Raw genomic sequence first — 144,179 nt, 5'->3', positions numbered from 1 at the left:
ACGTTATGGATTAACTAACCCTAACCGTAACCCTAAACTACGTTATGGACTAACTAACTCTAACCCTAAACCTAAACTATGTTATGGACTAACTAACCCTAACCCTAAACTATGTTGTGGACTAACAAATCCTAACCGTAACCCTAAACTACATTATGGATTAACTAACCCTAACCCTAAACTATGTTACGGACTAACAAATCGTAATCGTAGCCCTAACCCTAAACTACGTTATGGATTAACTAACCCTAACCGTAACCCTAAATTACTTTATGGACTAACTAACCCTAACCCTAAACTATGTTACGGACTAACTAACCCTAACCCTAAACTATGTTGTGGACTAACAAATCCTAACTGTAACCCTAACCCAAAACTATGTTACGGACTAACTCACCCCAACCTTAAACTATGTTACGGACTAACTAACCCTAACCCTAAACTACGTTATGGATTAACTAACCCCAACCCTAACCCTAAACTACGTTATGGATCAACTAACCATAACCCTAACCCTAAACTACGTTATGGATTAACTAACCATAACCCTAACCCTAAACTACGTTATGGATTAACTAACCCCAACCCTAACCCTAAACTACGTTATGGATTAACTAACCGTAACCCTAACCCTAAACTACGTTATGGATTAACTAACCGTAACCCTAACCCTAAACTACGTTATGGATTAACTAACCGTAACCCTAACCCTAAACTACGTTTTGGACTAACTGACCTTAAAAGATTAGATTAGATTATTTACTCTTTTGAGTTCAACACTGGTGAGGCTGTGGAACTCAACAGGTTATGCATCAGGTCTGATAAAGTCAAGGAATTTATGTGTAAGAATTTCCAAGCCTTGTTAAGAAAAAATGGCATTAATCACGAGACATCAGCCACGTATTCACCTCATCAAAACGGCACTGCAGAGAGGGACTGGCGTACTCTAATGCCCTTGGAACTATGCTGTTCAGACAGCAGCCATAGTATGAAACAGATGCTTTAACAAGCGAACAGGAAAAACATTCATATTACAATTGATTGCTGTTACAGAGCTGCATGTGGTGTCCCAAATTCGTTAGAAGAAGCTTTAGAATCAGTTAAATAAAAAGAGTGGATTAAAGTAGTGAATGAAGAAATCCAGTCATTAAAAGAGAACATATTTACTATGACTACTTTGCCAAAGAGCAAGAAAGCAGTGGGGGGTAAGTGGGTTTATTCCGTGAAAAGTGAAATAAAAGGAAAAGACAGATACAATTTACAATTTATTAAGGATGGGACGATATATCGTGCAACAAGATGTTAAAATGTTAAAACGTCACAACGTTGATAGTATACGCGGATTGGAATATTTTGAGGGAGCGTTGATACAAGCCAACCATCTCTGCTACATCTACATCATTAGGACAAATGAGTGTGACTTTCCAACTGCAGGAGACATAGTCAATGCCCTTAGGTCTCAATTGCAGTCAGAAAATATAGACATGCTAATATTGTTGAAAAATAACGTGGCCTGTGTAGACTGTTTCAGTTTGATGTTTTAAAAAACTTGTTATGCAAAGTTTATACGCAGATAGGGATATTTTTTGGAAGAATGTTTTGATGATGACATGATTTGTTGTTGTTGTTTTGTTTTTTCTTTATTTCATAGTTGTTTTTTAATTGGTTTTAGTTTTAGACTGGCATGAATGGTCAGTCCCAGATTTGGCCTTCTATTTGCCAAGTGGCACTTATTGCATTTTAAATAGAAAATTATATATATATATATATATATATATATATATATATGCAATATTCGCCGAGATTTATGGGATTGTAAAGTCGTGCATGCTAAAATAAACAGCAACATTTTACAACATTTAGCAATAAACCACGTTTAAAACCGTAAATTTTTTGTCACTTTTGACCAGATTACAGCAAAATTTGTGAAATTTGTGATATTTTTTCTTGTAAAAATATTTCAATGTTAAATCTAAATTTTAAATCTAATTGTTAAATCTAAATCTAAATGTTAAATATTAAATCTAAATCTAAATATTACATGCTAAATCTAAACTGTGAATTTGCATGTTAGCTAAATATTTAGTTTCACCCGTGACATTAAGATTTAGATTTAACAATTAGCATTTAGATTACATTTTTATATTTAAGTGTAACATTAGGTTTACCATCTACGTAAGATTTAATATTTAACATTAAATTTAACATTTAGAATTTAAATTTAACATTTATAATTTAAATTTAACATTTATAATTTAGATTTAACATTTATAATTTAGATTTAGATTTAACATTTAGATTTAACATTGGTATATTTTATGGGGGGGATCACAAATTACACAAACTGCTGTAAATCTGGTCAAAAGTAAGTTCACATACATTTTTTTAAACGTGGTTTGTTGCTAAATGTTGCAAAGTGTTTCTGTTTATTTTAGCATGCACAACTTTACAACTGGCGCCCTATACAGAGTTAGTCAATAAAGTGCCCAGTATCGAATATGAAGCTCACGGGCCGATATACTGTATCTTTAGATATTGTCCCACCCCTACAGTTTATTAAAAAAATCACATGTATTTTTTTTTCAAGAATCATATTCTAGTTTTTGTCACTTAAAAAAATGTGGTCGACAAAAACTATGATGGAAATTTGTAGTTAACAAAATAAACACTGATTGGCTGAAATCTCCAAAATGGCGATGCCCACATATCAAAGGATATTACCTGTGTTTACAGCTAAAAGTTTATATAAATGATTCCAAATACATGTCTTATACAAATTAGTAATAAAGATTTATTATTCTGCTTCAGACCTATAATTTAAAGTACATTCATTTGATGGGTTAATATTAATGATTCTGGTTCTTCGTTACAGAAACTGAAGGTTTCATCAATGTCTACAAATGTGGATGGATAATGATTTTAAATGTGTCTTTATTCTCTCCCCTGCATTAGAAAACAACATATATTTGTCAGTTTTGACATTATTTCTAATTCTTGAGACACTATAAAATAAATCAGGCATTTTAAAACACAATAAAAACACATTAATTTACTTCAAAACACAAATCTTTGTATCTCATCGATGACGAAATCTCCACCCCCTTGTTAGAAAAATTGATAAAATCCTAGTTTGAATAGATTTGTATATATAACAAGTACCAATCCTTAACCTAACCCTAACTCTACGCACTGAACAGAACATTAACGTGACCTTTTGCATTTTATAATTTATCATTGTAGCATTTTGCTTGATGTTGGGGAAAAAAACCCTTATCAATAATAAATACTTGATATAATTTATTATCTTTAAATAGTTTTTCTTTTTTCCTGCAGACAATTTAGTACTTGTATCTTGAGACTAGTGCAGAGTATGAGCAGAATGTGGTGTAGAATATTTCGTGACGATCCCATTCTGTGGAACAAAAACAAGTTCTAAAGACATCAGTCATCCAGCTTTTGATAAGCACGCTAACAGCAGAGAGCTCCTCCAGGAAGTAGTGCAAGCTAATGAGACATCTAATCATAGGCTTTATAAAAGGGAAGAGAGTCAAGGAAGAGTGATGATGAGTGATAAAGTACTAACTGCTTAAAATCCTGTCATTTTATTTAGTTTTCAGTTATTTCATTTGAAAGCCTCCATATGAAGCTTTAAAGAACAAACATGTTGTTGTGCTTTTTACCTCCATTTTCTGGTGAAGTTAACGTTAAATGTCATGTTATCCATGCAGCCATCGGTTCTGTTCCACTAAGAATTTTATTTTTTTATTTTTTAGTATGCACCATATAACAGCCCTGGGTGCTCCCCTGAAAACTCGACCAAAAAGAATATGTGCACCCCTGGGATTGTTTTTTATTTGTATAAGCCTGGGACTTAGTAATAATATTAATAAAAATTAAGAATAGTCAGAATAAGAATAGTATGAATAAGAATGGTAAAAGAGTAATACATCTAGGAGTTTACTATGGTGGGAGAAGGGGGACAAGGTATATACATCTTAGAAAAAAACTATAACCATACAGAGTTGACTTTAAGGGCCTATACAACAAAGCTGGCTGAATATATCTGGGATATCTCTCTGTTAGCAGCAGGGCTTGACATTAACACCAGCCAATCGGCCAAAAACAGGGGAATTCCAGCAGTGGCAGGCAACACCACTGCTCCCACTAGCCACTTTGACGGGTTGATTTTTATTTTATATTTAATTGTAGTTTTTTTAAACTGCATCTGAAATAATGAACCTAATGCAATGTGAGACTTTGATCCAGCTCAGTCCATCAATTTGTGACATATTGAAAGCCTCCGGTCTCACAGCCTAATGTTCATAGAGCAGAGAGACAAGCAGAGGTATGACTAATAATGAAAGCTCTGAGGAAATGTAAGTTACCCCTCCTTCATTCTTATGTAAAAGGTTGATTTTCTGATGAGAATAGCTGTCGTTAATGAATATTCAATTATGCTAGGTAATTTCAGTTTAGTTTTTATCTTTTATCAATTTATCTTCGATTCCTTTCACCACTTTTATTATATGCAATCATTTGAAAAGGGTGTAAATCCAGTGCGTGTGAACTTTAGCATGTCATAGTCAGCTTAATCATATTAAATATAATTATCCAACATCAAAATTGTGGCTAGTGAAAATGCTAAGTGGCTAGTAACTTTGGTAAACCACTAGCTATTACGTACCAGTGCTATTGAGGAACAGACAAGTATTCTTAAAAAATCTGAACAATTAAAATCTATAATCCAGGCCTAAAGCAGCACTGTTAATAATGTGGTATTGCAACCCCATCATATTTTATCTAAATCTTAGATGGTGATTTACAAAAAGTCCTGTTTTCGCTGTAATTTCTACTTTGAACAAAATCTTCCTACGAAATCAAGTCCATTTACATAAGTGATCTAAAGGTATGGGCATTGAGTGTGGGTATCTACCCAGTTATGCCTTGCAACTTTCAACTGTCTTGTCCAGACTCCTGATTGTTCTCTCGTAACTCCATTAAATCCATTTCAGCTTGAATGCGATCTGAAAACAAAACAAAAACCAGTCCGTGTGTTGGTTAGACACCAGGAACTGAGATCATTTAGTGCCTTTTGCAGAGTTTGTGGTTTTGAGCGTAGACTGACCCAGGTTGAGATTGAGAATAATTCCTGTTCTTGCAATTCTTAAAAATTAAGTTGGGGCTTTCACCTTTATTTATTGGCATATCAGTTTTACACATATACAAATTTGTTCTCTGCATTGGTCCGATCACTAAGGAGCAGTGGGAGCAGTTGGTGAGAATGGTGAACCAGCGACCCTCCGATTACAAGCCCAGCGTCCATGACAACTAGGCCACCACTCCCCTTTCCTGCTTGAGTTCAGTCCAGGGTTGGGTTTGGGGCTACTGGTCTGTGGTCACCATCTTCTGAGACAGAAGAAGCTGTGATAAAACATGGAAACAAAAAGATGAACAATTTCACCTCATAATGTTAGTTTATGCCAGTATTAAATCAAATGACTATTTATTGACTGTTTGTTTGCGACAATTTTTCACCTGACAAGAAGTATTTAATCTCCCTACGTTGAGAAAGGAAATGGGCAACAATCATCCACAATCTTCTTCTAAGCACACTTATGCAGTACAGCGTGGACTGCATGCTACTGAGTGTGTCATCACTGAGGCTCTCAGTGTTGCCAACAGCGTATATGATGAAATGAATGAATGAATTCATTCATCAGTCAGTGGATACAGGCAGCGACCGATGCACACAGCCTCAATGAGAAATATCGATCAGTCCATCAGATGAAAATGTACATCTTCCCTATAGGATGCCATTTGTAAATTTAAGGATTGCATCTATCCATAAATGTTTTTTCTTTCCTAAGCACAGATCTGCGCACCAACCAGCGTCTTCTAATAATGGCAAAGTCATATTCCAAGAGAACTGATTGGTCAGGAGACAGTGCTTTTATACTTGCTCAGATCTTATCCAAGCACTAAACCTCGTTCAGTCCAGGTTAGCCGTTCAGCGCAAGTTACCATGGTGATTTACTACAGTAAGAAGATAACCAGCGTCATAGTACAGCACACAGAAGAAATCCCGGAAGCTTCATAGTACAGGGCCTTGATATTCATTCACTGGATATCTTGTTTATAATTATAAACAACATTGAAAAAGTAATTTTATTGTTCGTTACATTACAAACAGTGACTCTATTGTGCTATTGGTGGGAACCATACAAGTTGTAGGTGTATTTAGGGCCACAAGAGCCGGTTAGTTTGGCAGGCTAGTCAAATAATAAAAGATGAGACGCTCAGACAAAGTACTGTAATTACACTAACGTTGTGCAATTGAGCAACAGGAAGAGCATGTAATGTAAGGCATGTTTGCAAACAACATAAACAGACAATTGTGCAAGCAAACCAGTTCACTGAGGAATGCAAATAGGTTCCTTACAGACACACATTCAAGCACAAGTAACTCACCAACAGGAAGGAAGCACACCCAACAAACACGAACATACTCTACAACTGATCTCATAAATTATGGTATCAGCTTATGTCGTTTTACTTATGCCTTATCGAAGCTAATTTGCAAAGCTTTAACTCGCACTGGTGCAATCAGTCATTTTTTTTAAGAAATTTACCAATTTTCCAGGAAAAATCTCAGCACATACCCAGACTGCTTTGTAATAATAATACATAAATTTTATATAGCGCTTTTTTGGACACTCAATGACACTTTACAGAATCAAGGGATTACTCTTTCACTCCACACTTAGTGGTGGTAAGCTACGATTGTAGCCACAGCTGCCCTAGGGCAGATTGACGGAAGCGAGGCAGCCATAGTGCGCCATCGGCCCCTCTGACCACCAACACTAACTCACAAACTACATTCATTCTAGGCAATGTGGGTGAAGTGCCTTGCCTAAGGACACAATGACAGATACCACTGGCGTTACTGCCACCCCACTGTGACACCTGGAATTCTCAGTGGTCTCCCATCCAACTACTAACCAGGCCCGAACCTGCTTTGCTTCCGAGATCTAACAAGATCGGTCACTGACAGTCTGGTATGACACAAAGGTACCCATTATAGGGTACTTTTGTGTTTGTGTGGTAATACTTTTTAGTGTAAAGCATTTATTTCTCAATATATAAACAAATATATCAAAACAACATCCAAATATTGACATTTTAACATTGAAATATTTGGTTTTGCAAATGTATTCGACATGAAAACACTTAACTACAACTCTGCAAGGCTCTTTTTGGCTTTTGCGAAGGAAGTCTCCGTTCACTTGAACTTTAGGGCGGTATGACAATGGGTCAGACAGACCTTTAAATAAAAACAAGCATTTTCATTAACATTACAACATACAACACAAAGCTAACATCATCTTAAACACAAGGCTTATTTACCTGGAGCAGACGAAAATCATGACGCCTCACTTGCTTTGTCATTATAAAAGTACCAACATTGGAACACATCTCTAGCCATGGCTGCTTCCGTTCCAGGGCGAGGAACCTTCTTTGTGGAGTTTGTATGTTTTCCCTGTGCATGCTTGGGTTTTTCTTCCAGTTATTTGATTACTCCCATCGCCCAAAACCTTCTATGACAGGTTGATGATGAGATGACGAGTGTTTGGAGTCCTTAAAACTGCTTTTAGGACTAAATCAATGTGTGAATGTGCCTGTTTTGGTCTCAGTTACAGTCCCTGTGGCAGGTCACAGTTATAAACATCACATACTGTAGTTATTGAAGAGTCTTTCACAGGCGCGTCAACAACACAACAGCTCAGAGCTCTCACACACAGTGGCAGGAGTCATTGAGAGCAGAACTGAGTGCATGTGTTTCAGTTGTTTCTTAAGGAGGGTAATGAGCAACAGCTCTTAATGTGTTCTGGTCAGGTGCCCCTTTGAGTTGTGGCGTCAACAGAAAACTGGGCCAACTATCCAAAGGCGTTGTAGCGAAAAGCCACAGAGAACGGAGAGGGAGCTGAACCAAGGACAAGACGCAAATTATATGACAATCAAATATTCTCAAAACTAAGACACATACACAACCTTGGACTAATTTTATGCTGCTCCCAAAACAAAAACAATACTGTAAAAACCCACCAAATGACAGATAAATAGATCAAATGTCAACAAAAACACTTCAAATTGATATAAAGTGCACACAATGACGTGTATAAAACAATAACAAAATTTTTAAAAAATAAATAAATAAAAAAATGACACATTTACAAAATAATACACATCAAATGTGCACATTTTGGGGGAATGTAAGAAGAACAGTAAGTGAAAGCTGAACAGATGTGACTATCCATGGTTCAGCTCAGGGAGCATTAAAAACATGAATCCTGGATTGTTGAGAGCCTTCTAAACTTCACATGGTTCTAAAAGGAAGTCATACAAGTCAAACACATGTAAGTGCAGAGGTGCTGATTTCTTATCCCATGATGACCCCATAGCCCATTTTCACACATGCTGCTCTGGGGATTACAGTGGTTCAGCCCACCTATCCAGGATCAGAGCAATGCAGTCTTATCTCTGGGGAAATCAATGTGACATGAATGTGTTTCTACGGGTGCCCGGAAGCAGCACCCGCTCCTTGGGCTGTTAACTGTGCGCACAGAGCATTCAGGCTGTTTCATGATGCTCCGTTCGTACAAACAGTCCCTGACCTACATTTACGTCGCCCCAGCCAATCAATGGCGTTTCTCTGGCTTTTGGCAAACACGATCAGCGCAGAGGGAGAAACGTGAGGAGGAAGGCGAGGACGCGAGGAGTCACGGTGAGCACCGCCCCTTCAACACGTGCCAGATACTCCCCGCACAGATCGTCTATTCAAGCGCGGAGCAACAACTCCTCCCACCACAGGGATACAGTCGCTGCTGGGTGGGTCACATGACAGCTTCAGCGGTTCCCAAACTGGGGTACGTGTACATTAACGCCTTTCAGGAAACAAACAGAAACATTTGTCAGTTCATTTAAAGATTTTCTTTTTCAAATATATACATATACTCTCTAAAATACAGCAGAAGGTGAAGCTGAAATTCTAAAACAAGCAAAACACCAGGAATAAATAAATAAAAAAGCCTAAATCCAAGGTCAATGTTGGACGAGACACAGGAGAGAGTTTAGATGAGCCTGCAGACACAAATAAATAATGTATAACATAAGGTAAGGGGTACTTGAGATAAGAAATAAAAGCTAAGGGGTACTTGGGGCAATGGAGTTTGTGAAACACTGACATATACAATATGAAAACCCACTACCATCACTACTTTGTCTTTAACTATTGATTCAATGTTAATTCATTTAGTTTGTCTCATTGAGGCGATTTTAAAAAGCTTTATAAACACATAGCTATCCAAAATAGTGACACATAAAGAAGACACAGTCACAAAATACATGTTAAAGTAAAAAAAAATCCAGACGCATTAAGGTCAAACAGTGCTCAGCGTTAAGAGACAGGTATGTAAGCCTGTTGGCTGAAGAGAATTTTGAGGTGTTTATAATACAGTAAAAATAAAAAAAAATTTTTAAATACACTTCAAAACAAAATTTGAATTAAAAAAATAGAATAATTAAATTTAAGAAAACATTAAAACAAATACAAAAAAAATAAAAGTAGACTTAAGACTCGTCTTTTTGATCAGGCTTTTCATTTGTGTCTCATTTATTTATTTTATTTCTAACAGAGTATTTTGATATTTTATTATAGTATCATTATCTTTCTTTACTTGACTAATGTAGTTTATCTAAGTATTTAGGTCATTATTGTAATATTTTTTATCATTATTATTATTACTACTACAGTAATTTATGAGATATATATAAGACATGCAGCACAGTGATCAGTCACTTTCACTTTATTATCGCACAGATGTTTTTAGAGGAACATGCTGCACCTCCTCACACTCAGCTCTGCAGTCGGCCATTGGATTTAAACTTGCAACCTTCCAGTGACATACCTCTAACTCAACCTTTAGGCAGAGGTGATAATAACAGATTACAAGTACTTTACGTTACTGTAATTGAGTTTCCTTTATGGGTACTTGTACATTTTTAAATCAGTAATTTCACTTGTACTTAAGTGTGTTTTAAAAGAAATAAAGTCATTTGTTAGATTTATACACTCAACCATTACTGAGTAAAGTATGATTTTTGTTTTAAAATGATCAACGAACATTGTGGAACTGCAAAAAACTTAATGACCAGACAACAATCAAATGCTTCACATCCTAGCGACCAATCAGATTAAATATAATGTACAACGCCAAAACAGTATTGACTTGTAGAGCCTGAAATGTTGTTTTGTTTTTAATTCAATTCATTGGTGTTATAATATTTGAAAAAGAATCGTACATTTTGACAAACTTTTTATTCTATATAGATGTCTTTGTGGAAAATAAATGAGGTTCCTTTGTGCAAGACTTGCTCTCTTCCTTCATAAGTTAATGCATGAGATGTTTACTATACGCAAGGGAACCGTGGCAAGATTTATTACCAAAAAATAAATGTGGGGGTTGAAAGTGAATCTTTAGATTAGATTAGACTTCATTTTATCCCACAGTGGGGAAATCCACACGTTACAGCAGCCAAAGACACACAGAGCAAGCAAACAAGTACACTAAATACAAATACAGAAAGGAAAGAATAAAAACTCAGTCTGTGACACTGGCCTAACCTTATAAATAAGCAGTATGTGGGGTTTTACAATGAGTAATATTGACTTTGAATACTATTTCATTCAGCTCCTTTTTACTTGTACCTATATTTGACTAAAATTTCAATCAAGTAACAGTACTTCTACTTAAGTAGGACATATCAGTACTCTTTACCTTTATGTCGCCTACGCACCCAATGTGGACATGATAACTGGAATCAGAATCAGAATCAACTTTATTGACCAAGTTGTGTATTGAATACACACGAGGAATTTGTCTTGGTGAACTGTGCTCTCTCTGATAGTGTAAACATTAAATAATAACAATCAACTAGAATAAAGAAAAATAAATAAAAAAAAGAAGTATAACATAAATATAAAGAGTAGTTAGACTAATAATAACAATCAACTAGAAAAAAGAAAAATAAATAAAAAAAGAAGTATAACATAAATATAAAGAGTAGTTAGACTAATAATAACAATCCACTAGAAAAAACAAAAATAAATAAAAAAAGAAGTGTAACATAAATATAAAGAGTAGTTAGACTAATAATAACAATCCACTAGAAAAAACAAAAATAAATAAAAAAAGAAGTATAACATAAATATAAAGAGTAGTTAGACTAATAATAACAATCCACTAGAAAAAACAAAAATAAATAAAAAAAGAAGTGTAAACATAAATATAAAGAGTAGTTAGACTAATAATAACAATCAACTAGAATAAAGAAAAATAAATAAAAAAAATAAGTATAACATAAATATAAAGAGTAGTTAGACTAATAATAACAATCAACTAGAAAAAAGAAAAAAGAAAAATAAATTAAAAAAAGAAGTATAAACATAAATATAAAGAGTAGTTAGACTAATATGTGCAAACTAAATAAAATAACAAGATAATAATAATAATAATAATAATAATAATAATAATAATAATAATAATAATAATAATAATAATAATGAAATGAAATAAAAATACAATAATAATAATAAGATAATGAAATGAAATAAAAATACAATAATAATAATAAGATAATAGTGCATTGATGAGTAGTGCAGGTGAACATTTAAATGTTTACTGGAGCTACTATTTTAAGCTTTGTATATTTTTATTACTGAGCAAAAATGAAAAAATTGAAGTAGTGCTGAAGCTTTTGCTGTTTCACTGTGACAGAGAAAGAGTGAGAGCTCTCGCATACACCAGCTCTGAGTCTTTTATGTCTCCCAGCCTCGGCAGCTCATTATCATAAAATGTGTGTCAGTAGGGCAGCTGGAGCTCACATGCCATGCGCACATGCTGCAGAGCTTTGAGCAGCATTCCTACCAGTGTACCGTGTCCACGCAGCGCTGTCAGCCAATCAGAAAGTGAGAAAGGGGAAAAAAAAGATGGGGGCGTGTGAGGGAGGGGTGTGATGTGTTCACAGAGCAGGACACACACACACACACACACGGATAGACATCAACAAACAAGGAGGGACACACAAAGGGAGAGGGAGGGCGAAAACGGTCACATTTCTCAGGCACCTGAAAACGTGCGGGATATTTTCGGACGCGTGTTGCTTATTGATGAGAGGGGGAGTGTTTAAACTACTGCCACACTGAGCGTGTTCTCATGCTGACTGTACATGGCAGCCTGATCGCAATGCGACCTTTGTAATTGAGAGATTCCCTCTTTCCTCCTCAGTCATATCCTACGACACAGAGAGAGACACACGCTGCTTTCTGCCTCTGCTCCACTTCGGAACAATATCTGGATCAACAACAGATTTTCTCTGAATCCTTTATTTTTGACTTTTCATTGACCGACTTTTTATTTTTATTTACCCGATCTCATTCTCACCCAGTCTGAGTGTTGGGATTTCTGTCAACCTGCTGCATTATTATACCAACAACCATCCAGGAAACATGGAAAATAGCCCCGGTGGTAAGTTGGCTTTTGATCATTTTTTAAATTTATTTATTTATTACAACTGCACTTGCTTTTATTTATTTCATTATTATTATTATTATTATTATTTTTTTTTTTTTTTTTTTAATGAACTGTGCGCACATAAATCATGCTTTATGGTGTGTTTGGAATCATGATTATGTGCTTTCACGTAAAATGTAGGGGTTGAGTTTAGTCTCTAAAGCTCTTTAAAAGAATGGGACACTACTAATTTATATGTGCGTGTGAAGATGATTACATGTTAAAAAATAAATAAATTAAAAAAAAGTATTGTGTGCACATGCGCCAAAAAGGAGGCAAGTCAATATTTACTCTTTCACAGCAGACTGTTCAGTTTTATTGATTTCTACTTTAATTCAGTTGCAGTGTAGACTAGTGGTCGTGGCGTGCCGCCAAGTGTGATGTGCTGCAGGGTTCAGTGAGTGAAGCTGATCACAGAGGAGGAGGGAAGTCCTCCTCGTCTGTATTTGCGGTGTACTTCCGATTCTTCACATGTAAACAAACTCCCGTGAAAGGCCCCTCGGCGGCACGTTTTTCACGCCACACCCCACTACAGTATGGACATGTCCGTGTGTCACTGTACACGACGATTAGGAACAATCACATGCAGCTGATCTGATCCTGTCTGCGCTGTCCTCTCCTTGTACAGCGTGGTGCGTTCACGGGCAGCGGGTGACGTCTCAGCCAATCACCTTTAAACAAAACTACTACTACTAATAATAAAAAAAAATCACCAAAAAAAACCCTGCCACAATATACATACTGAAAATAAAGACCTATAAAGCGAGTTTAAATTAATAGGAGGCTATAATGGCTCCGTTAAGATTAAATATTAGAACATATGGAGTAAAATAGCATGTTCTTGGTAATATTTTATTAAAATAATAATCTAACTTGGGGCTATAATTCCGTTCTATAACTGTGAGCTTTAATACTAGATTATTTGCTGAAGTGAATCCGCAGAGCTGATTCACCTGTACAGGTTGTCTCTGCTTGTCTGGTGCGTGGCCTCTCCTCCTCACACGTGAGTGGAAGCCGTGTCAAAGATCGGACACGCCCACACTGCAAAAACTAGTGACCTGTGTCAAATGTTCCACCCGTGCTGCAGGAAGTGAGTGGAGTAAACACGAGGCTCCGCCAGGACCGGAACCACCCACTGTCGAATAAACCGGACTCCATTTAATGTGTAGCCTATTGTTTCACGTGCTAAACGGCAGCATTAAACTGGATTTATGACCCGGGGTTAAAAATAAAACATATTTTCAGGACATTGATATAGTTCCGGGTATTTGCATTTTAACCCCTCCTTTCTTTTGGGACCACACCTAGTTATGTCTAACAGGAGTAACCGTGTTCCTTTTAATTATTATTCTGCGTTTTGAATAAAAAAAAAAAAAACATTCAATTTTTACTTGAATTCACATCATAATTCCCAGTGAGTGAGGAGGAGGATGTGGATGTTAGAGCGCGCTGTCGTGTCATGCTGCGAATGCAAAAATGCGCCAGATTGTACTTGAACGCGCCTCCCCGCCCCGCAGGAGTTGACAGCACGTGTACACTGCCTCAGTATCCACGTGCAGCGCATGTTCACGGAGCCGCCTCCACGCTCAGCACGCACGGGGATTCCTCAGCTGCTGTCGGTAGATTGGTCAGTGGGTCAGAGGCGAGGCCTTCCTGGGATTTAACACGAGGCTTCATCCACGAGGTGTCAGGCTATGGGTGTTGTCTGAAAGAACAACTTTTATCATCCAGTCGTGCGTTAAAGAACCAAGCGAACAAGCGGATGTGTTCTTCACACGCCTGAATACCATGGCCTGGATCGGGTGTTCTGACAAGCCAACACGTGTGACTTTGAGTCATGTTTTAATACTGTAACACAGATGTCAGACCATGTCAAAAGTGAAAATGTGACTCTGGTTGATATCACTTCCTCTGTGTTATCTTAGTGGTGTTTGCTGTTTCCTCACACAGTCCAAAAACATTCCACTCAAATAACTAATTCTGCTAATTTAAGAGTGGAATTTATTGTCAAACCAGGAAATGTAAGTAAAACCCTGTATAGTAATATTTCTTTTTGATCTGTAAGTAGTCATTTACTACTTACATGAACATTTATTAGAATTACATTACATTTTGTCTTCCTGAGTTCAGATTATTCTGTTAAATTAAAATTCTTTTCTTTTCTTATTTGAGCAATTTACATTCCTCAATTTTACAAAACACAAGATACATCATTACACGGTAACAAAAGCTCAAAAGGAGGAAGCTGAGGCAAGAAAGCTCACATTGTCATTACAAACATACAAATAGCAACAGGTTCTCTACCTTTATTCTTGACGATTGATGGTTTGAATCCCATCACTTTTCTTTAAACATGAATTCAGCAAAGATCAGGTGGTTACAGTTGTATCTCGCCTCCGCCAGTATAATGGCTTCACTTTTATGGATATAAATTGACTTTGTACCATTGGTCTGGTTTATCTAGGTTCAAATACTGTTGATTATAAACTCAGATTAATATATAACTATAGTGGTATTAACATTGAGTGCCATCCAAATGTCAGCACTGACCCAATTCTTTCTGATCAAACATTAAGCAATAGTTTAAGTTATAAAGAATGAGGATCGGCCGTGACTCTGACACGACATGCAATCATTAAAACTTCGCACTGCCTCGCACGCAGTGACGCACAGAAGCACCCAACATTCCTAAAGCCTATAAACATTACTTGGCTGCTTCGCTGATTAATAAACGTGTCCTGAAAATGGATAGCAAGCAACACCGTTTGAAATGTGCAAGATTAGTGCGTCACAGGTGGCACTGATAGTCACTGGAACAATAAGATTGAAGTGAAACCAGAATCCTTGTGGTTTTTTTGAAGCTGGAAAGATGATCACAGCAAGGCTAATTTATATTAAAAGCCTGACTGAGATGATGTTTCCCTTCGCAGTCAGAGAGGTGATCTGTCCTGTGATGGTGAACCATTAAGATTTGAAATGTAAACCATGCAAACAAACACCCTGCGTGTTGGTTGCTGCCCTTAGGAGGAAACATGTGAAATGAGGAAAGGGCTCATGATAAGAGGCGAGGCATTTCACGTGGAGTGCGGCTTAACATCCATGCACAGCTGCCAATGTTCACATGAGAGAGGACATGCAAGTTCAAGTGTACAAAGGGGCATGATGTCTATAGCGCTGCCATGTGTACACGCTCAGGGGTGGAAACATATGGGAGGGGCCATAAGAGTACTGTTTATTTTGTGTGAAGCAGCAGGTCACATGTAATAACCTGTGCCTGTGTGCTCCCGGGGAGACTTTTCCCAGAGCTTGTTCCGGCCCGTGGTCATATTCCAGGAAACTGTTATGAGGCGCCTGGGTATGGCATGTATTTACAGTGGGGAGGAGGGGGGGGGGATATGGTACTGTGAAAGCAGGAAATAGGAGTGGAGCTCGTGTGTTTGTAAGGTGTAGCCCTGTCAAGTGCAGGTGACGCTCGCACGTTTTGAGAAAATTCACCTTTTTTAACCCAGCGCACAGGAAAAACCACCCGAGCAGCATCCGTGTTTACAGAGAAGCTGCCGCATGTTCATTTCTTAAGCTGCTGCCACACACACACACACAATGGGGTCGTTCGCCTCCTTTTCAGTGTTGACACGTGTGAGCGGCGGAATTAAAGAGGCACTAAAGGTTACACCAAATGACAGCACGTGCTCTTTCAAGGAGAGAAAGCCCAGGAGACGCAGATGATTCAAGGTCTCTGGGAGGAAATGTGCCCCGAATTACCATGTCAACAATCCAAGGGTGTTGCTTCTGCTTAGAGAGAACGCAGCTCTGATAGACTGTAACCTTTATGTAGACACTCGACTAAACACAATAAAAAAAAAAACACGACTGACCAGTTTCTGAACGTCATTATCATATGAATTCAGTGTATGTAGATACATTTAACCATTAGATCTAAAGACAAAACCTTTAAGACTTTCAATCATAATTTAAATCATGTCGGTCTTGTATTAAAAAGATGTGGTGAGTTTTTCCCTGTCTGTTGATTCCTAGTAAGGACAAAATATGCAAAGTTTACTGAGTACATACTTTCAGATTAGTCACAGTTGGAGGCAACAACGTGACTGTGTGCCATTGCACTCTTTCTAGTGACTCAGAGGAATGCATCAGCTTATGGTCACCGTGCTCTGCTGGCTTTGCTTTTAGTCTGTAGTCACAGCATTAAAGCGTGATAGGCCCCAGCTCTTGTTGTGGCACTGCTGCTGTTGTCTACACGGGACTGCGCAAAGAGCCTTCTGAGCCAGGCGGGGAACTGTGTCAAGAGTCCATGTGAGCTCGTGGTCAGGTGGCTGGCGGATAGATGGGTCTGCGGCCCAGAGCGCGCGTGTGTGAGGGGAGGGGCTGCTGAGGGGAGGGGTGTTGGGTGAGTAGGAGGAGGAAGCAGGAGAAGGGAGGGGAAAGAAGAAGCATTGAGAGAAGGAGACTCTGCTGTGAGAGTGAGCTGGAGGCTGGATGGCACAGCCTGCACGTGACAGCCAGCCCTTCATGTTGCGGGGGAGGCGCACTGTCTGGAAAACAATGGAGTGGGTGCGTGCTGTCTTCAGGGATAATGGGCCATTTCAGATTCAATGTGACATCCTGCAGCAAAGAGCTGTTTGTGGGCTCTGCATTAAACATGTTAGGAAGGAATGGTGTAAAGCGCAGTCCTAATTAGTCATTAGGACCTGAATACTCAAGACACAACATAATCTGTAGGAATCCACTCAGCAATCGTGATCAACCAAACATATCATACAAACAGACAGTCTGTGCAAGTGGATAAAATGTTTTTCTTCATTTGACCAAATGTTGCAAGTAGCTACAGACATCCAGGTCAGCTATCATCCCTTCTGTAGACACAAATAACTTTAATTGTGCAAGTCTTTCATCAGATCAAATTCTGCTGTCGCACTCAGGGTTTTAAATGTTCCAGTGAAAGGTTGCAATGTACAATATTCAAACATTGATCCAGAGAAGTCGGTCACCCACTGTGCTCATGCCAAATAAAGACCAGAAAACTAAGTATCCAACTCTCTCTCTCTCCTCCTCCAGGTGGTGTTATCCTGTACGCTGGCTCATCTGGAAGTGCCAGTCCAAGTCCTGGCAGCCCCTCCAGTGGATACCAAACCCAGTCCCCCTCCTCCCACTCACAGCCCTCCTCTCCTGAGGCGGGTTCCTATCAGGAGATTGGTTCCCTGAAGCAGAGAGGCGACCGGTCAGGGGGGGCGACATCCCCAAAAAGGGTCTTCCAGTTCCCCGATGTGAGCAATGCTCCATCAGCTACCTACGCACACCCCACAGTAGCTAAGAGGCATTGTGGCTTCACTGGCACATTCACCAGTAAGTACTTTCCCACGATCCTCCTTCCTCCTGCCACCAAGTCATTGGTAGAATTTGTCTAATCATGATTTCCTCTTCTTTTCCAGAGACTGGAGGCATGGTGCTTCTGTGTAAGGTGTGCGGTGACATCGCATCCGGGTTTCATTACGGCGTGCACGCCTGCGAGGGCTGCAAGGTAAGCTGCAGCAATAGTGTACCGCAACACAACATATACAATATGGTGACGAAGAACAGTGTCTAAAATCCTTGTGCTTCTGTGGTTAAAGGGTTTCTTCAGACGCAGCATCCAGCAGAACATTAACTACAAGATGTGTGTGAAGAACGAGAATTGCCACATCATGCGCATGAATCGCAACCGGTGCCAGCACTGCCGGTTCAAGAAGTGCCTCTCAGTGGGCATGTCCAGAGATGGTAAGATACTTACTTCAAAGGACAATTAATATAGTAGTATTTAATACTGATAAACAAAGGGATTTTCCCCTTAATTAAACTGACTCAATGTGACGTTGTGAATCTTCAATCCAGGCATTCTTTATCATTTTTTTTTTTAATCATCTACAGGAAACCTAATATCTATAGGTACTGATTATAATGCTGACATCTGTAGGCTGATAATTTTGGACATCCCTATTTTTGATGAATGCAAATGATAAATTTGGATAAAATACTGCTTTTACACAACATAAAAAAGGAACAATTTGAATACTTTTTGGTCATAGTGTTCAAGAAAACTAAAGTTTCTCCCCGTTGTCTTTTCTTTGCCTCTCTTTTTCATTCTCCGTCACATTTATAAAAACGGGAGCATTAGAGTCCTACTGTCATCAGTCAGGCACAGAGTGTGAAAATTACTGGTTATTTTAGGAAAGTGGAGCAGAACGTTGTGCAGCCTTCTCTGACGCATGCATCTGCATCTGTAAAGACATGCTGCTGCTCTTCGAGCCTCATAAACCCTTAAAACCTGAATTTATTTTAGCAGTAAAACATTGTCACTGAAGGTAATGTAGCTGGCCAAAATGAGTCATTTCCAGTCATGTCAGGTGGTAGATTAACAGCCAATTATAGTTTTCGGCCCCTTTTATCTCACCCCCAGGCTAGCTGAAAGGATATGAATCATCTCTGTATCTAAAATCTCTTCCTTTGTCATTGACCTTCCCACTGGTCGCTGGTTTCACCAATGACATCCTATTCTTTATTGCTGACCCAGTGACCTACTTCCAATGGAAGAGAATGAGCACTTTGAGGAGAGGGGAAGAGGAGAGGGTGGTGTGACGTAGCGTACTATAAATAGGAGCATCTAGTGAAAGTGAAGAATTAAGAAGAAATGATGGGGGAAGGGAAGGATTTCAAAGGCAGAATAGGATGGGAGAGGATGAGACGAGGCAGGTGAGAGAAGTGAGACGGCAGATGTGAGAAAGACAAAGGAGGGAGGGAGAGAGAGGATTAGTGACACATAGAGCTACAATCTCCAGAATCCAGAAATGAGGACAGTTTTAGTTGAACAGTGATGATTCAAGTGCCGATAGTAAATAGTACATATGACGAAAGGCTAACAAAGCTGTCTTTTTTCCCCAGCTGTTCGTTTTGGGCGTATTCCCAAGCGAGAGAAGCAAAGGCTACTGGATGAGATGCAGAGCTACATGAACAGTCTCAATGAGTCAGCCTCTGTAGAAATGGAGGCGTCCCCCCCTCAGATCGCCCCCTGCAGTCCGTCGTCCCAGGTGAATGATGGGACCGGCTCCTTCATGCAGTCGTACTGCAGCGAGGAGAAACCACACAAGATGGCCAAAAGCAACAGCAACCTCTGCACGACGTCATCTCGGGGCCTTTCGCACGCAACGCACCCAGCCCAGCAGAGAGGCGGAGCAGGGTGGGTTGACAACCAACTACAGTTTCCCTATCACCAGCACCGCCGCCAACAACAACAACGACAGCTCATCGAGCATGAATGTTGACAATGCAAAATACTCCTACTCCTCCGGTCACGGCCAGTGTCCTGTCACTGGGAACATGTCGTCCCAGTCCTACGCAGCCAGTCACGGTTTCCAAGCCAATGACTCCCAAAACCAAAACAGCTGCCCCTGGAAGCTGAGCAGGGGCTCCAAAGTACTGGTGAGTACTTGTTTTGTTCTGTCGTCTCTAAAACAGTAAAAGGTTGAGAACACGTCGTTAACGTCTCTCTTCTCACAGGCCTGCCCTCTCAATTCCTGCCCAGTGGCTCCAGCAAGTCGCTCCAGTCAGGAAGTGTGGGAGTCCTTCTCCCAGTGCTTCACCCCCGCTGTTAAGGAGGTGGTGGAGTTTGCAAAAAGCATCCCAGGCTTCCAGACTCTCAGCCAGCACGACCAGGTCATGCTGCTCAAATCCGGCACCTTCCAGGTACGTAAATCAGAGCCTTTGAAAAAGGTGATGTAAATCTTGTATGTGATGAGTAGTTTGGAGCTGACTCTGTTCTGTTGGGTTAACAGGTTCTTATGGTGAGGTTCTGCTCGCTGTTCGATGCCAAGGAGAGGACGGTAACGTTCCTCAACGGACAGGTTTACTCTCTGGCGTCGCTCCGAGCTCTGGGCATGGGATCCCTGCTGGATGCCATGTTTGACTTCAGTGAGAAGCTCAGCTCGTTGGCCTGAGAGCCTGACGAAATGGCTCTCTTCATGGCGGTTGTGCTGGTGTTTGCTGGTAAGTCTCACACGCATACGAAAAACTGTGTCGTAAAGTGTGCAGACACATTCTTCTCACGTTTATTCTCTTTTACTCCCTTTTTCTGCTCAGATCGCTCTGGCATTGTGGAAATGGGAGCTGTGGAGCAACTCCAAGAGAACCTCATAAAAGCTTTGCGTTCTCTGATCACCAGCCGTCGCCCTGACGACAGCACGCTCTTCCCAAAGCTGCTGCTACGTCTGCCTGACCTGCGCACTTTAAACAACCAGCACTCTGACAAACTTCTAGCTTTCCGCATAGACCCTTGAATTATACCAGCTCACAGCGAAGTGGGATCAGACGTTTGGGAACATCCATGTTTCCGTGTGCGAGCCTCGCTAGCTGCAGTCAGTCCACTGGCTTGTGCGGGGCGAGCTGTGCTTGGTCTGTAACACTGAAAGAAATGTCAGTGAACGCACAGGCTATGGGAGCTCTCCACCCAGTTCTTCCAGTCAGAACTGATGACTAAACTACTGGGAACGCATCACGTGCTCTTCCACCAGTTTCATGTGAAAACCATTGTCACCTCTTCCTCCTGAGGTTTATCGGACATTTGTTCACAAGACCAAAAAGAAGTCAGAGTCCAAGCCAACGAGAAGGAAGCACAAACTCCGACACTAATGTACATTCTCAACACTTTCCATGCATTAAACGACCTCCTGACTCATATTTATGACAGCGAGAGCAGATTTGAATACAGAGCAGCATGTGTTTGAATGATATAAGCTATTTTCACGTGGAAAATTTATAACAATCACCCATTTGTGATTAAGAAATGCATCACATTTTTGAGAAATGAGACGATGTTACATTGTTCTTGTATATGGTAATCAGGGAGTAATTATTGGTCATTTTAGACCTGGTCTGACGGCTTCTGTGTTCAACGTGTTCTGTTGTATATTTTGTATATGAATGTTCCTACCCTCGGTATTTTGCCTTTGATGTGTAAATGAAACTAGTATTGGAATATTGTATGAAGTAACACGTAATAGACTGCTCTACAGACTGCAGAGAGTAAGCACTATTTGAATGGAGTATAAACTTTATATTGGAAAAGTGTATAAACTGAAATAAATGTAATATTGTCCAATGGCGGCATCAGCCTGTGTATATTTTGTAAATGATTTGTGGGAACACAATAGAGAGCCATTATTAAATATTGTTATACAGCATTCCTTCTTGTCTTCATTTCTTTCCATTCTCTTCCCTTTAACGTGATGCTGAGGCGTAGCATGGATCCGTAACCTAGCAACAGAGGGAATCAGCCAATGGTGGTTTAGGCCAAGGAGCCATTAGGGCTTTTATCATCAGCAGGAAACATCACTTGATATTTGAGTGTGTGATAAGCACAACTAGTGAGGATGTCTGGTGGAATAGAGAAGACGGGTCGATTCAGGGAGATGTCCTTCTCACAGAGGACATTGTTCTAACATGCAATAAGGAGCCATAGTGGGGTGGTTCCCGACCTTTTTCTGCTGTGCCCCCCTTTAAAGAATGGAAAAACTCAGGGTATCCCCATCATGACAAAAAAAGTGTAACCTTTGTTGAAAGAAAAAAAATGTAACTACTCTTCTTCAAATCTCAAAAAAATAACATAAAATTTGCAATCATAAATTATAGAAGAGTAATAATAAAGCTCTTTATTAATAACTTGACTAATTATTAACTTGAAAACCACTACTCAAGTACAGGGGTCTGCAACCTGCAGCTCTGGAGCCTCATGTGGCTCTTTGACTCTTATTCAATGGCTCCCTATAGCTTTAAAAAAACTATTGAAATAAATTGTTTTGGTTTTTTTTATTACAGAAGCTATTAATGATTAATGACAAATAAACTCAAGATAACAATTTAACCTAAAATAAATCACATTGTGCAATGACTCAGCACCTTCCTACTTCACTTCCTGCAACACCTACAGACCATTAATTTTCCCTGCACTTGTGTCTAACCTTCGGTTTTAAATCACTGGTAAATAACTAAACCAACAAAAACACTATTCTGGAAGAAAATAGAGATTTTAATAGTGTGGGGACAGATTCATTTAACCACCAATGTGCAGGTTAAATATGCATGTTTTATGTGTGGCAAGAAATGAGCAAAATTAAGCATGTGTTGACCACATGATCAAATGTGTTATCAAATTCAAGTTATTTTTTGTAGCCTTTCAAATACATTAATTAAAAAAATCTTCTATATAACATTGTGTTCATGTAAACTAAGAATTTGAAGATGCAAGATACTGTTTATTTTATTTTAAACTGTTTTTAAGTTGCCATTTACATGATCAATATAAATCAAATCCAATTAAATCAAACACTAATCTTTATAATTTTAACTGTATAGAATTGAATACACTGTATCGTCTTCATTGATGAAACAAAATGGCTCCTTGTAGAGTAAAGGTTGCAGAACCCTGCTCTAGTGCAACATGACTATATCCCAGTTTTCTGCTAGGAGACCTATGAATTTCTTATGACAAAGGCAGCAGAGTTGTGAGGAATAGGGGAGACGTGACCTCCCCCCCCCCCAAAAAAAAAAATAGAGTGGGGGGGGACAGTAGGAACATCATGTTATACACCCCCCACCACCACCACCACCACCACCACCTTAGTTTTACCCCTAGAATGATCCAAATCCTGGTTAAAGTTAACAATTACATTATTCATTTTTATGTATTTTCCTATTTGGAAATCTGAATCAGAAACAGTTTCATTGCGAGGCATAGTTAAACCATGCAAGGAGTATACTTTGGTGGATGAGTGTCTGTAAGTGTCCATAAGACAATAATAATCAGCTGATATCGTCAATACATTCAATCCAGCACCCTGGAATCATGTCATCAAGATGTGATGTGGCACAGAGTTAATCAATGCACATGTTTATGAGTTTGATTCCCGATCAAAGGTGTTTTGCAGAGATGTTTGATATCATCTGTGTAGAGTACTGATGTGTTCTACTCAAGTAGAAGTACTGTGACTTGATTGAAATTGTACTCAAGTACAAGTACAAGTAAGTCATACATAAAATACTGAAGTACAAGTAAAAAGTAGCTCAATTAAATAGTATTCAAAGTAAAAGTTTTGTCAAAATGTACAATTATTTTTTAAATTTAATAACCAATGAATTCAATTCAAAAGTAAAGAATTCTCATACTCTAAGTATAGCAACATTTATGACTTGGGTCGGGACCCAAAAGTGGGTCACAGACCTGCACTGGGTGGGTCGCAGACAGCTGATCAAAAATATATAATTACTTAGTGCCTCATGTTGGACTTGTCTTTTATTTATTTTGAAAGAAACTTTTTCTTTTGACAGGCATGCTCTGAAATGCATGTTACACAGGAAAATATATAGATTTATGTTTTTAAAAAGTATTGTGTGTTTTCAACAGCTATTTTTGAAAAACTAAATTTGGTTGGTTGAATTCTAAAAAAAGAAAAATGGGTCGCGATTCAATGACCATGGTAAAATGTGGGTCCCAGGGTGAGACCAGTTGAGAAGCCCTGCTCTAAAACAGTGCCATGCTAAATGTGCCATGTGGGTAAAACATACTAGGTAGCCCAACCTGAACCGAGAAATAGGTCAAATACATCCATTCAAATGCGTGTTTGGCACTGTACATTACGTTTGATCTGATTGGTCGGCTATGATTGTGATGTATTTGATTGTTGTCTGGTCATTTCATGTCCGTGATCATTTTAAAAACAAAAATAATAATTTACTCAGCAACGGTTGGGTGTAGAAATGTAACAAATTATTTTACTTCTCTTTTACTGCTTAGAAATATACTCTTAGAAGTACAAGTGCACAGAAAAGCAACTGCATTACAGTAATGTGAGTATTTGTAATCCAGTACTTTCACCTCTGCTGATATGGCGTTATTGCCCAACACATTTCGGATGTTAGCCAATACTGATATAAATAGAGTCCTAATTCTAGGTCACCATATCTCTCTCTTCATGGTATTAACTTTTGAAGCCTGCTTTGAATGCGTTCTCCCATTGAATGTATTTCAGATCAAACTTCACAGAAAAAGTGGCTAATTTATGACTACCATGTGTTAAACAACAAAAGTCTGTTCTTTAATATTGTTGGGAAACAACGGCATCCTCTAAGTACTTTCCCCTAATGAAGTTTTTATACCGTTTCTGATGGTGACTTAGTTTGCTAGATTTTGCACAAAAAAAAAAAAAACCCTGCCTATTTGACAAGAAAATATTACAATATATGTAGAAAAACTGATACATCATCTGATATGAAATTTCCTTCCTGTGGGACAAAGTCTCTGCTTACGTACACTTATTCTAATCTATTTTTTTCAAGGCAATGCTGAAATAAAGTGACGTGCTTATTGAAACCAGGTGAGATTATGGAAAGTGTCTGAACGAGAATCTCAAGCCTCAAGTCTTGGCAAAATAACATTACTTTTCCCATTCATTTCTATGGTGTACTGTACGTCATCACACGTCATTTCGACTAGACTGAATAAAAAGTTTGAGATATAACGTCATTTCGTCTTGTCCAAGTGTGATTTAGGATAGCTAAGACAAAATATAGATCTTTATTTGAAGGGAGAAGACAGGCATTTAGACTAGGCCACACGACCTTTAGATTACTGTATGCTGCCTTGTCAAAATGATGTATGAGATATCAGTAATAACACATTCTGTCAACACTTTTTGCCACCTTTAACAACAAACCACAATTAAAAAACGTATGTGAATTTTGTAATTTTGTTTTCTCATGAAATATAATGCTAATGTTAAATCTAAATCTACATGTTTAATCTAAATGTTAAACCTAAATATTAAATGTTAAATCTAAATTTAAATGTTATTTGCTGTAAGTCTGGTCAAATATAAATCACAAGTTTTTCAAACATGGTTTGTTGCTAAATGTGGCTAAAAGTTGCTGTTTATTTTAGCATGCGCAACTTTACATACGGCGCCACATGTGTGATTCACCTCTAGTCAAAATTATGCTAGATATCTGCAATGTTCATAATGACAAATGGAATTGAAGGGTAAATGTTGAATAGTCACATGCCCCGATGTATCGTGGGTAATTTAATGAACTTATAAGTTTTGTCTGAGCTTCGAACCTTCTGACTGTTAATGAAGACCAGTCCTGGGCTGAACGTCTGTAGATGGAGACAACTTGGTTCTAAATGTTCGAAATAGAAGAAGTTTAGTGTTGTTTGTACTTTCTTTACGATGTGTTCGAGAAATTAACCATTTAAAAAAGACCAACTTGGTGGCCAAGGGCGCACGGTGGTTAGCACGTCCGCCCCACAGCAAGAAGGTCCTGGGTTCAAGCCCTGGGGTGGACTTGGGTCCTTTCTGTGTTGAGTTTGCATGTTCTCCCCTTGCTGCGTGGGTTTCCTCCGGGTACTCCGGCTTCCTCCCACAATCCAAAAACATGACTGTGAGGTTGATTGGAGTCTCTAAATTGCCCATAGGAGTGAATGAGAGAGTGAATGGTTGTCTGTGTCTGTGTTGCCCTGTGATGGACTGGCACCCTGTCCAGGGTGTACCCCCGCCCAGCGCCCTATGAGAGCCGGAGATTGGCACCGGCAGACCCCCGCGACCCTGTTAAATGGGAATAAGCGGGTATGAAAATGGATGGAACTTGGTGGCCCGTCGGCCACATGCAGTCTAATTTTGTGCGACCACCAAAACAAACGAAACAACACAAAAAAAGCACAAAATAACCCCAAAAGCATACTTACTGACAAAAAACAATCCTCCTGAAACATGTAAAAGGCCAACAAAAATACATGAAATAACTTTGAAAATACACTCAAACAAATGAAAAGAAATACACAACAAAAATGCAAGGAAAACAAATTGAATAAACACAAAAAAAACTTAAACATACTGTAACAAAGGACTACGGAAATACACACAATGACAGAATGATACAGAAAAATACAATAGCACGGTAGGGCATCAGTGCTCTGTGTTTACCCTTTGATGTGTGTTTTTAAATTGTTTTCTGCTTTTATGTTGTCCTTTTTGTGTGTGTTTTTAAGTTGTTTTGTGTATTTATGATTTTTTAGTTGTTTTCAAGTTATTTCCTGTATTTCTGTTGTTGGTTCGTGTATTTTCAGGCAAATTTGGGTAATTTTGTTTGTCACTTTGTGTTTTGCCATCAATTTGTGTGTCTCTGGAGTTATCACTTTTATTTTTTTTGAGTAATTTTTTTGTATTTCTGTTGTGCTTTTGTGAGTTTTTGGTAAAGTGTTGTTATGTGGACCTGTTAAAGTCCCCATTGTCCCTGTTCAGGGCTGCAGTCCGCTGGTTGGAAACATGCTGCTCTGACCTGGATCTACACATGAAGCTGATCTATTTTCCTTTGGGGGCAGTGGGAAGTAAAAAGGTACCAATACACCCACCTTTATCATCACACTGCTCTGCTGTTTTTATATTCCTAGCCCAGAAATGATTTATACGATCTTCTACTGCCATCTAGTGGCCACAGAAAAGGTTACAAGTCTGAAGACTGACGCCACCAAGCGGTCGTTGGGCTACTATTACAAGGCAGGGCAAATGTAAGGCCATTCAATGTGCTTTTCATGAAAAGTGCAGCAGAAAAAAATTAACAGTTTAAAAATCAATAAGAACTTGAAAATCAGCAGTAAAATCTTTATATCAACAATAATATGATTAAAAAATATCCCCTCAGTCATACACAGTAGAGAAAAAAAAAAAAAGAGTGCCTGTACAGTTTTTCTCGATTGATAAGACACTGTTCCTGAAAAGCACACACTTCCACTGCACCCTATTTTCATCAACCGCCCAAGCAGGGCCACCCCACCAGCCACAGACCGACACGCGGGCATTTCCAAGCACCCCCTAACGTTCACTGCTACCCCACACCAATGCCGCCAGCAGAGTCCCTGTGACGTTTGGAAACTTAAAACTTGGGTTATCTATGTCCACGCTCAAACGCAAAACCTGAGTTTTCCTAAATCTTCAATTTGGTCAGAGTTTTCCAAAAGCCCTGTTTTTAATTACCTTATCAGGGGTTTTCGTGTGGATGACAGGCCAAACTGTAGAAGAACATATTCATTTTAGTAGATACCCGACTACGTGTGGACAGGGTCTTAGTGTCTTATTAATCAAGTAAAAGTGTAACTTTGATTTAAAAATGTTGACATTGGATGCTGACTTCAGCTCTGCAGGCAGTTTGTTCCACTTCTTTGCAGCATAACAATTAAAAGCATCGTCACCATGTTTACTGTGAGCTCTGGGATCCACTATCTGACCTGTGTCCATAGATCTGAGAGACCTGCTGGGTTCATACCTGATCAACATCTCACTGATGTATTCTGGACCAAACCCATTCACACATTTCTACACCAGCAGCAGAACTTTAAAGTATGTTCTGAGACTGACTGGGAGCCAGTGTAAAGACAGTTTTTCACAATGGCTAAAACACTAAACCCCATTCTCTGAACAAACCTTAAACACTGTGTTATACTCCAACACAACTGTGGTCTTTTACACAGAACTGAAAACTGAACATGCATTTTTCTAATGACGTGATCAGACCCATTGAGCAGGATTTATAGTTAGAGATTTGTCTCCCAAATATATCCACATGCCCTGGATACTGTCCTAATTATTATAGTTTTTTTTCAACATAGTGTCTAACGCAGCGGTCTGCAACCTTTATTCTGAAAGGAGCCAATGTGCCTCATCTCACCGTGATTAAAGTCCTTCCGGAGCCGAAAAAAAATACCTTCTCAATTAAAACTATACAGTGCATAAAATTCTATACAGTTAAATCAAATAATGTTATGTAAAGAAGATTTTTTCTTTTGGCCATGTATTTGAAGGACAACAAAAAATAACTTCAACACATGCTAATTTCTCATTTCTTGCCACATATCAAGCATGCATATTTAACTGGCACGTTGGCAGTCAAGTGAATCTGTCCCCCACAATTAAAATCTTTATTTTCTTTCAGAATAGTCTTTTAGTTGGTTTAGTTACCAGGGATTTAAAACAAGGTTGACCACAGGCGCAATAAGGAAAGTTAATGGTCTGTAGATGTTGCAGGAGTTGAAGTAGGAAGGTGGCTGAGTTATTGCACAATGTGATTTATTTTTAGATTGACAAATTATTGTCTCCATTTCATTTGGTGTCAATGTCATTCATATTTTAAAGCTATAGGGAGCCATTACAAAGAGTCAAGGGGCCACATGGGGCTCCAGAGCCTCAGGTTGCAGACCCCTGATCTAACGGATGCTCTGAGGTGAACCTGTTTTTACCTGTTTTTACTTGCTGTGTGTGATCTGAACACAATGTTTGGTTTTGAGGTGATTGTGAGACAAAACTCTGGGGTTTTGTGAATGTATTTTGAATTTTTGGATTTGTGTTTAACGTTTTGAGAAAATGGGTTGAGGTTTCATGAAACGTGCTTTAGCAATTGTGAAAAACTGAGATGTGGCTAAATACTTTTGTTTATGTAATAGTTATATATATATACTGTATATATATATAACATAAAGGTAAAGAGAGGTCAAAGAGAGTAAATCGTCTTCTTAACTTGATGCCCATTAGTGCTTTTGTTACTGAAGCTGCCTCTGAGATCAGAAGCTAAAGATGATGTCACATGTTTACTCAACACTACACATAGCACATGGATCAAAACCAAACCAGACGACAAAGCCTTTGACACAAGGTTGATTCTATTGTTCTAGAATCCCCAAGCAGACATGATGATAAGGACGATGATGATGATGATGATGATGGTAGAGGATTTGAATAAAGCTCAGTGACCGTTTCCCTTAAAATAATTCAAAATAATCATACATTGCATATAATTCAGATATTTCTGTCCAGATCTGGGATTATCTGTTCTGGAACATTGTTAAGAAGCTCTGTGCCAGTAAAGAGATCCCTCCCCCCCTGTTTTGCAACATCCTTGGTTTGGTCTGGTTTGAGCTGAATGTGTTTGAAGCGTCTCTTCAGTGATGGAAGGACCTCATTAGTCTGAGGATAGGGGTGAGCAGGGATCAGGGTTAGAGGGAGATTAACAACACACAGGCCTATAAAGCTGCAGGATAATCCGCACAGTGCACAGCCAGATTTAGACCTACTATACCATCAACCTGGAGAGGCCGGAGCGTTGGATTTTAAAGAGATTGATCAAAATTTGAAATACTGACCAAGACTTGGAAACATCCTCCCTCAGAAGTGTAAGGACGAAAAAGGGCGAGAACGATGAAGAAGGAAAAGGTTCGTCTTTAATCGTCTGTCATCATATTTGTATATGTCTGTTGTTTATTGTTGGAGCTGAGGTCAGCGGGTTGGAGGAGGTGACCATACATAATTTGATTTCTAAATCAGAGAACATTTGGTCTGACCACAACATACTCTTTAAGTATTCTAATTTTACTTGAACATACCTTGTATTACAGTGATTCGCCAACAAATTCACCTTCTAATAATCAGCCACAAGCCAAACGTCCACTTTAATACTAGACAATGAAAATATGGAACAGTTTATAGCTGAGATATTACAGAATCACAGCAGGAAAATATAAAAATAAAGAAATAAAGGATATTCACACTATTATACAGGAGCAGTCTACACTCACGTGGCTGAATCTATTATAAACCCAGGAAAAAGTGTGATTTTTTTATCTGCATAATACAAATAAATTAGAAAAAAAAAAAGAAATGCATTTATAAAAGAACTATAAACTCAACTTTTCTTATTAGTTTGTAAAACTGAGAATGTGAGTGTGCTCCTTATTTTTAGTCCTGAGCCACCCATTGAGAACCTGTGCTGTGATAATAAAATATAATAGTTAAGTAGCTATCCTTTGTGAAGTTTGAAAAGTTTTTTTTTTTTTTTTTACTGAGTTAAAAAAAACAAAAAACAAAAAAAACTTCACTGAATGTTTTTTGTCGCCAAGTAAAGCAGCTTCCCCAACATGTATGAGAGAAATGACAGTAATGACATCATATTGGTGGTCAAGCACAGCGTCTTAGCTTTCAGAAAGTGTTGAATTTGTTTTATTAGATCAGGGGTCACCAACACGGTGCCCGCTGGCACCAGGTAGCCCGCATGGACCAAATGTGGGGCCCTCAGAAGCTTTAGTCACCAATGAGCTCCATCTAAAATCTGATTTAGTTTCCAGGATTCAAACTCACAAAGATAAATACATACGACAGATGTAGTTAGTATTTTATAAAGTGAAATCCTGCTGATGAAGTTTAAGTATTAAATTAACCAGCTTTAAAAAAACATTTTTTTCTCTGAAACATTGTGACAAATGTTTTTAAGTGTTGCAGATCTGGTGTATGGTCAGTGGTACATTATATATGATATTTAAAAAATAAAAAAATAAAAAACAAAAACGCAAAGTAGATTTTCATAAAATATGACAATTGTTTCATTTTACTAATTTTACATGTCATACGATTAGGTAAAAGTAGTTTGTTAGTCGCTAAAACTAGACGATAATTTTCTATGGAATGAAATGAAAATGAAAGAATTGCATAAATTAGGAGAAATAAAGTGTTTCATGTTGAAACCTAAACATTACTGCTAGCCTTCCTTATTATCTTACGCCTCTAATTAGAATCTGAATGTTTTATTGCCATTGTTGATGAACAGAATTCACAACTAGGAATTTGCTTTGGCTTACAGGTGCTATTGTTTGCAATAGCAAACAATAGAATAGATTAAATAAAACATAAATAAAAAATAAAAATAAGGCATGCAATAATTTTCTTATACAATAGACATGTTGACAGTGCAGGTTATTAAGAACATGATTTATAAAGTCAAACTGTGAACATGTAGTATTGAAGAAGTTATTTTCTTACTGGCAGCCCTTCAGACTATACAGTACCTCACAGTTTCAGAAAGGTTGGTGACCCCTGGGTTAGAAAAAAAAAAACAAAAAAAAAAAACAGTAATTTGACAAAAAAAAAAAAAAAAAGTAATTACAGTGATTTAAAGTGTGGCAGTAACATATTTGGTTGGGGAATCCTAAACATTTCCATGGATTTATAAAAACACCACTGAGTTTGATTTTCCATCCCAGCAGGTGGGAGATAACCATGAACCTCCCACTTATCAGGAGGCAACAGCAGGTAAGCAAACATACATGATGTTATATCATATATTACTATTATATATTATGTGATGTCTCTTCCCTCAGGCTACGGGGAGATGGAGGCTCAGTTCACCTGGGACGACAAAATCATCCGTCAGACTTTTATCAGAAAGGTAGAGAAAACCTCTGAGACACACACCTGACACTCACTCAGGTGAACTCATCCCAGTGCACGTCTGTTCGCAGGTCTACGCCATCCTGTCTGTTCAGCTGCTGGTTACCGTGGCGATCATTTGTCTCTTTACATTCTGGTAACCAACACGGTGTTAAACTCTGTCTTTGATTTCTAGCCTGTTTGTTTGAGCGCTGACCTGATTCATGGTAATTCTGTCTCTTGCAGTGAACCAGTGAGGTTCTACATTCAGACTCATCCAGGCTTATACATGGCATCTTAGTAAGTCTCGCTGCATACAGTAATACAGGAAGTCGGGCTTACGTCACAGATGATGTTAACGCTAGTAAATAAACGGGCGCCATCTTGAAATGGGGGAAAACAACTCGCTTGTGTGATGACAAAAACATCATTATTTCGATACAGTATGTCATACAACTATCAAGAGACTCTACCACAAGAGGCCAGGGGACGATATAAGACTAAGTGATCAGTAATAAGGATATCTGAGTGTCCATACGAAGTCCCAGCCTACACCTGGATCAACAATCCAAAACATCGGCCCAATTTCATCATTGAGTACCTGGCACGGTAAAAATCCTGCGGTAAAATCCTTACACGCCATTAATCACAGTGTATTTTATAACGGAGCTACAACGGATATAAATACAACATATTGACATCTAGAATGAAAAACCAAAGCCACCGAGATGCCCCTAAAATCCTCAATCCTCATTTCAGATCTTAACTGTTCACTTACCAGTTATGAAATATAGAGAACACACATACGCACACGTACTAGACTCCAGCATTTTCGATCATCCTATGAAGGAAAGCCAGCGCTTTCTTCGGTTCTTTTCTTTTGGGATGATATAAAAAATTACTTCAGTCAGGACCGCTTTAGTCAAAATAAATGATTTATTTACAATGAATGTGCATTAGGATTTATATAGCGCCTTTGAGCGCTTTACATGGATATGCATGCAATCGTATATTTGGCGGTGTGGGTCTGTTCCGGGGCCTCCTTGCGCTATCCGCGAGCTTACGTGGAAAGCCGGAGGTAGGGAGAGCACTCCTCCCTGACCTTCCCTGAGTCCTAGCTAAAGGCTAAAGCAAGGAGAACGGTTTGCAGAAACACCCTGAAACAGATCAGAGCATATGTTAATGACAAAAAAATGACACCCAGTTGGTTAGATACATACTCACCTGGAAGAGTTGGGGCGGAGGTGGGTTGTGAGATGCTTGGTTAGGTGGTAAGAGGCAGCTGTCGTGGTTTAAGTGGTGCTTCCTGCATGCTTTGACCAATGGGGAGCCAATCTAGGCCGTTGGTTGATTAGAGATGTGGCTGGCTTGACGTCCATGGCCTGCCTGAATTAACCCTATGCTCAATATCTGTATTATTTTTTACATTGGACAAACAGCCAAACGCACGACAGCTCTTCGGCATGGTGAAATCTTTTCTGTTACAACGGGAGTCAATGCGTTGTTAACGTTGTTTTACCCCCAAACAAATATGGCGACTGGTATTGCTAGGCAGAAACGTCACAACTTTCCTGGATGCCCGACTTCCCAAATGGGTCCATTTGGATTTGGATGCACCATTAATCTCCGTTTAACCTTTCACCCCCTCAGTTTGATGTTTTTTGCGACCTACATTGCTTTGTCCTGCTGTGGAGACTTGAGGTAGTAAACCAACCAAATCTTCAATAAATCTGCTTTTCGGAACATTTTCTGTCAATAACTGACCACGATCCATTGATTTCTCTCTACAGGAGGCAGTTCCCGTATAATGTCATCCTTTTAGTTCTTTTTGTAAGTATGACAAAAGAGTAAACATTACCTGTTCTTTTATGTACTGCACTAACGGTCTGATTTCCTAAAGGTGTGCATGCATTAAAACATGCTCTAGCTTAGCAGCACAAACACATGTAGTAGTTGATCTACTAATAGGACACATCGAGGAGGATTGTGTCCATCCAACGGGCAAAATAACCCAAGCTAGCCTCTAATGACATCGACTTTCTCACAACCAGACTCCCATATGGTGCTTGTCCTGCTTGGATTCACATGTGTTTGCTATTTACAGTATTCTCCTATTGCACCAACATCTCCATTCTGCTGTCACATATTATCCATGTTGAACACCATGACACGCACAAAAGTCTCATTAAAATAGGGTGATCTCTCTTATCATCTTAGTGAGCAAACAACGCATGCAGCAATTTTAGCGGTTTTTATTTGCGATCTTAGTAAATCAGGCTCTGAGTTGTTCTAATGGCAGTAAAGCTACACATTTAAGGTTTAACTAGAAGGAATCTAATAGTTATAATGTGTGAAACCTTATATACCTGTAATCTTTCACATGTGTGAAAGTAGTTAATGTGTTTGTCCTTTGATCCATCATGTGATGAAACTTCCTAGTGTTTGGAGCAGATAAAAAACTAGCATTAAACACTGTTTCATAGAACATGAACTGCTGTATGTGTTTAGTGAAACTTGACGTTTGGCCGATGCTTGACTGCGTTTTTGGCTTCTTCTTTCAGACGATAAGCATGGCCTTCATGATGGGATTTGTGTCAAGGTAAAGCCTAACATTGTTTCTGCACACCTGTGCGTTTCACCTGCACAGCATACATTTCATCGCCTGTTTTGTCAGGGTGTTGTGAAGTGTAGGACGCAGTTTCAGATGTGGAACAGGGAAGAGACAGGATTCCCAAAACCATCACCATTTAATATAATACTAAAATCCAGTACAAGTACAAACAAACCCAACATGTCCAAACCAGAAAGTACTAACAAAGTACCCAGAGGTGGCAAAAGAACTAGTTTTCAGTGCTCAAGTAAAAGTATAGATACTTGAATAAAAATAACTAAAAGTATTGAAGTTGTTGTATAAAAGTACATGCTACTAAATGTATTTTAGTAAAAAAAATGTAAACAAAATTCCCTTCAATATTAAAACACAGTTTTTGAACCAGAAAATTCCATATCTTTTAAGGACTTGTAGAAAAGTGGTACATGGAAATAAATTAAATATGTTACCCTTCATGAATTTAGCATTCATTCTAGATAAAATTAGTGAATAAGAATGTTTTACATTTGACGTAGAGTTCTTGAATGCCAGAATCTCATGATTTTTCAGCTTGTAAAGATTCACTGCCATGAATCAATCTTAACGCCAACAACTTTGAAAAGTTACTTTAAATGTGGCTTGCTCACCTCCATGTTAGCACGTTGACTAGCATTAGCTTCTCCTCCAGCTTTGGGGTTGTTGGTTTTCGTCTTTTTACGTTGTGATGTCATCTTTGAACGTCTTAAAAGTAACAAGCTCATTTTTAAAATGTAAGGAGTAGAACGTATATATATATTTATATATTTTTTTTTAAATTAAGGAGTAAAAGTTTAAAGTTGCCAAAAAAATAAATACTCAAGTAAAGTACAGATACCAGAAAAAACTGCTTAAGTACAGTTACAATGTATTTGTACTTCATTACTTGTGTCCTCTACCTAACTAAAAGGAGATGCAACAGTACTCACTCCTTAAAACAAAGTGAAGGTGGGAGCAGAGGAGGTTTGACAACACACAGAAACAGTAAACATGCACTGAAGTAGTTCGGCTAATCAGGGTAATTAGCTTCACCTGTGAGACTCTACTGCTGCTCTCTGCAACCACAGACAGACAGTGATCGCAAAGTAAAAGTCAAATACAAAAACAAAACAGGACCAGTGAAGAACCCGAACCTGCAATCTTAGAACGACAAAACATACTGTAAACACTTATCCAATTGGCTAGAATTACTGTATAACTAAAACCCCAAACCACTTTCTTCTGCTGCAAACATATGTATATGGATATGTTGTAGTGTTATTGATTGATCCCAAATTGATTTCCAAATATTACACTTGAGTTTTGCTATTGGCTGAAAATGGTGGTTCGTGATGTTTTGCTGGCTTCTTACATCACTGTTGGCTCCGCCCCCTCCTATAAGAATTTTAGAGATTTTACATATAGTATAGACTGGGCCTTCCAGGAGCCCCGCCCATAATCAAGGCATTTAATGAGTTTTCAGCCCAGACACACATCAGCCAAAACCTTAGGGTTTAGTTACTCTTTAACTATTTTCAACTTACAAAACATTCCACTTCTCTAAGTCTGGGTCGTGGGGACAATATCCTCAGCAGAGAAGCCCTGACAGTCCTTTTGCCAGCCGCTTCCACCATCTTCTTTCAATGCGTTCCCAGGCCAAATGAGAGATATAATCCCTCTAGTGTTTCCTGGATCGGTCCTTGGGTCTCCTCCCATCCCCAGTACACCCTGAGGGAGGTGTACTGGGCATCCCTGCTGGATGCGGAACCACCCCAACTGGCTCTTTCGATGTGGAGGAGCAGTGGCTCTATTCTGAGCTCCTTACACTATCTCCCCTGTACTAGTGATCTTATTTTTCATAACCCAAAGTAAATGACCATAGATGAGAGTTGGAATGTAGATCTTCTGGTAAACAGAGCTTCGCCTTCTGGCTTAGTCCTCTCTGTACCACAACGGACTGGGAAGGCGTTCTCGTTACTGCTGATGTCGCCAGTCGACCTCCCGCTCTATCCTAGAGCCAGACAAGATACTGAGATACTTAAAGTTATCCACTGCCTTCTTGGGGTAGAAATGTGCTCTAACCTGGGGTTGGCAATCCACCATCCTAGACTGGGCGGTGCTGATTCTCCAAAAATCAGAAAAAGGATGACACTGTTAAAGGTGCAGTCCGCAACTCTCAGATCCCTCTCCTCCTCTCCCTCTCCACTGCTCTCTTGCCCTGCCTCCAAACTTTCCAAAGTCCCTCCCTCAGAGGAGCTAACAAGCTAACGTTAGTCTGACAGCAACATCACAGTAATATAACATGTTCTGTTAAAAGCAGCGCTTCTCTCTCTCAATGCGCACACACCAATCTATCAGCAGCAGCAACAACACAGTGTCACTTACAGCAGCCCAAACAGAGGCTGCTGCGCGCACACAAACACATGCACCACAGAGTTCTAGTGTAACAATTACAAATCAAACATAATGTAAATCAAGCAGCAGTGAGTACCTTTCAAGCAGAAAAGTCAACAATTCCACCTCCAGACCATACACTGTAAAAAAGATGGCGCTCCAGCCCGGGAAAGGGGCGGGGCCTGTAAGCAACAGCTGTCAGATAACCCATCAAACACAAACCTGGCTCTGATTGGTTCTTTTTGCTCGGTCGCGGTGCATTCTGGCAATCTGCCAAAGGCAGCAGGAGCAGCGGGGGGGATTCACTGAGTCTGTTTTTTTCACACAAACTACTAGTTTCATGTAAAGCTGTCCATACATAGTGACAGCTTTAGTAAATATGACAAAAAGTCACTTTTATAAGAGTTACAGACTGCACCTTTAAGGAAGAACATCATTTGCCCTCCCACTAGAGAACAACATGGGCTTTGCCTTGTTTGCCAACACATTTCTCTGTAACTGTCCAGCTTCCACTAAATACATGTGGAACACAGTGGTTATTACTTGCCAATATGTTATTAGTGGGTCCTGGTACCAGTCCAGTTGAGAACTACAATTTTAGTCAATGTTTTAGCAACTTTGTTAATACATATACTTCTGTTTCTAATCTCTCCAGTTTTTACAACACCAAGTCTGTGATGCTTTGTCTGGGAATCACAGCCCTGGTGTGTCTCTCCATCACCACATTCAGTTTCCAGAGTAAGGTGAGGAAACAACCCATTTAAACGTCATTCAAACAGTCAAAACTCTGAAATCCTAGTATGGAATAAACCTTTTTTCTGTACTTGTTCAGGTTGACGTGACGTCCTGCCAGGGTGTCCTGTTCTCTCTGTGTATGGTCATGCTGCTCTGTGCCATCACTCTCTCCATTGTCGTCCCCTTCGGATACGTAAGTTCGCACTTACGTGTACAGATCCTTCTAGAAGAGTCTAAATATAGAGCATCTCAGGAGTAATATGGTTTACTTTTAAGGTAAAGGGATTGACCTCGTGGTTAATCTTCGTCGCTAATTAAAGCTCCGCCTTAATTAGCATTTAGCTCTCCTTAACAAAGCAGCATTTTGTAACGCTTTCATCTTTACTTAACAGGTTCCCTGGTTACATGGCATCTATGCTGTGCTAGGAGCCATTGTGTTTACTCTGGTAAGAATTAGAGAACTCATCTAAAACTTGTTCAAAGCTCATCATGTTTTTTCTCTTTATGTCCTCTGTCAGTTCCTGGCGTTTGACACGCAAATGCTCCTAGGGAACAAGCGCTACGCCATAAGTCCTGAGGAGTACATTTTCGCCACACTCAGCCTCTACCTGGACATCATCTACCTGTTCAGCTTCCTTCTGCAGATCGTGGGAGGAGGCAGAGATTGATGTCATGCATATGTCTTCACCGTAGTGGGCCATAGTTTGTTTTGCAAAACGGAGGACAGAGGGAGAAACTATGGTACTCCAACACAGGTGTTGTTTGCTACTGATGAGTCACTTTAGTTTCACGATGCTAGATCAGGCGTTGTAGAGCAGGGGTGATGAAGTCTAGCCCTGGAGAGCCCCTGTCCTGCATGTTTTAGATGTCTCCCTGCTCTAATACAACCTAATCTAAAGACCAATGTCATAATACATCATCTACAGAAAGCAAGCAACCCTGGTGTAGAGATTAGCACATCTGCTTCACAGCAAGATGTTCCTGGGTTCAAGGCCTGGGAGTGGAAACTTGGGTTGTCTCTGTGTGGAGCTTGCATGTTCTCCCCATGCTTGAGTTTCCTCCCACCATCCAAAAAACACGTTTATGTTAATTAGTCTTCAACATGCGTGAGTGAGTGGTGGGCTTGTGTTTGCCCTCTAATGGACAGGTGAATGGTGAAACTTCTCTCTATAAATGAAGTTGCTGGATCATGTCTGAACTCCGTTTTGACAATGACACCCTCCATCTTCAAAGTAAGGCCCCTGTTGCACTTTCTAACTCCATTCACAACAGCTCATCAAGAAGAAAATGACTCAAAGGCAGTAGCTGGGTTTCCATTACAGATTTTTCTAAATGTTGACAAAAGTATAATTGCGCTTTCAACGCTTTTCCATTGAAGATTGTTTTAAGCAGGCGTCTCGTGACTCCCGTCAAATCTCATCCCGGGAGAATTCGCTGCAGGAAGACGGACACTCCAAACGTCCTTACAAAACTCTGTGGCCAAATAGTCCCTCCTATCTCCTTTCCTATCCACTGTTCCTTCACCCCCGGAAGTGTTTAAAGAGCATCCAAGTTCCCTTTAAGCTGAGGAAAAGAGGCTCAATGCCTCCTTCTTTACCTCCTTTAGCCTCGGAAGCACTGATGCATCCTTTACCAAAGGAGACAAGATTATATTGACCCACAATTCCTTGCGGCGACAACATTTATAGGGACACGCACACTCGAGCGCTGACAAGTAACGGAGATCATAGAAGTTACCAATGCAATAATATGCCTATAATCTAAACCCCATAATGTATTATATGTAAGACATATTATCAGATTATAACTGACATAAAACAGACACTCTGTTGTTCAAGAAAAGGGGATCAGAGACATTTTTAGCGTCATTATGTTTTATTCAACATAATTCATATTAGTGAGTGGAAGGTGAGTGTGAGCAACCATTATCAATGTGACGTTCTTTTAGTTTTACTTTTGTTCATCGTAGCATGGTAACCTCTTTTCCTTTGATTTACATTCAAACTTTGTGTTTTTTGAGATTATATCAGCGGAAAGTGTTATAAATGAGCTTTTAGTCCATTTTGTATTTTTTTCACCACGGCACACGTCACTAACCTTTGCGGCCTCCAGACGCAGCCTCTATTTCTTAGTTTTTTCCCCATCGTGTGGCCGTAATAATTAAGTATAACGCTAAGAACTGACCCGGTCTCCTCTCTTGTTTACATGTACCGCACCATGAAGTGGTCATGTGTCACACATAGGCCCAAATCACACACATGCATTAATGGAAAGATGTCAGAGTGGGGCTGCTTTTACAATGAAGGGAGCGCACCAGAGCAGTGTTGGGGTTCGGTGTCTTACTCAAGGGCACCACGGCAGTGCTCGAGAAGTGCCCTGGCACCTCTCCAGCTAACAGAGAAACCTGTTTATTGGTCCGCACCGGGACTTGAACCGGCGACCCTCCGCTTCCCAACCCATGTCACTTTTTTTTTTTAAATTTATATTTCGCCATTTAGATTTTGTGCATATCCAAGGGTAATGGAAACACAGCTAATGATGACAGTCGTCATTTTACTGACCCGCTGCTGTTTTGTTCTGATTGTACTGCAGTTTTTTGGGGGGATTTCTCAATAATACCTATAAATACTTTTATACATGTTTTGAACACTGACAATTATGGATGAGAGTGCTGCGTAGTTAGCATGGAAAAATGAGTACATTGAAATATTCTCATTTTGAAAATGTCCTCAAAAAAAGACAAATAAACATCTTCAGCCCATATTGTGAAATTTGCTGTGAAACCACACACGTATGTATAGCTAATATGAAAACTCTCTTTCCTGGGGGTGCTTTGGCTCAGTCTACCTCGCTTCATGGGTAACCCTTCAAATTTAAAACATACAGAAAAGACGTGACGCCGTAAACATTGAAAAAAAGTCTTTTATTATAAAAAGGAAAAACAAACATGTTGAAATTCAAAGAGAAAAACCCATAAAGAGTCAAAATTTTCATTTCAATCAATAAAAAACACAAGTTACAGACGAGTTAGCAACTCTGGCACAGGAAGACAAAAGTAGCCGAGTGGCATTTGCAAAAGAAACAAGGGTTTGAAAAACCTCTTTCCTTAAAAACAATGCAAAAAGAAAAAAAAAAAAACAAGAACAACAGTACAAAAATGAGTTCTGTATAAATAAAAAAACTTTTCACAATCAGGGAGTTCAGATGTCCTCGAGGGATTTTCAGAATGTCAGTGATGCACACAAAGGTGATACCTGTAGTGTATAATCAGGAACGTCACATTTAGACAGACATTCCTGAATTCACAGTCTGTCGCAAACCCAGACATAATATCTACCACAAAAAGAAAGAACACATTCTAAAAATCCACAATGAGAAACATCCAATTCCCTGTTTGGAAAACCTGTTTTAGCAGCAAAACATTTTGAAACTATGAAACAAGCCAGATGGACATTTGGATGGAAACAGGAAAATTTGAATGAATATGCATCTTGTCTACTCGTAGCATTTCTATAACTGTGAGAGAATGGCAGATCATGTCCTGTCCTATATGCTCTGCTGTGAAATAATAAATAAACACTGTGAAGTAACGCGTCATTGTTTCATAGTTCCAAAACTGGGTCTTTGTATTCAAAGGTGATGGCTAACACATGGAATATTTCTCTGGACATTTTCCTTCATGATGCACTGAACCTAAACCTCTGTATTCTCAAGAATGTGGACAAGATGGACATTGTTATTTATATGTAAAAAAACAAAAAAACAAAAAAAAACACACACACACACAAACACACACACAACAGGAAAAAAAAAAATGTGGTGAAAACCGTGGATGAAAAATAAGAAACAACTATTTACAAAATGTGCTCTATTTCTCTAACGGGGCTCTGCTTGGTTTCTGCAGCCAAATGTTCAGTATTTCAGGAGATGTAGGGCCTGATTTCCTAAACGTTTTCATGGGTAAAAAAACGTGCGCGAATTGACACATGTTGCAGTTGATCCACTACGATTGTATTTGTCAAACGAACAACACCATCTATTTAGTGTGTTATCCTCTAATGAATGGACGATCTGGCCGTCTCTGCCGGGACATGCACAATATTGGCAGAAGGAGATGCAAATAGATCAATGCGATTACCAAAGCTGGAGATTTTATAATAGGTATTTAACGTCACAGCTTTACTCACAGATGGCTACAGTTAAAACGACAAGCCAAAGGCGCAAATCCCAGGACATGGAAATGGATCCCTCAAATGAATCAGTTATGTTAATTATAGTGTTTCAAAGTGTTTAATTCATGATAAAAATCAATGCTATGTGTTCTATGTTATGCGTCAAATCTTTTCAAACATTATTACTGTGTGTGAATCCAATGTTCCAGTATGAAAACGGTCTCTGAAAATCCTCAACCCCAACTAAATTTAACCCAATTGCAAAATGGGATATCTAATGAATTTCATTTCAAATTAAAATCAATTTAACTATTCAATTGTGTTTTGTTTTGTTCTCTATTAAAATCCTTTACAGCATATCAATTATGTTAGCCTAATGATTTCGGGGATCTGTTGATTTTTTTAATTTTTTTTTCTTGGGTCGTTGTCTCTGTCGTGAATGTGAATTTAGCACATTTGAATGAACTTTGTTATGTTTTATAAAATTATTCCTTTCTCGTCCCTTAACAATATAATGCGATTTTCACCTGTCAAAAGTATAAAAAAAGTGTTATTTTTCTTCTTTTGAACCAACATTTCTACAACAAATTAGTTACAAATAAAGTTAACATTCCTTCTGTTCATCTTTTATTGAATTTATCTGCGGTTCTTCTGATTTTTCCCAGAACACTGACCTTCTCACGGACACAGACGACATATTCACGTTTGTTTGCTGTGATTAGAGAAGATGTTTATTCTTTTTGTTCTATAACACCTCCAACATTTAACATTGTGCGTGTGGCCACTCTGCTCGTCCACATTCTCAACCTTGAACACAGTAAAACACCTTGTTTAATCAGGACGGTCTCCATTAGACGCTGGGGGACCAATAAAGTTTCCTTGAATTGAATCACTCACAACTGCAACATCTAGTCATGTGCACCCCCAGTGTAACGCTCTTTAGTTGGGATCTCATTCAATCCCTTAGGAGTTTCTATTACAAATACAAAAACTGTTACTGTGTGCATGCCAACACACTTACTGCTGCGTTTAGGAGCCCATAAAAAGGAGCTTTTCTCCAGCTTGGCACAGCAGACGAGGATCTTCAGGGGAGACCTGATCACCTGTGAGCTAAAATGTCGCTAAAAGATCTTTGGCTGCAGAAATGTACAACAGAAACCCACACGGTGACAAAAAGAGTGCTCAAACTAGGAGTTTTACATTAGATTCAAACATGAGTGGAAGAGAAACTCCATGTGACCCTACAGCAAAAGTGACTGAAAAGACGACTATGCACTATGTACAACTTGATGTCAATCCTATGAGAGTTCTGGCAGTTTGTCCAGAGAACAAACATTAAGGCTTCGCTAAAAAAAAAGTCAGACTTTTGGATCACTTGCATGTTCATTTACACTTGCTGTCTCACTAAAGGCTGTAAGAATAGTCTTTAATGGCACTTGGTCTACTGATGAGCAGTCTCGTAAAACCAATATCTCCATTATCTACATATCTACAGTTTTAAATGTCTGTATAAGGTAGAGTTCAACGCCAACACCCATGTTTGTTTGCACTAAGGGCCTGTGTGCCACATCACTGACGCAGCATCAGCGTAGATCACTGGGATTAGGGCCTTTGTTTGGTTCCTTCTAACAAACGGTTTGGAACGGAAATGCAAGTGAAAATTCAGTTTGATCAAAACAACAAAACGCACAATAATACAGAGGAAAGAAGACATCTTCTCTGACCTACAAACTACAGCTAGAAATCCTCCTAAGTCCTACCAATAAGTCAAAGCAAGTCATATGAACAAGGTTGAAGTGACAGACGAAAGAAAAAAAAACAACTACACATTGTTGACAAAAAAACAGGCGATAGCAGCATTGAAAACAAGACTTAAAGCTCCTTTTCAGGCTAAGCCAGTAACTCTCAGGCATTTTGTCAATCTTCTATTCAATTTTCCTCTTTGCTATTGCTAAACTGGATCCAGATCTTAACACTGCAGTGTTTCTATTCATATGTTTATTCATAAATGGGGCTATATTTAGATGTGAAGTGGCCACATTGTGCACTTCTGACCAATAGGGAAACTTCCAAACTTATACACTCATCCTTCTTTCATGGCTGTGTTTTGGTTGAATGTATGTGTGAAAGCCAGTGCTCCACCCCTTTAACACACTGTTATGGTCAAACAAACATTTGACCCAAATGTTCAAAGCTCTTGAGACCGTTTACCCCGGTGTCTCAGATGCATTTAGACAGTCAAAGCTGATTTTTCCCAGTAGTCCCCAACCACCAAGCCGCAGACCTCAATCGGTCCATTGACCATATAGTACCAGGCCGCAAAATAACTAATACAATTTTACCAGTTTAAAAAAAAAACATATTCTTGGGTGTTTTATTTTGAAAAATTCCACTTGCGAGCTCTGCCCTTGATCTATTGATCTATACAACCCAAACCAAGCAGCACCACACACACACACACAAATACATGAGTGCAGTGACCAGGGTTGCGGCCAATTGTAATTGTAATTGCGTAATATAATTTATTACAATTATGGCGTAGTTATATTTGTAATTTTAGAAAATCTGTTGCTGTCGTAATCATAATTAAATTGTAATTGAGTTCAGATAATTGACTTTGTAATTGTAATTGCCATGAAAATGCTGTAAAAATTGTCAATTATAATTTAACACAAAAGTGGGGAACGATGTTACAGTACTACGTACATTTCTACACATATGTACCGGTAGTTAACAATTATTAAAATGTTTCAAATCAAGATTTTCCACATTTTACTATTGGAAATGAAATCGAGTGGTATACTGACACAAAAAAGGATCAGATGTCCACATCAAAATAATAGAACCCATATTTTCATTGATTAGGAAGCCAAACAAGCTCACCAATAGATAGTAAAAACAATAGATGATAGATGTTTATTTTTAGTGTATTTTAAAGCTGATTTAGGACCCGTTAGAGGGAGGTTCACTTTCATTAGATTGTTTATTTCAGGCTCAGTAATTGTGATTAATTGCAATTGAACTTTAGTAATTGAGAATGTAATTGTAATTGACTTTGAGGATAAAAAAACTATTGAAATTTAAAAAAAAAATGCTTGTCACTGTAATCGTAATTTAATTGTAATTGAACATGGGTAATTGAAAACGTAATTGTAACTGAAAAATGTAAGTGACCCCAACCCTGGCAGTGACTGCAACCGACACCCTAACCCAACCCAGTCCATCAGAAACTGGTCCAGTATTAAAGTGTTCCATGGCACATGATAAAGGTTGGGGAGAACTGGTCTATGCGACAACAAGCTGCATTTAAACAAACTCTGCAACGTCACACATAAAGTGTACGATACACCCTCAAAGCGGCTTTGCACTAAACTCCGTACAGAGAAATGCAATTAGCCCCTTACGCTGTCGTATATGCAACAATGAGATGCTCGTAAGTCGTCTACAAAAAGCCTCTTTTCCATTAAAAATCATTAAAACATGTCGATGCAGGTGTGTAGCAACATGACAACTCATTTGCAACAGTCATCCCTCCAGAGGGCCAGTCCATAGGGGAGTGGAGAGATGCTCTGTAGCAGGGTCCCTAAACACCAGTCTGAGGCCTGAGCTGTTTCTGACTATATGCAGACATAGGGCCCTATAAACCAACAGGGGCCCCCAAAGCTGAGACCTACGCTGTATCTGTGGTGAGTGAAATGCTCCTGTCTTTATCCCTAATACGCTTGAATAGATTAATGCTTAGTGTTAGTAAGTTGTGTTTTACACAATTTTTCAACATTAAAGGTGTTTGGTCTTCAAAAGTGGGTGGCAGACCCATTTTCTGTTGGTTGCGAGCATTTGTATGAACCCCATAAAGAAAAAACGGTTGTGCTTTTGTTTAAAACGTATATATATATATACATTTGCAGCAGAGCGCACACTATGCACAAATAATTGGAACAAGCACATAAAAACATGTTTCACCTATTTAAAAAAATAACGTGTCCTTTCATTGAGAGTAAAAGTTCTAGTATCATTATTTTTTGGGACAATTTTGGTTTTTTAGTTTGAAATAAACTGCTGCAGTTACATTTTGCATGAATTCAGGTTAAAAGTTGCACCCACTTTTCTAGTGCAAGGTTGAGAAGTTGAACATTTTCATGGATCTGGGGTCCCAGCTCGCTACCAAAGAAGGTTTTTGGTTTCCAAAGCAACACCAGTGGGAACCATTGAACTTAGATGTTACATTTATCACAGGGAATGGCAGAACCTATTACAGCTGACATTGATGGGACAACAGTCTATCACAGGGGGAGATAGACTGACAACCAGCAGGACTTGAACCTACGATCTGTGCACTGAGGGAAAACAATGTTCACCAGTGCACCACAGGGTGACCCTTGTCTTTAACTCGTAATTTCATTTTTTTCTTTGAATCCAGCGTTTTTCTCACAAATAATCACATAAAAATGATGCAATTCATAAAAAAAATGAGCTAAAGTCTCAGAAACTTTGCTGCAAATCATGGAGGGACTGCAAATGTTTGTTTTAGTGTATGCCCCTTTACACGCGGTCCAGTTAGAGACCATTATCAGTATTTTTGCTTCATAATTTTAGGTGACAGTTCATGACAGCAAATGCAACAAAGAGGGGTGTCATAATAACACAATCCACCTTTAAGGGAGTCCTACATTAAAAAAGTCCTTGATCTGCCTAAAAACTAAAACTAGAGGGTGTCCCCACAAGTGGAGTCAAAATCTCTGATGTTTATTTCTTTAGGTCATTGCAGACTACAGCATGGAACAACTTCCTTTTTTTTTTTTTATAATGCTTCAATAATTAACAAAACCAAGAAAAATAAAACTATACGTCAAATATAAATATAAATAACTGATTGTCCTTTTGTTCACTGGAGACAGAACCATTGAAAAACAGTCTATGATAGAAAAACTCTGCAGCAGTAACAGGAAGAAGGAGCTTTCAATGGTTTTTCCTCACATGGTTAGAATGACACCTGCGTAGATGAGGATTTTTAGATCAATACACGTTGGTGCTGCCCCTCGCTGTAGCAAAGAGGAACTTTAAAGAGAAATCAGGCAGGAAAACAAACGAAAAAATAAAGATTTGCATATTGTACAAACAATAAAAGACACATTGTGTTTGAACTCTTTCTCGACTCACTCTGAAAAGTCCAGAATGCTTTGATAAAAATAAGGATTTCTTATATCACGTGCACAAAAATAAGGCTCTGTGTATTTTTCCTCTGGATTTTCTTCTTCTTCTTCTTTTTTTTTTTTTTTTTTTTGCCTTTTGCTTGAAGCTGTTTTCTGTTATCAAAATAGATTAAAGCTCCTCAAGATTCCCACATTTGGTTGACCGACTCATGAGGATGAGAGCAGAAAAGTCCAAGAAAGAAAAAGCACATACTAACACACGCACAAACACAGGAGGAAAACACACACACACACTCACACGCACACACACACAGACGCACACATACATGTTCCTTTTGTTATCCGTGTTCAAGTCCAGATGGAGATGGTTTGGAGCACAGGTGTCTTCCAGCTGAACCCTGTCTGCTTGGAGTTCTGTGCCCTCGGTCAGTGAGGGAGCTGCAAAATACACAACACACACACACACACACACTGATACTGATGTAAATATAACAGAAATCCATCTTCGATCTGTCGATATCTAGTTAAAGGGGCAGTATTGGGAAAAATTCACTTTATAATGGTTACATAAGTCAGCTCCAAACGGGCGAGTTGGATTTTTGCCCCAGTTATACATCATAAGGTGGAAACTCCTCCTCCTGACAATCCTGGCTCCTCCTACCCTATAAAAATGTGAGCTCCTCCCTTTCAAACTGCCTCACAGGTAAAACAAACACTGCGGTTTAATATACTGGGCGGTAATGCTCCTTCCCTTGGCTGCCAACCGCCGTAAAACTACACAGAAGAAGAATAATATAGAATATGCATTATACTTTATTGTCATATCTGTAAAGCTACGTGTTCTCTGCATTTAACCCATCCCTGAGGAGCAGAGGGCAGCGACTGTGTAGCACTCAGGGACAGAACAGTTTTAAAAATTTATTTTTTGCGACATAAAACACAAAGACATTTACAGAAAAAAATGCCACAGACAATGTTTACCATTCTTATACATATACATACAGATATTGGGGGGAGGCACCCACAGGCCTCTTCTATACCTCTACATCTCCTTTTAATGATAGTAATTCTAAAAATTATATATAAACAAAGATAACAGCCAATGACGACATTTAAAGTCTTTCTTAAAAAACGAAGGGGGCCGACAACGACGGAGAGACCAGGGAGCAGGGGGGAAGCGCCACCGATGATGCGAGGCGGGCCGAGCACCGGGTCTCTGGAAGTGGCGAGGAAGAGTGCGGTGGTGGCGGCTGCTCCTCCAGCCCATACTCCAGCTCATAGCCTGTAGCCGCAGCGCGAGCCCAGCCCCACTTCGCACCCCAGCTCGACCGTCCCAGCCCTTAGAGCCAATCCTTATCCCAAAGTTACGGATCTGACTTGCCGACTTCCCTCACTAAATAATCCACGTTTAACTGAACTATTGTTGCGATTAGTGCACCATTAACACGAAACAACCATATTTTGCTCTTTTGGCTGGAAACGGAGGCTAAACTTGTTTCAGCTGCCTACAACAATGGCACCGAGTCGGGAAATGCCCGTATGTTGTGATGTCACGTGGGAACTATGTATAACCGAGCCTGTGGTCACGTGACTGCCGTAAAGTGAAACGCTCTTCAGGCATTCTCCAGGTCACAAGACCTGGTGAAAGACGGTCCATCTCTCCAAACTTACATAGTCTGTATTTCAAGAGGGAAGCTCCGCTCGGAGCATTGATACTGTCAAGCGCTGTATATTGGCCTGAGGAATCATTTAAAATAACTCATATAGATCTACTATTTAGGTCACAAAGTCCACTGTGTGCCTTTAACTGAAATAATTACAACACGTCCTATACAGTGTATTTTCAATATGCACTGGTAGGGATGTAACAATTAATCACAAGGCAGTTAAAAATTGATTCATAGGTATCAAGGTTCACATCGATACTGTGAAAATTGAATCGCAGTACTTTTTTAAACAGCAGAGGGCGCTATCCAGAAGTGTTGGCGGCGGGCAAAATCTGCTACTACTTTCTTTCTGGCCGCCTTCTACTCTTAAACATATTCATAAATGATTCCTTACCCCTTTAGCACCGAAAGAATATCTGTGATATTACGTGAATATCTGTAAAAGTCACGTTTTTCTATTAGCTCTGTCTGCTAGCATAGCATCTCTTCTTCACTGCTAGATTTCTGCATGCCAACCGACCAACCGACCACTGGGTTACGAGCGCCCTCTGCTGATCCAAACGAATATCTGACGTAAATACAGTGCAGACTGTTTTTTTTTAATTTTTTTTATAAAAAGTCCAATTGTTAAGGCACAAAATACATTTTCAGTTTTGTATTGTTTACTATAGAACCAGAATTTAAATTAATAGGCTTCTTCTTCATTTGTATTACTCCTTTATTTATTTCATTCAAGATTTAGTTTTAGTTAAAATGCATTGTTTTGAATAGTTTATCAAGGGATTCTTTTGACAATGAAAAATAAAAGGAAAATAGTACAGTATTGTCCCAAAAAAAATAAAGGAATATTTTTGTCAACATCTTACCTTAGCTTCACTTGTTGTGTTGGTACGAGTAGTTTGTGTGTTCTGCAGCGTTCTCCATTGTGACCTGTTGTTGTTGACCACCATTCTCCTGAAAACAATGAATAAACGATATGTCACGTAACACAGGGTAAATGATTTTACACTTTAATAATCCTGACATTTAACACAATAAGACTGTAAGAGTAAGTTGTAGATGACATCTACTGTATTTTACAAGTCACACTGGATATACAGTAGGTCACTTAGCTATTAGCTGAAGAAGGTGTCAGTCATCGCTCAATTCCTGTGTTTCTACTAAACCTGCTCCTGCTCGCCGCTCCATGTCTGCATATTGGTCCAGTTACAGCTTTTTCTGCTCACTGTTTTCTGTAATCACGCTGCTGCTTCTGCTGGCCTGCTACACTAACTGTCTATCCGCTAAACTCCACAGGGAATGAGCCAAAGTTCTTTTTTAAAAAATCAATTAATCAGACAATGAAAAAACTTAATGTGATGGTATTGATACAATTCATGCCGATTACCAAATTTTTTTCACAAATCTGATTTAAACAGCCTTTCATCGAGTGAGGAGTCAATATGTGTCACACGAGTGAAAGCAAATTTCAAAGTGATTCTCACTTGATATTTCTACTCACAAGATGGTCAAAAAATCCACTAACTGTAGGTCGCTCCATTCTCTAAGTCGTGTCATCAACTTTAAATGAAATATGTAGTGACATATACGCTAATATGTTTCCTATACATATAGATTATATAAAAGTTATAGATTACAGGTTACCAATATTCACTAAATCCTATTGTCTTTTCCATATGGGCATACTGATAAATTAATATTTACACTTCTTAGACAATATATTCTCAAACCACAACTTCATTGAAACTTTCATTCCAAATCGTATACTTTTGTGTAAATATTTGGATTTATTAGCCAGGTTGGGGTCAATTACATTCTTCAGTTACAATTACATTTTCAATTACCCATATTCAATTACATTTCAATTATGATTACCGTGACCAGCATTAAATTACAATTATTTTATCCTCAGAAAGTCAATTACAATTACATTCGCAATTACAAAATTTCAATTACAATTAATCACAATTACTGAGCCTGAAATACATAATAAAGAAAAGTTCCCCTTGTGTTAGCTTTTTGTTCACGTCTCTTATGATAACGGGTCCTAAATCAGCTGTAAAATACACTAAAAACAAATATCTATGATCTAATTTTTTTACCATCTATTGGTGACCTTGTTAGACTTCCTAATTAAAGAAAATATAGGTTTTAATATTTTTGGTGGGGGCGTCTGAGTCTTTTTTGTAGCCAGTATACCTCTCGATGTCGTCAATTTTTTTTTAAATGGTAAAAAGTGGGAATGCTTGATAAGAAAAATATTTTAATAAATGTTAACTACATATGTGTAGAACTGCACATAGAACTGTAACATGGTTCCGCAGTTTTACGTTTAATTACAATTGACAATTTTTTATAGAATTTCCATGGCAATTACAAATACAAAGTCAATTATCGAAACTCAATTACCATTTCATTTTAATTTAATTACAATTACAATTATAATTGACTCCAATCCTGGTCATGAGTATTGGCAAAGTTCCCAACAAAAGGCTTTCTGTTGTACAGGTAAGAAGAAGTGCTTTTTAACATGTCGGTATAGATTCTGCTCAGAAAATAGATTTTTCTTTAAAGGGGACATATCATGCTAAATCCACTTTTTTAGCCCTTAAATGCATTTTGTTGTATATTTAGAGTGTTTAGAAGAACAGAAAAGTTCAAATTAGTCACGTCAGGTGCTCCGTAGATATCTTTATATTCTGTTTTGGTCACTTGTTAGGTTTCTGCAGGTTCATCATCTTCATTTTCAACTCGCTCCGCCGGGTCCGACTCTGGCTCGAACATGTAAAGCTGGATGGACAAGTCTTCTGTTGTTGACATTTGGTAAATAACGTGTGTGAATAAAAAGTTTCTGTGCCGCGAGACAACCGTATCTCTTCTATCAAACTACAAAAATGGCCGAACAGGGTGGAGTTGAACCGAGTGTCGCCTCTGCAACCTGGAGAGGGGGCGGGGTATGGAGTGTCTCATTTGCATTTAAAGAGACCGCACCAAAACGAGTTGCTCTCAGAAGCATTGCAGTTTCACTTTATATAGACCACAACTGTATGATTTATATGTAAAAAGGAAGGATTTAAAAGCATGATATGTCCCCTTTAAACTGAGCACAGGTGACCACTGTCTGTATAGTGTATGTCAAGCAGCTGACAATAAAACACAGCGCACCTCTCCTGGGACACTGGAGGGAGCCACCGCTGTGTACTGGGGGATGTACGTCCCCTGCATAGTTGTGTTGGCCGGGAGATACTGCAGAGGAAACACAGATAGAAACGTGATGCATGTGAGACACAGTATTTCCACTCAGCTAAATACACTGCACATGTGTAGAGCTGCACGATTTCATCATCAAACCGCCAATCGTATCTCTGAAAAAGTGATTTTTGATTGATTTTTTCTGTGTTAAAACTACAAAAGAAGAGTGTCAAATTATTGAAACTATGTTGTATTAATTTACTGTAAATATCAGGACCGTGTCTGTTGCTGCTGCATCCGTAATCCTTTTCCTCTGAGCTTCTTGTTGTTGTTGTTTGACACGTAATAATGAATCTGCTAGCATTAGCTGCTAGGGAAGCAAAGCAGATAGAGGGTCGAGGAAAATACGACAGCAGCCCAAAGACATAATGAACAATGTTTTTTGAATCTGAGAAAAAAAACTGATAATTTTCATATTTTTAAATAATCTCTGTTAGATAACATATTGTCTTGCCTAAAAAGAAAGAAAGTCAGATGTATTCTAGTCTTTTTTTCCTCACATTTTATTATTATCATTTTTTTTTCTAGCATTTGCTTTAACCTTCTAAAAGTAATATGAATGTAATACGGGTCAATGATGTGAGGCCTGAATTTTTCTGGCCAAATACATTTTTTGTAGTAAAAACAAATGTTTAAATGAATGAAAATATATCAAATACTTAATACATTTATTTTAACCTACATATTTTTAATTTATTCTATTATATAAAGTGTAAAGAATATTATGTAGTGTCACTATCCGGCCACGACTGCTGTTTTGAAAACATCTTTAAAAATACTCCTAATAGAGCTTCGTGTGTTAAACGTCGCAAAAGGTGAAAAGTAATGGATTATAAGTACTCACGTTACTGTAACTGAGTTGCTTTTATGGGTACGTTTTAAAAGAAATAATTCATTACATTTCGACACCCAATTTACTGAGTAAATTATTATTTTTTGTTTTAAAATGATCAACGGACAGATGCATCACATCATAACCGCACTGAATGGAGGTTATTTTCCCAGTTTTAGACTTCATAAATTTAGCTATACTTTTTTTTTTACTTTGAATTGAATTTATTAGTGTTATCTTATTTAAAAAATGAATGTACAGTTTGACAAACCAAAGTTCTAATTGTGCAACATTTGCTCTCTTCCTTTTTAAGTTTCTACATGAGATGTTTACTGTATGTAAGGGAACCGTGGCGAGATTTATTACCAAAAATAAACGTGGGGTGTGAAAGTAACTAGTAACTTTTAATTTGAATACTATTTAATGGAGATTTTTTTTTTACTTGTACTTGAATATTTTATGTATGACTTACTTGTGCTTGTAGAATAGAGTTTATTGCCATATGTACACATGTAAAAAAAAAAAAAAACAGGTTCAGGAGTTCTTGTGCATGTCCCAGAGTCAGATTGAAAAAAAATGACAAATTACAATTACAAACAACAACAAATCAGCCAAGACAGTATAAGTAAAACAAGGAAAACACAGAAGTATACTCAACAAAAAGACAAAAAAGTCATTTAATATAACCTGAGTTTAGTTCACATATTGCACATAGGAGAGCGTGAGGTGCATTTTTCAGTTTCTCAATGGGAGGGTGCTGAGGTATCTGCCCTATTTAATGAAATTGTACTTGAGTAACAGTACTTCTACTGGAGTAGGATATGTCAGTACTCCAGTTCTACTATCACTAATTCATTTGATTTCACTTTAAACGTGATATATCGTGCAGCTCCAGTATTGGACTGAATGAGTGAGACTGACTGTGCCCGTGCTGCCCAGGGACAGGTGGCTTAGTTGCTGGGTGAGATGTCCCATCATGGACGTGGGCTGGATAGACATGGCGTGATCCATTGTTGGGGCAAGAACTGCACCCTGTGGAGACAGAGACTCACTCATAGCACAAGGCGGCAAATAAACACTGTCTCAACATGTCACTGCACCAGATAAAATAATGGGCCTTGAACTGAGTTTAAATTGCTTTTGAATGAAACTAATGTGTTTGATTTGAAGTGAACATTTTAAAGAGGGAGCCACTCACTGTGGGCTGCATGAGGTATGACTGATGATGCATCCAGGATGGACTGTGTACCTGTGAAATAAAGCACACGTCAACAAACAGTTTCTAGTAGGGATGTAACGATTAATCGTAAGGCCGTTAAAAATCGATTCATAGGTACCACGGTTCACATCGATGCTCTGAAAATTGAATCGCAGTACTTTTTTTAAACAGCAGAGGGCGCTATATATTAATCCTTCCAGAAGCGGACGTGACGGGCGGAATCTGCTACTATTTTCTTTCTGGCCGCCATTTACTGTTAAACATGCTCATAAATGATTCATTACCCCTTTAGCACCGAAAGGGTTAGGGTTAGGGTTAGGGTTAGGGTTAGGGTTAGGGACTGTTTTTTTTTTGTTTTTTTTTAAAGTCCAATTGTTAAGGCACAAAATACATTTTCAGTTGCACTTTTAAAAGAAAAAGAACTATTATGCAGTTTTGAATTGTTTACTATAGAACCAGAATTTAAATTAATAGGTTTCTTCTTCATTTGTATTATTCCTTTATTTATTTCATTCAAGATTTATTTTTAGTTAAATTGCATTGTTTTGAATAGTTTATCAATGGATTCTTTTGACAATGAAAAATAAAAGGAAAATAGTATCGTATTTTCCCCAAAAAAATAAAGGAATATTTTTCAGTCATTTGTCAACATTCCCATTTTGTAAAATAAATCGTGAGAAAATCGTATCGTGAACCCAGTATCATGAATCAAATCGTATCGGGAGTTGAGTGAATCGTCACATCCCTAGTTTCTAGCATCCATTGCTTTCGTGTTTTCCTCAGCCTCTTGGATCCACATTATTCCTGACCATTGACAATTTTGGGATTGAAATTCTGGTGGGATCACACAATATTCATGCAAGAAAATCTGGGAAAAAAAACATAGAGTTGGAACTGAAGCCCACTGAGGTCACAGACTTTTCTGGCTCACAGATTTTACTGATGTATTTAACTGTTTTATTGTTTTGTTTTTTGCCGACTTTAATGTTCTTATAGATTTTAAGCTGTTCACTGTTTTCTGTTGCACTTTTTGATCATGTAATTGTGTATGCGCTATACAAATGAATGTTCCTTGCCTTGCCTTGCCATCAAATTTTGGTAAACAAAAGAGGTGTACATTGACTTTTTTTTTTTTTTTTTTAACTTTTACTGATTTTTAGAGCAACTCAAAGCAGCACAAGTTGTAATTTTGACTGAAAAAGCTGCTAAATGATCCGCACAGACTCCAAAACGGTGCAAATATGGTGCAAAATAATGCATTTTATTAGGAATAGATCTTTTAATAAGGACATTTCAGAGGTTTTAGGCCACATTTGTAAAAACAGTGGAGGATCCCTTTAACGCAAAAACACCACTGTTACTCACACTGCTACTTCCTAATGACAGGTTCCACCTTTAGTGTGAAAAATAGACAAACCCAACTTATCAGAATCCTTTTCCCCACTTAAACGGCCTATGTTAAGCTAAATTTTCTTTTCTGTGCTTTAAACATGATAAAAGTTCTATTTGGGCTTCATACACATGTCCAAAGTGTTTTTTTCATTGATTCCCTCAATCATTAGTTATAGGGTGATTTGCTCCTTTCTTACTACAGGGTGAGCCCAAACACCTCGCTCAAATTTGATGACGCGTTCCCACTTTGATGACGAATTTGACGTGGCACTGAGCTGGAGAAGCCGCGCCTCCAGGAAGCTCTCTGCCATGATTGACATGTAAACAGACACGCCCACGAAGGTGAGCATTTCAGCATCCTTTGTGCAGTGCTATGTATGTATTTTCTACAGTCTATACATGTACCGGCAAACGCCCCGCCCCCATGCTCTGTTTGTGTTTATAAAGCAGCATGAGCTAAAGCTACGGAGTGGGTGGGAGGAGGGCGGGCCGTCCTCTGGCCCTACGTCACCGTGCGGGGAGGAGGAAGTCAGTGTCTCATCTATAGACACGCCCAAAACTCTGGAAAACAGGCGAGTTTGGGAAGATAAACCTCAAATACTATGTTTTTGGGTTTTTTTTTTTAGCATGATATGGGACCTTTAATTAACCCCTGTCAAAATAAGAGCCCAATCATATCTTCAGTAGCTCCTCCAGGAATAAGGTGGATCTGTTTGGAGATCCCATTTAAATCAGGTAGTTTTCTTTCTGAGAGGCTGTTCATTTGTCTGGACATGACAAAGCATTTAGCAAAGAAAAGCAACAGAGAACTAAATGTTCACACTCATGCAAAAAAAAAGCTCATATTATTTTCAAAATAAAACACAGTGGCGTGCCCCACCTGGTAGGATGAGACAGGAGAATGCATGTAGGGTGAGAGGGAAGTCTGGGCAATCATCCGGCTTGGAGCCAGACTATAAGGCGAGGAGTAGAAGCTGCCAAACAGAGCGAGCAGAGTCATCATCTTGCATAATTCAGATGGCTAATGTCCCTGCAGTAGCCAGCAGGGGGCAGCGTTTACCCAAAGTTTGATTACTGTTTGTTTTCCTGCAGGGCTGGGACTGATTTCACTGTGTGCAGAGCACACTACTCACCCATTTTGTAAGGCTGTTGGGTCATATCCGAGCGTCATTCCTCCCTATGAACACACAAGACACACGAGTCAGAAGGAGTTCAAGCCTTCAGAGACCTAGAAAATTAGAGCACACATGTGGTCTAAATTCGACGCTTTTACAAACACCTAAAGAGTTCTAGCACGGACGTAATACAAATACAGATACATACTCCAAAGCTTAGTGCTTAGAGTCGACACAGGAAACTGGCAGCCTCAGGGATAATTTTGTGCACCCTCCACCCCCGCCAAAAAGTAATAGAAAAAAAAAAGACACAAAATGACTTCAGAAACACACAAAACAACAAAAAGAATAGAAAAAATGCTCCAAATGACACACAAGATGACAGCAAAAACAGATAAACAAGAACAGAAATGAACTAAAATTACAACAATACACACATTGTTCACAAAACTACAACACATATACAGACAAATTGCTCCAAAAACACACAAAACAACAACAAAAATGGACAAAATCACTGAAAAACACACAAAATGACAACAATTGTTAAATGTATAATGCTTAGCTATGTTAATAGGCTTAATCACATTTTTCTGGTTCATGTGATAAATCTCTAAGGTGATGTTTACCGTGTCGCTATCTCTGGCCCAGGGCCTTCCATTCTGCAGATACTTTCCCTGGTTCTGCCTCTTCTTCTGACCTCCGTCTGCAAACTTACATAATAAGGGCTCTATGGGCACTGGGAAAGCAACAGATCAAAGTGAAGTTATCGATCACAAAGGGAACAAAAACACTCAGCTCAAGCCACAACAGCAGTCTCAGGTTTTCTTTGTGCAAAGCAAACACTGCACGCACCAGGCACTCCTGGCGGAGTCTTGATGAATTTGCCATTGAAATGCTGAATTATGGCCTCGCACTTCTCTGTGGATTCCATTCTGGAAGACATGTTGAAGCTGCTGTTAATCCCCCCCCCCCCCCCAGGAGGGCTGATATTTACAACAGAAAGCAGGACATGCTAAAATCATCAGACCACCGTGCGCCGCGGTGCTCGGCATCCTCAGTGTCTGACCTGGCAAATCCAACTCCACGGCTGGTCCCGTTGGCGTCCCGGAGGATGCGTGTGGAGATCACCTGCCCAAAGGACTTGAGCATGCTCTCCAGCTCCTGCTCGTCCATAGACACAGGTAAGTTGGAGATGTACAGATTGGTGGGGTCCTGCTCCTGTTGCTGCAAAGAAGAGAAGCTTGTTTCAACATACGCAAGCAAATTTGTGATGGAGAAAACAAAAATGTAAATCAAAAAGTGGAATATTGAGTGGAGGAGGTCTGGGGAGAGTTCTCCAAGCCCCCTCTTTCTCTCAGGACGCCAGGGCTATATGTAGTATTTTATTTATTACTATTTTAATTATTTAATTTATTCATCTTTATCAGCTTTTTTTTTTTTCTGTCGTCAATTATAATTTCTTTTTTCTTTTTTTCCCCCCCCTCTAATTTAGTTATTTATTCATTTATTTTTAGTATTTCTTCATCTCCCACCCCTTCCAGTTACTTTCTACACACACACACACACACACACACACACACACACACACACACACACACAGAATTTGTAAATATCGTTTCGAGTGTCTTTTCGGCATCGTACACTGTTGTCTTTGTCATTGTCTTGTATGTACTGTATGTTGAAAAGTAAAACCAAAAAAAATAAAAAAATATATATATACTGCGTATATGATGGAGATATTGTTTAATTAAATGGGAGCGGCTATCCGTATCAATATACCGACATTCTATCTGTACGCAGCGCCCCTCATTTGCCAGTTTAGGTCACGTGACTAAGACTAAAACTAACCCTAACCCTAACAATTATTGCGATATAGGGTTATAACCTAATCCTAACCATAACCCTAAGACGCTACGTACGTGTACTTCGGTAAACGAACCAAAAGCACCTCTTAAAGCACTTTCTTAAATGAATTACTGCACAATGCAGGTGTTCAGACCCCTAATCCTGTAACATTTGCACATGGGAAAAAAACAGTAAAAAACACATCACTCGCTCATTTTTTCTCCTGCAGTCTGAGGGCAGGCAGCACTGTAACCCCTCTTTCCATCAACACCTGCCATCGCTCTCGGCACATTAATATCTCATTAAATAAATTGGAATGAACTCGGCGAGAACACAACGTCCATAAGCCTTTATTATGAAATGCAACCCTACTGCAGAGGTGGTTTGTGTCTTTCCTTCGGCTGACAACCTTCTGATTTCACACAGAAATGCACTTAAAATACACCCAAATGTGCTGACGTGGAGAAAGTAACACTCTTTCCAAGAACAAAAAAGCACCGACGTAAATAGCTGCAAGCCAAATCAAGGAGGCAGATTATTCAGAGAACCTGCTCGTTGGCACAGGCTTGAAAGTGAAAACTTGCGTGTGACTGCAGAGGCAGACAGGAAGCCAGGCATGAAGCTAAAGAGTTCACAGAGCAACAGGAGCCTGGCAACGGTGAGGGAAGAAAGAGGCTGGGCTATGGAGAGCTGGGGGGGGGGGGGCGAGAGGAGGAAGAGGGCAGAGCAGAGGGAGGGTGGGAGAAATTAGGAGCTTAAAAGCCTGACAAAAGAGTTTCTAAGAGGAGAGGAAGCAGCTGGAGACTAGAGTGATCTGGGTAATTAGCAGTAAGGACGACAGAGACGAGCAAAAAGGAAAAATAGGGCGGATTAGTCTCTTACGTTCAGCATAAACTTCCCACACTTCTACTCAATCACTCTACTGTGTATGGACCAGATTAAAAACAATATGCCTCAGTAATTTAGCCTGAATCACACAATCAAAGTTTAGTTAATCTGGAGAAAGGATGCCAACTCCTGGAATATAAAGTGAGGGACATCACATAAAATATCAAAATAAAGCAGCTTATAGCTGAGATAATACAGAATATCACAGCAGGGATACAGATCATATTATAACAACACTCATTTTACTGACGTTATTACAAAAAAAAACAAGAACATTAGATTAAAACAGTGCGTTATCTCCACATTTTAATTAATTAAGTTGAGGTTTTCGTTTATTCAGACAAGGTTTTTCAGGAAATGTTTATCTCCCGACATGTTTCGACTGTCAACGGCCAGTCTTCGTCAGAGGAGGAACAAAGCCTCAACTTAACATATTGTCAAAAAGAAGACAAAATGTATCTCGCTGGAACTATTACATGGAAGTCAAGTGAAACTTCAAAGGAATCATCAAAGGCGATCAGCAGAACTCCTCTGAGGAAGGCTGGCAGTTGACACTCGAAACATGTCGGTAGATGAAAAGTTCCTGAAAAACCTCAACTTAACATACCGTTCAAAAAGAAGACAAAATGAATCTCGCTGGAACTATTACATGGAAGTCAAGTGAAACTTCAAAGGAATCATCAAAGGCGATCAGCAGAACTCCTCTGAGGAAGGCTGGCAGTTGACACTCGAAACATGTCGGTAGATGAAAAGTTCCTGAAAAACCTCAACTTAACATACCGTTCAAAAAGAAGACAAAATGAATCTCGCTGGAACGAAAAAAAATATTTAAAAAAATATATATACAAAGTATGTAAAACTGAACTCCCCGACCCACAAGTTCAGAACTTATGGTGTAATAGAAACATACAGTTAAATAGATAACTAAGCTGCAATCCCCTGGAATGTTTTGAACATTTGTTATTTGCTCTCTTTTCGTCACTCTGCTGTGTTTTTCTGCGACTCTGTGTCAAAGAAAGCAGCTGCCTCGAAGGCTTCCCCCACACGTGTGACTGAAAACAGACATGACATCATAATGGCTGTAGTGTGCAACATCTAAACATTGACATAGAAACATACTTTAAAGACCCTCAAACAGGGGTCACCAACCTTTCTGAAACTGTGAGTAACTTCATAGGTACTGTATAGTCTGAAGGGCTACCAGTGAGAAAAGAGCTTCTTAAATACAAAACTACGTAAATGAGGAAGGCTGGCAGTAACTTAAAAAGGTAGGAAATGTTTAAGTTTCAACATGAAATACTTTATTTCTTGTAATTTATACAATTCTTTAATTTCCGTTTCATAGAAAAAATATCATCTTCTTATTAGAGCCGGGACGACGTGCCGACGTCACCGCAAAAAATACGTGGACGCAAAATATAGGCAGTGAAGACACGCACTCGTTCATTTAAGGTAGCTGTTTCCCGTGACCCTCCTGCTTTATCCCGGGTGTGACCGGACGGCAGCGCGTCAACGCGACAAGGAGGAAACACCCGCCGTGACAACAGCAGCGGCAACACACGCACACACGCACGCACGCACGCACACACACACACACACACACACACACACACACACACACACACACACACACACACACACACACACACACACACACACACACACACACACACAATTCTTAAAGTAAAAGGAAAGTTATTTTTTGATGGAAAAGCACTTTCTGTATTAGCATTTGGAATTTTGGGTTTAAGAAAAATGTGAGTGGCAGAGCGTAATACTCTAAGTTGTTATTTTCATGTGAATGAAGAATTAAAAGATGCACTTTTTTCAGTAAGCTATGCTTGTGTGTTTTTAACATAAATCTACTGTAGGTTCAGGAAGGACACCATGACAAACTGCCGGCTCAGACTGCATTTTTATTTTTTTATTGAATGTTACCTCTGACTCTGAATACTTTTATATTCTTAATTGAACTTTATTTTGGAATTTTGAGTTGAATAGCAATAAACATATATTGCAATGTTAAGGAATTCATTTCAGATATGCAAATCAACATGTATAAATTACTTTTTAATCGAATCGAGTCGAATCGAATCAAACTGGAAAAATGAATCGTTAGATAAATTGATGCATCGGGAAACAAAAATCGTTTATCCCAGCCCTACTTCCTATTATTTATTGTCCTAAATATTTATTATCATCTTCCTATTTTACTAGCTACTAACAAACAACATGTAACATTTGTAAAATGTAACAATTATGTCATATATTACAAAAATCTACCTTGCGTTTTTAAAAATATATCTTATATATATAAATAAATATATTTATATATAACCTACTGCTGACCATACACCAGATCTGCAACACTTGAAAATGTTTGTCACAATGTTTTAGTGAAAATAAACATTTAAAAATGGTAATTTAATATTAAAACTTTATCAGCAGTATTTAACTTTACTACATCTCTCATATGTATTTATCCTTGTGAGTTTGAATCCTGTAAAGTAAATCAGATTTTAGATGGAGCTCATTGGTGTCTAGAGCTCCTGCAGGGTTCTCACATGGTCCATGACGTCTACCTGGTGCCCGCGGGCACAGATTTTACACAGTCTGTGTTAGATTTTCACAATAACAGCACAAAGTGCGTCCTTTTTGTTTTTACATACGAGACGATTCTGTTTTCTAGGGGACGGGTGAAAAGCGTGTTCTGGAGGGAAGTATGAAAGCGCTGCTGCTCTGACAATGAAGAATTCCTGGTACTATTTACAGCCGGGGAATGTGTCAACAGTGGTCGTCAAGGAGGATTTATGGCTGATGTGAGCAGCCGCATGGTCTCAACCATGAGCCAACTGGCAAAAAGATAACCTACATTCTGGATAGCACTACCAGTTACGTAACATGGAGGCAGAGGGAGCTTCACACTAATGTCCACTAGGGGTGTGACGAGATCTCGTGCCGCGAGGTGTCGCGAGATTAAACTCAACGAGATTTCATGTCTTGCAAGATTTGATTTGATTTTTTATTTTTTTGTGAGCTATCCAAACTTCTAATTGTGACCTGTAGGGGCAGTAATGTGCCTTTGCTACGTCTAGCCTGCCAGAATCTAAAGCAGGAGAAGGAAAAGAAGAAGAGGAGGAGGAGTCAATTTTAGTTCTAGTTTCAATTTGTGGAAGATGTTTATTAACAGTTAAAAGAACATGGCTGTGTAGTTACAGCATGTTATTAATAAAATACTTGATCAGGCTCTGTTTGCACTATTTGCACTCTGTATTGACAGAGTACAACTCTGATTTGGTTTTGCACATAATATTGTTTGCACTTGAAAAAACAAAAGAAATATAATATTTTTTATTTATTTCATTTGAACTTTTATACATTTTAGTTTCAATTTGTGGAATATTTATATTATATTTATATTTATGTTTATATTTTTTATTGTTATTATTTAATGTTTACATTGTTAGAGAGAGCACAGTTCACCAAGTCAAATTCCTCGTGTGTAAAACATACATTACATGGCCAATAAAGTTGATTTTTATTCTGATTCTGAAGTTTATTAAAAGCTCATGCTTACATCATGCATATAAAAAGTTAGAATAAAACATTTCTAAATGCATGTGCAACTCGGTTAAATAAAAGTCAGTTGGTCATATATTTTTGTAGTTTTCTTAAAATCTCGTCTCGTTCTCGTGAACCCGATATCGTGGCTCGTCTCGTCTCGTCTCGTGAGCTGAGTGTATCGTCACACCCCTAATGTCCACCTGTGCTCGGACACACATGCAGTGATCACTGAGCTCCACACAGAAACCTGTTGTAAACAGTCCGGGCTCATAACTGAATCTCCGTGACTGGCCCTCGCTCAGCCTTGCATGTTAAGGTGTGTCTCTGTGTAGGCAGATTTGTGAGTGTCTGTGAGTGTCTCGGTGCCTGTGGGCTGACATCTGGGTTTGAACTGGGAGGTGCTGGGAAGAAAGACTGATCTATTTATAACCCTGCCATTGTTCCTCCTGCCTGTGTGCACTGCACGTAGCTCCACCGGGTCCACAGCCTGGCCCGTCCAGGGACCCAGCACGCACAGAGGACCGCCGGTGTGAAGTGTGAGGTGTGTGGTGTGTGGGATTGGGTTGTGTGTTTTGCAGCAGCCATGGTGAGCAGTTGTTACAGTTGTCTAACTTTAAACAATAGCCTCTCCCTGACCTTAAATAACCCAATGTCTCCAGTGGCGGGGTAAGTTTAGTTCATGTAGTGGTGAGCGCAGGCTGCCTGGGTGAGACAGCTTTGAGTGTCTAGTTACACTCGTCATGTATTGTGATACATGCGATTGTGTGACACTCTTGCACAGGTGAAGCAGTCACTTTAACTCAGGGTTGCAGATGTCCTACCCACATGTTACATTGTAGCGAGTCGTTGAGCGTGGACACGGAAGTGTAATAAATACAGTATTCTACACCAGGCCCCGGGGCCATGAGCCACTCCTATTGACAGTGGGTGAAGTGGCACCCTCCCTTGGGTTCCCTCAATAGGGAGCCTGAGAGCCAAAGGGATCAGTCTAATGGGCCGACAAGCACTGCTTTGACTGCAGACGCACTTGGACAAAGGAGTGAAAAAGAAAAAAGAAAAAGCACCAACAGGAGCCAGTCGTGATGCAGCGATAGATCATTTTAAACTTTTACAACCTTGAAAACAAATCTTGATAAATAAGAAAATCTCACAATCAAAAAGCAGTTTAGAATATATTTATTGTTTGTTATTTTTTCTAAAGCCTTTTCTTTCGTTTTGTAGTAGAGAAGAGGCCAGTTAAACTTTGACACTAAGTCAGTTAGTTAATGACTTTTACCGTGTTCACAGATGGATACATAATACATCTGTTCCTCTCAACGTTAACCATTTATACACTTTGGACAAGTGACTGTTTAACTGCAAAGGTAGGAACGTCAAAAGGTTTTAGAAATTGAAAAATGTAATGGGATTGTAACACTGGGGTGGGCGAGGTGGGTCTTGGAGCGAGTGTGGGGTGTCCACGGATATCTTTCATGGGTGGGTTGGGTCACTGGTTCTCAAACTATTTTGGCTCAAGTAAGTTTGTTGCCCCACCACATGTGGTCATTTTGTGTATCTTTGCAGACAGTAAATATACTGGTTTCCGTTAAAACTTATGAGGAGAGATTTGTCTCAAACATATTCACAAATATATGCACAATTTTCACGTGTTTTTCAGATTTTTCACACGCGTTTCTGAGTCGATGAAAATCTGAAAAAAATGTGAAAATCTGAAAAACACGTGAAAATCCAAAAAACTTGTCAAAATCTGAAAAACACGTGAAAATCCAAAAAACTTGTCAAAATCTGAAAAACACGTGAAAATCTGAAACACGTGAAAATGAAAAAAAAACACGTGAATATCTAAAAAACGTGAAAATCTGATTTTAAATTTAAAAAAATCATGTGCTAATGAAAAAAAATGCGAAAATCTGAAAAATACACATGAAAATTGTGACTATATATGTGAATATTTATGAGACAAATCCCTCTCCATAGAAACTGGGAAGGGATTCCATTCTAGTTGGACATGTTTTGCTTAGCTTAGCACATAGCGACAATGGCTGCGCAGTTTCAAAGATTAAAGGGGCGTTGCTATGATATAATATTGAGTTATTGGTTTAAATTGGTCCAATAAATGAATAGCATTTACACTTACACCTAACCAGCAATAATTATTGGACAGATATTTGTACGCAGTAAGGGGGCAGCTAGTCTACACGTCACGCTCAAAGTTTAGCCAAAAGCTCAGCAGGGATCAATAAGTGTCAAAGGAGTGTGTTTACCTCAGTCACTGTTGAATAAGACGCAAACAAATGTTCATGTTGTGTAACTCAGGTGATTCAAAGTGAGCTCATTCTTACTTTGGCCATCTGGGCCTGGACGCCACTGGACTTCAGAGCTGTGACAGCCTTCTGTGCTGCAGCGGGACTGTCAAAGTCCACAAAGCCATACCCTGCAAAAAGAAGCAAAAAAAATTGGAGGAATTAATGAATTATACACAACTATAACATTATATTTACATTATAATAATATATTCAGGGGATTATGTTTGCCCTGTCCAGGGTGATTAACGCCCAGCAACATGAACATGAACTAGTGGGTTAGAAGATGAGTGAGAGTGAGTATACAGATAATGTAACGTAATATATTTTTTATGTGATAATAATATAACACAATGTCATTTTATGTGATACAATTTAACAAAATATAATACAATATACAGTAATATAATGTAATATGATATATATTAAATGCCATCTGTTATTATTATGATATATTAAATAAAGTATTACTATATATTAATTGTATGCATCTGAGCTGTGGTTTCTGTGCTACACTGGTTATTGTTGGCACTTGGAGAGGTGGTCAGAGGAAGCTCTGTGATGGTCAATATATGTAAGATTCGCAGACACAATGTTTATTTTTCCTTCCGTATGAAGCTCAGTAGCTCAGGGGATTGATGGTAACATCATGGAGCTTTGGTGTGGCTCCTGGTGGACTTGCTTTGATAAGTCCCACTAGACTGTAACACCACATTCAGTTATAAGAAAAGCAGTTTGTCATACCTTAAAGGGGACATATTATGAAAAATCCACTTTTGCAGTTTTTTTGATCACATATGAGGGAACTTGAGTGTCCACCGGCACGAAGAATGTGAAATAAAACCATCCAGTCATTTGTTTGTGGTCTGTGTGTAAGTCTTATAATGCAGAGAGAGAGAGCTGATCACTTCTTCTCCGGCCATATGTTTACACCACTTATCATTAACAGCGCCGCTTTTACGGTTTAAAAGATCAATTTATGGAGTTACTAAAAGATGAGTTCACTCAGAATGTAGGCTTATTCAAGAAGTTAACCACTTTAATTTTGCCCTGGTAAATTGAGGAAGCCTCCCACTGAAGCCGTCTCACTGTAGTGGGAGGGAGGGGCTGCTGCCTCGGCTCTACAGTGAAGGACGGAGGGAGTTGTCGCTTGAAGTCGCTTGAAAAGTTAAAATTTTTCAACTTTGAGCGACTAGGTCATGCAGGACCTCTTGAAGTTGTGTCATTTACATTGATTTTGAATTACTTCAGTCGAGTTTGGTGTGAACGCACCTTCAGTGTGTGCCACCCCGTGGAAGAAGGGGCAGGGAAGGGGTAGGTCTATGCATATCCAGGGAGACACACCCCAAAACGGAGTGCTCTCAAAGACCTCAAAAATACAGGGTCTTAAACCTCCCCTCTTGCTTAATTCATGTTATGTTTTTACCAAACAGATTGAGACTCACTGACAGCAGTCTTCTTTTCCTTGTTACCAAAGACAATCACCTCCATCTTGTCATAATTTAGTTGAAGGAAGTTTTCACTCATCCAACAGTTTACTTTTTCTAAGCAGTCACACAATACCTCTATGGGACCATAGTCATCTGGGTTCAGTGATAGATATAGTAGTGTGTCATCTGTGTAGCTCTGATAATCAACCTTACTGTTCTGTAAAATTTGTCCTAAAGGAAGCATATAAAGGCTAAACAGAAGAGGTCCAAGAACAGAGCCCTGGGGATCTCAACAGGACAATGGTAATCTGTCAGATTCAACGTTTCCAATGCTGACAAAATAACTTCGATCCTCCAAGTAGGACTTAATCTGTGCAACAAAATTGCATAGTCCACAGTGTGAAATGCAGCACTCAGATCCAATAGAATTAGAACAAATACTTTTCCTAAATCAGTGTTCAATCTTATGTCACTGATCACTTTGATAAGACCAGTTTCTGTGTAGTGATGAGAACAAAAGCCTGACTGAAATTTATCAGATATTTTGTTAAAGGTTAAGAATTGACTCAGTTGGTTGAAGACCACCTCCTCAATGATCTTGGCCATTAATGGTTGCTGATTGGTCTATAGTTAGCCAGCATAGAGGAATCCAGTGTTCACTTTTTTAACAGAGGTTTCACAGCAGCTACTTTCAGGGATTTTGGTACACTGACACAAATCAGTGACAAATGTTTTAAAGAAGTTTGAGGGTATTGTGTCAAGGCAACACGTTGATTCAGTTGCTGAACAATTTCCTCTATTGTTTTTGGGTTCACTGTAATAAACTCTACATTGTATTTGACTCATCCCTCAGTGGTTGAAGCTGTTCAAGCTTTTTGTTATTTTGCTGCTTTGTTCTGATGTTTGACCTTATTGATTTTATTTTTTCATTGAAATATACAGCAAATTCATTGCATTTTCCAGTTGACAGTAATTCAGGGGCTATCTGATCTGGGGGCGTTATGAGCTTTTCAATTACAGAAAACAATGTGCGAGAGTTGTTGACGTTTTTAGCAATAATTTCAGAAAAGTATCGCTGCCTCGCTTTGAACAAGCCGTCATTGAATTTACGCAGACTTATTTTGTACAGTTCAAGATTAATTTGGAGTTTTATTGTTCTCCATTTATGCTCAGGTCTTCTACAATCAGATTTCAAATTCTGCATTATCTCAGTCCTCCTCCAAGGTGTTTTCTGTGTGTTTGGTTTTCTCCTAGTTTTGATTGAAGCAATCACATCTATGACATTACGGACTTTTAGATTAAACTCATAGAGATTATCAACTGTCTCAGCACTCAAGGTCGGTGTCATCGCTATGGCTTCCATAAACTGTGCACACGTGTTGTCATTTATGCACCTTTTCTTAAAGTAAACAGAAGTAGGGGGAACATATGTTACAGTCTCTAAGTCAAAAAAGGCACAGAAATGATCAGATAGAACTAAGTCTCTTACATTAACAGCAGAGATATCAACACTTTTAGAGATAACCAGATCCAAAGTGTGACCTTTGAGTGTGTGTCGGACCAGTCACATGTTGTATAAGACCAAAAGTGACCATTAAAGCATATAGTTCATTGGCTGTATTGTCCAGGCTATTGTCTACATGAATATTAAAGTCACCTGTTATCATTAAAAAGTTGTATTCAGTGCATACAACTGACAGCAGTTCAGCAAACCACTGATAGTCACTGATGACCATTTTAGACTGCAAACAGCTCACAACTTTTAGCAGATGGGTGAACTCCTGATTTAACACCTCAAGACTCCTCCTTGACTAAATCATTTGATCCAAAATGACTCACAACATTTTTCAAATGTGGATAATCTGCCACAATATGACAAATTTTGTCAGCCAGGTCTGATACTGTGTCATTAGGTAAGCAGATCACTTTCACATTGTTGCTGAACATCTTCTGAGCATCTTTAACAGAAACGTCTCTCACTATCAGTGTGTGAGGTCGTCGCTTTGGCCTACCATGTAGCTTTTGTTTTCCTGTAGCACTTTCCATCCTCACAGTTCCAGAAGGTTGTGTGTTGCCCTCATTAGAGCAGGATCCTAGGTCATTCAGCAGTGGAGCAAATCGATAGTCCAGTTCTACATGAAACTGGGTTTGTGATTTGGTGATACTTCTGCCTTTAACAGATGTCTGGGCAGACAAGGGAGTTGAAGTCGAAGCTGCGGTCTGGGAAGGGAGTGCAGGCCAGTTTGTCTCATTACTGATATCAGGACGCTTTGCTCGGCCCGTTAGCCTTTGAAGCGGATATGACTTTCTCTTAGGCTTAGCTCCGAGAGTATTCCAAAGAGGACTCGCCCCTGTTGGCCTATGATTGGGAACAGGATCCTTCTTAGGTCTGATAGCTTTGTCTGCACCGGCTGGTAGCAAGTTAGCTTTATCCTCTCACACAGTCGTTTCATTCCCACATCCACAATGTACTATTAACCTTTATGTTTACTTGTATTCCTCACACTGTAGTCTCCAGTTCAGTAACCTTTTAGAGAAGGCTGCTGTATTCTGTTGTAAAAAGAGCCATTCTTATGCTAGTTAGCTTGCTACGTAGCCAGCTAAGAAAAAAGGGGTAGATGATTACCTCAGAGCCAGAATCAAATGGTAAATGATATAGTTTGTTGTGAAATGAAGTATTGTGTCCTTTCTCAGAAGAAAAAGTTAATGTTTAGTCATTAATTTCCTCTGTGTGCTCAGCTCTGCTCTTTTGCTGCTGTTGCAGAAAGGACCAAAGTTTCCACCCCAGGGCCTTCTTAATGTAGGCAGATGTGCACTGCTCTTAGGTAGTAATAAAACACACAATGTGGTCAAATATCCAATGTCGCTTTCGGTGACGACATTATCTCACTGTGGTGATGGGGAAATACTACTCTGCATAGTGTAGATCAGAAATGGGAAACTGGTGGCCCCCAGGCCACATGTGACCCTTGGTCTAATATGACAGAAAATACAGTGAAATCACTCCCCTTACAACAATAACAAATACAACAAAGTTACTATTAATACACACAAAACAACAACAAAAAAACACAAAATGACTCAAAAAGACTCCAAAAACACAAAATGACTCAAAAAACACAAAAACGCCATCAACATTACTATAAAACAGCTCAAGTGATACTATTACTGCAAATCCTTGCAACCTCTGCCTGCCTTATTTTATTTTATTTTGTCTTTTGTTTTATTAAGTATATACCGTTATATAGGTATAACATTTGATATATGTAAAAATGTGTGTATATAAATAGTTGACTGATTATAATACACAAAATAAAAATAATTGTTGTCATGAGTGACGTGTGTCTTTGTTTGAAAATATTGTATACAATGGAAAACGACTGATTGAAATGTTATTATATTACAATAATTATATATTACGGTATATAAAAACAGAATGAAAAACATATACACGAAATAACTCCACAAAGCAACAACAAAAATACAGAGGACATGAAAAATACAGAAAATGACAACTATAATAAACAAAACGATAACAAAAATAAAGAAGTAACAGAAATGTAAACAAGGAAACACAGTTTGAGCAGAGGTGGGCACAGATATTTGAATCTAATGATTGGGTTATTTGCGCATCAGAGCAACAAGACAATGAAAACATGAGCAACAGAAAAGCAAAATGAATTTACCTTTACATTTGTTGGTGGTTTTATCCAGAATGGCTTTAGTAGACACAATTTTTCCATATCTGTAGGACGAGACACATAGAGAGGAAAATCAGAGACAGATGGAGTGAAAGTGAAGTGTGTGGATTTGACAGCTACAAGTTATCATTTGAGGACACAACTACAATTATTCAGTATTCATGAGAGGAATTTAGAAATAAACTTAAACAAAAGCAGAGTAAACCTCCCAAAACACCAAATCTCCTCTTTGACAGATATTTGCAGTTATGTGGATCAGTGATCCTCATCATGGTTCATGATCATTTAGAATTTAAAGGTTTGGAAGAAGTTTCTATCCCCATTAATACCAATACATAACAATTATGTATGATTGCATGTATGCATACATGTATAAATCATATGGGTATTCTTATTTATTTAGTTTTCATATTTAAATAAATATAGATACATTTCATATATACACGGCATGTAGGCTAGGTGTTTTTACGTGTTTTTTTTTCTCCTTTTAATTTATTTGTTTTTTTCGAGCAGGGACAAGAAAACCAAAAACAAAAGGACCAAAAGAACTCTTGAGTACAAGTTAACTCCAACAGAGACTTGTTGTATGTACACTTATAATTGCAATAATATGTCTGCTCTAAAGGGAGTGGGAAGAAAACTTATTAAATCCCCATTTCTTAATCATACAATTTTCACCATATTGCTTCTGTTGGGACTTCTAGAAATACACAATAAGTACTCAACAGAATAAGAAAACTGACTAACTAATAATCAGTAACTTAAGATATACAAGAATGCAATGCTAAATTCCATTAAATTTGCATATAAAGACAACACTAGCCATGGATCTTATTGGCATATTAGCTACATTAAGCCCCGCCCCCATTCTCACTGTACTGTAACCATGCATTTATGAAGTGTTTATACATAATACATATTCATAGGAGCAAACAAAAAAACAACAGTGCACACTCTCAAGCATGGTGGTGGTGACATAATGCTGTGGGGATGCTTCTCTTCCAGTGGTATAGGAAACCTAGTCAAGGGTATGAATGGTTTTTAGCTCAATTGTAGAAACATATATACAGTATAATCATTATCAGATCGTTTGTGTATTATATGCACTTAATTTAAACAAATTACTGAATTAAAACAATTAGATACAAATGTATAACAATTTATTGGAGAAGAGATGGGACTTTTTAAGACTATATAAGTTGAAATGTGTATATTGCTATGTTGCATTTTCTTTAATAAACTATTTTATTTTCTTCTCATATACTTGATAAAAAACACTTAGTCAACATTGTGCACACCAATATTTCTACATTTCTTCAGGAAGATGTACCAGTGGAGCTTTGCTGCACAGTTGCACATTATCTGTATGTATTCTGACAGACAGCAGACAACACTACAGGGCTCAATTCTATTTGTTCTCGTTCTGTCTGTTACCTGAAACACAGAGACTAAAACTTTCCTAAAAACAGCTCCTGGGTATTTTTGGCTTAAATAAAGCTACAAAGTGTTGTCAGGAGCGATGTCTGGCTTCCAAAACAGCGTACACTGTGTTTGATCTGCAAGGCAAAGTGGAATGCTGTGCTGTTTTTTTTTTCAGCCTCAGGTGTTGATAGAAAAATGTGAGGAAGGCCAATAATAAACACTGTGAAGAATATTCATTGTATCAGAACTTGCTGAAATGCATTGGATGAGGCGTTTAATGCGCGCTAGGAGGCGGAGCATCTGCACTGCAGTACAATCAGTCTGCCCTTGTCTGGTGAAGTCAGCCTGGTGTTGGTGTGTTTGGGCGACATGGCGTCTGGGTGGAATGTAAACTGTAACCCGATGCTTCCCATCCCTTCACTTTGCCTTCCTTCCCACCACGTCCTGCTCACTCAGCCTCTCTGTTTTTCCACCCCCACACTGCAGTGAGCCACTGGGTCCTACACCTCACTGTATTTCTGCAGACCTTTGGCAGGACAACAGTTTCAACTTGGTAAAATATTATGTATAATTCATCACAACCAGCAAGGGGTGGACTGGGATAAAAATTCAGCCCTGGTATTTTGTGTCCAGCCCACTACATCATCAGTCCCTTATTATTAAAATTAATTATTGTTTCATTTTTTCCTTATATTTTGCCTCTTTTTCTTCCACATTTTTGCCCTTTTCACTATTGTTTTCCAAATTTTGCTCATTTAAGCTACCCTTTGCCATTACATAGCACCTGGTTCCTCTGTTTGGCCACTCTTGACCGCTTTTGACCCAATTTGGTCCCTCTACACTCTTTTCTTGCCTTTTTTTTGCTACTTTTGGACAATTTTTGGCCATCTGTTACCATTTCTGCCTCTACTCGCACGTCAAAAATAACAAAAAAAAAAACGGACCAGCACATTTCGGGTTAAAAGCCAAGCGCGACGATGCCCTGTACGCCAGACGCAACCCTACAACCAGCCATGCTGCTAGACAGGAGTTTTATTTAAACAATTGTTTTGTTTTTTTTTTTTATTTCTGATGAACATGTAGATAACTCAAGGCACGCAACGGAAGGTAGATTTAATCTTCCTGAAGCAAAGACAAATAAAACAAAAAGTACAGTAATGTACAGATTTCAGGACATTTTATTCAAGAAAATAACAAATTCAGATTTACTATTGAAAAAAAATCTATTAACAAAACAGCTCCAGGTGTCTAATAATGTATAATCAAAGCTACTGAATACAATTAATTAGGGTAAATTTGATTAGCTTATGTGATCTATATGTATATGTATATTGATAAATAACTAAATGTATATGAATATATTGTAAATGTATATTGCTATATAACTAATCGTCTAATGTTAAAAGCCACATTTTGAAGAAATAATTAATTAGTTATTTGGAACAAGGTCTGACTGTAAGAATGTTGTTTTTCTTTTGTAAATTGATTTATTAGTTGTTTTTTTTGTGTTGCTTAGTTGAATGATGGGTTATATGTAATTGTAACACAATTGTATTGGGTGTGGTGGACTCCAGGCAGAGTAGCAATGGCTCCACCCAAAGCTAATGGAGATCCTAAAAAAAGTGAAGTATATATGAGTACAACTGAAACAAATAACGAATTGATCCAGTCTTGGATAACCGTGTTATCTTCCAAGGAAATGATGGTAGTTCAATTTCTGGCCTGTCCATGCACCTCGGTGTCCTTGAACAAATCACTCACCCATTAAAGTGCATTTCTCTTAAGAGTCGTTAACACAAAAAGTAGGTCATTTGTTCATAGTTAATAACAAACACGACCAGTGTCAAACAAAAAGTGTATTTTTTTGACGGCAAGTGTCTCACTTAAGAAAAACGAGCTAGGGAATAGATCTGCCCCTATCAAAGTTAGATAACTGAGCATTTATTCAAGGCTTGTGTAAAATAATGCGTTAACTTTGACACTGCAGTTGATCTACTGAAGCAGTGTTTCTCAAATTGGGGTCCGTGTACCAATAGGGGTACGCGATGGCACCACAGGGGCTACTTGAGAGAGAGCCAGAGGAAAATGAATAAATGAAAGCAATAAAAATAGGGTGTTTTATAATGTTTATTGTTCGTTAAAAATGATAATCACACTGAATACTACCAGCATCTCACAAAATGACAAAAACACACTAAATAAGAGTAAAATATACTGAATAATAAAAAGAACAGACAAACAACAACAAAATACACAAAATGACACTAAAAACACAAACGCTGAGAGAAAAATACTTACTATTACCAGCAACACACAAAACGACAAGAAAATACACAAGAATACTACAAAATACACAAAAATAACATAAATAAAAGGACACCAAAAACCCACACACTAATTTAAAAAATATCAACAACACACAAAATAAATGACAACAAAAACACAGATGAAAGCGCTCGTGCAGCGCAGACTTTCGAAAACGCCCGATTTCGGACAACCAAAAAAATAGCTACAGAAGGCACTGAGGTCTGCACAAGTGTAAATGACATACAGTATACTGTTCAGATCATGATCGTGTATGTTTAAACACAAATTGCGTGTGAAATATTGACAATCTATCTAATGTCTGCAACTACCAAAAGAAAGTGGTTTTGACTAATATATTAATAAAATACCGCTAAATGGGGGTTTCCATGTCAAAATCTGCAAACATCAACCTGCTGCCAAATCGACATTCTGGATCGGATCCGTACGAAACTCAACATTTGGATAAAGGTCACAAACCGAAAACAATCCACCAAATTTGAATGAAATCAAAAGTAATTTAAACTGTACGGGAATTTTTGAAAGTCGGAAATGGGCTTTCCAATGTTCATTTCCAAAAATTGCCGAGTCAGCAATCTGGATCCTGTTTGGTCAGATGTTGCATGTCATAGCCTTACATCATCCTGTAAAATCTTGAACGAATCGATGAAGATGAAGATGAGATATGAGCTTTAATAATTTTGCCCCATGCTAAAGATGGGCAATTTGTCAATTTTTGATGTTTTTTAGTGACCTTGATCTTGAACCTACCTTCACCAAAATGTAATGGTCTCATCTGTGCCCAAAAACGAATTAACAGAAAAAAAATTGAAGTGGCTTCATCGAAAATTGAGGACACAATTGTGTACACAGACAGACACACATACAAACAAACATGACGACCAAACGTGCTTTACTTTACTTTTGAAAACCGTTTTCGAAAGTAAAAATAAGAGAAAAATGTACTGAATAATAAAAACAAAAATATACAAAAGACACCAAAAACACAACAACAACAACAAAAAACACAAAATGGTGATAGAAGTGATCTTGATTAGAACATGAATTAAGTCTTGGTCCAAAACCAAGACGGAGAGGACAAGAAATGATAAAAACTGAAGAAATAAATCTATTCAGGAACCACTAAATACTGTTTTTTTCCACTTATTTACCAAATGAGATTCTTTCAAATGTGAGTTATCACTCATTCATTCCATCATTATGCTATGTTGTTGATTATTCACAGTATGGGTGCTTGGATCCAAAAGTAAGATAAAGGAAGCACTAAAAAGTTTGAGAACCATTGTTAACTAAAAGTTTGCATCGAGGACTGTGTCTGTCAAACAGGAAAAATAACACCACCAATCTATTTATTGTGTTTGTTTCTAATGAATATGTAGTTTGGGTGACTCTGTTAGGGGAAGGAGATGCAAACAGTTGATGGTGCTTATTTGTGTGTGTTTATTCAGTACACTTGGCAGGCAGGTCCTAACTGTCACAGCTTTACTCACAGATGGCTGCAGTTATTGTTGGAGGAGGAAACATAGGCAGAACAAAAAGCCATGGTGTAAAGTGATCTTTATTGCTGAGTCAACATTTTTGGAACTACTGAATGCTGAAATAATGTAAATATGTCTTCTTAAGAGCAATTTTTCTCCTTTGTTCTTCTATCATCCAGTTTTTTTTTTTTACCTTATCCGCTGCACTTCTTGTTTTCCTCAGTGCATCTGTTAAAGTGTTCGTCCTGCTTGTATTTTTATTTGCTGTTTACTCTTTTTTTCCACTAACCCTAAAGTTAGTGGGAAAAAAACGTTACCTAAAGTATATAGATGTAGGCATCCAAATGTTTACTTTTAAACAATTTCAGAGATGCTCTTTTATTTATAAAATCAAAGGCACTAAAATTCATTGACTTGGCAGAACAAAAAACAGCAATAATTATGTTCAAAACTAGAAATAACTTCCTTCCCTCTAACTTACAAAATATGTTCAAAGAAAGAGAGAGGCGTTGTCTCCTCAGAGGTGATCTGAACTGGAAACAGCTCATCCATGAAAAGTAGATGTATATCTGTCTGTGGGGTGGGGTGAAGCTATGGAATGGGTTACCAAATGAACTGAAATTAGAGGCGTCCCGATCCGATATCGATTCGATATTAGCCTGAAAAGTTTCCGGATTCTCAGATATTTTTTTTATTTTTTCACTTTTTTCCCCAATTATTTTTTTTATTTATTTTATTCAATTGTACAATAATGTAGATATTATGTTGAAGATTAAACTGTATGTAACCAATTGGTTTTTCTTATACCTACTGTTGCTAACTATTGTTCTCTGTTTGAGTAACATCACTTGATCAAGCCTTTACTAACATTCCACACTACAAAATATGTAATTATATTTTTCTTTATATAAGGTACAAAGATATGATGGTAAACTACTAGTACATACAGTAGGTGAGTCTGGGCTACAGAAGAGTGTGTGAAAGGGAGCGGGAAAGCGTATTTATTTTTAAAGTTTTTATTTTAGAATTTTTTTTATTTACATTTTTTATTTTTATCGTTTTCCCTGAAACATTATTCTGTATGTCAGTGAAAAAAACAACTGCAGAGAACAAAGGTTAACAGGCGGTGGCTGTGTGAACCTTATCCCACCTCTGACCCTCTGCAGCGTAGCACCAGCACACTGTACAGCACAGCCCTCCTTAGCTTTAGAGACAACACCAACCCCTTTACGGTACTGTACTGCTCATCTTTAAATATCATCTATAGAGCCTTATATGCTTCATTACCTCGGTTTATGAAGTACAACATGTATTAACCACTTGGCTCATTTGTAGGCTACGTCAGTGGATGAACTCAGTGTCTCTCCACTGCTGTGTTGAATGAGCACACATGGAGATGCCCTGTGTGCCACTACAGTGTACACATCCCTTCAATGACAGAGTGCAGCCCTGACCTGCAGGGGACTTTATTCTTGGATTTTATCTGCAGAGGTGCAGGTTTTTAAGGCCAACAAGATAATCAGTTTGTTAAGCAGGGAACTGTTGGCTTCATTTAGGAAGAAATGTTCACTCAGAATAAACAGGAAACATGTTGTTCTTTTCCTAGCACCAGGATTCATACCTCTGCAGTGTCTGCAAGTGACACTTCCTTCCACAATTCCCCAAACCATCCTTATCATCCAGCTCTTTTTCCTTCAGACAGTTCAGGGCATCTACAAGCATCGCTAGTAGTATTTTGATAAGAGGTGCAGAATCTATTGAATGATTGCAAATATTGAGATTTTCTAAATGACACACTGAGGAGTTGATTCACTAAAATCTGAAATAAAGAGTAGTAAACCAGGTACGTCCCTAAATTCTTTGGTGGCGCTGTTTCTTCACCTGCTGTGTGGAATTCACTAACATTGCAGTACTTACAGTATATGTGCTTGTATAGACGTGGTTGAGACCGCCCTATTTAAATGAATATTTTGCTCGTTTAACGTGGAAAGATGAGTGCACAGCAGCACAAAATGACATTTGAAGAAGGTAAATTGGAGGCAGATGGACTTCTCTGTCTGCTGCACAAACATTCAATAACATAGAAAACAAAATAAACAAAATAAAAATGCTGTTTAATAAACTTTTAAACCTAATGTTATTTTCCCTGATAATCTAATGTGTCTGCTCCGTCAGTTCCTTCTGAGCTCCTGCAGCGCTGCGTCACACGCACTCTCAGATGTGAACATTGTTCCATCGCTGTGTAAATTGACGCTCCTGCCATCAACGTGACACAAAAACATGCAGAGGAAGACACAGGAGCTCCCTGGAGCGGTGCGTCCCTGAATTTCTCTCCCTCACACATTCTGCATTTTCTTTCAGTGGCTGTTAATCTTGACAATTGTTTTATTTAAATTATTTTCTTATACTAGAAAGGTGAACTGGAGTCTTTTTTTCCATCTCCGCTGTGTTTTGTGTCAACATTCAGCGCAGCGATGATCTCTGCGTGTGTGTTCGCACCTGCCTGTGGGTCGTACTATCTTACGGTGCTAAAACAATCACCGCAAACAGCTATAGATTTGATGAATTGCATTGCACCCACTGAATTAATTTATTTGCATTTCCTCCTCCCATTTTTTTGCACCCCTTATGAGATCTGCCTACTTTACATATGTATTAGAGGGAAATGCGTTAAAGGTAATGTGACGCGCAGTCTTGATTCCCTGGGATTTGTACCCCTTATCAGCACGTGGAGTGATGTTTGCATATGTTTTAATACCCCAAAACCTTTATGGAATCCGCACCTGAATCATCATGTTAATGCACAGAAACTGTGTTTGTTAATTACATTCATGAAGGTGAAAATGTAGTGTGTGAACCATGTGACTTTAAAGGAATGGGCTTTGGTGAAGTCCAGTCTGTTATAACCATAAAATATTACTTAGTTAAGGAAAACAGCAAGATAGTTCAATAGAATAAAGAATATAACTTATAGATTAAAATAAATTGTTAATATGGGAGAACAGAAGAATACATTTGAACCATAAACATTTAAATCTGTTAAGACAAAAACTATTGAACTTTTACATTCAGATGCTGAGGCTCAGCAGTATGCCCTCATTACTGAACGAAAGAGCAGTTCTCTTTTTTTAAACCACTATTTTTAATATTATTAATAATATTAACAATATTGTACAAAAATGCATGTTATTATTAGGTCTGGAAGTGTTGCACACAGGCTTCTGCATAATGTCAACTTTGTAGATTCACTGACAGTCAATGCAAACGGCTGTAGACTGGTCCTCAGAGTTGCATAGAGACAGCTTTTTGCTGCACCTGCTAGACACCAATTTTATGAAAAAAGATATCGTGAAAATGTGTAATACTGTCTTAAAACATGCCTGTGAAGGTCTAGTTCATGCCTTGTTGCTATTTCCATTTTAGAATAAATGTCTGACATATTAGGACATATCATGGGATTCTATGTGCAATATTTGACATTTCCACATCTTTGTCACCAACCACCCCCAATGTTAGTATGTGTGTTTTAATGTAATACAATTTATTTATCAATTATCACTCTTAAATAATAACTTTTACACACTCCATTCCGTAGTCTACTGCTGATCCACTTCCAAGCTATGGGGGCATTAACCTTGACAGAGAAGCCAGGCTGCACAATTCCACGGCCACTTCCACAATATGATCAGGGGAATCCCAATGCAACCCCCACCAAGGTCTCCTTCCAGCTGGAAAAGCCCAGCAGACCCTCCAAGAGCCTGAGCACCCTCAACTATACCTTTGGACATGGAAGTGCAAGGGTTCCACTTGTGTATGTGACAATGATTGTAAAGTTACACATGCTAAAATAAACAGCAACTTTTCGCAACATTTAGCAACAAGCCACGTTTAAAAAAGGTACGTGAATTTTCTTTTTTTACTTTTGAACACATTTACAGCAATATTTGTGAAATTTGCAATATTTTTTTGTTAAATGTTCAATGTTTAATCTAAATCTAAATATTACATTTAAATATACATGTTAAATCGAAATGTCACATGTGAAACAAAATATTTAGCTACTATGCAAATTCACAGAAAGAACCACGATGCAAAGTATGTGGCATTTACAGTAGATTAATATTTAACATTGACATTATATTTCTGTGACAAAAGTCACATGAAAACATTCACAGTATTTCTTTTTAAATGTGGTTTGTTGCTAAATTGTTGCAAAAAGTTACTGTTTATTGTAGCATGCGCAACTTCACAATCGGCACCCCATACACTCTGAGTCAGCAGTTCCTTAACCTTTCTTTAAGGGCACATTCAAACTAGGCTTCAATTGATCGCGCGTGCATAGTATGTGAAAAAAGAGTTTGTCAACAGATTTCCAATAATGCTTGAACTTGTTTTCATCTTCACGTTTGAGATAAATGGTTTAATCCAATAAATGAACTTTATTGACAGAGCATGACTGACGACTGGGAATGAACTTACGGTTGGCAGAGCTTGACAAGGTCTTGGTCTGTGGTTCCTGGATGTAATCCGCGGATGTACAAGTTTGTTTTACTTAGCTGTTCCCCTCCTCCTCCACTGCTGTTGCTACTGTTGTTGGTGTTGGGACTGGGGGGCGCCATCTGTTGGCCGGAGGACACATAGGACTGCTGCGTGGAGAAAGAAACACGTGAGTTACTTCAAAACTGAACAGCGAAAAAGCAGGGATTTCAGAAAAAAATAAATAAAAAAATCACATTTTTATAACATGGGAAATGCAGTTGTATTTTATCAGAAGTGTGAAAAAAACTCAAAGGCACATTTGGAGATGAAAAGCAATCCAGCATGAAACAGATGATTGTGTGGGAGCTGTGAAAAATGATATCACGCAGCCCTCATGTCAACGCTCACCAATCCTGCTTTCTGCATGGTATGTGGGGCCTCTTAGCTGACGACACAGAGAAAAGAGCTCTCCTGCTTTCTCAAAGGTGGGCGACTACTAAGTTCTGTTTTCTTATGAAGCAAAAAAAAAAAAAAAAAAACACCCAGCGGCGCAAAAAGACCAAAAAATTTAAAAACCCACGAGTCTCCTGATGCTGAATTAAAGGTCAGGATGTTCACAATGTGTCCTTTGTAATTTGACTGGATTTCCAAGTTTGCTCCTCCCTATTTACAGCATACAGTCTACGCATCCCCGAGACATTACATGCTAGAGCAGTGTTTCTCAAATGGGGGTACGTGATGGCACTACAGGGGGTACTTGAGAGAGAGAAAAATTAACAAAAATGTCCCACCCCAGGTGTGAGATGACCGGATATGATAAAAACTACAGAAATAAATCTATTCATTGTTTTTCAACCTTGGGGTTGGGTCTCCATGTGGAATCACCTGGAGTTTAAATGGAGTCGCCTGAAATTTCTGAAAAATGTTCCTAGATTTTTTTATTTTTGAACTATTCTTCTTTGTCTTTTTTAAAATTAAACAACACACAATCTTAAACAACTGTATTTATATACTTTCACTTTGTGAATATATAAATCTGAACTAAAATGCAGTAAAAAAAAAAATATCTGAACATGTTCAACAACCAATTCTTGTCTTTGGGGTCGCCAGAAATTCTTGAAATCAAAATGGGGTCAAGATCCAAAAAAAGGTTGGGAACCACTGTGTTAAATAGTGTTTCCACCTAATTACAAAATGAAATTCTTTAAAATGTGTGTGATCACTATAGTTTAAAAAAAAAAAAAAAATAGTTTTGAAGCAAAATGTTGTAGAGAAAGGAGATACTTGAGTCAAAAATTTTTTTGAGAACCACCGTGCGTGTTTTTGTTTCTTGTTAAAAGTTAGGGTGCACTCGCACTGGAAATCTGTGCAGTGCTGTGTCGAAGCATGATGACTGTGACTCATTTATTGTTTCTAGTAGTGCATGATTTCACTTTTTGTATAAAGAAAATTACAAAAATTAAATTGCTGTAATTGTTGCTATTGTATCACAATAGAGACAATTATTGTGATTCAATAATTGAATCACAATTAAATAATTGAATTGAATAATTCAATAACTATTCAATTAAATAATTGAATTGAATAATTCAATTATTCGATTCAATAATTGAATAATTCAATAACTATTCAATTAAATAATTGAATTGAATAATTCAATTATTCGATTCAATAATTAAATAATTATGCAATTATAATTGAAGAATTATAATTATTCAATTATACCTTATATAATTGAATAATGTCACAAATACAATATTGCAATTATACAATATCGCAATTGTATGTATCGCAATGCATGTATCGTAATACATACAACTGCGATACAATTCTATGTATCGCAATTGTACGCATTGCGATACATACAATTGCGATATTGTATGTATTGCGATACGTGTAGAATCACAATACATCAGAATTGCAAAATATACACACAAGTATTGTGAAAAAATGAAATCAGGACAAAAGCATAATGTCCACAAATGTTTAAATAAACACAACACGACTTTTCTGAACCGTAATCTCATATTCAATCAGTTTCTATCCTTACAGTATCCTTGTCTTTGCTTAACTTGAATTGTTTTGGGGTTTTTTCTTCAGTCATGAGGGTGACGGGCCAATGAATCCTCAAAGTGGACAAACACTATGACTCACCACCACCAGCAGCATTACTGTATGTTGTGCAACAACCAGTGCATCATCTACTCACACTGGGACTGCTTCCTTGGAGATAGGAGGAAACAAAAGACTGCGTAACCGTGCAGATGCTTTTACTTTGACGGGTGAAGTTAGTTTTATGAACATTGCAAATCAAAAAGGATTTTTTTCTTTCCAGGAACATTTCTAATGGCCTGTTTCCAAAGAAGGGCTGAACGATGAATAGCAGCAAGTCTGAACAACCCAGATCTTGATCTGGTAATGGCTCAAATATAAGCTGTGTTGAAGTGATATTAATCACTTACTTTAAAAAAAAAAAATACTTTAAACCCTTTGATTCTGTGTTGTATTTGAAAGAATGAAGACAAATGTGTTTCCCGACTGGGAGGGGGCGGGGCGGGGCATTCTTGCAAAGCTGGAGTATCTCATCTGGTTGATTGGACAGAGGCGACAGGAGGACAATGGGCTCATTTCATGTGAGAGGAAAAAGTCACTGATCAGCCCAGCAGGAAGACGCGCAGTCTTACATAAGGACCACCACCAAAATCAACCCATCCTGCTAATTAGACCCCCACCCATGAAGCATGGGGCCCCTCCAAGGCTGGCCCTCTGACCTCTCCTCTGCCAGCAGCATGAGAGCAGCTTCAACCACAGCAACACAATGCTTCTGCTCGTGAACTGTAGTGCTAGTTACTGAATAATAGTAATAGTAACTAGGGGTGTCCCGATCCGATATTGATATCAGATATCGGTTCAATATAAGCCAGAAAACGACTCAGATTTTATTGGACTGCACCTAAATCTCCGATATATATTAAATTATATTATATTTATTGTAGAATACTGTAGATATTATGTTGACGGTTCAAATTCATGTAACCAATTGGTTAATAATAAATGAGTCAGTTTTTCTCATATCTACTGTTACTGACTATTGTTCTCTGTTTGAGAAACATCACTTGATCAAGTCTTTTCTAATATTCCACACTACAAAATAAGTAATAAAAGTATGTGTGATCGATCGGATCGTTATCGGTATCGACCAGTACTCAAGGCTCAATATCGATATCGTATTGGAAGCAAAAACGTTGTATCGGGACACCCCTAATAGTAACTAGAGCTAGGTGAAAAAAAATCTATTTAATCGATCTTGAATGGATTTCATTGAAATTTTCCAAAATGGATTCGTAGTTGCTGAAATCAATTTTTTCCTATCCTAACCCTAGTCGTCTCGCAGTATAGACCCTTTGATTGTTTGTAAACATTGTGACGTACTTTGTTGGGGTGGGACTTAGCCTAAAGGCCAAACCACAATTGTCTTTGTTTTTTCTGTGCACGAGTGTCCGCTGGAATCCTATGAAACTTTAATTTACGTCTACTAACGCTATTCAACCTATTCTGGCACCCAAACACACAACAAAGCTGTAACATTACTAGCCTCCAGCCACGCCATTAAAGGGTCTATAATCTGGTGTTAACAAAGTCGACTACTGCGCAGCCTGCTCAACGCAAGGGTGCCTTTAATTCAGTGCAAACATGGCAGACCAAGCTCCGTTGGGTAAGCCGCCCCAACTTAAACGAGAAGTTTGGAACCATCTTATTAATATTCAAATAATCGAAATCGAATCGATTGATGAAACTACTTACATCAGGAGTCCCCAACATCTTTAAATGTTTATTTTCACTGACATATTGAAGCAAATTTGTTGCAGATAGGATTTTGTTAAAGATGCTGGAGATTATGATAAGATGTGTTTTTAAAAAAAATGCAAAGTGGATTTTTAAAAAATATTTCAAAAATGAAATAAAGAAAATAATTACTGTAAAAAGTAGGGATGGGAACCTCTGAGTACCTCACGATACGATACGCGATACAAAGCTCATGATAACGATTATCTCACACAATGACGATACTGCGATTATCGATATATTGGTCAGAAGTCAATCTACGATAATCTATGACATAACAAGAAAAAAAAAAGATGAAGTGAAAAAATACAATTTTTATTTTCTATCTCTGAAAGACAATAAAATAAAAAAGTGTCCTATGAACAGTGACACTATTTTAGTGCAACATTTCTGTAAATAAGTGTCAACATACCAATGTAAACAAATAAGTATCTCCAATAGTGCTTTCTGTAAACAATAAATAGGGTCTTTCTTACCAGTGACACCATTATAGAGCAATATTCCAGTAACAATATATTGGTTCCTTCAACAAACAGTGACAAGATTTCTGTGAAGACCTACCTGCACATTTTAGTAAAAAAGCAGAAAAGGTTTTGAAAAAAATAAAAAATATCGATACTTCGATAATCGACCATGCGAAAAAATATCGTGATGTATCGCCGTATCGAGATATCGTCACACTCTTAGTAAAAAGTAACATTTCAGTTCCAACTATTGTCCTTATAGCCTTCATGTTACGAGTTTTACTGTATACACACTGTTGATCACATGACTATGCTAGTTAGCGATCCTTAAAGCAGCGAGTCCACTGTGAAATTAGTCTTCATGTTTTCTGCAAGAATAAAAAGAAGGAAATACAACTAATCGATTTATCAAATTTGTACCATTTCCCACCACAGTTTTTCAGACTTTTTCATGTTCCGTCCTTGTGGGTTACCGTAGCCACAGATGTCCAAATTGCAGTGAGGAACACAAGTTGGAGGAATGCAGTGAAGGTGTGCAGAACAAATGTAGCAACTGTTTAATGACATCAGCTATGCTGAAGCAGTGAAAAGAGTAGAGAAGGAAAAAGAAGAGAGAGTAAGTAATGGGAAACATTGTAACAGAAGCAAAACAAAGAGTGCAGGAGCAGAGAGGAGAGGAAAAACACTAACAATGGTGATCAATCAGAGGAAGGAGGATATCAATGGAATATTACTTTGGATAAATTAGTCCTATTTGTAGCATATGTGACCAATTACACTGACCAGGTCAAACAGAAGACTGAAAATAATAAGATTATTATTATTATTATTATTATTATTATTATTATTATTATTATTATTATTATTATTATTATTATTTTTTCCGAGTTAGTTGGTCCTCTTAAATCCTAAAGCTTGAAATTGTTAAATGACAGGGATTGTTTAATGTGTTTTAACTCTTGAGGACAATCACAGCAATAAAGTTGCACTTTTGTTAATATATCTGATATCTGCAAAAAAAAAAAAAAAAAAAAAAATCGAATCGAAATGAAACGAAACTCGAATTTCTCTGTAAAAAAATCTGAGACTTTTTTTAAGGCAAAATTGTCCAGCCCTACATATAACTACATTGCAGCCATACAAAAGTTGTTTACCAATCAACATAAATACTAATGTTGTGCCGATACTGTTACTAGTATCGGGAGAGGCCCCAATACAGTACTAAAGAGCAGGCAGTGCGTACTAACTATTAACACGCTGATGCCATTTACAGTATTAACCTCTATTAAACACAGCATGTTGTGTTTTACTCTCTCCCAACTCTCACTGCTGATCACAGAAACACGTACTGTATGGTTACGTATTCAATGCATGCCGAGGCAGGCCATCGCTATTGGCCCGGAACTGGAGCTCTGCACCAATCACGGGGCCGTGTTTTCATGTCGCCGAAAAACAAACGAAAGTCACTAGGACTAAAAATGGGTATCGGAACGACACTAAAAATAACGCAGTAACACACCGTAAATAGCGGTTCCAAAATTCGTAAAATGTACTTCCTGAAACAGAAATAGCTACATGACACACAGAATATATTCTGGGAATAATATATCACAACTTTTGTACAAATGTATCAAAAAGTATAGATACAGTAGTTTGGCTGCATGACGATAAAGAAAAAAATCATCTACAAGGTAACATAGATGTCGGTATTGTTTAAGGAGTCGCTGCTTTCACTGCTTCTGAGGACAGCATGAAACGCACAGTTAGATGATCCTTGAGTGCATCCTAACCCAGACCTTCATCTAAACAAGCCACACTACAGAACTCACTCTCACGTGCTGTCCCTTTGAAGAGAAATGCCAAAAGTGGCTCATATTATGCAGCTGTTTGTTAATAAATGTTCCTGTCCCATTGTGCATTTTGTTGTCCTCTTTATTTTTGCTGATCTTTTGTGTATTTATTTTGGATGTCTTTTTGCATTGTTTTGTTTATTTTTGGTATGTATGTTGTTCTTGGATTTTTGTTATCCCATTGTGTATTTTCTTTACTTTTGTGTCTTTTGTTGTTTTTTTGTCTTTTTGTGTTCTTTTCATTATTTTTGTTGTTCTTTTGTGTATTTCTCTGTTTATTTGTACGTTTTTGTACTTTTTTTGTTGTTCTTTTATGTATTTTGTTGTCCCATTGTGCAGTTTTTTTCCCCCTTTTGTGATGTCCCGTCAAGTATTTGTGTTGTTCTTTTATGTATTTCTCTGTTAATTTGTGTTTTTTTTGCTATCATTTTATGCATTTATTTTTGGGGTGTTGCTAGTTGTCCATGTTTGTGACACACACACACATATATATGTATATGTGTGTGTGTGTATATATATATTACCATTCTTAAAGCACTGTGATGTTATTGTAGCCTGTGAGGCTTTTTGCATCAGCAAATTTAACACATAATTGTCTTTCTGGTCAGACTTCATTGATATATCAAGATTCATATCGTTTATCGCCATTTTGACAGAAAAAATTTATTGAGATATTAATTGTGGTCCATATGTGCAGCGGTATGTTATTTTCTGATTCAAGCAGAGCAGTCTGCCTTTTCCTCATCCATAGATTACTAATCTATAGTCTATTATCTTTAGTTATATAGTCTATGTTACTAATGTGTGGCAAATGTCATGTGAGCGTGTGAATGTATTGAATAGAGTGTGTCACACTCAATGCAGGAGACTTGAGAGCCCTGATAAACAGGTCGGTTAAATTTGTCGGAAGCGTTTGAAGGAGGCAAACATGTGAAATCTCACGTGACAAAAATAACATTATTTACATACCTGCATAAAAGTGAATTGTACCTGTTGTGAATTAAATTGCGAGCTCTATAAAAAGATCATTTAAAATACTGAAGCGTTACGTCGGGTTACACAGCAATTATTCAGTTAGAGAACGTTTAATAACGTGTAATTTGCTCATTTTTGTTTGCAAAAACTCTCTGCCTGAAGTGCAAAAACCGCTCAGTGTGTTCCAGAGCGAGTTTGAAGGAGACTGTTGATGAACAAAAGAAAAGGCACGTAGCAGAGACATACAATCTCATTCAGACACATTTTATCACAGTGCCAAGTTCCAGTCAAATCCCAGACTATCACAGGAGTATTTGATTGCAGCGCCACGCCCCAATTCACCAGTCTGCATGTATTTATGCAGTAATGCACAAGTGGCAAGACAAAGACGCTGCTTTACAGCAGCTTTATCAAAAACTAATAAAGTTAAGCTTCAAATCTCTTTGTACAAAAAATACTTTAAATGTAAAAGACTAAGGTAGGATGAGACCATAGTCGGACCCATTTTATCACAATAGATACAATAATGGGCCACATTATCAACATTAATGTCAGCATTCGAATAATGGCCGGTGCTGAGCATTAATACAAAACAGAACAAAGTCTTTGTCTGTTTTAGAGTCACTTTATGTATTCTCTTGTGTTTTTGCTGTTGTTTTGTGTGTTTTTGGAGAAATATTGTATATTTTTTTGTGATTATTTTGTGTCATTTTATGTATTGTTTGTTTTGGGAGCCGCACAAAACCAGACCAAGGGCCACATGTGCCCTGTGGGGCCACCTGCTTCTCATTTCTGCTCTAGATATATATTTGCTCCATGCTTTCAAAGACATGAATAAAATATGAAACTCAAATTAATCAAAATCGAAGTACAAAGGGCTGTAACAGCGCTCACTGAGCGTATATTTATGCTATTTCAGTCATGTCAGTTTGAAGCCCTAATGCTACATCCTTTCTCATCAGTTAGGCTGAAAATATCTTCGGATTATTTTTGGAACCAAAGTAAAGATGAAAATTTACAACACTCCTATAAATAAATCCTTTTTTCTCACTAACGTAGATGAACGTCATTTGGGAGTGTGATGCAAGTGCAATGTGTGAGTGGTGAACCCACATCTCAGAGGCATAAATCAAACGCACTCCCGTAGTGATTCATGTGGCATTAGAAAAGCTCTATAACTGAATTCACTGTCAAGACAAGCTGCACGTCTGATAAATGGCGTCAGATATTTTCCTCAAACTATACTTTAACAAATCACTCCGCTCCGCTTTCCTTTGCGTCTCCCCCTAAAAAACCTATTCATGTGACCCGAGTTCGACCCGTTAAATTCCTTGGATTTCCCGCCTCCTGGGGGGTCTCCCAGCCCGGCTGAGTAATGCCTATACCTGTCCTTTCTTCCTTTCTCAGGCATCTGGTCAACAGACACACAGTCACGACAGGCCAAGCAGCTGACTGCCTCACACTGTAATGTATAAATGTATAGCCTGGCTGGATGAGGAAGAAACTTCCGTCTTATAATGAATAGGGCTGGGTGATTTTGCCTCAAAAAAAAAGAAAAATTTAAATTTTGATTCAATTTTATTTTTTTAATGCACTTAAAAATGACTGCAGACATCAGATATATTGTCAAAAGTGCAACTTTATTGCTGTGATTGTCCTCAAGAGTTAAAATGCATAGAATAATCCCAAAATAAACAGTAAATGAGGCTCTGTCATTCAACTATTTCAAACTTTAACCCAGATTTAAGCAAAAGTGTAACAGCTACTTCATAGTAGCTTAAAATTTCTGATTAAGAAATCAGATAACTACATATTTTATTACATATTACATTACAATTAAAAAAAAAAAAAAACTCTTCCCTTAGCATCTCAGCGTAGTGCGAATAAGACGTTAAACATGACTGTGGCACACAAATAGCTATTCAAAGAGTAAACACGTAAACAAAGCTGTAGTGCGGGAAAATATATTATAAAATATATATACAGTATATACAGTATATATATATATATGTGTATGTTTTGTTTTTTGTTTTGTTTTTTTAAACTCGAATTTGCAAAATAAAAATTGTTTTAAATACAAATTTGATTAATCGATTAAATCGATTTTTTGCCCAGCGCTAACATTAAATGACAGTGTGCAAAGATTTCCAGAAGGAAAGGAAATTCAAACCTTGATGGCTTCAATTCTAAGAAATCTGTGCTATTTTCTACCATTAATACAATACTGTAAATATTGTATAAAATTAGAGCTGTATGATTCAACTTGAAAATAAGACGATGTTATTTTATTTTATTAAATTTTTTTTTTTTATTGTAAAAATACAAAAGATCAAGAAGTAAATTATTAAAATAAAAAATGTATTTAAATATCAGGAATGTGTTGCTTCTGTCTGCTGATGTTTAAACCAGGTTTTCTTTCTCCTGCTTCTCATAGCAACACACTGACTGCTCCCACTTCCATTTGAGGTCGTGACCCTTTTAAATAGCAACCAACATCCGTTAGTGTTGTACAGAAGCTTATTGCATTCAAGACTTTTTTTTTCTGATACGGCTCTTATTGGAAATATGAATGTCCTAGAAAACTTATCCCATCAACTGAGAAAAAAACTAAAAATGCTTCCCAGAAAAAGAGAAAAACACGGCCATTTTTTTACTTTTATTATTTGTTTATTTTTATCTCATCAACTCAGGAAATCTGAAAAAACATTTCCTATAAAAACTGAAAAATGGGGCCAAATTATTATTATTTTTTTTACTTATTTTTATCTCAGCTATTCAGGCAAACTGAAAGTTTTCTTCCTTCAGTGAACGCACTAAGCTTCCGTAGTGTTGCTCGCTGCTGCAGATACAGCAAATGTAAACGAGAAGCAGAGTGATCGATCGGTAAAGATGCTGAAAATGTTAAATAAGTAAATATGTAAATGAAAACAACTGCCCTTATCCCTGCACCGTGGAGTCCCACGTGAGTTGTACTGGGAATTGATTAATTTCATTTACAATCTGTATTCTGTGATGAAGCAATGAAACAGTAAACATGAGTCTCATTCAACCTTGTTCTGCTTCCACAGGGAATAAATGATTTGTTTGCGTTCACATGATCATTTAAATTAGGTTAATTTAAATTAATTGATCAAAACTTAATCAATAAACCTGCTCAGATTCAGTCAACCATTGATCCCTGATGGAAATATAGTGACAATGCTGCTCATACATACAGGTATATGACATGAATAATTAAAAATGAGCAGTCAGAATAATCCATGTCAGTACAACTTACTCATTATTTCAAATTACATTTTTATTTTTGATATACTTTTTTTGTTTTGTTTCATTATAGTTTTCTTTTTTATCAGTATTTATTTTGTTTCCTCACAGGAGTTAAAAACTAATATTTTCTGAAAAATTGATTAATATTTCTAAATAAAAAAAACGGAATTTTAAAAAATGAATGTGGAAAACGCGGAATTTGGGAAAAATTAAAACGCATATGCATTAAAATCTTTTTTCAATATTTAAAAAAAAAAATCGTAAATCGAATCGCAATCGCAATATCTGTCAGAAAAATCTCAATTAGATTTTTTGGGAAAAATCGTGTAGCCCTACCTACTGCTCCTCCTCACTACTCCATGTCTGCATACAAGTTCATTTACAGCTTTTTATAGTAATTGTTCACTTTACCAACAGTGGTGCTAGCACGCCAAGCTAACTGTAGTGACACTGTATTGTATTGTTTTCCACGCAATACAATAACTATTGTCGAAAAAGTGCCCCTTTTCTCTTATTTCTGAATCCAAGTACCCCCTTTGTCTGACTAGAACATTAGATCATTCTAATCAAGATCATTTCTATCATAAGTTTTTGTGTTTTTGGTGTCATTTTGTGTATTTTGTTTTTATTATTCAGTATATTTTTCTCTTATGTTGTGGGTTTTTGTTGTTGTGTTGTGCCTTGCTGGTAAATATTTTTCTCTCTTAGTGTGTGTTTTTGGTGCCATTTTGTTGTTGTTTGTCTGCTCTTTTTATTATTCAGTATATTTATATATTTTTCCTTTATTTTGTGTGTTTTTGATGTCGTCTTGTGAGTTGCTGGCAATATTTAGTATCATTATCATTTTTAACTCAGAATAAACATTATAAAACCCCATATTTTTCATGCTTTCATTGGTTATTGTTTTTGTGCTGTCACTGTGCTTGACTGAAAGTGTTTGTGGAGATGTCCTAAAGAGGACAAAGCTCTTGGTCTGAATGCATTGGACAGCGGTGAGCGGTGCAGCCTCATGCAGCAGCTCCTCTGTGTCTGCTCCTGATCTTATTACACATTTAGACTTCTGCATACCAACCAGGTGACAGCGACACCACACTCACGTCCAGACTTGCTCCTGAATCCTCCTTCCTATCCCATCTCCCTATCTGATCCTTCTATAGCCACACATTAATGCTGTTAATGCAGCACGCCGTCTGCCTCCGTATGTGAGGAATCCCATCTAGGATACACACACGCAGAGTTGTGGGACGAATGAAGGACATCTTGGAAACAGACATGCAGAAACCTGCAGGAGGTCGAAGCAGACCTGACACACATCAGCGTGTCCTGCATCAGCGCCGTGTCTCGTCTCAGGTTTCTGACAGCTGAGCTTTCTATAGGGATGAGGATATCCTGGCTATACCTGTTCATCTTTGGCTGCTTCATGCAGCATCAACCACGCAAACAGGGTCCGATTCCAAATATTAACACAGGAAAATAAACCCACAGGTGTGAAGATACAGTGACTGCAGTGTTGCAGCTATTTCCACACATTCCTCACATGTGAGATATATGATGCGATTCATACCCATGCGTGACAAAAAAACACAAATGTGATAAAGATCGTGGAATGAACCAGCATGCATCAGACCTACAGGGACATGCAGCGCAGCGTAAATGCTGATGCTAATCATGTTTTTGACAGTGACCTTTGAACAGCGTCTACACTTTGGTCATATGTGATCATGTTTGCATAGTGCAGCATTGTGGTCTGTGTGAGGGGCAGGAAAAGCACAGCAGTGACTTGGAACAATGCACACACACACACATAGATTTACCCACAGTCATACCAGGGTTGATTAGTACATTTTTCAGTTACAATAACGTTTTCAATTATCCATGTTCAATTCCAACTCAATTATGATTACGATGACTGGCAATTTTATCTAAAATTTATATTACAATTATTATTTTTCCCGTGAAAGTGAATTCTAATTAGTGGTGTACCGATCCGATATCAATATCCGATAGCTTTCCGATATTAGCTTGAAAACTAATTGGATATCGGATTCAAATTTCCAGATTTTCCGATATTTTTTTTCCTCCCAATTCATTTTTCATTTATTTTATTCAATTATAGAATACTGTAAATATGATGTTGAAGGTCAAAATGTATGTAACCAATTGGTTCATTATAAATAGGTCAGTTTTTTTCATCACTTGATCAAGCCTTTTCTAACATTTCACACTACAAAATAAGTGGTGTTTTTTTTTTTTTTTAATTTAATTTAAAAAAAAAAAAAAAAGCGTTTATGATTCATGCTGATATTGATATTGATATTGGATCAATATTGATATCGGCCGATACGCAAGGCTGCAATACTTCGGTATTGTATCGGAAATGAAAAAGTTGTATTGGGACATCCCTAATCATAATTACGTTCTCAATGACTTAAGTTCAATTACAATGACTCGCAATTACTAAGCCTTTAATAATTAAGACCATAAAACGTAACCTTCCTCTTGTGTTAGCTTTCTGTTAGCATCTCTAATGATAACGGGTCAGTTTGACCCATGTTTTAAATCAGCTGTAAAATACACTAAAAAATATCATCTATCATCTAAGTTGTTTTTACATCTCTTGATTGATTTCTTAGGCTTCCTTATCAATGACAATATTGGTATTAATATTTTGGGTGTGGGCGTCAGAGCTTTTTTCTGTCATTATTAGGGCTGAATGATTAATTGCATTTGCGATATTATCGCGCCATCATAAAACAAAATTTTTTATCTATTTATTTTTGATTTTCTTCTTGTCCTGTCTTGTACTGTCCCGTTAAGTTCAGAGAGTGTTTAAGAAGTGCAGTCCACATGTTTACATGTTTCATGAATTTTTAAAGAAAAATTCGAGTTTGGATTTTCAAATTTTTTTTTTTCAATGCACTTAAAAATGACTGCAGCCATCAGACATGTTGTCAAAAGTGATTGTCCTCACAGTGAGTTAAAATGCATAAAACAATCAAACAGCAACAAAATAATAACAACAAAAAAATAATAACAACAAAAAAATAATAACAACAAAATAAACAGTAAATGAGGCTCTGTCATTCAACTATTTCAATCTTTAATCCAGGTTTAAGCAAAAGCAACTTCACAGTAGCGTAAATTTTCTGATACAAATGTAAACAAAGAGGGGCCTGGCTCACATCGGAACACAAAAAAGTCTGAAAAAACTGGTGGGAAAAAAAATATATATATTTTTTTTATACTCGAATTTGCAAAATAAAATATCTACAAATTTGATTAATCGATTAAATCGACTTTTTACCCAGCCCTAATGAAACGTGAAGTTAGTTAGATATTTTGAAGAGGTAAAGCTACAGATTTGTTTGCTTTAAAATGTATATTTTATATTTATTTAAAGTTTAAATAAATCTGAAATTGTTTATTACGAAACAGATGACATACATGAGAAAAAAATCGCAAATAGATTATTTTCCAAAATCATTCAGCCCTAGTCACCATACCACTAGATATGAAACACATTTTAATAATTGATAACTACGTATGTGTATAAACTAGAGCTGTGACACGATTCAACCAGTTTTACGTTTAATTACATCTTTTTATAGACAGTTTTTATAGAATTTTCATGCCATATACAAATACAAAGTCATTTATCTTAACTCAATTACAATTCAATTACGATTACAACAGCAGCAACAGATTTTTTGAATTACAATTAGAATTGTGTCATCATTGTAATTAATTTACAATCATGCAATTACAATTAGAATTGACCCCAACCCTGATAGATACGGTATATTAATAGAGCCAAAACCTTTCCTGTTAAATCATATATGGCAGACTCTCTTCTCTCTATTATGACAAGTCGACATTTATAAAATAAAACAGACACATACTGTACTATTTTTTTCCAGCTCTGCAGCCATATTCTTTTAGCTTACTCATCGAAAGGTTTTGAAAACTAATTCCAAACTCAGAGTGAGGTAATAGTCTACTCACAAAGTTTGCCTCCTCTGCATAATACTGCAGCCACCAACTGCACAATAGCTATCATTGCTAACTAACTAAAATATTAATGAAAGAGACATGAGTATTATGGGTTATATCCTGTTAAAAAGGAAACATGTCATACAGTGTTTGACTACAGAAAGACAACTTCCTGCCGAAGACCTGAAGGTCAGCAAACACAGGATGTTTATTTCTGATGGCCTGTCTAGGAGTTCATGAACGCTTTGTTTGCTCTTCAGCTCATTTTAATTAGTGACCAATGAAAAGAGTCACTATGTCTTTTAAACTATTTAAAACTAAGGAAATCAAAACAAAAACGAATCAAGTAAATGAACCCTTATATTGAATGTTAATGGAGAACTCTGATAAAAAATGGGCTATTGGAAGGAAAAGGAAATGACCGTAATTAATATCACTATCTTTGTGGACGCTTGAGTTTTTGTATTCTGCATTTATACGAATAAATGATTAGGTCTGCATTGTCCTGAGACTGAATAACTACTACTAATACTATGTTTTTACAATATCAGGAGGCATAATTAGGGCCTCCAAGTTATTGTGGTTATGGAAAACAGATGGAATGTTTGAAAGAGATCAACGCAAGAAGTTGTCAAATAGATGGTCATGCTCGATTTTGGGAGAATTAAACTCACCGTCTCAACTTCAGAAAAATCGACTTAAGTTATTTAATCCCTATTAAGTATTTTTGCAGGATTTGGGGATGTTTTGTTTTTGTGAGAAATGGTCAGAAAAGCCTCTAAAACCCAAATAAAATGCAAACCTGGTATTCACTGAAATGGAATTTGGGAACATTTGAAATGGAAAATTGAACGCCCTACAAATGACCTTTAAACAGATCCAACAATGTGACTTTGTTTTTATGAAAAGGTCCAAAACAAAAAGACAAGAGTGAACTTAAAGGAGCGAGTAGCCGCCACCAAACTTCCGTTATCGTATCGTTTCTAATCCCACACAACGCATTAATGAGAGAATCAAAATAGTAATGAGTTTATTATTGATTAGCGGTTCAGTTTTGGAGGCAATGTTTGAAATATTCAAGCAATGCTTTTATTGTGAAAAGTCACTGCTTTATTAAATTGAAGGTTTACTTGAAACCAAGCAGGCCCGGTGTCATGGTCTGAGTTTCGATCGATTATGAGCATGCGCACAACCGGAAAATGAATTTATGCTACTTCCGCTCAGCTTTTTTCTACTTCGAGATGTACGCTCATTGTAATAATTCTCCATTTTGAAGCAACCCTTACCGGCACTGAATTGAACTATTGTAGAACAATACACTGAAATACAAGGCTTTACAGCACAGCATGCTATTGTAGACTCAATCAGATTAAGGTTAGAACTTGATTTTTATAATTATATGTTTCGATCTAAAGTGGGCCGGTCTGAGGTATGGAGCTCCAGGGCTGAAAATGAGTCTCACTCCGGCCATAAAACCAAGTTTGTCTTTTTTTTTACTTCACTGTCATTTGCATTCAGTTTTTACGACTACAATTTAATTACTTGTTTCCGAATTTCAGAAATGAGCGTGCACAAACTTGAACCTTGTTTGACATACAGTAGGTTCTGGAAATGAATCACACTGAACGTGGAGGTTTTTCCTACACTCGTCTGTAGCTCCAGGGCAAAAGGCTGCTGTAACCTTTGTACAGCTGTGACTAAAATCATCAATATCATTTTATCCAGGGTTTAGAAAGCATCCTTTAACACTAATGTAATTAATATTAAATAGAAAGTCAATTTACCAGAGTCAATAAAGACCTACAGTACGTGACAGGGTTTAAATATTACATTAAAAGTGAAAGGTTAAGACATCTATTATCATTTATCTTAAATAAATATCACAGCTCATATTGTTGATAGTCGTCTGCATATGATCCCTGTATTACAGAGATGGGCAACTTCTATCACAGCGGGGGCCACAAAAATATGATTGTCTGATCCGAGAGCCACATGATCAACATTCACGTCAGCAATTAGAAGACTGGCCAATACGAGCATTAATATATAAGCTTGAAAACACATTTTATGTGTTTTTGAATTCATTTTGTAGATTTTATCGTCAATATGGCTCATTTTTGTTGTCTTGTGTGTATTTTTTGTCTCATTTTGTGTCATTTTGTGCGTCTATGAAGTCCTTTTTGCATACGTTGTTGTTTTTGTACTCATTATATGTGTTTAAGTGCTTGTTTAGTGTGTGTTGTCATTTTGTGTGTTTTATGCATAAGTTTTTGCATTGTCGTTTTTTTTTATCGTTTTGTGTTTTTGTTGTTACTTATTGTACTTTAGTGTATTTTGCTGTAGTTTTCTGTGTTTCTGGAGTTTTTTTTTTTTGCATTATGTTGTTCTTCATATAACTTCATCAATTACAATTTTGCTTTAGGGGCCACACAAAATTAGTCCAAGGGCCACATGTGGCCCCCAGGCCTCCAGTTGCCTATGTCTGCTGTATCACTAAAACCACAGCAGGTTTTTTTTTACATCTGTAATCCAACACAGACCGACCTTGTCTCTATGCCTGTACCAGCACATACTGTATGTCACCACCATCTTTGGCATCATATGTTTCAATACAAAATCATGCCAGATAAATAATGCAGGCTCACGACGCTATACATGTATGTAAACAAACAGCGTGACGTTCCCTTCAGCACATCTGAAGCAGAAAAAGATCAGTTAACATGAACTACTGTATGTGCCGTGGTATAAAGCTTTCCAAGAAATTTACAGTATTCCAGGAAGAACCCACAAATAGGCGAGTCTGTGACATAGGACGCGCTCTATTGGCTGATGAGGGTGACCTTCAAACGACTCAGCCAATCAGAACGTGCAGGTAGGCGGGCTGTTGCTCTGGTTCAGATTAATGAAGATTCACATGTATTCTGATGAGTTTCAACTGAATCACAACTGCTCCACAACTGCATATCAGCCCATTTACAGCTTATTTTCATGGTAACCAGACTGCTCCGTAGGGCTGAACGATTTTGGAAAATAATCTAATTGCGATTTTTTTCCTCAATATTACGACTGCCATTTAATATGCGATTATTTTTTCAAGGGTCTCTTGTCATGTATTTTTCAATGAACACAAGCAATAAATCAATCTGTTTCATAATAAACAATTTCAGATCTATTTAAACTTTAAACAAATGTAAATTTTAAAGCACAGATTACAACAATAAAGCAAACAAATCTGTGGCTTTGCCTCTTCAACATATTTAACTAACTTCACGTTTCATGAAACATGTAAACATGTGGAGTGCACTTCTTAAACACTCTCTGAACTTAACAAGACAGTCTATAAATGAATCAAATAAACAGATGTTAATAAAGCTTACTAATATCTAGTCAGTAATATCACACATGCTAAAGTGCAGGTAAAGTAAGGAGAACTAATATATGCTTTAACCAATTAGACGTTTTTTAGGTAAATCAAACTCCCAACGAACTTAAAATGAATTATTACAAAAAAAAAAAAAAACAATTGCAGCCTTTGCGATTAGAAAATCACGTTTTATGATATTTGGGGATAATATGGCAAATGCAGTTAATCGTTCAGCCTTACTGCTCCGTCAGCTATTTTTAGCGTGCGCTCTACGAGCCTCAGGGTCCGGTCTGGTGATCGCTTCTCCTGAACAAACCTAATGTGATTTGGCAACTTCATGACAATTATTTTCTGACTATTAGAAACACAGCTGAGGTATCTTACACTTTCAACATTTCTATTTACCCTCTTCTCTAACGTAAATGCATGAGAAACCACAGCCCTCCCTGGTCCAAAAACTTCAATTTATCAGCGATCTTTGCTTTTTATTCAAGAAAACACCTTATTTCAGTCATAGAGAATGAAAACTAATAAATAACAGATGTATAACCTCTGCAGTCAATCACTCCCATGCAATTTCCCCCCTATTTGAACACCGTCGCATCCGTCCAGTGTGCTGTGTGTGCCTCAGTGCAGCAACTTTTCTCACAACTTCCAAAGTTGGTTTTTGACAGTTCGGCACTCACTGAAGAGATGCACAGTGGCTGGGCCTTCTACCTCCTGACAGACGCTCTTGTCCTCAAACTTTGAATGGAAATGTTTGGCAGGATTTGGGGAAGTTTAAAAGAAAAAACCAAAAAAGAAATGGGTAAACTTAAAACTATGAAACAGAATTTGGGAAAATTGAAAGAGCTGAACAATAATAAGCCTAAATCAAAATGATAATGAGGACAAGGAGGTCATTTGGGCTGGGACGTTGACGCAAAAAATACACGACGCAAAATATGCGCGCTGATGCGTCGTACGACCAAAACCAAGATGGCGGCTAATAATACTAACAAACGCGAGTGTATTACTCTAAGTTGTTGTTATTTTCATGTGATTGAAGAATTAAAAGATGCACTTTTTTCAGAAAGCTAGGCCTGTGTGTTTTCAACATAAATCTTAAATTATGTCGGTTGACAAAGGACACCATGACAGGCTGCGGCTCCCACTGCCTTCTTATTTTTTATTGAATGCATACCTCTGACTCTGAATGCAGAGTACTTTTATATTCTTACTTCAACTTTATTTTGAACTTTTATTTTCATTTTGGAATTTTGAGTTGAAGAGCAATAAACATATCATGCAATGTTGGAATGGAATTCATGTTTTTTTGTTCTTTTCATTTTAGAAATGGTAAATCAACATGTATAAATTACTTTTAGTCAATTAATGGGGAGATAATCAATAATCGAATCGAGTGGAGCTAGAAAAATGAATTGTTAGAATAAAAAAATGATGGCTAGAATAATCATTTCAAAAAGAATCGTTTCTCCCAGCCCTAGAGGTAATATCTCAGGGGAGTTAAGTGACGAGATGGAAACGAAAGGGTGGCTGCTACATGAGAGGAGGAAATGTCGCCCCTAGGAGAAGAAAACGTCCATATATGCTCATTCTCCAATCCCTGAATCAAAAGCGTTTATTGAGAAAAGTACTAAGCGGAGGTGCTATTTAGCGTGTGAAGTTCCATTTGGCATCAACATGAAAAACGCTGACATATGGACAGTACCGGTCACATACATGAGTATACAGTACGTTTTCTTTTTCCCCTTGTTTGTTGCTTATTTAAAGTTGAAATCCTCAAGTGCAACGTGGGTCAACACAGTGAGCTGTCAAACTTTAACGAGTGACATCAGAAAGGTTGTGGAATAAAAAATGAAAGGACGCAGTCACCCGTTTCGGAGCACAGGGAGTCTTTATCCCTGCAACCTCTGGCTTGAATGAAAGGCCTTTTATGACCCACTCTTTACATTGGGGTGACAATTTAATGCAGCCGTCGCTGTGTTTCTTTTATGTCCTTTCATATATAGCGGTGCTTTGACTCTGTGGAGTCTCTGCTAAAGCTTCCCGAGCTTTAAGTCAAAACACAGAGTTGACATTTCCTGAAAGGGACTCCCGCCAAGCGGAGAACAAAAACCAAATGACAAGTACAAAAACAAACCGTTCCACAAAGCCCTGACGGAGAGCCGCGATACCTTAAGAAACACAAGAAACTGCCTCCTGTTACATTTCCATCCAGGAGGCTTTACGCGGAAACCGACCCGATTTGATTTGAGAGCATTAATTGTATTTATTTGAGGCAGGAAATGAGTCGCTGACTCAGGGGTGGAGCAGCTGGCTTTAAGCACAACAGAAACCAAACGCCTCTCAGTCGTCAGTCGGTGGGTAATAACCTCACACGCACAAAGACAGCTTTTCCCACCTCGTCACGGCTTTTTTTGTTGTTGTTGTTGTGTTGAGACTTTGAGCGGCTGTGCAGCACCGCCATGGCAGTCTGTGAGATGGAAAGACTGAGGAGAGCTCAGAAACTTGACCTCTGTGTGAACTTTACACCCACTAAAGTCACAAACTGAACCAAATGGAATCAAACATTAGGATTTTTCAGTATTTCTATGCAGACACACCTGACCTAATATATAAACATTGTGAAATATTTCAAGATTGTAGGTTTTAGTTTAAGGTACATTAAACTTTTAAAATAACCTTGAAATCGTTTTATGTATAAATATCAAAAAATAGGATCTGCGGCAAAAAATAATCTAATGAATGTTAAATTAATGCAAGCAGGAATTATGCATCTGTGACAGATCATACTCACGCACTGTATTTGTGCATGTGAAAGTGAAAATGGCTGGAAAATGTTACATAATATTTTGAGTAAATTCTATCTAAGAATGTGAATAGTCGCACATTAAAACAATTTAAGTGTTGTGTGCAAATTGTTACCTCAATTTAATTAAGTGGATTTCACTGGTAGCTTCTTAAAGTGTAGCAACTGGACTTAATGGTTGTTGTTTTTTCTTTGCCACATTGTAGAGAGTATTTTATTGACTGTTGACTAACTACTGAACTTTATCATCTTTAAATGGCTTTTTAATACATGCAAAACAAAGACAAAATAACAAAGAAATTATGATAATAATCATTTCACGACACACAAAACAGTAACAAATATAGATAAAGTGAGAGAAAGACAAATACAGTGAGTCCATAAAGACAAATTACAAGAAAAATACACAAAACGACAAGAAAAAGGGACCAAATGACTCACAACAACCTGTAAAAATACACAAACTGACCAGAAAATACACAACACACAACAAACTTAAACAGAATGACTAAAAAATGTAACAAAATTAATTAATGACGCACAAAACTGCAGTAGCAAAGATGGATAGAACACAAAAAAGAAAGAATAACTCCAAGACACAAAACAGTAACAAATATAGATAAAGTGAGAGAAAGACAAATACAATGACTCAAAAATTACATGAAAAAAAAATACAAAACAACAAGAAAAATACTCAAAATGACTCCAAAAATACACAAAAAACTTTATGAATACACAAACTGAACAGCAATGAACACAAAACAACAAACTTAATGAGAGAAAGACAAATTCAATGACTCCATGAAGACAAATTACAAGAAAAATCACAACATGACAGAAAATTTTCAAAATATTATTCCAAAAATACAAAAAACAACAAACTTAAACAGAATGACTAAAGAATATTTACCAAAATGAATCAATGACACACAAAACTGCAGTAACAAAGATGGATAAAACAATGCAAAAAAAAAGAACTCCAAGACACAAAACAGTAACAAAAATAAATTAAAAAAGAGAGAGAGAGACAAATACAACGACTCAATGAAGAAAAAATTACAAGAATACAAAAAAATTCAAAATATTATTCCAAAAATACAAAAGACAACAAACTTAAACAGAATGTCAAAAAAATGTTTACCAAAATAAATCAATGAGACACACAAAACTGCATTAGCAAAGATGGATAAAACAACAGAATATTCAGTATATGATAAAATGAGAGAAAAAAAACACACAAAAACCTATAAAAATACACAAACTTACCAGAACATACACAAAAAGGCAACATTTAACGCTCACATTGGTCTTTGTTCTAAATGCTGACATGGAGTCTTACCTTCGGATCAGATGAATAATTTGTTTCCCTTGTTGTGATAAAATCAATAAAACTTATCCCATCTCTGATCCAGTATTATTTATTATTTCCATTATGAGTTGCTCTTAATGACACTGGAGGCTATGAGTTCATGTTCGAAACAAGAAGAGTCATTAAATCATAAAGCTTGTCCTTTTGTTTGAGCGTGAAAAACTCAACATAAATACTGATTTATTCTGCTATGGTTCCAATGTGGCTTGGTTGAAGTCAACTCCTGCTGCTGCTGGTGGTGGTGGTGGTGGTGGTGGTGAGTGACAGTGTAAAGCAAACAGCACAGTTTTCCTCAGACAAGCACAGATTGTTGACAGTAATCAGACAGGATGAGGAGAAGCAGCCAGGCGGTGCCCAAGATCACACACACACTATCAGTCAGTGCACATTTTTAAAATGCCTTTCATAGAGCCCTGCAGGAGCCCTACGGCCATGAGGAGGAGGAAATGATCAACACTTAGTGGGAACTTTAGCACACACACACACACACACACACACACACACACACACACACACACACACACACACACACACACACACACACACACACAGAACACCAGATAATCAGGACAATGGGATCAGGCAGGAAGTTTATCAGCACAACATGTTGTGTACAGCTACACACACACACACACATACATGATACAGATGAGTTTTACTTCTACACAAACTAAAAGCGCGATTCCTAATCCTGGGAATGGAGTCATCACGGTGTGGTGGGGTTTTTTTTTTTTTTTTTTTACGGGGTGGGGCGTAAATATTCCTCCCAGAGAAAGCAGGAAAACTGTAGAGAGGAGACATGATGGGGAGCTGATCTAAGAGCACATCTAAAGCCTCCTCGCGCTCTACGCAACAAGAGGCTCAAAACATTTCCCCGACGCGTTTCCTGCCCGTGCGCGAGGCGCGTGTGTGTGTAGGTGTGCGCGTTTATGTGCGCGTAACAACCCCCACTTCCACAAACACATCCCAGACACGGACGCGCTTTCCCCGGTTACCCATTAAAGTTGTTCTCCATTATTGACTTGTTCATGAGCCATTTCGACATCCCGGTATCAGAGCTACAAACACCCGGGAATAGAGAAAGAAACATAGCGGGCGTGACAGGAGCGACCCGCGGCCGTTTCCCACCCTAGGGCGCAGGGCACGGTCCGGTACGCACGGCGCACATTCACTCCGCCAAAAGTGTGAAGTTAAATTCCCTGGTGTTTTCTCGCTTTTCAAGGACACTGCAGCTCACTGACACAAGCCCCGGTTTCACGTCGCCGCAGACGCGGGTGTGTTTGTTGCCCCGCGGGGCCAAGCAGCCGTAATGTGCGGGGAAGTCCCCGGAGCCTTTACCTTTTTGCTGTTCCTGCTGTTGTAGCCGTTGTAAGGGTTGATTCCTGCCCTTGGCGGTACGGAGAGCAGCATTTTTCTCGGCGCTATGTCCGGAGCGGCGAGCACAGCCCAGGCTGCCAGCTGACGTCAGCAGCTGGGAAGTGAGAGCCTGGAGTCCCGCTGCTAGACGGAGAGTGGTGCTGCTGCTGCGGGACGGGGCCCCCGGCCCGGCCCCCACTGTCTGCAGTGGCCCCTCCATTCCGGTTCACTTTAGTTATTAATCATGCAAAGAGCCAAGGAGACAGGAAGAAGCTCAAACACTTCCATCCATTCATTTGGAGCTGGAGATATTTCTAACTCAAGGCCCGCGGGCCAATTCCGTCCCCCCTCAGTGGGTACATAGCGCACACAGGACTATAGAAGTAGATTTGTGTTTTTGTTATTCAATATAAAAATATAAAAAATGAAAAACATCAAATCATAGAAACAAATTGTTAAAATGCAATTATTTGGGTCTCGTCTTTTTTTTTTTTTTTTTATTTATTTATTTTTGCATTTGAAGTAATTGAAAAAAAAAATATATATATATATATATTAAATTAAAAAATAAAGACAAATCGACCTCCATACAAAACAATATTGAGTGAAATCAGGTGGGAAAATATTCGGAATGATTGCATATTTTTACTAAATCCTCAAAGTTTTTTATTTACTTCATTATTCTGATTATAGCGTTCTATTCCCTTCCTCAATCATAAATGTTCTAGAGCATGTGAGTTGTATTTCCTATGCTTATACAGTCCTATTAAAATATTTTGCATCATTATTATATTTTCATACTTTTAACCTTTTTTATGTATTTTACGTTTCCTTTATCTGTCTATTTTAACATCTGGAGGTGGATGCAGTCCTGTTTCTCTGGCTGCAGTCAGCCTGTTCGCCTTATGAGGTGGTGCATGGCTGGTGACCTCACAGGACAATGTGGGTTCAACTTTTCACCCTTTGAGCTCTTATAGTCTATTGATCGCAAACATAACATTATTTGTATAGCACTTTTTTAACATTCCATAGAACAGTGGGTTATAGATGACTTCATCCCTCTACCTTGAGACCAGAGCATATATTGGCTTTAGCAACTAACAGGAATGCACGACTGATGTAGCACAGTTTCTTATACGCAACACCACATTTTTGCACTCCAACAAACTAATCAGCTCATTTCAGAGCTGTTTCTAGCTTTTATGGGGCCCTGGCTATGAAAGATGGTGTTTGAGGAGAGCCAGTTTGCCAAACTACCCGTACCTGCAGATGTTCTTAATCCAATAAATTGTCCATAAACATTCTATTAAAGCTGCTGGCGATGATAATTTTTTAACAGATAAAGACATAGGCCACATAGGCCGATAAATGGAAGATCATTTACTAACAAATGTAGGAATCAAAAGTTTGTTTTGATTTTCACCATCAGCATTGCGTTTCTGGAATTTTTGGTAATTTGGCATCAATAACTGCATTATTGACAATATTTTCAACATTGTTGGCCTATTTTAAACTTCTGTGTGCTTTCATTCTCACTTAGGGCTTCTAACTTCCCTTTCCCTCTGCCATGATCATAATTAGCTGAGTTTATACATGATATTTACAGGTAGGAGAAACTCAAAGCTTCAAAAATTCAATCCATAAATGATCTTTTTGCTTAAGATTGCTGTTTATTAATTTCAAATATGCAGCAGCAGTATACATTAATATATGACAAAAATAGCTTTCTTCATTGTTGTCGTTTAACGTTAAATTTATCATCCTAGCTCGTACTCCAAAAATAAATTCCTAATTTTTCACTCATCACTGCACAATCATTTGTCCTAAAGTTATATTTAATTAATAATAAAAATTTACTACAGCAAAAATAAATTAAGTTTAAAACTATTTTATTTATTTCATTTTCATTTCAAACTTATTTTCTTTAATTCCACATCATGGCATTAATATAATTAATAGGTTAACGCTGTGTGTAACTTTATCAAGTAACGTGAGCATATTCTTCCCCATTATCTGCTATTTATTCCTTAATTTACTAGTTTAGTGGGGGATAATCCACTAACATGCTTTAATGCACACGTAAATGAGTTTACATACGTTGATAATAATAATATCCAATATGATTATTTAAACGTCTTACCGTTCAAAAATGCATGACAAATTCTCTGTCTGCTGTGGCTTCAATAGGCTTCATCAGTGAACCGCTTACCTCCGGGGAACGGATGCGAGTCTCCATGAGCCGCTATTGCTGTGAAAAAACTGAACCATTGGAGTGAACGGAGTTGACGCAACTTTTTCTCTATGGCTCTGGTTCCTACAAAGTTCAAGTCACATGAACAATTGTCAACAAACTGATTGTTGTGTTTTTGTTTGGTGTATTTTTTGAGTCAATCTTTAATTTTATGCATTTTTATCATTATTTTTGTTGTCATTTTGTGATTTATTTAGTTTCATGGTGCTTTTCGATGCTCTTGTTGTCTTTTTTGACTCACTTTGTGTATTGTTGTTTTCCTTTTGTGCATTTGTTTTGATGGCTGCACAAACCAAGACTGAGGGCAGCCTGTGGCCCGCGGGCCACAAGATGCCCATGGTCTGCTCAAAAATAAACAGTCCATCTGTGATGTGGTCTAGTCCCAGTTGTCATGAATGAAATGCATCTGGCTCTCACGCTGTTTTCCTGTGTGTTACTGTGAAGCTCCTAGATGAAGGCAGTACAACATTCAACATATGTAGGACATGCTTGAGTATTTGCCATGGCTGTGTAAATGAGCGCTATCCTGGCGTTAACCTTCACGTGTTATCCATGATCACTGTGTGAACCACTCTGGCCTTTTGTCCACTACGGCTATATTTAAAGACCTTTCCACTCCATCTGGCTGCCAGTGATTGCCTTAGAGGTGAATCTTTGATGGCAGTTGAAACCTGACTCCTGGAAGGCAATGCATTCACAATAATGAACGTTTGTTTAGCTTCCTGGCTTTAATCAGGCAACCGAGCACTTGTACTTCTTCATGGTTAAAGAAAAGCCTGCAAACATAAAGCGTGCAAGACTTAAAGGTGTTTACTTGTCATTTACTTTTGTAGACATCTGTTGACGAGCAATTTGTAAAATTGTAAGTCTTAATGTTCAGCCTGAAGAAAATTTGGAAGCTAAATACACGCAATCTTGTGCCTAGCAGACATGGCATTTATGCCTTGTATTTAAAGAGATGTGCTGCACTTGGGATTAAGTAGTTTTTAACTTTTTCATAATATATCTATTCATCTTTAACCCTCTGTTATAGTGAGGCTGAGTGGGAGAGTGCACCCAGGGCTAGAGATGATTAAGCAGAGAAATGGGCAAGAGTAGGACCCAAAATATAGAACCCAAAGCTTATCCAAGAACTAAAGTACTCACTGTTGAAAACAAAGAAATCCAAGACAGACTGACTAAGACAGCAGCACACAGAAAGGTTTGGGTATCAATGACCAAGCCATCATTCTGTGCTCAAACATTCCAATCTGCGAACAGGAGATTGGGAACACCTGCGTGGAGACAGGCAAGAGAGAAGAACTACCTACTTACTCGAACACACTCAGACCTAGAACACTAGAAGAGCTTATCCACTGACAGCATTTTACTTTCCCCAGAACTATCTTTGTACCGACCGGTGGAATCATGACTGTAAATCCAGCCCTTTAGGTTTTTTAAAGCGCACCTTTAAAGCTTACAGCCAGATCACAGAACGCCTGGTGTCTCCAGGGATTCGCCACATGGAGAAACCTAAGAAGCTGAAGTATGATCGCATGAATATCAAAGACCAGAAAAACAACATGTCAGCCTCAATCATGTACAAAGCTCTTTATCTGCAGAGCACCCATTTATTCATTCATTATTCCATCGCCAACCTCCTGCACCCTACCTCCAGGACCAGGAGCTGAAACTGGGGAGACCTAGCTTTTTCAATTACCGCCCCCGCCCTCTAGAACTCACTCCCTCAAAACCTCAGAGACTGCACAGACCTTCTCATCTTCAGAAAACACCTCAAAACACACTTATTCCAGACTGCTTTTAATGTATAGCCATTTTATTATGTAGTCTATCTATTGTTTTTTACATTGTGTTTTTACTTACATCTATGCCTCTGTATTCTTACCTATTGTTTGCGCACTGCAGTTTTTATCCCTGTAAAGTGTCTTTGAGCTCTGAAAAAGCGCTATATAAATAAAATGTATTATTATTATTATTATTATTAATTATGAATTATTGGTAATAGTGAGATGAATCTTAAGCATTAGATGCCTCAAGGGCTTGTTTTTCCAATTGCTGTTTCTTATGTCACACCTTATGGGTACAAAGTAACTCAGCAACACAGGGTATATTTTTTTTCCCCGTCGTGAAACTTACCCTGCACCTAAACCTCCTAGAACTGTGGATTGTTGGGCAAGATAGGAGTGTAGAAAACAAACAGAAACTTTGACAGATCCCACAGACAAGCAGAGACAGGAACTGAACTCAACATACTACCAACAAACTAAATTACTAAAAATGGACCAACTGAAGAAATAAAAAGCTCCCCCGTGGGATTTGATTTCACACCAAATAATGTCCTGATATCTTTCCGTATAGCAGTGTAGCCCATTGACATATAGGTGCACAAAGATGACATTGTTGCACTTCGGCAGAAACCTCAGACTAGCGCAAGCCGCCACTTTGACTACACGGACATTGTTTGGATGTCAACAGACGAGTTGCTAAGTAACCCAGCCCCTCCACCCCATGTGCTCCAGGCTTTCAATCTATACTTATTAGCTCTGGGATAGCAGAGCTGGGTTGTTGTGTTTGTTATTAAGCGTTAATGTGCTCGAACCAATATCCATGTGTGAGTAGGATGTCGTTGGATACATTTTGTTTGGGGAAGTCTTTTTGTGTGTTTTTGTTGTTGTTCTATATATGTTGTTGTTTTAGGGGCCACAACTTAATTAGACCACAGGCTGCAGTAAGTTATCAGGCTACCAGATGCCCATGTCTGCTCTATAGGAACATCCTGAATAAGAAAGGTTTTTGCAAAGATTACATTTGTTTGTTTTAATTAAAAGAAACAAAAAAAAAAGGTGACAGCAAGCACCCTGACACAGGCTGTTTAAGGACAACTGTTGAGGAAAAACCCCCCTTTGCATGTATTACCAATGTCCTCTACCTCTGTCTCTCTCACACACACACACACACACACACACTCAGCCATTAGGGCTGTGGGGGTTAACCTCTGTCATCAAAGAAGTAGGCCGTTGTTTGGGAGGAAGGGGAGTCAAGTGTGTGGTAGAAAGTGCATATGAATGGTGTGGAAGGGTTCAGGGGGTTCATGTGCAAGGTCTAGGCCACTGGGACTGCCAGTGTGGTGGGGGTCAAGGTCGTATTTGAGTGCAGAACATGTCTGACCATGCAAACAAATGACACAGACCAGCAGAGATTTCATTGTCAATTCTTGTCATCTATACCTGCTCTTATATATATATATTTTTTATTTTTTGTAATCTATCATTTAAACTCTGTGTACTGAGATCAAGAGTGCTGGAAAAGTGCCTTTTAATCAAATGTATTACTGTTCTCATTATGCAGACTTGAAATCTGTTTTTATTTCATGGAGAAGACAGGGACAAATGAACAGATGTATGCGTCAGCTTGATGTGAGAAGAGTTATTTAATGCTCCTGCTGTGGAGACCACACACTCACTCACTCACACCCTGCGGTTGGAACCAGTTCTGATGTGGAGTGAGAGACAGGATGTTTTGCTGAGGCTCGAAGATAACTGGCTAAAACATATACAGTATAGTGTACATGTTGTTATTGTGTGTGTGTGTGTGTGTGTGTGTGTGTGTGTGTGTGTGTGTGTGTGTGTGTGTGTGTGTGTGTGTGTGTGTGTGTGTGTGTGTGTGTAGCAGTGACGTGCCATGAGCACTAGGGTTGGGTAGGCAGGGCATTGCAAATCGAGCAACAAAGTCATCTCAATGCGCTTATCAAAATATGAAATTCATAATAAGAAAGAAAAAACCCAACAAGATCCACATGAACAAGCATTTAGCCATTTAACAAAATCAAGATGGTAAAACACCATTAAAGAAACAAACAATTATTCAATATAGCCTCCATACTCTCACAACAAGATATTTTTCATGACACAAGAGCGCATTTGTTGTTTGTGTTGGAAACACAGAAACATGGACAAAATGACAACAACAACAACAACAACTCGGAACAGCCTCAGTGAGGCGCATCCACAAAGCCAATCCTACCATTCACTGTAAAAAACAATTCTGACCTTACCTTTGCTGAAGGTCTGGTAGCTCAGGTGTTGGTCTCCCATCTTTTAAAAGCTGTTGTTTTTCCTCAAAATAAAGTTTCTTTGTCATCTCTAGCGCTGTCATCATGACTGTAGTGTTATCCCGCTTCTAGCTAGAGAACGTAGCAGCAGTGGCCATGTGATATCAATTCACTAATGCATTCTGAAGGTACGTATAGCATTTAGCATAGCACGGTTACGTTCAAAGGCAGCATAGAGAGCTGCCTTTTTACGTAAATGGTCGTCATCTTGGGGAACTGAATGCGCAAACACATAAAAACATGTTCTGGAAACAGAACCAGAGCAGTGTGCTTCTGCCTGACAGCGGAGTGAGACTATGCAGCCGTACCAGGAAATAGCAATGTTTAGTCATTTGGGCTATGAAAAGCACGGAAATGGAAAAATAAATAATTTATAATTATATTATAATTAAAACAAATAACCAAAATATCAATTCACCCTTGGGTAGGAACTGCCTACCCTGCCTACCCTGACTGCGCATCACTGGTGAGATGGTAGGTAGGAGTAGGTAGTTGTTAACAAAGCATAGATTGTTCTTTGGAGATTTTATAGTATAGACTGGGCGTGTCTTAACTGCTCCAACAGAGAATTTCCAGCCTAGTCAGCCAAAACCTCAGGTTTTAGTAACTCTTTAAACATTAGTAAAACTAGCAAATGAGACATGTGTCCTGTTTCTCACTCTGTGATTTCATCAGTCCCAGTTGCTTATAATAAGTCCCAGCCTCAAGCATCAGTTAGGTAAATACTAAACTCAGGTGCAACCAGTTTTGTTGATTGTCCAGCAAATGGGAAACTTGATTAGTATTAGTTCATTACTGTGGTTTGATTTTCATACTTTTGTCAGCGAGGTTTATGTGTACAATACGTCTTTACTGAAAGTAATCCGAGCGTCTGATATGAGTAGCCAGAGTGAAAGCCTGGTGATGGAGTGAAAGGAGAGACGGGGTGAGGACAGGGGGAGGAATGGAGGGAGCTTAAGCGGATGGGGGAAGGGCTGTTTTTGCATGCCTCAAATTCCTTAGGTGTTATCAGGATTGCCAGCACTATAATTGTTCTTTTTGAAGAGGGAAGCAAAACGCAGAGGCTGTGCAACAACTTCAGGTTCCCTTTTTTGCTGATAAGATGTCATTGATCTTTAGTTTCTCTGTGCAGACTTTTTAAATTGTTGCACAAAGAGGACACAGCTGCTCATACTTATAACAATGTTACAAAACATTTCAGATTTCTTGCTGGGGACTCATTTCTATTATCTAAACAAGAAAACGTAACAGATAGGCATTTGTGTGGAAAAATACGTAGGTATTAAATCATAAAATCTCTTTAAAGTTAGCACGTAGCTGAAATTAGAAATGCACGAGAACTTATTTTCAGATAAACGCAGACTTAATCATTTTAATATCGGTCTATAAAAGACAATGAGAAGGATAACATGGCCCAGCCCATTTAACTTCTGTACCTGCTTGCCCAGCGCTTCTACGCACTATGATAACCAAAATATGTGGGTGTGGTCACTTCTTTGGAGTATGGAATTCCTTCACAGTCTCAGAGGAAGACAGCACAAGCATTGTTTGCAATTGGTAGAACGCAACGATTAAATAGCTGCTAATAAAATGACGGACTTTGCAAAGAATGTAAAGCTGTCAGAGACAGTTTTAGGGTGTGGTCACAGCAAATCCTAAAGCTTGGTTTTACCACTCTAGGTTTCATTTCCGACGTAGTTTGGCCCAGTGTGAACACACAACCGTACGCTGCAGCGTTTAAAGAGTCTAGACTGGATGAAAATGGGCATCTCAGAGCGGTTGCAAGCAGATGTTACAACCATTCATTGAGAAAATATATACAATTGAGTTGAAAACAATACATGTCATATACCTGTACATGAAAAGTTATAAGACTGTCACCAAAATCTTACAGTCCAGCACTGCAGCAAATCAAAGGTACAATAAAACATTTAAAACCATGTGTGGATGTTTGTGGAAAACTGACCAAAAAAACAGGTTTAATATATTTAACAGGTGTAGGACTCAGTACTGCTGTGGCTTTACCAGCTCAAGGAATGCAAATGTGAACATAATGCTCTGTGAGTCCCTGAGTAGAAGTGAATCAAGGAGTCACTGACTTGCTTCACCTTGGCTTGTTCACTCTACTGCTTTTTGTCGCTGAAAGTCATATGAACACTGTACGATCTGTTACAGCATCTAAAACAAGCAGCTCTGTACCTGACGGGGTCTTCCTGTCAGTTTGGAGCAATTTCCAAAGTGCATTGTAAACGCCAAATCAGTCAAACCAAGGAGTTAATATTAATGACTGTTCTCCATCAAGTCAAGAAGAGAAAGCAGCCTTAAAGAGCATCCATAGAAGGTATTGTCTTTACATTTGTACCCTAATGCCTTATTAGGTTTAGTTTCTATAGTTATTGGTTTAGGTGTTTTTGATATTGATCATTTACTGGTTATAGAAATTAAAAAATAATGGCATTGAATCAGTTGGAAAGAATCCATTTCCATCGAATCCATTATAGGACACACACACACACACACAGTCATGCACTCACAAAGTCGAACGTCTGTCTGTGGGGCTCCTCTCACTGACATAAAGCACTGATTCTAATCTCTACCATAACCCCGGGGCATTAACCTCAGCCATACTACACACGCACACACACACACTTGGAACCCTGATTGATGAGGTAATTCATCAGGCTCTGGAGCAACAGAGGGGAGGGTGAGAGCAACAACGAAGGGAGGAAGTGGTGGTGAGGAGATGAGTGATGGTCAAAATCATGATGTATCTTTCAGACTGTATGTGTGTGGTGGCACTTGTGCGTCTCTCTCTTTGTGTGTGTGTGTGTGTGTGTGTGTGTGTGTGTGTGTGTGTGTGTGTGTGTGTGCGTGCGTGCGTGCGTGCGTGCGTGCGTGCGTCCGTGCGTGCGTGCGTGCGTGCGTGTGTGTGTGTGCGCGTCTGAATTTGTTAAGGTCTTGTAACTTTTGTGAGCGATTCATAAAAATCTCCGGTTTCTTAGCGCGGGAACCAGCTCTGCCCTCTCCCTTTGCTTCAACCTGGCTTCCTTCACAGCTGCAGTAAACTGGGCGGAGGTGCATTGTGGGTCTCCGCTTGTGGATGAAAGAATGACGCATGAAAGTCATGACACAGTCCAGATGAATAGTGGGTGTTTTCACTTACTTCAACCATAAAAAGTGTGTTGGAAAGAAACTCGCGAGCAGAAAACCAGAGGTGTCACTACGGATAGTTTTTCACTGATTGACGTGAAAACCATTCTTAGAAGGAGGAGAGGAACTAGAAAAGAAAAAAAAACTGTAAATTTAAGCAGAAGTACGCACTTATACACATTCTTTTCTTCAGTAAAAATACAGATACTTGAGTTAATAGTTATTCTGGTCGAAAACTGATTCATATTGTTTACGCAGGTAAAAGTTAAAACGCACAACTTTAATAGCACAACTTTTTTTCACAAAGAGTGAGAATGCTGTTAAGCTGTAACGCATTTTCACTATTTGGATAGTTTCTCATTATTATTATTATTATTATTATTATTATTATTATTATTATTACATTGTGATTTGTTTACTATACTTTTAGTCTGATTTGAGCAATCAGGGTACCCCAACCTTCAGAATCTATTGGACAGTTTTATGTCCTGGTGTTTTTGTACGTTTTATACTTTGTTATACTTCAATTCACCCAAACCAGCTGGTGGACACCAGTGGTGAGGGATGTCATCAAATTGCCCTTATTGGCCTGTGGAACTCAGGAGGTATCGATAGGTAAAGTAGAGTTTGAGTCACTAAGAAAGAAACACGGGTGTGGGCGGAGTTTGGTGAGACCATGGAGAATGACTTCCACACAGCTTTGAAGAGGTTCCGGGCCAGCAGCCGGAGGGGAAAGCATTGTACTGTCAACACTGTGTATGGTAAGGATGGTGTGCTGCTGACTTCGACTCAGGACATTTCAGTTAGAGGAATACTATAAACGCCTCCTCAATCCCACTGACATTACTTCCAGTGAGAAACCAGGTCCTGGGGATGTGGGAGTAAGCTCTCCCATCTCTGGGGCTGAGGATGGCAAGGTAGTTCAAAGCTCCTTTGTGGCAAGGCCCCGGGGATGGATGAGATCCGCCCAGAGTTCCTCAAGGTGCTGAATGTTGTTCGACTTTCACAGTTGACATGACTCCGCAACATTTTGGTAAGGTCTTTTAAATGGTACAGATAACAATGTGGTTTTTGTCCTGTTCGTGGAACTGTGGACCAGCTCTAGACTTTCAGCAGGGTCCTTGAGTGTGCATAAGAGTTTGCCAAATCAGCCCACATGTGCTTTATGAGCTTGGAGAAGGCATTCAACTGTATCCCTCAAGGAATCCTGGAGGGTTCTTCAGGAGTGTGGGGTATCGGAACCCCTCATATGGGCTGTTTGTTCCCTGTATGACCGGTTTATAGCTTGGTCCACATTGCCAGCAGGAAGTTGGACTCGTTTCCAGTGAGGCCAGAGCGTTGAGGGGGTTCAGTTTGGTAGCCTCAGGATTGGGTCACTGCATTTTGCAGATGATGTGGTCCTGATGGCTCTTTAGCTCTTGGATCAATTTCCAGCCGAGTGTGAATTGGCCGGGATGAGAATCAGCACCCCCAAATCTGAGTCCATAGACCTTAACTGGAAAAGGGTGGAGTGCCTTCTCCAGGTGGGGGATGAGTCCTGCCCCAAGTGGAGGAGTTCAAGTACATCGGGGTCTTGTTCACAAGTTCGGGAAGGATAAGGCAGGATATCGACAGGCAAATTAGTGCAGCATCTGCTGTAGTAAAGAGGGAGTTGAGCTGAAAGGCAAAGCTCTCAATTTATCGGTCAGTCTTTTTTCCCACCCTTACCGATGGTCATGACCTTTGGGTCCCACCAGAGGAAGACCCAGAGCATGTTGGAGATACTATGTCTCGGGGCTGGCCTTGGAAGGACCCCACAGGAAGAGGGTGGGAAGGGAAGTCAGCTAAGAATGCTGCACTCGCAACCCGAATAGGACAAGCGGAAGTACATTAACAAAGTACTTTCCACCTCTGAACTGGAGAAAGCTTCAAACATGTACAGCACTATAATGATCCTTGGTTGCAACCCAGAAAAGTAAATTCAAAGTTTACACTAGGTTGTGCTACCATCTGCTGGCAGATCCTCATAAAACGTGTGTGATCCCAATGAAATGGAGAAAGGAGATGGGTGATGGGGTGCAGTAGTTGGGGTTGGCTCAAGTGACCCCCGACAATGTTTTTAAGTTATTCTGCCTTATGCTGGTATCTCTTCTACCTTCATTCTCTATACAGTGAATGTCAAGACTTAAATACCTAAAACACATCTTCAGCTCTTTTTGAAAAATTAAGATCATTACCTTCTCAGTTTTGTCTCCATTTAATCTGACTGTTGATTTTAGTGATTACAAAAATTCCAATATGAAATTAGACTCCGTTCAGAGGACATCTTACTTGGTTTCTGCTGTGTCAGATGTCCCGTCACATAAACAATAGCCACATCTATCTGTGCATGAAGGATTAGATGTGAACTGTAGGAAATGTGTGCAACCCACACTAAGGTTACTGCTATCATTACTGTCTATGGTGATAATAATGGGGTAGAGGGAGTGGGAGAGAGGATTTTTATTCAGTAGTGATGAATAAATATTGATTTATGAGCGCATTCAATATCATGTTTGCGATGAGCTTGATCACAGTGAATTTTGCAAAGATGAGATTAAATGGATAGTAGGTGCGACAGGTGTATGTTGTAAAATCAAAATCCTTCTGTGTATATTTCTATCATTATGTGGGTTTTTGGAGTTATCTTGTATATATATTTTTTGTTTTGTGTGTATCTATTCATCATTGCGTGGGTTTCTGTTGTTTTTAAAGCCATATTTGTTAGTTTTTTTATTCTACTATTAAAATGTGCAATCGCTGAATTAGTGGAACGTTACATCGTGCGACTATATATCATATTAAAACTTCCTGTCGATTGTAAGAGTGTTGTTTTGATAATGCGAAACAGGAGGATGAAGCCAACCTTTCCATCCCTGCTACATTTGATCCAAGTAAGTGTCATTTTAACTGCAGGAGATAGTAAATGCCCAAAGAGAAAAGAACATTTCCATATCTTAATTCTGGGCTGTATATAATGTTGTAATTTGATGTTTGGTAAAACTTATAATGCAAAGTTCATGCATAGATTTTATTTTATTTTTTAATAGAATGTCATGATTTTAATTTTAGACTGATAGTATATCAGTCTCTGTTTTTGCGTTCTATTTAAGGGTTCACACAAATTGGTTGTATGTTTGTTTTGTGTTTTTATATTCCAGTTTACTGTGTTAGAGTGTACTCCCGCCTAGTGCCTGATGACAGCTGAAGATAGGCACCAGCCAATGGATAGAGGATTTTCCTATTGAGCTGAGAAGTGTAAAAGTCAAATAAACACATAATTATATTCACAACTTCAATTACTTTTGTCCTCTTCCCTTTTCTAAATATTGAATTGTCTATTGTACTAATTAATGAACTCCATTAAGTCTCCCACCTCTGAAAAATTGCTTTGGGTAACGTAACTAGGTAGTCAAGGCTATGGTTTTTGCAATCGGTATCATGTCCATTCTGGTGTGCTAATCCTGTGCTTCTCAAATGGGGGTACGCGATGGCACTACAGGGGGTACTTGAGAGTGAGTGAAAGATTAACAAATGAAAGCATTAAAAAATATGGAATTTTGTAATGTTTTTTTTTTAGTTAAAAATGATATTCATAATAATAATGATGATGATAATGATCTTGATTAGAACAATAGCAGACAGTTTTGGTTCCACAATAGGGGTGACGATGAAAACTATATAAATAAATGCATTCAGGTATGGGGTGCAGAACGTAAAAACTGGGATACTTTTTCATAGCCAACATATTTTAAACATTTATCTCACTTTCCTCACATTTAACTAATTTTTCTTTCATTTGAAACAGAAATTAATGAAAAACAACATGTTCTATATCATTGTTAAAAATGTGTACACATGAAAAATAAGTGTAAATGGTAAATCTAAATGTTAAATGTAAATCTAAATGTTAAATGTATATCTAAACTTAGATGTTAAATCTAAATCTAAATGTTAAATATATATCTAAATCTAAATGTTGAATATATATCTAAATCTAAATGTTAAATGTAAATCTAAATGTTATATTTATATCTAAATATGAATGTTACATTTATATCTAAATATGAATGTTACATTTATATCTAAATATGAATGTTACATTTATATCTAAATATGAATGTTACATTTATATCTAAATATGAATGTTACATTTATATCTAAATATAAATGTTAAATCGGTCACCAAGTGTAAAGCTAATTAAGTTTAGAAATGATGCAAAGTGGGCAGGTCAGCGCCTGTCAATCACGAAACCCTATCTAAAAACATTTAGATTTAATTTTTACATTTAGATTTAACATTTACATTTAGATTGAACATTTAGATTTAGATTTAATATTTAGATTTAACTTTTACATTTAGATTTATTTTTCATGTTTACACATTTTTAACCATTACAGTATATCGAGCATGCTGTTTTACATGAATTTGTCTCAAATGAAACAAAAATGAGCTAAATGTGCGGACGTCAGCTAAATTATCAAAATATGTCGGCTATGAAACAGTGACCAAGTTCTTACCTTCGGCACCCCATATTTAGGAGACACTAAATACAGTTTAATTCCACTTATTTACAAATTTAGATTGAATAACTCGTTCATTCCATCATTATGCGATATAGTTGTTTTTTCATAGTATTCTGAGGAAAATGTTGCAGTCGGACAAAGGGGGTACTTGGATTCAGGAGTAAGAGAAAGGGGGTGCTTCAGCCAAAAAAGTTTGAGAAAATGGTAATTGCACTCATTGTTTTAGAGAAACAGCGCCATCATGAGGAGGCTAAAGTTATTGCGTGGAACCGACTGTAGGACACGTGTGTACATGCGTGTATGTGTGCGTGTGTATTTTTATTAAGTGCAGCTTCAGAAGTTAAACGACTGAAATCTTTGTATGGTACCACTGTCCGTGCGTTTGTTTCACGTTTTTGTTTTCAGTCTGGATTACGCAAACGCACTTGGCGCGAGGACATTTCTGGCTAGAAAAGCAGCATTTTTGGGGAAGTTTGTATTGTGAAACTGTTGCTATGTTGACTACAGTCAGATCTAATTTAAGCTCCCACCGTGCTGCCAAAACAGCCAGGCGCTTATAAAAACATGAAAGAATGAGGACTGGTGGCAGTGAATGACATTCCCGCTGAGTTATTTGCTTGTTCAAAGTGGCACATTCACGAGCCGGCTCTTTATGTGCTGCAGAATTCCCCCCAAAGCAGCCGTTTTTAATCCATTTCACCTCGAAGTGAGAACACTGTGAAATACTAGCTTTGAAAGCAGCAGACATCAAAGGTTTTGATGACAAAGCTGTGAAAGAAAGGCCCGTTGATGCATTGTGTTTGCTCTTTGATTTGTGTGAAAGCAACGCCTGTGAAACTTTCTGTTAAAAGTCAAAAACAAAAACTAGATGACGTTCGATTTTCGTGTTAGTTTTTATTTTTTATTTTTTTCCTATTTTTTTCCTATTGTCTAATAAACAAAGGCCATTTTTTGGTTGATAAGGTTAAATCATTGTAGTAAATATCCACTAGAGGTCAGTATTGTACAACCTGTAACATGTTCTCATCCATCATGCATCCATCAGGTTCACATGTGAAAAAGTAAATTGATTATCTTGGTAAAGGAGAAGTGCTCACTAACTGTACTGTACAATTCATCACTATAACCTGACAGCTTTGATTTGTGTATGTATCTGTATTATATTTCTACATTTGTATTCTTATTTTATCTTATTTTATTTTTTTCTACTATAATGTGTGCACTTGTATTTAATCCTTATTTACTGAGCCACTATAAAAAATTAAAAAATAAAAACCCAGAGAACCTATAACTGTGGTTTAAATCAAAGCCCTTGTCCATATGAGCTTAATTTGATCTCTCAGAACAGATCCATTATGGTTTTAGGGAGTTCTTTATAAAAACAGATAACCTATTATCTATAACCCAGTGGTTCCCAACTGGTGTGCCGTGCAGGCAAATCCGGGTGTGCCGTGGGAATTTGTGACAACCACACATTTATTGCAATATACAACTGCACAAAATGAATATTTTTCTAAATTTACTACTTTGTATGCACTCATTTCATAATACAAACTCTATACCTATTTTTTTTAAATAAATATTTCATGAGTAACATAGTTATCTGTCACATTTTATTTGGCATTAGTAAATAATTACGCACATTTACAGATATTATACATGATATTAGTGATAACACGTGTTATAAAGGCTATTTTGCACAATAGGTGTGCCTTCACATTTTTACTTGTCCTTTGGTGTGCCTTGGGCACAAAAAGTTTGGGAACCACTGCTGTAACCTACATAATGTCACTAACCGCTTTGTGGTTCAAATCCCACTTCATCCCAGCATGCCCTTGTGCTAAAAACAGAGCTGCGTCTATGCTCTTTTATGGCCCAAGTTTGCCAAACTAAATGGAGAGATTCCTGATTCATCCAAATGCTCCATAATTTGCAACAATCAGTAAAATGTAAAATGAGACCTATGATTCAGCTTTGGGGGCCCCTAGTGCAGTGTTTTTCAACCTTGGGTTCGTGACCCCATGTGGGGTCTCCTGGAATTAAAATGGGGTCGCCTGAAATGTCTAGTAATGTCAATAAATATGATGTTTACATTTTGTATTTATTTACTTTTTTAGCATCATTAGTTTATTTAAATTAACACATTAGAAAAAAAAAATCTAACTAATGCATTCTATACTGAAACTTTCTCAAATATTAACGTAGTTCAAATAAAATGCTGTACAAAAATATCGAAAGTGGCGCATCTTGTAACTGAGCAGGATTACTATTGCAACGACACATCATCAGTAGGTAAAACTAATCTTTCTCGCGACGATCTAAACCCAGCTCACGTTCCCTATTAATGTGTACTAATCCTGGCTACTCTGTACCTGTAACACACTATAACTAACATGATCAAACACTAATTCTAGAAGACAAAAAAAAACAAACTCTGGGGTCGCCAGACATTTGTGATATCAAATTAGGGTCACGACCCGAAAAAGGTTGGGAACCACTACCCTAGTGGCTTATGGTGCCCTATACAATTGCGCAGTCCGCAAATAGCCAAAAACGGATCTATATAGGCCAATGTAAAAATGTAATAGAATTAGGTGGTAGCCTTGCACAGATTGGCAACTGGTAGCAGACGTTGTTCATCTCCGTTAAAGACTGTAACATCAATGTATTATCACTTCTGTTAATATCATAGGTTCCAGCACCTTCTGGCCTTGATCAGGATTAGTTTGATCACATTATGGCATCTGTGTGATTGTGCGTGCTATTACCACAAATAAAATGCAACATTTCACCAAAATTACCAATAATTTAGTGTCATGAAAAATTAAAAAAATATACATACAATTTATTGAAAACACATTAATATTATAGCAAAGGTAGAGTAGAAAAGGTTTCTGGTAGCATCAAAATGAGCATGAAAACAAGAGTGTCTACTGTAGAATATTCTCATAAAATTGTCGTTTTTAGTAAAAAAAAAAAAAAAAAAAAAGAAAAAAGCATGCATTACAGCTGATCGCTTGTCATACTTTATCAGTGCAGGTGTTTGGTCTCACTGTACATTTATCACTTTGTACATTGTCTCACATTTACTGTGCGTAGATCTACCATTATCAGGGAAATCTGGGATGAAATAAACCTAAATGACTTTTAAAAAAATATTTCTAATGACCTGTGCTGTGAACAAAAAAAATGATGTCGTTGCATTTCTTACACAAGGCACTTCAAAGTGTTTTACATGACTAAAAGTGTAACATTTAGAAAACATGAATAGAGTTTACAAAACAACAATACAAACAGTAAAATGTTAAACAGAGTGTGAAACCAACAATGAAATATGGAAAAATCTCCCTCTCTGTCAAAAGTAGTAGAGAACATAGAAGAGCTTTGTTGACGTTGGATGCTAACTCCAGTTCCACACTTTGTTCCACTTCTTTGCAGCATAACAACTAAAAGCAGCTTCACCCTGTTTGCTGTGAACTCTGGTGCACATCTTAAACTGAGAGCATGTTTACTCTAAATATTAAACTTTTTTAAAAGTGTATTTATTTATTTAAATAAAGGTGCATTAATTCCTTGGATAAATGCATCTGAAGCTTGTTTGAAAATATAATAAAAAGGTTAAGATTAGTTCCAAAGATTAGTTTTGCAAACTAATCTTTGGATCATTCACACCTAACTGACCTTCATTCTCCTCAAGTCTTAAGTAAAGTATTCTAACTTTAGCAACACAGCACCAATGAATATATAAATAAACAGGTCATACACCTGTTTGCTTAAACTGAGAGCATGTTTACTCCTGTTTTTTTTTTTTTCAGGCAAATGCTGTTCAAGGAGTAATGACAAATACAACAAAGTGTCTCAGTATTTATGTATTTGTGTTGGATGGATTTATTTTATGTTAGTTGTGTTTTTCCAAAAGTCATTAATTAGACGCACCCCTGTCAAGGCGACTGGCATGAGAACCAGCATTAATGTCCTAAATATATATTTATATATAACATATATGTCACACCGGAGGGTGGGTTCTTTTGTGTAGATTTTTTTAAATTGTTGCACCAGCATATGAATTATCCACTGAGAGAAAATGAGTCACGTCCAGCTACCTTGCAAACCATTTATTTTGTGTTCTCTTTAACAATAAGAAATAGGTAGGAGGCCAAGATAAAAAATGTTCTAAAAGAGTTCCACAGCAAATACAGTTTAAAAGGTCATTTGGTCCATCCAAACCCGTATGTATTCCCTTTTCTTTGGTTAACGTTGTCCGAGTCCACCATCCACCAGAGGGCGCTGCGCCAGGTAGAGCAGCCAGATGGATCTGTCACTCCAGCGCTGCTCTGAAGTCCAGTCTATACGTCGTCCGTCTGCGGTCCTCTTCTCGTCGGCTGCAATGAAGTAACACCCGGAGTCACTTTCTAATCGCCACCCACATGGAGATCACACACACACACACATCAGCGGAACTCTTTCCTTCAACTTATCTGGTCACGGGCTGTATAGTGATCGTGCTCCGTCAGATGAAGCGAGCGACTCGAGCTGTCCCTCAAGCGTGGCTCTGTAGCTTCAATGCGACGAGCCCTGCGGTGCCCGTCCACCACCGAGTCCGTGATCCTCTTCCTGGCTGCGACAGGGAAGCAACACAGTCATCCTCTGATTGCCACCCACTACAGTAAAGATCCCACCCGCACAGGTAAGTTGAGCACGTCCCTTCAACTTAGCTGTCATGCGCGTTGTACGGTGATCTTTCCTTCCGTCTGTCCGGGTTCCCACTCGTCCGTAACCTTCCGATGCCCGTCCCGGTGAAAGACTGTTTATACGTAATCCCTTGGCTCCTTTTGTGTCCGTGTTCCTTCCGCCTTTTGCTGTTTCTCCTCTGCCTTTTCTACCCTTTTCCGAAAGCACCCACACCTGTCCTTAATCAGTTCATTAGTCCCATAGCGCAGTAGAGTCCGTCACGTAGCTGTTCATAGTATTCACACCCAGATATCAATCTTAATGCAATAATCCACACAAAATACACAAAGGCATGAACACATCACATCAAAGTCTTATTTACATATTTACATACTGGGTTTCCATACCATTGACAGCGCCATATTTCCACATTTCCCCCCTTCTATAATGGAGGTCGTCCCGACCTACTGTTCATTACGGTACCGGACTGGGGGTATGCCCAAATTACCTCGTTCGGAGCGTCGTACAGTGGGTGGACTATGCGGGGCTGGAGGTGCTGCTGGGGGGTCAGGCTGTGGGACCACAACTGCACCTTGTTCTCTAGTAGGTGGTTGACAGTTGGTGGTGGTTACTAGGCCAGGAAGCCACCAAGTTGGAGGTGGGAGGTGATCCACTTGAGGATGTATAGTAGGTGGTGGTTCTTCTGGTTTGGGTCTGTGCTGAAACATTTGCAAGGGGCAAGGTTGAAGGTTATTTCGATGTACAGTACGAGTGGGCGCTTCCTTACCCTCTGGCCGAAGTACATAAACGGGGTGATTTTCCCGAAGCTGCTTGACTACCACATATGGCTCTGGTGTCCACCTTAGATTCAGCTTCCCTTTTGCTCTTCTGCGGAAGTTGCGGATGAGCACCCGTTCTCCAGGGAGTAGAGGTGCCAGTCTTGCTTTTCTGTTGTACGTCGCTTGGTCCCGGTCTTGTTGTTGTTGGGTCCGTCGGGCTACAGTCTGGTAGGCATGGCTCAAAGCCTCCTGATGTTTCTTTACCCAACCTGCCAGAGTTTGGGGCCTAGTTTCCGGCTGTAAGCCAGTCACCCAGTCCACCGGTAGCCTCGCATGTCTCCCAAACACCACGTAGTGAGGGGTCATCCCAGTAGTGCTGTGGACAGTGTTATTATAGGCCTGAACAAGGGCTGGAATCAGACTCGGCCACTGTGAGTGACTGGCTTCCTCCAAGGAATTCAATAATCCTAACAGCGTCTGGTTGAATCTCTCACACACCCCATTCCCCTGGGGGTGGTAGGCTGTGGTGCGGCTTTTCTGGCAACCGTAGAGTTGACAGAGCTCTTTCATCACTGCAGATTCAAATGATGCCCCCCGGTCTGTTAGGATCCGTTCAGGGCAGCCAAAAACCTGTATGAGGTTGTTATACAAGGCTTGAGCCGTGGTATTGGCCGACTGATCTCTGGTAGGCACTGCAAGAGCATACTTTGAGAATAAGTCCGTAATAACTAGGATGTAGGGATACCTGTCTTCAGGCCGGCCTAGGGAAAGATAGTCCAACCCAACCAACTCAAATGGGTAGCCAGTCACAATGGATACAAGTGGAACCTTTACCACTGGTCCGACCTTGGTACAGACGCATTGAGGGCAGGTAGTTGTCCACTCCCTCACGTCTTCTGCCATCCTTGGCCAATAACATCGTTGTCGCAGGATGGTGAGAGTTCTTTCACTGCTCGGGTGTCCCATCTCACCATGGTAAGCCTCCCATACCTTCTTGGCTTCTGTCTTTGGGACCACCACTTGGAAAATCTCTTCTCCAGACCCAGCTGCCTGCTGTAACCTTCTCAAAATGCCATCTCGTAATATTATCCTATCCCATTCTCGACATAGTAGTTTGAAATATGAAGACGAAAGATTACTAACCTCTGGGGGTGGCAGTCCTTGTTCCTTCCTGTGTCGTATCTGCAACAATTCTAGGTCATTGGTCTGTAGGTCTGCCCAACACGGCTCTTGCTCCACCATCACCCCACTGGCCAAGGAGGGTATTGGGTCTTGTGGTTCTGGTAACCTGGAGAGAGCATCAGCATTTTTGTTTTGGGTACCTGGCCGGTACTTAATTACGTACTTGAAGTTGGCCAGCTGGGCCACCCACCGCTGTTCCACCGCCCCAAGTCGAGCAGTGTCGAGATGGACCAATGGGTTGTTGTCTGTGAATACAGTGAACTCTGCTCCATACAAGTAATCTTTGAATTTCTCAGTAATGGCCCATTTCAGGGCTAACAGTTCTAGCTTAAAAGAGCTATAGTTCTGGTCGTTTCTTTCTGTTTGCTGGAGGCTACGGCTGGCATACGCAATCACCCTCTCTTTTCCATTTTGCTCTTGAGCCAACACCGCCCCCAGCCCATCTAAGCTGGCATCAGTGTACAGCCTAAATGGTTGTGAAAAATCAGCATAAGCCAGTATTGGTGCAGTGAGTAAGGCTTCCTTCAATAGATCAAAGGCCTTTTGGCATTCAGGGGACCATATGATTGAGGCAGCTCTGCCATGTCTGGCAGTATCACGGGTCAAGGCATTCAAAGGGGTGGCTATTTTAGAGAAAGCAGGTATGAAGCGTCTGTAGTACCCTGCAAATCCCAAAAAGGATTTTACCTGTTTTGCAGTCTGGGGTACTGCCCATTCTCTTACTGCAGTTGTCTTTGCTGGGTCGGTTGCTACGCCATGCTCACTGATGACATGTCCTAGGTATGTCACTTCACGCTGAAACAAGTGGCACTTTGCGGGTTGGAGTTTCAGTCCGTGATTGTGGAGGCACTGGAATACTTCTTCCAGATGGCGTAGGTGGCTACTGAAATCAGGAGAAAACACAATCACATCATCCAAGTATATCAACAGTGAGTCATTCACCGAGTTGCCTAGACAACGTTGCATTAATCTTTGGAATGTAGCAGGCGCATTACATAGTCCAAAGGGCATCCTGTTAAACTCGTATAACCCAAATGGCGTTGTAAATGCAGTCTTTTCTCTGTCCAGTGGATGCATTTCCACTTGCCAATATCCACTTGCAAGATCTAATGTCGAATACCATCTGGCAGATTTCAGTCCAGTCAAAGCCTCCTCAATACGGGGCAGCGGGTAGGCGTCTTTGTGTGTGAGAGCATTAAGTTTCCTGTAATCGACGCAAAATCTCCAGCTGCCATCTTTTTTCTTAACAAGCACTATTGGGGCTGCCCAAGGGCTTGCGCTCTCCCTCACCACACCACTTGTCAGCATATTCTGTAGCAAGGATCTCAGTTCTACGTACAAACTTGGAGGAATAGGTCTGTACCGCTCCCGGCTGGGAGGTGCAGAACCTGTGGGTATTTGATGTTTAACCACCCCTGTACGGCCAAAGTCCTCATCATGGCTGGCGAATACTTTTGTCCACTTCCGCAGTAGGTTGGTCATCTCCCTTTGTTGGTTTGGAGTCAAACTGTCTCCTTGTAGAGCCAGCGCTGGATGTGATTCAGGTGCGTCTTCAATCCCTACCATCCCAATGTGTCTCACCTCAACCTCCACTATATCTGATGTTACACTGTTGAGGACAAGCTCTTGGTCCCCTTGTACATCAGTTGCTGCCACTTCGGTCACTTGTGCCAATGGTTGTCGCTGGGGTACCTCTACTGGGTACGGGTTGGGGTTACACAACCGCAGTGGGACCCTTCCGCCCGTCAACTCTGCCAAGGTGCGACCCACTCGCCACTCTGAGTCACTTTCAGGGAGAGGTTCTATTATTACATTACAAGCCCGTTTGGGGAAACCTTCTGATACCTGTGTCCATACGAGCATCTCTGTCTGGGGTGGGATGACCACTGGTTGCTGGCGTGGCAACTTTGTCAAGCCTTGGTAAGGGGGAAGCGGCTCTCTGGTGGAGATCCGGTGGCACTCTGCAAATGCTTGAGCCCAAGCCTGGCCTTCCACCCACGGTATGGTCGTCTTAAATGCAGCCAACCCTGGATGGTTCCCCTGAGTGAGAGCAGACCAAACAGGATTAATGATGTTCATTCCAAGAATGCCCTTATCGGGCCCCAGGCATTCATCATTTACGATTATCACCCCCTTTTCAGACACGTGAATGGTCCCTACTCTGCAGTCGACCAGAGTATAACCAATGTATGGAATCTTCAGGCCATTCGCAGCACGTAGGTTTAGCCAGGAGATTTCGCCAACATTGGTCAAAGAAGTACCCTGAAGGTATTTCTCAAATAAACTTTTACTCAGAAGAGTAACCTGGGACCCTGTGTCAAGCACAAACGGCACAGCAATTTCATTCATTTTAACAACAACATCAGGACACTCACCGATCAAGGCGGACTTATTTTGTGACATGGGCCCCACTTCCTGGACAACAGCCCCCACTACATGGCCCTCAGCTGTAGGGGGATTTAAAAATCCTGCCGCCTGGATGGGTTATGTGGGCACAGACGTCGCACATGGCCAGCTGTGCCACAGCCCAAACAAATGGGCCGGCCCTCTGCATCCCACTGGTAAGTTGGCCTGGTTGCTTGTCGTCTTGCCTGAGGCACATATGCTGGGGCTGCAGGACCATACATGGGTCTAGTACTGGGATTTGGTAGTCGTTCCATGGCTATTAGATGAGTTTTGACCTCCTCCATCAGGCTAGTCGAAAGAGCCTTCATCTGTTCGCGGACCTCCACCATTAAGCCCTGTTGTAATTCCTGGCGTAGCTGGCTTCTCAGTTGTTCCAGGTTACCCCCGTCATTCCGTGGTGGGGCTATGACCCTACATGCAAAGGCAACCTCCTCTCCTTCTTGAAGTTCCAGTTCGAGGGCTCGCGCTTCTTTGCAGGCCGTACTGAAACTTAAGGGTTCACCTCGCCGAAGCTGGCGGTTCAACTCCTGTTTGATGGGCCCCACACGTAGACCAACCAGGAGTTGGTCCAATAGGAAATCATCTCCATCCTCAGTTCCATCTGCATCTCGCTCCTGCCATCTGGAAAAAGATTCTCTCAGTCTTAGAATGTAATCGCTCACATTTTCTTCTGTATGCTGTTTACAATTAAAGAAACTAGCTCTCAACTGTGCCTTGATGGCTGGTTTAGCATACAGGGTTTGTAATTGTTGCAATACTTTCACTCCAGTGTCCTTTCGTGCAGGTTCAACAAGATGTAGTTCACGCTTAGCATCCCCTTCTAGAGCGCCCAGCAAAAAGTCTGCTTGCTGTTGTTCATTAAGTCCTTGGGCCCTCAGCATGGCCTCCACCTGAACCCTCCATTCTCCAAATTTAACTCTATTCCCATCAAATTTTGGGATCCATGCAGCCCCCATAAACCATGGCATGACAAACTGGGCCATAATGGCTGGACTATTGCTACCCTCTGCTGGTGGGTGAATGCTAGTACCTGGAGTTGAGTCCATTTCCTATCAGTGGAGCTGGTGTCCTGTCGACAGCGCCAAAATATGTCACACCGGAGGGTGGGTTCTTTTGTGTAGATTTTTTAAATTGTTGCACCAGCATATGAATTATCCACTGAGAGAAAATGAGTCACGTCCAGCTACCTTGCAAACCATTTATTTTGTGTTCTCTTTAACAATAAGAAATAGGTAGGAGGCCAAGATAAAAAATGTTCTAAAAGAGTTCCACAGCAAATACAGTTTAAAAGGTCATTTGGTCCATCCAAACCCGTATGTATTCCCTTTTCTTTGGTTAACGTTGTCCGAGTCCACCATCCACCAGAGGGCGCTGCGCCAGGTAGAGCAGCCAGATGGATCTGTCACTCCAGCGCTGCTCTGAAGTCCAGTCTATACGTCGTCCGTCTGCGGTCCTCTTCTCGTCGGCTGCAATGAAGTAACACCCGGAGTCACTTTCTAATCGCCACCCACATGGAGATCACACACACACACACATCAGCGGAACTCTTTCCTTCAACTTATCTGGTCACGGGCTGTATAGTGATCGTGCTCCGTCAGATGAAGCGAGCGACTCGAGCTGTCCCTCAAGCGTGGCTCTGTAGCTTCAATGCGACGAGCCCTGCGGTGCCCGTCCACCACCGAGTCCGTGATCCTCTTCCTGGCTGCGACAGGGAAGCAACACAGTCATCCTCTGATTGCCACCCACTACAGTAAAGATCCCACCCGCACAGGTAAGTTGAGCACGTCCCTTCAACTTAGCTGTCATGCGCGTTGTACGGTGATCTTTCCTTCCGTCTGTCCGGGTTCCCACTCGTCCGTAACCTTCCGATGCCCGTCCCGGTGAAAGACTGTTTATACGTAATCCCTTGGCTCCTTTTGTGTCCGTGTTCCTTCCGCCTTTTGCTGTTTCTCCTCTGCCTTTTCTACCCTTTTCCGAAAGCACCCACACCTGTCCTTAATCAGTTCATTAGTCCCATAGCGCAGTAGAGTCCGTCACGTAGCTGTTCATAGTATTCACACCCAGATATCAATCTTAATGCAATAATCCACACAAAATACACAAAGGCATGAACACATCACATCAAAGTCTTATTTACATATTTACATACTGGGTTTCCATACCATTGACAGCGCCATATTTCCACATATACAGTGCTTAAAAAGAAAGAAATCATTACAGTAACCATGTAACGCCAAGTCAATCCCACTTCTGGGAAATCAACCTGTCTAGTTAGGAAGCAACACTTATTGTGAATCCGTTTCAGCTGCTGTTGTGCAAATGGAGCAGAAAACAGGTGGAAATGAGAGGCATTTAACAAGACAACCTCTATAACAGGAGTGGTGAACCCTAGTTCTCAAGGGGCCTGATTCCTGAGACTTTCAGATGTGTAACTGCTCCACCACACCTGAATCTAATGAATAACTCGTTACCCTTCTGCAGAGCTTAATGGCAACACATTGGTTGTACACTGGAATCAGGCCCTCGAGGACAAGGGTTCCCCACCCCTGCTCTATAAAGGGAATTGTGCAGGTGTGTCCAAAGAGCATATCTCTGCCCTCAACTTTTCTGGCTGATCTTTTTAGACTTTTGCGCTTTGCCTGTGTCGTTACCAATAGAGGTAGCATGAGACGATGTCTACAACCTACAGAGGTTGCTCAGCTCGTGCAGCTCATCTAGAGTGCACATCAATGCACAGAAAGAAGGATTGTTGTCTGTCAGCGTAGTGTTAACAGCGAAGAGATACTTGGAGAAAGGCCAGTCCCAGAAGGTTTGGAAAAGGCTATAGAATAAGTAGCACGTACCACCTTCCCAAGAATTCAGTGAAATGATTTGGTTCCACCGAGTAAAACAAATGAAATTGTGTGACGTAAAATTATAATTTATGTTGAATTGCCTTTGAAATGCTATATCACACGACTACATTGATAATTCTTATATATTATGTACTGAAAGAGATTTATTTACCTGTATTAATTCTATTTATTAATAATTCCAGTAAGTTCATTTTGTCTTCTTTTTTGAAAGATATGTTAAGGTTTTGTTTATTCAGGAATTTTTTTCTCCTGACATGTTTCAACTGTCACCTGCCAGTCTTCCTCAGAGACGGCATATTGATCAACTCTGAGGAAGACTGGCAGTTGACAGTAGAAATATGCCAGTCCTGGTGAAAAATAAACGTGTTAAGCGTACTAAAATTTAGCATACTTTGTGTACTTGAAACCACACTAGTCATCAATATACTTTAAGTGTGTCTATCACTAGTTAACTTAAAGCATGCTACTTTGGAACAACTAATGTTGTAATAAATATATATTTAATTGTAATTAAATGGTGAACTTGAAGTGTATTCAGTGTATTTTTATGTGCTGAAGTGGAAAAAACTTAGTGTATATAGTATGCTTTAAGTATATGACTTTAAATGTAGTAATTTATGCTAAAATAGTAAAAATAATAAATGGGTTTTGCATGTTCACAGTAATAGTATTGAACAGTTTCCAATTACATTTCTTAAGGTACAAGATCACTTCATAATTAGGCTCAAATGTAACTTAAAATAGGTTCAGATGTAATATTAGAGTATTGATATTAAAATGTGTACTTTTGAAATATGCTCTGTGTATAATAAAAACATTTTAAGCATTATTTTTAATGTATTTAAAAAAAATGAGTAAACACGAATTTGAAATAGTATAATATTAAAATTACACATAAATTGCATTCAAATGTATATTTTAGTATTTTTCATAAAGTGTAATAGAGTACAATTGTTTTGAAGTGCGTTCAAAATGTTTCCGTGAAAGTGTGATGTTAGTATACTTTTTATATATTTACAAAAAGTACAATTTGTGTAAATACATTTTCAATTTACTAGTGAAAATTTAAATATACTTAAAATACAATACAGTACTTTTTTACCCACCTGGGAGCAGGTACAATTTTATGAATAAACAAAACCTTAACATATCTATTTAATAGTGTTTTTAGTTTTAGTAATGATAAAGATAGAAAAAAATGACAGGAACTCTTTTACAGATAAATACCTATGCATGATAAAGTTGTGGCAGCTGGGAAAGTGTCTAATGTAAAAATGCCATGTGTACTAATCACTCCCGCTATCGGCCTGTTGCCGGTCCGCGGTCCGGGTGTTGGGCACCCTGAGGGGAGGGCCGGCTGAGACGCTGATGTTACGCCGTCAGTCGGAGCTCTGACAGACAGACACACAGACTTACAGGCAGACGCTCCTGCGGGCTCCAGGTTGAGTTTGAGAGCAGCGTTGGTGCCGTGGCTGCTTCCCCGTGTCAGGAGAACAAAAGGCGGACTCGCTCTCCCACGTCCCCGCTGTGTGCCGGACCGGCTCCATGCTCCGTGCAGCCCGCCGGCCTGTGTGGCGGGGCTGCCCCTGCATCTGAGGAGCATCAGAGGAGAAGCCTCAGCTTCTTTTTGTTCCAAGCCCTGACACTGTGAGCACTCAGCCGTGGTATAGTGGGCACACAGCGGCATACAGCAGCGGCAGCGGCAGCCTCCCTTCACGGAGCATCCCTCTCCGGAGCTCCTTTTCCACGTCTCCGGCTCTGTCTGCCACCTCCAGCCTGACAGGACCAAGAAGCGATTGATGACTACATTTATCTGAAGATCACTGACAATGTGGCGCATTACAGCCAACACGTTGGCAGTAGGATTGCTTTTCTTGGGATTCTTGCACAGTTTGGAAGTAATCCCTCCATCCAGGGCTCTTGATGGTAAGCTTCTCTAAATTCATTCTAATACACCTTGAAAAACAATTCCCATAAAAAAAAATAATAAAAAAAAAACACTCGTGTGTACATTGCGTGCTCCAGGGTTTATTTTCAGTTTGGTATCACAGCTCTCTGAAGAGAAACACTGGAAAAGCGCTTTTTTTTTTTTTTTTTTTGTTCTTTCTGTCTGCGTGCCTGACAGAGAATATTATAATAATATTACAATACCACAGCAGTGATGGTACTGAATAAATAGCAGCAGAAAGGACATGTCAACAGGTCAATGCACACACACTGGAAACTCAGTGCAGACTCTATCATCGTGTGTTTGTGTGATGTACTGCAGAGTTCAGTCTGTGTGGTTGTGATTTAGATAAAGTAGGTTGAATTCAGTCAGTTATAATGTTTAGTAGTTTGATCTAATGACAGCAGCTGGATGGAGTCTGTCTGTGCCTCACAGCTCCAGTTTTACCAGTAAAAACTCACTTCATAGACAGTTTCCTTCTCTTTTAAACGCTGCCATCTGTGACTCTGCTGATGTATTTATTTGCCTGTTCTGTACCAGGTCAGGGCAGTCCTGAGGTGTCCCCCCACCCCACCCCCCCACCTTGTGAATACATACCTTTGCAAAGGAGGGAAAACTTCTGGAAACAATTAAGCCTCCACTCCAGCACTTACCATAGTGTTATTAGAGGACTTTGTGTGGGAAACCTTTAAAGATTCTTTGTAGTTGGAGGCAAATGATGTTTACTCTTCCATTGAGCGTTCAAACCACCATGTGAATCAAGCAAATGAAGGCCTCATATAATACTTTTTCCAGGGATGTCCCGATACAACTTTTTCATTTCCGATATGATACCCATACTGCAGCCTTGCGTATCGGCGATACCGATATTAATCCGATATCAACATGAAACAGACATACTTTTTTTTTTTTTTCCTTTACTAAAAAAATAATGACCTATTTTGTAGTGTGGAATGTTAGAAAAGGCTTGATCTAGTGATGTCACTCAAACAGAGAACAATATTCAGCAACAGTAGGTATGAGAAAAACTGACCCATTTATTATTAACCAATTGGTTACACACATTTTAACCTTGACATAAGATCTACAGTATTCTATAATTGAATGAAATGAATTGGGAAAGAAAAATACAAAATTAAAATTGGAAACTTGAATCCGATATTCGTTTTCAGGCTGATATCTGACCGATATTCGATATTGGATCGGAGCACCCTAACTCTTTGTGCTTATTAATTGCTGTGGGACAATATAAAAAGTTCATGAGATGAGACGATCTCGTCAGATCTCGGACACTGAGAATTCCAGGTGCCAAAGTGGGGTGGCAGTCCTTCTAGTGCAGTGGTTCCCAATCTTTTGTGTCCCGTGTGCCCCCCCCCCCCCCAACATTTTAGTCAAATCATATGTACCCCCTCTTTCTATAATAATTGTTTCCCAATTATTCTTAAATGTATTGTTAAATCTTTCTGAGTACCCCCTGCAATGTGCTCCTGTACGCCTTGGGGTACGTCATGTACCCCTGTTCGGGATCCACTGCTCTAGTGGTATCTGTCATTGTGTCTTTGGGCAAGACACTTTTTCACCCACATTGTCTGTGTGTGAGTGAGTGTTGGTGGTGGTTGTAGGGATTGATGGTGCACTATTGCAGCCTTGCTTCTGTCAGTCTGCCCTACAGAAGCTGTGGCTACTATAGTAGCTTACCACCACTAAGTGTGGAGTGAAAAATTAATACAATGTAAATCGCTTTGAGTGTCTATGGAATCCAATGCATTATTATTAGAGTACTGTATACGATAAAAGGCTCACGTTAACGATATGAGACAACATTTTAGTAAAGGGAAAAAAGACCAAAAAAAGTATGAAGTTTGTAAAATAACCATGCTTTTATTTGACTCAGGGGATATTTGCTCTGGGTATGATTTTTTTTTTCCAACTCAATAGGAATATAAAAAAAAAAAACATATAAGACCACTTTTTTCCTGCTTCGCCCAATCCCCACCCTTCGCAATATCTCAATATCATTTTTATCATTGACTATATATCTTGTGACTTTTTTTTCTTTCTTTTATTCTTTATTTTTGGTATTTTTGTTTGAGCAATTACATAGACTTTACATAGGACGGCATACAACTAGGGATGTTCCGATACAACTTTTTCACTTCCGATATGATACCTATTTTGCAGCCTTGCGTATCGGCCGATACCAATATTAATCCGATACGATATCAGCACGAATCATACGTACTTTTGTTAATAATTTTATCTTGTGGAATGTTAGAAAAGGCTTGATCAAGTGATGTTACTCAGCCAGAGAACAATAGTTAGCAATATCGGTGGTTTTAGATGCAGGCCGATAAAGTCCGATATTCATTTTCTAGCTGATATCGGACCGATGTTCGATATCAATATTGGATCGGGACACCTCTACATACAACGCAATTTGACAGATCCAATAATAAAGTATATAGATGCCTGTAATCTTTACAAGTCATTTTTCTTGAAATAAAACTCAGAGAGAAATTAAAAAAAAAAAAAGCAGTTAAGCTCAGTTAAAATTAAGTAAACCTGGATAACCAGAATATTACTTTGAGGTTCAAACACCCTCTTTTATGTGTAGGTTTTAAAAGTATTATGACATAAAACAAAAGAAAAAGAAAGGTGTACATAGTTTTATATATCAACATCTATACATACAACACTTAAAAATAAAATGTACCACAGTTACACTCATTACAATTGCAAATTAAACTTTGATGGACTTAAAAATAAATTCTTAGAAAACCTGAGCATATTTTTTCTGCTTATTTTCCACTAAAACCTTTTATCTTGTGTCAAGATGTCCTGCTGCACGATATTTTGTCCCACTTTTACTAATACTAATGTTTTAGCTTCAGCATGACTGAAGTAAACTATGAGCTGCTTTTTTTTTTTTTAAAAAAAAAAAAAAAGATTTATCACTGAGCCAAAAATGTGTTTCCTTTGAAGTTTTACATTTCCCTTAGCAATGCAGCATAGTGAAGATTTCTGGGCCCAGAATCCATATAAATGACCACCTTTTCTTCAGTATAAGCTGAAGAAAAGCTTTCATCTCCATACACAGCGATCATTTGTAGAAAATATTATAACACCTTTCTGTGAGATGGTTCTTTGAATCAATGAATCCACCGCTTGTCATTTAACTGAGGAGATCAGATCGCCGATTCTTAGCGTTTTTTTTCAAGTCGTTGTGCGCCACAGTTTCCAGGAAACACGGAGGCTTGTTTATTTTCACTGTATTATTCAGGCTGAACGTGTGACGAACCAAGTATCTGGCAACTGTAACACAGGAATGGAAGTTTTGAAGCTTCCATTATTAAGTAAATTAAACCGTCAGTGAATTAATTATTCATGACAGCTCAGTAGATTAATGGGAAATTGCTCTGTCTCTCATTCTCAGGGAAGAGACTCTGCTGATTCAAATCATTCATTTCTTTTTTTTTTTTTTTTTTACTTTTAAGTTTCTTTAAACAACATGCTTCTCCAGTAAATGTTGTTTTCAATTTCTCTGACCTCCAATACTTTTTCTTGGCCGCTGCATGTGGAGGCTCTGGGGTAGCACCACCAAGCCCCACGTTTAATGAGCTCTGTGCTGCTCTTTGTTTCCCAGAAGAGACCTTCATGAACAGTCTCAACTTGTTCCGAAGGATTTTCTAATTGGGGGCCTGATCCAGGAAGGCTCTAATGAACGAATTTACATTGTTTTACTTCACAAAAGCAACGCCAGTATAGAGATGTCACATAGATGGATGTCTAACATGTGCTGATGTAGTTCAGCAAGCACTGCCCAAATCGAGTCATTTTGCTATCTTCCCCTGGTAAACGCTGTCGTTTCAACCACATCCTCCACAATAAAACTAGGTCTGGCTCTTTGCTTCTTAATTAACTCACCATGCAGTGACGCCGCTCCTCTTGCACTTTTCCTCTGCGTATGTCTCGGTTGGCAACATTTGCTCATGGCTTGAGAGAAAATGATTTGCCGTTTGTTTTGTCGGTGGGGGGTTCGGCCGTCACAGGACCAGGACCAAAAGGTGGCCCCATTACTATTTATGGAGCACATCTGCTCTTTTAGTTGATGTTAGATTAAGAGTTCAAAAGGACATTAGCAAGAGAACCAACTGTTGGATATGTGCAAATGATACTAGATGGACCAAAGTAATTGGACACAGCAGATTTTCAAGGTTTGGGCTCTTTATCTCCTCTAAAGGGCAACCTTAATGGCGCATTCACACCAAATGCGTCGAAAGCATCAAAAGCGTCAGGTGTACATTCACAATATATGGTGGACGCGCTTCTAGGGAGCGTCGGAGGTCCCACTGCGCAACCCGCGCCTCCTGTGCCGCGCGTTTCGAAGCTTTTCGCGCAGCGGACGCGTTTGATGTGCGTCCGGCAACTCCAATGCGGCCGAGGCTGGAGTTGAGATTGTTGAACTTTTGCGCTTCAATCAATCAAGAGCTTTCCCCAATCGTGACCTATTCAGAATAATGAGAGGGAAAAAAAACACTAACCGGAGGCGGAGACAGATGGACAGGCTCCATTAGTGTTTTTACTGCTGCTGAATCTTGTTTAATTTATCTGATAATGAGTTGCATAAAGTCATGATTGATAAATATTTCTGATTTCCTATAATTAAACCAGATCAAGTTGATGATTTAATCATTCAGTATATTTTGGTGTAATAATCTCAATAGTTACATTAGTCTAATGGGACCAGCTTTGTCTGTGAACACGTGAAATATAATTAAAAAATATTGCTAACATTTATTTCACACAATGTGTGACATGTTTAGTTTTCATCCTTCCATACAAGTGTTAAATCTGACCATAAACAAGTCTGTGGCTCTCTGTGGGTTTATGACAGTAAGACATGTTCTTTTTACTTGGTCTGTTCCTTATATGGAGTGGTTAGCGTTAGCTCTATGTGTCGGTGTGTTAGCTTAGCGTAGTTAGCTTTAGTTGAGTTTCCAGTTCATAGTCGTTGCTACAGGTTCATCTCTGTCCCCGTGTTTGTGGAACTTTGGGTGGATCTGACGGAGGAACTTGAAGCGGTTCCCTTTGTTGGATGGTTGTCTGGTTTTAACCAAGTAGCGGTCCATGATGTATCGCAGCACGGCAGCTTCAGGTAGCTGAGACGTACACCTCACACGCACAGATGGTGGTGTCAGCAGGGGGCGGTGGCGGTGCACGTCAGAGCTTCCGTAAACAACGTTCCACTCCAGAGAATAATAAGTTGACAACAAACAGGGGCAGTTTTGGCCCGTGGAACACAGGTTTTTTTTGGGTCATTCTTAGCTAAATTGAGGGACAAATGGCCCGTGGCCCTCGCTAATCTCCGACATGGGAATTTATCGTATATCTCACCAGTGAGAATGTTTTTGACGATAAATCATTAACGATAAAATATCACACATTCCTAGTGCCGATGCGGGTCAGAAGGTTGTCAAACTGGGCACAGGAGAGACCGAAGTAGCGCTGAGAGCGACTCTCGTCCGAGCGCAGCTCTGGTGAATCCAGAAACGGCGTAAATAAAGTCAAGCCTCTCTCTGGATAATGTCGAGCCGATGAACATGAGTCGAAGGCGGCGTGTTCATCAAGGAACTCCAAACTTTATTCTCCATTCAACCACACTTCTCTATAGCTCTCTAACATCACAGTGCACACACTAAGACACACCAAAATACATCCGACCGGAAACACCGCCTTCTCAACACAATGTTCCCCACCACTTCACAGTCACTGGGTGAATTATGAATGTAACTGATTGCCACAATATCATCCATTGTATGAACACCACCGGCAACAGAGAAGCCCCTCCCCTAAACGCGCTCAACATTCTCTCTTCCTCATAGATCAATAAATCAAAGATCATTAGTAAAAGGTTGAAATTGACACAAAAAAGGCTCAGATGTCCACACCAAAAATATTAAAACCTATATTTTCATTGATCGAGAAGCCAAATAAGGTAACCAATTAATAGGAAAGAAATTATATATGATAGATATTTGTTTTTAGTGTATTTACAGCTTTAGGACCCGTTACTATAAGAGATGCTAACAGACGGCTAACACAAGAGGAAGGTGAACTTTTATTAGGTTATTTATTTCAGGCTCAGTAATTGTGATTAATTGATTAATGGAGAACGTAATTGTAATTTACTTTTTGAGGATAAAATAATAGTAATTGTAATTGTAAAAAAGTGTCAGTCACTGTAATTGAAATTGAATTGTAATTGAACATGGCTAATTGAAAACGTAATTGTAACTGAAAAATGTAATTGACCCAAACCCTGAAATTGCCCCTGAAAAATTGTTTTCATCTCCACTGTAAACACTGTTACAACAGTTTCTTGGCATTTTAATTTTAATTTAATTGCACCAAGAAAAAAATACTATTACAGGAAAAACCAGGAACAAACTAGAGAAAAATGATGGTGGTGGTGTCGATCGAATCACTGTTTTCTTTCTCTAGCAAAGAAATGAAAGAATTAACCATAAGAGTGAAAGAAAAACAAATGTCAACAAACATCGTTTACTGTGGAGAAAACAATCTTTCGAGTGGCACTTTTAGCCTTTTACATTTTTCCCTGAGCAAGTCATGGTGTCAGACCCTAATCGGCTAATTAACTCAAACACACCTGCAAAGGTTTCCTGAGCCTTTAAACGGTCTCTCAGTCTGGGTCAGTAGGCTACACAATCATGGGGAAGACTGCTGACTTGACGGATGTCCAGAAGACAATCATTGACACCCTCCACAAGGATGGTAAGCCAAAAAAGGTAAATGCTAAAGAAGCTGGTTGTTCACAGAGTGCTGCATCCAAGCATATTCATAGAAAGTTGAGTGGAAGGAAAAAGTGTGGTAGCAACAGCAAAAGGGATGATCGCAGCCTTGAGAGGATTGTCAAGTAAAATACATTCAAGAATTTGGGGGAGCTTCACAAGGAGTGGACTGAGGCTGGAGTCAGCGCATCAAGAACCACTACGCACAGACCAATCCTAGATACGGGATACAAATGTCGCATTCCTCATATCAAGCCACTCCTGAACAAGAGACAACGTCAGGAGCGTCTTACCTGGGCTGTGGAGAAAAAGAACTGGACTGTTGCTCAGTGGTCCAAAGTCCTTTTTTCAGATGACAGTAAATGTTGCATATTATTTGGAAATCAAGGTCTGGAGGTCTGGAGGAAGAGTGGAGAGTGGAGAGGCACAGAATCCACGTTGCGTGAAGTCCACTGTGAAGTGTCCCCAGTCTGTGATGATTCGAGTTGCCACGTCATCTGCTGGTGTCGGTCCACAGTCAACACAGCCATCTACCAGGAAATTTTAGAGCACTTCATGCTTCCTTCTGCTGACAAGCTTTACGGAGATGCTGATTTAATTTTCCAGCAGGACTTGGCACCTGCCCACACTGCCAAAGGTACCAAAAGATGGTTCAATGACCATGGTGTTACTGTGCTTGATTGGCCAGCAAACTGGCCTGACCTGAACCCCATAGAGGATCTATGGGGTATTGTCAAGAGGAATTTGAGAGACACCAGACCCAACAATGCAGATGACCTGAAGGCTCCTATCAAAGCAACCTGGGCTTCCATTACACCTGAGCGTGTAATATTCAAATTTTCTGAGACACTGAATTTTTGGTTTTCATTATCTGTAAGCCATAGTCATCAAAATTTCAAGAAAATTTCACTCTGTCATGAGCCTATATCAAATATGGGTTTGACTCTCTGAAATGTAATCTCCAGCAGCATAGAAAGACATTTTGAACAATGTGATGCTTCCAAATCCAGCTTTGTGTAAACTTCACAATTTACAGTATTTGATACCCCAACTATAAATCGTAACAGAATTTCAACAAAATGGGTAAGAACTTCTCCTTTATTGAAAAAGTTAGATGTTGTTTAACCTTCTTCAAAATTCATAAAAATGAAATATTCAGATCACATATTTTAGAACATTCTTCTTCTTCTGTGTAGTTTTACGGCGGTTGGCAACCAAGGCAAGGAGCATTACCGCCAATATTTTTAGAACATTAATAATAAAAATATTTTAAGTGCCATGAGTTATTTCTTTCCTAATTTTCAATTGTTCACTAAGGCCATTCTCACCCTGCACCCCTTCTGTAATGACAACACACCCTTCCTAGGGGGCGTGTCCCCCAGTTTGGGAACCACTGGGCTAGCGGATGATAGCTGAGCAAGGACATTTACTTCTTACCTACCAATCAGCTGTTTTAGGCAATATTGTGTGGTTGATGTGAAAAACAAGGTTATAAAAGTGTGAGACCAGTGTTGAAGTGAAATTGCCAAACAGTAATAACACATTTCAAGAAAAAAAAAATGTTCCATTCCCACACCGTAACATGTGGATGAACTCCAAGTATTGGACAATATTTGACAATCATTTGGATTTAAAAAACACCAAAATATACTTTTAGGTTGCAAGAGCAGCAGCCTTAACAAGAAAGCCCAGTCGTTTTTGAGAATCCAAAGCAGTTTTAGACCATCAGATACAGTCTCTCCAGCTTGTCCTGGTCCGACCCTGAAGCATCTGTGCTGCTTCCTCATTAAAAGCCCAAATCACCCCAACTGGCTCCTTTTGTTGTGGAGCAGCAGCTCTTTGTACTAATAAATAGCAGCCAAGGAAAAGGATGGATTATAGTTTTACAAGACAAATGTTTATTATTCATTCTGACAGTTTGTGTGCTGTATTTATTTTGTTTTGTGTGTTTTTTAGAATCATTTGTGTAATGGTTGGTCATTATAGTTGTTTATTTGAGTCATTTTGTGTGTTTTTTTGTGGTAATTTTCTGTGTTTTTAGAGTAAGTTTTGTGTGTTTTTTTAAAGTAATTATATAATTCTGTGTGTTCATTTAGTCATTTTGCGCATTTTGGGGAATAATTTGATGTGTTTTTTGGAGTCATTTAATTAGTTTCAGTTGTCATTTTGTGGGATGTGGAATCAATTTCTGTATTTTTGTTGACGTATTCTGTTGTTTGAGTCACCTCGTTTGTCTTTGGTGTCATTTTGTGTGTTTTTGTATGTATTTTGTGTTATGGGACACCACAAAATTAGACAGCCCATGTCTGACCTACGTGAAGCAATTTAAGGTTGAGCACAGCCTTCAGAGACTCCCTGAAAATGAGTGGAATTCAGGAGTTTTGTAATCAGTTCATCAGCCAACAAATACGTAAAGGAAGAGGGCTTGGTGTCTCGTGGCAGAAGTGTTTATATTGTGGAAAAAAATGAAAGGCGTTGCCTTGAAAATTGTTGTTGTTCAGTAGTTTTCATCTCCCATCGGCCATAATACTGGCAATCTATCCTGGGCATCGACTTTAACAGGGATTTTTGTTTATAGGAGACCATGAGTTGCAGGTCTTTTGTAAATCAGCGTAAAATTGGCAGAGGAGAGGAAAATTAAAACATCTTTCAGATGATTTAATTCACTTTAGGTAGTGTTACTCCTGTGTCTTGTCCTGTCACCTGTGCATTTGTAGGAAGCCTTGGTTTCAGCTTGTCAGGCTCATCAGCCTCTTTAGCTCTGTGTGTATATGTGTACAGCTCCTCCCCCTTCTTCTGTCATGGGCGGAGCTCATTTCCATGATACCTCCCTACTTAAGCTTAGAGCTGCAACTAACAATTATTTTTGTTGACGATTAATCTATTGATTATTATTATCCCCCGCCACAAAGTGTGGAAGCGGAATATACGTAGGTTTGAGCTTCGTCCGTCCGAGTTAAAGGGGACATCCTTTCTCAGAAACTGTTTAAGATAAACACATTTGGTGTGTGGCTTCAGGGTAGCAATACCTTGATGGAGTTCGAAAATGAGAAGCGCACAGTTATTTTTTCCAGAGTTATTGCCCTTGTTCCATTTTTTGGACTCTGTTCATGGAATCTTCAAAGGGAACAGCTTTTCTTAGAAACTGTTTAAGATAGGATAACCAAATTTGGTGTGTGGCTTGAGGGTATCAATACCTTGATGGAGCTCAAAAATGAGAAGTGCGCAGCTAATTTTTCCGGAGTTATTGCCCTTGTTCCGTTTTTTTTTTTTTTACTCCGTTCAAGGTATCTTCAAAGGGGACAGTTTTTCTTATAAACAGTTTAAGAATTTTATATTCTGACGTGATAATATTTTCTTATGTATACATCTAAGATTTAGGACATTTAGGAAAAGGTTCTGCGGGGGGGGTGTTGATGACTGTCTTTTTGTTTCGATTAGTCACGATTATTTTTCTATCTTTATGTATTTGTGAAAGTTACTCTGATGTACTGACAGCATGTTTTACAGAAACAAATCTAAACAATGACATATAAAACATGCATTTATAACATACATAGTTGTTGTATTTTAAACATAAAATATAATTGTGAACACAATAAAAAAATTAAAATACATACCTAAAGTGCAAGTAGTCTTGAAAAAGTAGAGATGATCAAAGACACTTTGTAAATCAGTAACTTAAAGCTTTATCTAATCTGCGATTAATTGCAAGTTTGCAGTAGACATCATTGATTATTATTATTATTAAATGGAGAGCCTTTTGATGTGCCAGTGCAGTGTGAGGAGCCAATGCCTGTGGGCAGCACAGCCTCCACTTGGGGCTGTACAGAGGAGACAGGACCTCATTAATCACTTTTAAAACATAAAGTACGCCATAAACTTTTGCAAATGTGCAAGTCGCATTATTTATCAGTAATGTCATGAAGTATCAACAGGTGGAATTGGCTGAAGGCATACAAACTTAGTCATTTAAACATTTACTTTATAGTGTCTGTGCCGTCACCAGCACAACTTATATGCTGATAGACATGGCCTAAAAAGCTGAAGGAAGAGGATGGCGATTTTCATCTGATCATTCGTACACTGGGATTGGTCAGATACGAATGTTTCATAAATCCCACGTGTGTCCTCTATGACCAAATGTGCTCCAACCTCACCAGTTTTCATTGGTGAATGAGGGCCCTTGTGTTTCCGGATGCTCCTTTCCTTCCTAGTGCATTGTGGGTTGTTTCATTTGAGTATTTGAGCATATTTGAGTATTTTTGTTTCATGAACGTTGTTGCTTTTTATTTTGTTGGTGGAAAATCAAAGAAAGAATGTTCAGCTAATGTAAAACACTGCCCAGTATCAACTGTACTACGACACACAACGTCTAAAATAATATAACATTTTCAAATACGTACTTTAAACATCCTTTGCTTATTGGTAATACATAAAACATTAAATGTATGACTAGTACAAGTACCCTTTAAGTTACTGGCATGCTAGGCGAGCCCTGTGGCCCTGCCACCTTCCTCTCTGCATTTGAGTCATCCAACACCATTAAACCGAGACTCCTCTGACTGAAACAATGTACTACTTCTCAGATTGGTGGAAAATATCTAACTAGCCAAAGAAAACCCACTTACACAGAAAAACTGTCTCTCGATCACTAAGATCCCTTTACCTCGGCCGCAATGCTTACCACTGCTTCACATGCCTGCCTGAAAGTTGTATAACCATAAGGGATTTAGACATTAACCACACAGAGAACAATGAACTAATGCTTAATTTCTCAGCCTGGCACCAACAACTCAATCCTATTGATACTCACATGTATGTAATCCAAAAGTTTGAAGGATGAATCAAAAAGTTCTGTTTTCTTTATATTCTTATTTGTAAAGAACTATTGGAAACCTCTGTGAACATTATTGTTTTTTATTCAACAGTAATGCAAGGTTGTAATGTGCAGCAGGAATGCCAAATGGCTCGTGTTAACTGGTTTGGAAATCTGCGATTGCACTCACTTCTAAAGACCAGCGGGAGCTAATGTTCGTGTTCATTATTTGCAAACCCACTTGATTTTTAAGATTAAGAAATGGGTTAGTTTAATCCCAATAAGCCCTTGGTGATGTTTTGTTTTCTGAAAGACTTCCTGTTGTGAACTTTGGTAGCAAGCTCTATTAAAAGCTTGTGTGTAATTTTAGAGGTTTAGTCAGGTAACGTTCGTCATAAGTCCGTGTAAAGCAACTATGAGTACTAGTAACTGCTCCTCTGGAAAGAACAGTCAGTGCCTTCATACGGTGGTAGTGACACAGGTAGTTTAAAGGGGCAGTATTATGAAAAAAATTACTTTATAATGGTTTTGCTACAGTGATATACATCCCTTTAGCCTCATTCAGAGGGCCAAAGTTGAACAAGTTCCGTTTCCTCCCTCCTTTGTTATTCCACATTTTGTAAAAATTTAGCTCCAAACGGGCGAGTTAGATTTTTCTTGCCTTATGACTCATAAGGCGGAAACTCCTCCTCCTGACCTTCTGGCTCCTCCTACTCTACATAAGAATGTGAGCTCCTCGCTCTCAAGCTACCTCACAGATGAAACAAACATAGCAAAAACAGGTTGATATTACAGTTAACATCACAGTTAATATCTTCACATTCAGTTTAAAAATAATCCGAAGTGCAGCTTGAGCGCTCACCATCAGTTTTATTTTTATCAGCCGTTGTATTGCCTTATGGGATGATCTGACGTGTTTGTGACCCAATGCGACATAACGGTTGGACAAAACAATGGACTATCGTTTTAAATAGACTATTTTTGTGGTCAGAAGAGGTAAGGAGGAGAAGGAAATGACTGTTAATGATTTACTCTCCTGCTGTTGTGATAAACACACACGCTGAAGCAGCATATATGTTTATGCCTACTCATGCATATGCATGAAGGCCCAAAGAACAGCTTGTTTTTAGGAGCAGTCTCAAAGTGACTTTTCAGAGGGCTAAAACTCCAGAAAACAGGTGAGTTTGGGGAAAAAAAAACTCAAATATTATGTAGTTAAGGTTCTTAGAACAATTGGAGATGGGTGAAAAATAGCATAATACTGGATCTTTAAGATCTACCATTACACACTTCTCCGGAGGAATTTTCCACCTTGGAATCACTAGAATAAGATCAGCTAGGATGTGCGGTCTCTCTTCTGTTGGCTCGTGTTGCAGAGCGTCTTGTGTGTAAATAATGAGGATGACTGCGTATCAAAAGTGTTAATAGAGTGCTAATAAAGTTCCTAAACACATTCTTAGGCTGTCCGCAG

General features: G+C 38.7%; 4 protein-coding genes across 7 annotated transcripts in view; 3 read left to right on the top strand and 1 right to left on the bottom strand.

Annotated features, from left to right (window-relative positions):
- The first annotated feature begins 12,091 nt into the window (after positions 1-12,091).
- LOC114463464 (nuclear receptor subfamily 1 group D member 2-like) lies at positions 12,092-21,856 on the top strand. Its single transcript, XM_028447023.1, is given in 9 exon segments — positions 12,092-12,584; positions 17,703-17,990; positions 18,077-18,165; positions 18,257-18,401; positions 19,563-19,810; positions 19,812-20,099; positions 20,178-20,363; positions 20,453-20,663; positions 20,757-21,856. Coding segments are annotated over 9 exon segments (1,671 nt in total). The 5' UTR covers positions 12,092-12,565; the 3' UTR covers positions 20,954-21,856.
- Positions 21,857-29,914: 8,058 nt separating this feature from the next.
- On the top strand, positions 29,915-38,434 carry faim2b (Fas apoptotic inhibitory molecule 2b). Its single transcript, XM_028447332.1, has 12 exons — positions 29,915-29,929; positions 31,750-31,798; positions 31,867-31,934; positions 32,008-32,072; positions 32,162-32,215; positions 33,566-33,616; positions 33,706-33,745; positions 34,477-34,514; positions 37,570-37,657; positions 37,747-37,842; positions 38,042-38,095; positions 38,168-38,434. The coding sequence occupies exons 1-12, from the start codon at positions 29,915-29,917 to the stop codon at positions 38,315-38,317; spliced, it is 768 nt and encodes a 255-aa protein (XP_028303133.1). The 3' UTR covers positions 38,318-38,434.
- Positions 38,435-42,317: 3,883 nt separating this feature from the next.
- Positions 42,318-103,347, bottom strand: LOC114463272 (RNA-binding motif, single-stranded-interacting protein 2-like). Of its 4 annotated transcripts, none has more exons than XM_028446731.1 (14): positions 103,165-103,347; positions 79,890-80,053; positions 70,171-70,229; positions 65,094-65,185; positions 57,521-57,678; positions 57,307-57,386; positions 57,081-57,190; positions 56,470-56,513; positions 56,217-56,310; positions 53,924-53,974; positions 53,647-53,757; positions 51,807-51,887; positions 49,508-49,595; positions 42,318-47,412 (listed from the first exon to the last, which is right to left on the bottom strand). In XM_028446731.1, exons 1-13 carry the CDS (start codon positions 103,234-103,236, stop codon positions 49,515-49,517), a joined length of 1,197 nt encoding a protein of 398 aa, XP_028302532.1. In that variant the 5' UTR covers positions 103,237-103,347; the 3' UTR covers positions 42,318-47,412; positions 49,508-49,514. The 4 variants fall into 4 exon arrangements, with proteins under 4 accessions (XP_028302532.1, XP_028302533.1, XP_028302530.1 ...); XM_028446732.1 differs by having other exon boundaries at positions 57,521-57,672; positions 79,890-80,056; positions 103,165-103,346; XM_028446729.1 differs by having other exon boundaries at positions 79,890-80,056; positions 103,165-103,345.
- Positions 103,348-130,496: 27,149 nt separating this feature from the next.
- The window catches only part of LOC114463209 (low-density lipoprotein receptor-related protein 1-like), a 153,196-nt gene continuing 139,513 nt past the window's right edge, over positions 130,497-144,179 (top strand). The window contains 1 exon segment of the mRNA XM_028446583.1: positions 130,497-131,058. Within this exon segment, the coding sequence (XP_028302384.1) occupies positions 130,962-131,058 (97 nt within the window). The 5' untranslated portion in view covers positions 130,497-130,961.

This window comes from Gouania willdenowi, chromosome 5, assembly GCF_900634775.1.
Source record: "Gouania willdenowi chromosome 5, fGouWil2.1, whole genome shotgun sequence".
NCBI lineage: Eukaryota > Metazoa > Chordata > Actinopteri > Blenniiformes > Gobiesocidae > Gouania > Gouania willdenowi.
The sequence above is the reverse complement of the archived record's forward strand: the minus strand, read 5'-3'. Positions and strand labels throughout refer to the sequence as shown.

Excerpts from the sequence above, each read along its gene's own strand:
- faim2b (XM_028447332.1), top strand. Across the intron at positions 34,515-37,569 it reads ATGATGGGATTTGTGTCAAG|TTTTTACAACACCAAGTCTG; the intron begins GTAAAGCCTAAC and ends TAATCTCTCCAG. Across the intron at positions 37,843-38,041 it reads TTGTCGTCCCCTTCGGATAC|GTTCCCTGGTTACATGGCAT; the intron begins GTAAGTTCGCAC and ends TTTACTTAACAG.
- LOC114463272 (XM_028446729.1), bottom strand. The coding sequence starts at position 103,236 with ATGCTGCTCTCCGTACCGCCAAGGGCAGGAATCAACCCTTACAACGGC. Across the intron at positions 57,387-57,520 it reads CGTGGAGTTGGATTTGCCAG|AATGGAATCCACAGAGAAGT; the intron begins GTCAGACACTGA and ends CATGTCTTCCAG. Across the intron at positions 56,311-56,469 it reads CCAACAGCCTTACAAAATGG|CTTCTACTCCTCGCCTTATA; the intron begins GTGAGTAGTGTG and ends TCTGTTTGGCAG.